At 46.1% G+C, this 121,896-nt stretch overlaps 2 protein-coding genes across 7 annotated transcripts; one reads left to right on the top strand and one right to left on the bottom strand.

Moving 5' to 3' along the window:
- Positions 1 to 7,507: 7,507 nt before the first annotated feature.
- On the bottom strand, positions 7,508 to 24,566 carry NCBP2L (nuclear cap binding protein subunit 2 like). Its single transcript, XM_024353221.2, is given in 3 exon segments — positions 7,508 to 7,637; positions 7,639 to 8,111; positions 24,166 to 24,566. Coding segments are annotated over 2 exon segments (459 nt in total). The 5' UTR covers positions 8,040 to 8,111; positions 24,166 to 24,566; the 3' UTR covers positions 7,508 to 7,579.
- Positions 24,567 to 24,641: 75 nt separating this feature from the next.
- Positions 24,642 to 88,798, top strand: TSC22D3 (TSC22 domain family member 3). 6 transcript variants are annotated; one of them, XM_009439474.3, is made up of 4 exons: positions 24,642 to 25,008; positions 26,525 to 26,936; positions 86,069 to 86,120; positions 87,270 to 88,798. In XM_009439474.3, the coding sequence occupies exons 2-4, from the start codon at positions 26,617 to 26,619 to the stop codon at positions 87,498 to 87,500; spliced, it is 603 nt and encodes a 200-aa protein (XP_009437749.1). In that variant the 5' UTR covers positions 24,642 to 25,008; positions 26,525 to 26,616; the 3' UTR covers positions 87,501 to 88,798. The 6 variants fall into 6 exon arrangements, with proteins under 6 accessions (XP_009437749.1, XP_009437746.1, XP_009437748.1 ...); XM_009439471.2 differs by having other exon boundaries at positions 24,659 to 25,008; positions 26,511 to 26,936; XM_009439473.3 differs by lacking the exon at positions 24,642 to 25,008 and adding an exon at positions 26,045 to 26,257.
- The last annotated feature ends 33,098 nt before the right edge of the window (positions 88,799 to 121,896 follow it).

Below are 121,896 nucleotides of genomic sequence, written 5' to 3'. Positions count from 1 at the left end.
AATGGCTGCATCACTTTACATTCCCATCAGCAGTATATGAGAGTTCCAATTTCTCTACATTCTCATCGACACTTATTATTATCTGACTTTTTAGTTACATTTATCATGTGGGTGTGAACTAGTATCTCATTGTGATTTTGATTTGCATTTCCCTGATGGTTAATGATGTTGAAGATCTTTTTACATGCTTATTGGCTATGTGTATCTCTTTTTTAAAGAAATGTCTATTCAGACCCTTTGCCCATTTTTAAATTGGGTTATTTGTCTTTTTATTGTTGAGTTCTAAGAGTTCTTTACATATTCTAGATACAAGCCCCTTATGACACGTATGATTTGCAAACTGTTTCTCCCATTCTGTGGGCTGTCTTTCTACTTTTTTTTTTTTCTGAGATTGAGTCTTGTTCTGTCACCCAGGCTGGAGTGCAGTGCCATGATCTCAGCTCACTACAACCTCTGCCTCCCAAGTTCAAGCTATCCTCCCACCTCAGCTCCTGAGTAGCTGGGACTACAGGTATGTGCCACCACGCCCTGCTAATTTTTGTATTTTTGTAGAGACAGGGTTTTGCCATGTTGCCCAGGCTGGTCTTGAATTCGTGAGTTCAAGCAGTCCACCCACCTTGGCCTCCCAAAGTGCTGGGATTACAGGCATGAGTCACTGCACCCGGCCCAAGGTCTTGAAAATGTATATCTATGTTTTCTTCCAAGAATTTTATTGTATTAGCTCTTACATTTAGCTCATTGAACCATTTTGGGTTAATTTTAGTATATGATGAGAAGTATAGACCCAAATTTATTCTTTTGCACATGTGTGTCCATTGTCCACCATGTGTCTACCCAGTTGTGCACCATTTGCTTAAAAGGCTCTTCTTTCTCCCATTTAATGGTCGTTAACACTGTTATCAAAAATCAATTGACTGTAAATATGAGAGTTACCTCTGGACTGTCAATTCTATCCCATTGACCTACATGTCTATTCTTATGCCAGTACCATGCTGTCTTATGTATTGTAGCTTTGTAGTAAGTTTTGAAATCAGGAAGTGTGAGTCCTCCAACTTTGTTCTTCTCTTTCAAGATTGTTTTGGCTATGCTGACTATTGCATTTCCATATGAATTTTAGGATCCACTTGTCAAATTTTTTTGTTTTTTTCCTAGTAGTTTGAAAAAACACTTAAGAGCTTATCAATTTCTACAAAAAAAGCCAGCTGAAATTTTTGATAGGAATTGCACTGAATCTATAGATTAATTTGTGGGTTATTGTCCTCTTAACAATATTAAGTCTTCCAGTCCATGAATATGGAATATCTTTCCATTTATTTAGGTCTTCTTTAATTACTTTTGACAATGTTTTGTAGTTTTCAGAGTATATGTTTGGCACTTCTTTTGTTAAACCTGTTTTTAAGTATTTTGTTCTTTTTGATGCTATTGTAAATGAAATTAGTTTCTTAATTTGATTTTGGATTTATTGCTAGTGTATAGAAATACAGTTGATTTTTGTATATTAATCTTGTATGCTACAACATTGCTGAACTATTAGCTCTAATAGACCTCTTTGTGGATGCCTTAGGATTTTCTATGTACAAGATCATGCCACCTGTAAATAAAGATATTTTGCTTATTTTTTCCAATCTAGGTGCCTTTTATTTCATTTTCTTGCCTAATTGTCCTAACTAGAACCTTCAGTACAATGTTGAATAGAAATGTCTTGTTCCTGATCCTAGGAAATCTATCAGTCCTTCGCAATTGATGATATTAGCTGTGGGGTTTTCAGATGTCCTTTATCAGGGTGAGGAAGTTCTGTTCTATTCCTAGTTTTTTGAGTGTTTTTATCATAAAAAGGGTATTGAATTTTTTCAAATAATTTTTCTGGGTCTTTTGAGATGACTGTGTGGTTTTTATCCTTTATTCTATTGATGCTCTCAGCACGATTTTGAAGAACATATTATAAGAACTACTGGAGGAGTCTTCTAGCCACACAGTAGGAAAGTCCCTTTACTTAACCAAAAATATGTTTCACAAGACATTGTTAAAAGCTTTTTCTGAGCCTAGGAAAACAATTGCTCTTCGGGAGCAATCCAAGTGGACAGCCACTAGAAGGAGTGGTTGAAAGATACTCCAATATACCCCTCAAGAAACACCCTGTGATAACAACAAATTTTAATTGTATGACTTTGCAAATCCCTTTTTTTTATTTTGGGAAAGTTGCAGAGGAGAGATACTCAAACATTAGTAAACTCCATTGCTATATGCAGAATAAGCTAAATTGGCCAGAAATACGTGTTGGATGTTCTTCCTTCCCCATTAGATTGTGGAGTCTGAGTGATTCTGGATGTCAAGGCAGAAAGGAGAGCACAGTTAAGAACTTTGCTTGAAGGAGACAAAGCTCAAATGTGATATAGTCAGTGGGATAATTCCCTGAGAAAAAGGAAACTCAAAGAGAGGTTTGCACCTATGGCATGAGTGAAGGAAAGGGAAAGAGACAATATAGTACCCTGATTAAGGGCACCAGCTTTGACACAGACTCCTTTGGTTTGAATCCCAACTCTGCCACTTCCTAGTTAGTGACTTTGAGCGAATTACTTTACTTCTTCAATCGTCAGTTTCCTCACCTATATAATCGGCACAGAGTGGTTAAGAATAAGATATTGTGTTTTAAAGCCTCTGGCAAAATGCCTAGCACATAATAGTCACTCCGTAAAAATGGGCATTCCAGTTCCTCCCTGATTCAGAAAACAAACAAAAACAAAAACAAAAAAAGTTACTGATCAGAGAGAATTAATTCAAGTCATAGGGTAAAGGATTCAGGAGCGAGACATTTATTTTTTCAAACTTTCCAGACAAAAGGTCATGAACCCTGGAGATACATGCTTGGTTTCATGAGGTATCAATTTAATTAATTTCTTTGTACAAGGATTAAACTAAAGGGAAAGTGTGTAAGTCTTGGTATCAGAGTGCTTTTTTTAAATTTAATTTAATTTAATTTTAAGTTCCAGGATACACGTGCAGGACGTGCAGGTTTGTTACATAAATAAATATGTGCCATAGTGGTTTGCTGCACAGATTAAGCCCCACATGCATTAGCTATTTATCCTATGCCCTCTCCCCACCCCCACCAACAAGTCCCAGTGTATGTTGTTCCCCTCCCTGAGTCCATGTTTTCTTGTTTTTCAGCTCCCACTTATAAGTGAGAACATACAGTTTTTGGTTTTTCTCTTCCTGCGTTAGTTTGCTGAGGATAATCGCTTCCAGCTCCATCCATGTTCCTGCAAAGGACATAATCTCGTTCTTTTTTTATAGCTACGTAGTATTCTATGATGTATATGTACCACATTTTCTTTATCCAGTCTATCATTGATGGGCATTTGGGTTGATTCCTCAGAGTGCTTTTGACTGTATGTTAACAGAAAATCCTGCACAAGCTGGCTTAAACAATAAAATATAATGTATTATCTCACATACAGAACATCCAGACATAGTGTATGCTGCAAGGTTAGTTGACTCAGCAACTAGATAATCTCATGAACAACACAGGTTCTTTGGGCCCTCTCTCTGCCATCTAAAATATCCTATTCATCCTAGGGCTAGTTTATTTTGTGGTTTTAAGAAAGCTATCTGCAGTAATCACCATATGCATGCTTATTCATATCCAATAGGAAGGAGAGATACAGCCTCTCCTTTAAGCTAAAACTAAAAATCTTTCATTCGATCTCACTGGGGTCTCTATTGGTCGCTGTCCATCCCTCAGCTTATTAATATAATTTTAGGATTGTCCACTTCTGATTGGCTTAAGCCTAGGTTCCTAAACCAATCACTAGCAAGAAGGAGAGGATTATCATAACTGATTTACACTAATCAGGGCCATGAAAATTAGGGAATAAATCCAAAATGCCCAGTATCCAGCTAATAGGGGTTACAGAAACAGCAGAGGAAACAGAAGGGAAGAAACTACAAATAAGTGATACAAGGCTTTAAGATTTAATGACTGTCTTACTGGGTTTCAGGCTTGCATGGGGCCAGCAGGCCCTTTGTTTTGGCCAATTTCTTCCATTTTGAATGGGAGCATTTATCTGATGCCTGTACCCACATTGTATCTTGGAGGTAATTAACTTTTTTTTTTTTTTTTTTTTTTTTTTTACAAGCTCATAGGTAGAAGGGACTTATCTTGTCTCAGATGAGATTTTGGACTGTGGACTTTTGAGTTAATACTGAAGTGAGTTAAGACTGGGGGACTATTCAGAAAGGATGATTGTATTTTGCAATGTGAGAAGGACATGAGATTTGGGAGGAGCCAGGAGTGGAATGACATGGTTTGGATTTGTGTCCTGTCCAAATCTCATGTCTAATTGGAGGAGAGGACTGGTTGGAGGTGACTGGATCATGGGGGTGGATTTCCCCCATGCTGTTCTTGTGATAGTGAGTTATCATGAGATCTGATGGTTTAAAAGTGTGTGGCACTTCCCCCTTTGCTCTCTCACTCTCTCTCCTGCCCACCATGGTAAGATGTGCTTACTTCCCCTTCACCTTCTGCCATGATTGTAAGTTTCGTGAGGACTCTCAGTCATGCCTCCTGTTAAGCCTATAGAACTGTGAGTCAATTAAACCTTTTTGCTTCATAAATTACCCAGTCTCAGGTAGTTCTTTACAGCAGTGTGAAAATGGACTAATATAGAAGTAAATCACAAAAGGGATAAACACAGGATACATGAAATAGTCAGTCCAATTCAGGACTATAGTGAAGAAAAATCTCTGGATGGAAACTGTTGTCTAGGGAGTGGTTTGCAGCCAGTTGTGATTTTACTTCTCCACTGGCCTGCCAGAAACAACTGGTAATGTCTGGAGACATTTTTGGTTGTCACAAGTTGAAGCGTGTGTGTGCGCACAAATGCGTGCTACTGTATTTAATGGGTATATGAGGCCAAGGATACTGAATTCTACAATGCACTACACAGCCTTCCATAACAAATAATTCTCTGGTCCAAAACATCAGTAGGGCTGAGACTGAGAAATCCTGGTCTAGAGAGTAACAAATCCAAACTGGAATAGGAGGACAGACAGACCATGGAGAGGAAAGTAGAATTGTCGGGTGCAGTGGCTGACGCCTGTAATCCCAGCACTTTGGGAGGCCAAGGCGGGTGGATCAGGAGGTCAGGAGTTTGAGACCAGCCTGGCCAATATGGTGAAACCCCGTCTCTACTAAAAAAAATACAAAAATGAGCTGCGTGTGGTGGCACACACCTGTAGTCCCAGCTACTCGGGAGGCTGAGGCAGGAGAATCGCTTGAACCCAGGAGACAGAGTTTGCAGTGAGCCAAGATTGTGCCACTGAACTCCAGCCTGGGCGACAGAGTGAGACTTCAAAAAAGAAAAAAGTAGGAGAATATCCATGGAAAGCTTAATTTTTTACAGAGTTTGAAGGAAATTAAGGGGTGCAATAAAGGCAAATATAAGAAAGAGAGAATGGTAAATAAAAATTCCAGCAGAAAAGATATAGATGTTGGACTCTCCCTGGCTTTGCAGGGAACTTTATTTATTTATTTATTTACTTATTTTTGAAATAGGGTCTCACTCTGCCACCCAGGCTGGAGTGCAGTGGAACAATCTCAGTTCACTGCGACCTCCGCCTCCTGGGCTCAGGAGGGATCACTATGCTACCACCTCAGCCTCCTGAGTAGCTGGGACCACGGGCACATGCCACCATGCCCAGCAATTTTTGTATTTTTGGCCAAGACAGGGTTTCACCATGTTGCCCTGGCTGGTCTTGAACTCCTGACCTCAAGTGATCTGCCTACCTCAGTCTCCCAAAATTCTGGGATTACAAGCATAAGCCACTGCGCCTGACCAGGGAACAATATTTATATAGTCACAGTAATAAAATACTCTTTACTAATAGTAAACTTTTGGAATTAACTGAAAGACAGAGCACGGACAACTTTATCAAGTTTGACAATGTAAAAACAGAAATATAGATGAAAAAAGCTAGAAAGTAGAAGGGGGAGGAAGAAAGATGAAGAAAAGGCAAAAGGACATTAACATCTTCATCTTACAAAGTGGGAAGTACTATATGGTGGAGCAAAACAAAAATGGGGTTATATTTGTATATATTAAAGTTATAGGAGAACCTGTAGTAAACTGTATAACTCATCACTAATATTCAGGATCTCTTCCTACAGATCCTTCTCCACTCCCTCAGAATCAGTTTTGACAACATGTTTTGAGAATGGAAATGTGAGCAAAAGTGACGGATATCATTTCTGGGTGGAAGCTTGAGGAGCCAGGACATGATTTGTCACTCTGTTTTTCCCTCTGTCATCATCATTCCAGATAGTGGGTATACTATTAGCCTAGGCCCCAGAAGAAGGACAATCATGGCATGGAGCAGACCCCCGCACCATGTAATCAGCAATGGGAATGTAGTGGGAGGAACAGAACTTAGTAATTTTAAGCACTAAAATTTTTCGATTTTTTATTACTGCAGTATAACCTAAGTTATGCTATGTAACAGTAAAGAAAGTAAGTACAGCTGCTCATTGACTTATGATGGGGTTACATCCTGATAAGCTCATTGTATATATTAAGTTGAAAATGCATTTAATACAACTAACCTCTCAAATATAGCATAGCACAACCTATCTTAAACATTTTACATTAGCCTACACTTGGGCAAAATCATCTAACCCAAAGCCTATTTTATAATAAAGTGTTAAGTATCTCATGCAATTTGTTGAATACTATACTGAAAGTCAAAAACGAAATAGTTGTATGGGTACCTGAAGTATGGTTTCTACTGAATGCATATCACTTTTATACCATTGTAAAGTCCAAACATTGTAAGCCAAGCCATTATAACTCAGGAACCCTCTGTAAAGTGTTGTGAACTATATTGAGAGGATGGAGAGTAGAGAAGTGCAAATGGGGGTGTAAGTGAGCTAAATCCTCATCTCTGAAAGTAGGAAGTCAGTACATAGCGTTTAAAAAGAAAGTAAGTAGTCATGTTATTTGGAGATATGGAGGAAACTACCAAGAAACAAACAAACCAAAAACTAATAAAAATAATTAAGCGTTATCGTCCAGGGAATAGGCGTAGGATAGGAAGAGGTGGGGCAGGAGGATTTTTGTTTTTATTACAAATTCTTCCAGACTTTTCTATGGTTTCAAATAATAGTGCTTGTGTTTCTCTTGATAATTTTTTTAAATTTCCACTTATTTGACTGTATTTTATGCAAGCTCTAAAAAAAATTATAATTTTGGGCTGCAGGAACATGGCCATAGAATCCAACAGAAATCTTCTTAAAAGGGAAGTTGTGCTTTGGTTGACTCTGATCTTACATACCTAATTTGTTCCCGAAGAACACTTCACTTTGGACCACCTAACAGTCAAACTGGTAATCTGAAAAGCATCTTCAAAATTCAGACAAAAACAAATGGATTTTTTTTGTTTCTGCTATTTAATAAATTTTCAGAGAAAAAAATACATCAACAAGTAAGGTAATTTAAACTTGGAATTGGCTATTTGCAGACTTGAGGTTGGTCTATAACACACTTTTCAAGGGGTTAGAGTTAAAACTTTTTCTCTATGGATTGTTCTAGATCTGAGTCTGTCTTCCAAAGCCTCCTCTACCAGAATGAAAATCTTCACGAAACATCCCTTACCTGACCCCCAGATTTACCGCGACCATACTGTTGACCCTCTCTAAAACCTACATCCCAATCAGTGCGGATAATCCATTCATCTAGGCAGGTCCCAGTTAGAAACCGCATGGCATTTTCGGCATCAGCTCTGTTACGGCATTCTACAAAGCAAAAACCACATGCTGTTTTCTTTATTTTATCCAGGCCCATAAAGATATTCCTGATATCAGATCTACTAAAGAGTTCATGTATTTTCTCTTCGGTTGTATAAAAGGAAAGATTCCCCATATTCAATGTGGAGCTTTCCTTCAGTAATTTTTCCTGCTGAAATTTACGGCCACTGAACTGATGGTCCCGGTAGCAGCTCAGCTCCAAAGCAGGGTCTTTACATAGAATTTTCAGGTCTTTGGACATGGTGCTGGTTGGGCAGCATGCAGATGGCCGTTTTCGGTCCAGCTTGGCAGCAGTGACACCACCACTGAAAACCTAAGTTGAGTTGAAAAAAAGAGGGAAGTCAAAAGGAGGGAAACAGAAGTATAAACCTGTGAATATTTAACATATTTGTGTTCAGATACAAGAACACTTCAGCTCCTGACCATAAGGATCATGTCAAGGCACACTAAAAATAGACAGCTCCAGTCCCCAAAACATGGTCATAAAATCCAATTTGTCAAGTCTTCCTGAAAGGGAAGTTGTGCTGTCTTTGGTTGAGACTTAGATCTTATATACCTAATCTATTACCAAAGAGCACTTTTAATAACAGCATGTTCTTGGAAAATATGGCATAAAACAGTTAAATGGATCAAATTTGCACAGAGAATGAGCACTAACAATTCTGATTAAGGACGAAGCATCAGATAAATCACATATATAATCAATGTTAAAGCACAAGTACAGTTTGGACATACTCTTTCTTAATTTGCAATTCAAGTCTATAACATGGAATCAATATATTGTATTGTTGGGTTACACAATGGGTCCCTATATACCATCAAATATACAAGTAGCACTTTAAAAATGAAAACTCTCTGGTATCATAAATTTGACCTAAATTAAGATTAGATTTTATTGGCAATAATTCCACTTGTTCAAAAGGTAAATAGTAATTAACCTTTCTAGACAATTTTAATTAATTCCTTTTTCTCTTTTACTAAAATTTACTGCAGCGTTCGGAGGCATTAAACACGATTTAGTCGGTTTTAGCTACACTTTTCAATGTTATTATAGGGAGGCATATATAGGGAGGCATTAGGTCTCCCTGTTTCTATTCTGTTTCGCAGAGGTTCCCAAATTTTAGCATGATAGAAACACCGCAAAACGAGATTAAAATACAGATTCTTGCAGCCCACTCTTAAGATATTCTGATTCAGTAGGTTTGGAGAGGGACCCAAGAATTAACATTTTAACCTACACCCCTCAATGATCCAGATGCAAATGGTCCAAAGATCACACTTTGAGAAACTCTGCTAAGGAAGTGCATTCCCTTAACAAACATTTAATAAGCACTCTACTTGCCAGACACTATGACAGGTGCTATAAGTACAACAATGAAAAGACACAGTGAAAATACAATTTTCAGAAATCACTGTGTCCCCAGTACCTACATGAACAATGCCTTGTACACCTTAGACACACAATAAATATTTGTTAATGACTGGATGAATGAATGAGCTCATAATTGAGTGATGAAGGCAGACAAGTAAACATGAAAATACAATATGGTGTAATCAATACTATTTTAGAGATATTCATGGAGGAAGGGGAGAAGGGAGTTAACATTTATTGGGGATCTACTTTGTGACAGGCACTGTGCTCACTTGCCACTACAACACCCAAGAGGAGAAGCAGTTACCTCAGCCTGGGGACAACAGAGAAGCCTTCTGGAGAAGGGACTGCATGCACTGATTCTCAAAGGACAAGGAAGGTATGTATATGTGTGTGTTGCAGGGCTGGAGGGTGTAGGAGTTTAGGGAATGAACCAGGCAGAGGGAACATGTGCAAGGGCAGAACACAAAGAAAAAATAAAAGCCCAGAAAACTGAAATGGAAGATTAAATAAAACCAGATGTAAACAACAGTGCTGTGCAATTCAAAGCAATGAAAATGGGAGTCCCTATTTAGATGTCATTTGAAGAGAAGTAGGAAGCCCACTGGCCAAAAATCATCTTCCTGACAGCCTGTCAAGGATGTCTGAAAGTATACCACTGGAAACTCATTACTTTAAGTCATTGACAAATTTCCCCATTAAAAAACAAATATCCCTCCTAGACTTCATTTCCTTTTTTTTTTTTTGATCTGGTTACTAGATAAGCTATCAGAGAATGTGATAGCTATAGTGGATTTCATTTCATCCAGGCATTGGACAAAGTTTGCCATAATTTCCTTGTAGATGAGATGGCAAAATATAAGCTGGATGCTTCAGGCATTTGTTGAGATGAGCCTATAACTAGTTGAACAACTATAGCCAAAGAAGCGAACACATGGTTTGGTGTCAGACTGGAAGGAAAGTTCTAGCAGAGAGCCAAAAGGCTCTGTTATTGGCCATGTCTTGTTTGGCTCGTTTATAACTTGGCTCACTACAAACAAGAGCTTTTAAAATGGTCAGAGCAGTCCAAAGACAATGGGCTGCCTTGAGCTAGGCACCCAGTAGTGAAGCAGTGGAGATGCCCCTTTGAATCAATGTAGTGTTATGACTCAAGCATGAATTTTGAAGTCAAAAGACCTTGGTTCAAATCTCAACTTCACCATTTACTAGCAATATGACCCTAGGCAGGGCACTTAACAATACTGATTTCAATCTTCTCATCTGTAAACTGGAGAGCAAAATACCTATCTTGCAACAAATACTGTGACAATGTCATATGTAAAAACACCCAGCACAGTGTTTGACACACTGTAGGTGTTCAATAAGCAATAGGTATTGTATCAATATTCTGATCAAGTGATTCAGAATAGGATATACAAATACATATCAAATCTACACATAACACAAAAATAAGAGGGACTTTGAAATGATCTGGGCAGTCTTACATGATGCTGAGCCCAAATTGACAAGATAATTGATGGATAGTACTTAAGAATAAATGTAAGGCCGGGTGCAGTGGCTCACGCCTGCAATCCCAGCACTTTGGGAGGCCGAGGCAGGTGGATTGCTTAATCCCAGGAGTTCAAGACCAGCCTGGGCAACATGGTGAAACCTCATCTTTACAAAAGATTACAAATATTAGCATGGCATGGTGGCATGTGACTATAGTCCCAGCTACTTGGAAGGCTGAGGTAGGAGGATCTAGAGCCCAGGAGATCGAGGCTGAAGTGAGCCATAATTGTGCCAGTGCACTCCAGCCTGGGTGACAGAGTGAGACCCTGTCTCAGAAAAAAAAAAAGTATAAATGTAAAGTATTACTTTCAAGCTCAACACGTGGCAAAAGGACAGATTGATGGATATTGGGAAAGATAACTGGCTTGGGAGCTTTGTTTTATAATGTGGGGCATCCTCTACTTTATTCTTCTCTTCACTTGTTTCTCCATTCATTCAATCAACATTTATAGAGCACTATGTTAAATTCTGGGGAAACAATAAAAAGTAAGATGCAGCCCTTTCCCTCAGGTAGCTCACAATCTGGGGAGATGGACAACTTAACATACAAATTGCAATGCAATGTAATTATTCTAATCACAGGAGCACACAGTAGGCCCAGAGGTAGCACAAAGAAGGGAGTACAAAACTACAGAGGAGGATGAGGAGGGGAAAACAACTTTCTAAAGGACCTGATTCCTGAGCTTTTTTAACAAAAAATTTACATAGTATTTACTTTTTTGAATAGTGAATTCAGATTTGTGTTACAAAATGCAGAATGTACAAATAGGTGGAAAAAGGAAGTCTTCTTCCAACTCCTGTGCCCCAGCCACCCAATCATTGTCACTAGTTTCTTGTGTATCTACCCAGACGTACTCTGAGTCCAATTTTGAAAGCTGAATAAAGATTTGACTGGAAGACCAAGGGGTCATTCTAGGCAGAGAGAACAGTGTGTATGAAGGCATGAAGGCGTGGTGGGGGGTGTTCAGTCTGACGTTATTTGGGCAAAGAAAATAAGGAAAAGATGATAGGAGATAAGATTGGAAGGGTAGGCAAGGCCAGATTGTGAGGGGCCTTGTAAGCCTTGTGGAGCAGCTTGGACTGTACCAGTAAGCAGTGGGAACCATGATAGGGCTTCAAGCAGAGGAATGATGTGATCTGATTTGCATTAGAGAAAATGCATTCTATCACAATGTGAAGGATAGACTAAGGGGGAGCAGGCCAAGAGGCAGGAAGACCAGTTAAGGAGCTATTTGAATGGTTAAAAAACGAAAAGATGATGGAAAGCCTGGACTAATAATATGCTGTAGTAACATAAAGGAAACACATCTCAGATAGATACTTAGAAGACAGACTGAACAGGTCTTGGTGACTGGTTGAATGAGAAATTCAGGATGACTACCAAGTTTCAGCACTGTGTAGATAGAGGTCAACTGTGTAGATAGAGGTCTGAGTCACCAAAATGGTGTCAGTTGGGCAGACAGAGGAGGAAGGGCAGATTGGAATAAAAAAGATGAATTTGGAACATACTGAGTTTGGTCTTGAGGTACCTGTAGGATGTGCCATATTATACCTGTCAAGTATTAACTAGTATATGGGTTTGGAGCTCTCAAGAGAGGTCTGTGTCTGGGACTACAGACACAGATTTGGGGCTCAATAGGATGGTAGATAAAACCATGGGTATGGATGAGATGATCTAGGGGAAAGGTGAGGAATGAAAAAACCTGGGAAAGACTGGCATTTAAGGGGTGGCAGACGAAAAGTCCACAAAACAGCATAAGAAGGAGTAATCAGAGAGGAATGAGGACAGTCAGAAGATGTGCAACATCACCAAAGCCAAGGAGTAGGTCATGAGAGTCATGAGGACAGAAGTACGGTGAGAGCAATCAATTATGTTAAATACATCAGAGAGAGGTCCAGTAAAATAAAGACTTAACATTGTTCATTAGATTTGGCAATTAGGATGTCATTGGTTTACTTAAAAGAGAAATAACAGTGGTGTTCTGGGAACAGAAAAGCCATAGTGGGAGCTGAGTTTTTAACAGGAGGTGAGGAAATGGAGAGTGTCTACACTTTAGAAAAGATTCCATAACAATAAAAGAAGAGAAATAGGGCAAATGCCAGTTGGGGATAGAGGCGAAGGAAAATTTGTTTGTTTCTTTTTTTAGAGTGAAAGTTGATCATGCCTGAAGGTTGATGGGAAGCAGCCAGTAAGTAGAGAAGGAGTTGTTGAAGACACAGATGAGAGGAGGGATAACTGATGAAGTAAGTCCTCATGGAGGTGAGAAAGAATGGGCTCCAAAGCATACGTAGAGAAATTAGCCTTGAACTGGAGAAGCTATGTGTATTTCTGCAAGCCCCCCCCCCAAAAAAAAAAAAAGAGGTTAGGACACGTAGGGACACAACAATGTGGCAGGGTGGGGTTAGGACAGGAAAATGAGTGTTAGCATCCAACGACCTAGATTTTCATAATGGAATAAGAGGTGAGATCATCTGCTGAGAATAAAGTGGATCATTGAAAATAGTTGGTGAAGCAGAGTGGAGGTAAAATGATTGAAAGGATGAAGCTTATAAATGGGTCATCTATGAGGACATTAAGATCACTCAGGATGGTGGCTAGAGTTGGGGTGGAAAGGAAGACTATCAGTGAGGAGGTGAAGTCCTCAATAGGTGAGAGAACTAAAGTACAGCAGATGACAGTAGGAAGGATTGGAAGAGGGTGGCTGTACCATCTCCAGGCCCCATGGGGTAAGAAAGAACAGAGAACCTCTACCACTGGAAACAGAGGTTTCTAGTTGATGTTAGGTACCTGACCCAAAGTAGGTACTCACTAGATGTGAAGAAGTGAGTTACTCTTTTTTAAGCTAGCATGATCATAAAATTGCATCAGACCATCACAAGGAGTGGCAGTCCCAATGTGCTCCATGCTGGTCAAACTACACAGCGAGCACTACGTTCCATTTCGAGGTACTGTATTTTAAAGTGAACATTTACAAATCATAGTGCATCTGATGTTTATTGAATGAATGAAGGGTCAAGAAGTAACTGAGGACTGATTAGAAATTGGGGATGTTTAGTCTAGCAAAGAGATTAAAGGAGGATATGACAAATGTCTTGAAATATTGAAAGTGCTATTTCTGCTCCATATGATAAAAGTAAGATTAATGGATAGAAGTTAAAAACAGAAGATTACAATTTTTTTAGCAGAGTTTTTAATTCATCCAGTGATAGAATGTGAACTTACCTAATCTATTCATGTGGAGGCTGCAATGAACACCTACCTGCTAAAGGTGTTAGAAGGGTCACCCCCAAGGTTAACATCCCCAAAGGTTAAAGAGAAGATAGAAAAGCAATCCAGTTGCCAGGGACCACAGATCACCAAGTTGATCTGTAAACACTGTGAGAGAATATTTCCTACCTAAAAAGTAGAGCTTGGTTGGAGTGGAAAGCTTTCCTTGACTCTTGCTACTGGAGAAAATTAGTCAGAGAGTCTAAAAATAGAAGAAAAACATGAAGAATGGCTCAAAATGATCAGTCAAAATCCTAAGAGGACGGAGGAGAGGAGGTGGCAAAATAAAGTAAATTATCTTCCAGGAAACAAATTTCACTGGGCATTTGGAGTTGGCAGGACTCTGCAAAGAATCTTTTCAATGGTTGCCTTAAACTAATGCTGGGATTGTTTCAACTATGTGAAAGGAACAAGGATCTGGACTCTTTAAAAAGCCAGGCTACTTTCTGCTCCAGATGAAGGCAGTAGCTCTAAGAAAGGAAATTAGAAAGCGCTGGGACAGTAGTGTTACTACATGCCTTACCTTTATAAGACTGTTCCTAATGGGTGAGAGAGCTGAGAGCCATTGTTGAGGACTGGAACCCTGTGGCCAAATATCTACTTTGTGCCAAGAGAAATTCATGTCTGATTGAGACTGCCCAGTGCTCAGAGTGACAGAAGATGTTCATATGTATTTAACACCTGTATTTAAATGAGTAGTTAAACATAAACATGTCATGGAGGTGAGAGATGAGAAATTACTTAATGGGTACAATCTACACTGTTTGGGTGACGGTTACATTAAAAGCCCAGACTTCACCACTCTGCAATATATCCATGTACCAAAACTGCACTCGAACCCCTTAAATTTGTACAAATAAATAAATAAATAAACAAACATAAGCTGAAACAGACTGGCAGAACTAAAGCGGAGACAATGGCCTGAGACAGGCTACAGGAGAAAAGAGGATAATAAGTGACTGTTTAGTGTAGAAGCTGATCTGGATTAAATTAGGAAGCAGGTGTTAATGGATGCTTGAATTTTTTTGTTTATCATTTGCACTATATGGCCTTACTGTTCAAAGTGTTGTCCGTGGGCCAGCAGGAGCAGCACACCTGGGAGCTTTTTAGAAATGCAGGATCTCAGGCCCCTCCCTAGATCTGCTGAATAATAATATTCATTTTAACGAGTTTCGGGTGATTTGAGTGCACAGTACAGTTTGAGAAGCACTGACGTATGTGGTTTCTTAGTTGAACTTTTGCCTAACAAAATTCTCTGTCCCTTCCTCCTTCCTTCTCTCCCTTGTACCACCTCTCCTAGTTTCCCAATCTTAGTTTCCTTGTGATCTGGCAAATAACTCTAATCATGGCTGATAGCCCCAAAAGTAGTGTTCCCAATATATCCAGATAAAGAAAAGAAAAGAAAAGAGTGGTCAGATATATATTGTAAAGCACAGGTTTGGGCAGTAGGAAACCATTGACTTGGCCTCTAATTGTGCTGTCTGTATAACTTTTGTCAAGTTCCTTGACCCTTCTGAGCCTCAGTCTGTAAAATAAGGGTCATTATAGTATTTACCTCATAGTGTTGTTGTGAGAATGAAATGAAATGAGGGGAAGGTATGTAAACTGTCTAACACAGCGCCTGACACACAGTAAGTGCTCAGTATATGGTAGTCATTATTATTGAAAGCCATCAGTTTTGAAGTAAACTTAGAACTATGTTATGATTCCAGACTTTCAAAGTCCCCATGAGTCTTTCTGGAGAGCCTCCGGAAAGCCCTGTGTACCTCATCCAGTTCAGCTTTCTTGACTCCAGTACCAGCAGTCAAGCAAAAGTATTTCTTATTCCCTTGGATTGTCTTCTTGTTTTTTCTGAATTACCAAGATTTCCTACTTTGTCATTGCAAATGGCCCACATTTTTAGTACATTAAAGCTAAAAACATCTTTTGTGGGCTGGTCTGGAAATGTAGTTCAATTTATAACAATTTTTTTCTCCTATGGAAAAATGCATGTCACCTTCCAAACAATTGACTTGAGAGTGAACTTTGAGAGCTCAGCCTGTCCAGCTTGGAGGCTCCCTGTATGTCAATATATGGAGTGGTCACAAAGGCTAGGTAAACCAAGTCCAGAATTCCAGAGGTGGCTGAAAGACAATTGACAATGCTACAAGGAGTGGAAAGTAGGGCAAATGGATCAATCTGCGTGCACAGTATCAAGATTTAGAAAGCTAATACAGGAAGGGAGATATACCTCTAGAAGGATATTAAAAAATAGCCACAATGACAACACAAACCATTTTTTTTTTACTATATTAGGTCAGGGGCCCCTAATCGGTAGCTTGGGATCTACAAACAATATCAAGGCCTTGCAAGCTAACTCTCCAACATGATCGCCCTTCTCCTGCCCTGCTCTCTGCAGTTTACCTGGATTCTCAGCTCAGAGAGGAAGACAGTAAGCAGCATCTCCCCAATCCTCTTCACTCCCACACCCTGGTAGCCAGCCCCCAGATTCAGTCAACTTCCCTCTACCTTTAATTTCCGTCTTCCCAGGGAGATCAAGGCATCAGGAATATACAACACAGTTTTTCCTTACAAAAAGGATGAGGACTCCTGTATTGGGTAAAATGAGATGACTGGTGAAAACAGGGCCCCCAGGATGGAGAGGGCTGGAAAGACAGTAAGAAAGGACCATGAAAAAGCAAAGGACTTTTGTGCCTTCTCCCTGAAGTTGTTAGCAAGAAAACCAATTGTATCTGGGGGAACTCTGGGTTAACATGGCAGCAAGATAACACAATCTGATACCCACCATCTAGGAATGCCCATTAAAATATCCATGAAGCTTTGCAACAAAAAACTAAAACTTGCACTAGCTACGGAAAATAGGGGAAAAGGGACTGTTAATTGCTAATGGAGAAGGAATTTCTGCTAGCTGTTGTAGGGAGATGGGGTTGGACTGAGGAACATATTTATAATCTACATACACTCTACCCTCCTATCCAGAACAGCAAAAGTGCCCAACAAAGTTGGGGAAAGATTTTGATTCACTTCTACCAACTGTCCTTAGATTGGAAATACAGAGGCTCATCAGAAAACCAATGTCATCCCTTTACTATAAAGAAAATATTTTCAGAGGCAACAACAGCTCTGTTCCACTTCTTCTACCATCAATTCCTCTATTTTATTTTTTTCTCTTTCTTTCTTTCTTTCTTTCTCCTTCCTTCCTTTATTCCTTTCTTTCTTTCTTTCTTTCTTTCTTTCTTTCTTTCTTTCTTTTCTTTCTTCTTTCCTTCCTTCCTTCCTTCCTTCTTTCTTTTGTTTGTTTTTGAGACAAGGTCTCGTTCTGTGGCCCAGGCTGGAGTGCAGTGGCACAATCACAGCTCACTACAGCCTCAACCTCCCAGGCTCAAGCAATCTTCCCACCTCAGCCTCCTGAGTAGCTGAAACCACAGGTGCATGCCACCACACCTGGCTGATTTTTTTTTTTTTTTTTTTTTGTGGAGATGGGGTTTTGCCATGTTGCCCAGGCTGGTCTTGAACTCCTGAGCTTAAGTGATCCACCCGCCTCAGCTTCCCAAAGTGTTGGAATTACAGGCGTGAGCCACCGCATCTGCCCAGCTCCTCTATTTCCTATATGCTTTGTGGAGACCACAACTTGAGAACACCATGTGGCTGGTGATGGTGGTAGCGGTGGTTGGGGCCAGAGATTGTTATGGTTGGGGCCAGAGATTGTTATCGGGAAAAGTTCTGAACATAAGCATGCTTGCAGACATTATATCTGAAAAAATGTAATGTGTAACATGTAATTTCATATTACATATATAAATATGTAATATGTAATTTCATGTAATATGAAATAATGTAACATGTAACAAATTGCAGAGTTGAATGACCCAAAAGATCAGAGATGGAAGATTCCATCTATCTCAGTCCAGCCAAACCTAAAAATAATGATAGCAGCAACAATAACACTATCAACTGCCACCAGTTGCTGGGCAATTATTATATGCCAGACACTATATTAAGTACTTAACATGCCATGCATTATCTTACATATTCCTCATAGTAAACAAAACTTGCCATTCAAGTTTGTTTGAAAAGGTCAGGTAACAATAATGACATCTACCACATATTGAGCTGTGACTATGTGGTAGGTACCAAGTGTTATACATCCACCATCTCATTAGATGAATGCCTACTAGGCACTAAAAATGGGCTTGGATAAGTACTTTGTCCTTCTCAATTCATCCTTCAAGCCATCATCTCCTCTAGGAAGCCTTCCTTTACCCTTCCAATCTGTGTTTGGTATGCCCACTCTTTGTTCCTTCCATCACCATTCTGTGCTTCATTCCATGACAATCCTTATCATATATACTGTGATTGTCTCATTACTTGCCTGTGCTCCCACCCTGGACACACACACACACACACACACACACACATACGCACACCAGACTGTGAGCTCCAGAAGAAAACACTGTAGATATTAGGATGTAATAATATATGGCCTCCATGAAACAGTTCTACAAAGACAGGTTGATGTATATATTAATTAGCTTGATTGTGGTAATCGTTTCACAATGTATGTCAAAACATCACGGTGTACACCTTAAATATATACAATTCTTGGCCGGGTGCAGTGGCTCACGTCTGTAATCCCAGCACTTTGGGAGGCCGAGGCAGATGGATCACTTGAAGTCAGGAGTTCAAGACCAGCCTGGCCAACATGGTGAAACCCTGTCTCTACTAAAAATACAAAAACTAGCTGGGCATGGTGGCAGGTGCCTGTAATTTCAGCTACTCGGGAGGCTGAGGCAAGAGAATCGCCTGAATCCGGGAGGCAGAAGTTGCAGTGAGCGGAGATCGCGCCACTGCATTCCAGCCTGGGCGACAGAGTGAGACTCCCTCTAAAAAAAAAAAAAAAAAAAAAAAGGCAAGTGCCACCATGCCAGGCTAATTTTTATATTTGTAGTAGAGACAGGGTTTCACCCTGTTGGCCAGGCTTGTCTCAAATTCCTGACCTCAAGTGATCCCACTGCCTCGGCCTCCCAAAGTGCTAGAATTACAGGCATGAGCCACTGTGCCTGGCCCTCAAGGACAGCTTTTCAATTTCCCTCAGTTCCCCATCTCCATATTTTATTTCCCCTTGGTTAATCAGATATTTATTAGGTATCTACCATGCCCAAGCACTGTGCTAAGAAAGCTTGTGGAAACAGCCTAAGTGTCCATTGATAGATAAAAATGAGTTTTTATCCATTCATTTCAATTTCTAAATGAATTCCTAATTTTTTCTAAAAAAATTCAATTTCTAAATATAGAAATTGTGGTGTGTGTATATATATATATACACGTATGTGTGTGCATATGTGTATATGTATGTGTATATGAGTGTATATATGTGTATATATGTATATTATGTGTATATATGTGTGTATATTATGTGTATATATGTATATGTATGTATATATAAAATAAAATATTATTTAGCCTTAGTAGGAAATCCTGCCATTTGTGATAACATGAATGATCCTGGAGGATATTTTGCTAAGTGAAATAAGCCAAACACAGAAAAAAAAACACTACATGATCTCACTTATATGTGGAATCTAAAAAAACTGAATTCATCAAAGCAGAGAGTAGATGGTGGTTACCAGGGGTTGGGTGGGGAACACATTGGGAGATGTTGGTCAAAGGGTTCAAAGCTTCAGTTACATGGGATGAATAAGTTCTAGAGATGTAATGTACAGCATGGTGACTATAGTTAACAATACTGTATTGTTCACTTGAAATTTGCTAATAGCGTAGATCTCACTGCACACAGATGCACACACACACAAAGATAACTATGTGAAGAGATGGATATGTTAGCTTGACTGTAGTCTATGTGTGTATATATGTGTGGATATATATATATATATATATATAGCAGTGATGTACACCTTAAATATATACAATTTCAATTAAAATGTAAAATAAAAACAAAAAGTTTGTGGTTGAAAACATTAAAGCTCCCAAACCTGGCTACCTTTAAGAATCATCTGGGGACCTTTTAAAAATATAGATCTCTGCCCAGTGCAGTGGCTCACACCTGTAATCCCAGCACTTTGGGAAGCCGAGGTGGGCAGATCACCTCAGGTCAGGAGATTGAGACTAGCCTGGCCAACATGGTGAAACCCTGTCTCTACTAAAAATACCAAAATTAGACAGAGCGAGACTCCGTCTCAAAGAAAAATATATATATATATAAATATATATCTCTATATATATAGATATATAGATATCTATATATAAATATAGATATCTATATATAAATATAGATATCTATATATAAATATAGGTATCTATATATATATATATAGAGAGAGAGAGAGAGAGAGAGAGAGAGAGAGAGATAGATAGATAGATAGATAGATAGATAGATAGATAGAATGATAGATGGATCCCAGGCTGGGTGTGGTGGCTCACGCCTGTAATCCCAGCACCTTGGGAGGCCAAGGCAGGCGGATTGCTTGAACTCAGGAGTTCAAAACCTGCCTGAGCAACATGATAAAGCCCCATCTCCACAAAAAAAAAAAAAAAAAAAATTAGCCGGGCGTGGTGGTACTCACCTGTAGTCCCAGCTACTCGGGACACTGAGATGAGAGGATCGCTTGAACCCGGGAGGCGGAGGTAGCAGTGAGGAGAGATTGCACGCCTGTAGTCCCAGCTACTCAGAAGGCTGAGTTGGGAGGACCCCTTGAGGCAGGCAGGCAGGCCGAGGCTGCAGTGAGCCGAGATCGTGCCACTGCACCCCAGCCTGGGCGGCAGAGCCAAACACTGTCCAAAAAAAAAAAAAAAAGCCGGCCTTCATGGCTCATGCCTGTAATCCCAGCACTATGGGAAGCCCAAGGCAGGCAGATTGCTTGAGCCAGGAGTTTGAGACCAGCCTGGGCAAAATGGCGAGACCTCGTCTCTACAAAATTTAGCTGGGTGTGGTAGCACACCCTTGCAGTCCCAGCTACTCAGAAGGCTGAGGCAGGAGGACCCCTGGAGCCCAGGAGGTCGAGACTGTAGTGAGCTGAGATTGTACCACTGCACTCCAGCTCTGGGCAACAGAGCAAGACCCTGTCTCAATAATTATAATAATAATAAGGCTGGGCTTGGTGGCTCCTGTAATCCCAGAACTTCGGGAGGCCAAGACGGGTGGATTTTAAGCTCAGGAGTTCAAGACCAGCCTGGGCAACATGGAGCAACCCCGTCTCTACTAAAAATACAAAAATGAGCCCTGCATGGTGGCGTGTGTCTGTAATCCCAGCTACTCGGGAGGCTGAAGCACAAGAATCGCTCGAACCCGGGAGGCAGAGGTTGCAGTGAGCCGAGATTGTGGCACTGCACTCCAGCCTTGGTGACCAAGCAAGACTCTGTCAAAAAAAAAAAAAAAAAAGTGAACTTCCCAGGTGATTCTAATGTAGCCATCCTGGTGCAGATCCAAGGCCTGAAGTTTGGGTGGGGCTTAAGTGACACTGACTCAGGGTCAAGTCCCATTTCTGCCCCTTGCCAGCTGTGTAACCTTAGAAAACAATTCCATGTATCCGAGAGCTATGAAAACAAGGCTGCCTCACAGGCTTGTGATGATGAATCAGTAGAAAATGACTATAAAGGTTTTAGCACAGTGCTTGGCATATAGTAAAGACTCATTCATCTAATATTGTTATTAATATATATAAGGAGGTTGGTCTAGAACTCTTCTCCCAGGCTGGAGTGCAGTGGAGCAATAATGGCTCACTGCAGTCTCAACCTACCCGGGCTCAGGTGATCCTCCCTGCGTAGCTGGGACTACAGATGCACGCTAGCATGCCCAGGGAATTTTTGTACTTTTTGTAGAGATAGTGTTTTGCCGTGTGGCCCAGGCTGGTCTTGAAATCCTGGCCTCAAGGGATCCGCCCATCCCGGCCTCTCAAAGTGCTGGGATTATAGGCATGGGCCACAGCACCTGGCCTTAGAACAGGGACCCCTAAAAATTCAGGGGAGGCTGGGCGCGGTGGCTCACGCCTGTAATCCCAGCACTTTGGGAGGCCAAGACGGGCGGATCACGAGGTCAGGAGATCAAGACCATCCTCGCTAACATGGTGAAACCCCGTCTCTACTAAAAATACAAAAAAATTAGCCGGGCGTGGTAGCAGGCACCTGTAGTCCCAGCTACTTGGGAGGCTGAGGCAGGAAAATGGCGTGAACCCGGGAGGTGGAGCTTGCATGAGCCAAGATCGCACCACTGCACTCCAGCCTGGGCGACAGAGCGAGACTCTGTCTCAAAAAAAAAAAAAAAAAAAAAAAATTCAGGGGATAGGCTGGGCACGGTGGCTCACGCCTGTAATCCCAGCACTTTAGGAGGCCGAAGCGGGTGGATCACCTGAGGTCAGGGGTTCCAAACCAGCCTGGCCAATGTGGCGAAACCCTGTCTCTACTAAAAATACAAAATTAGCCCTGTGTGGTGGCACATGCCCGTAATCCCAGCTACTTGGGAGGCTGAGGAAGGAGAATCGCTTGAACCTGGGAGGTGGAGGTTGCAGTGAGTTAAAATCGCACCATTGTCTGGCCTGGGCAACAAAAGCAAGACTCGTTCTAAAAAAATAAATAAATAAATATTCAGGGGATAAATTAACTTAGATGGGAAAATATTACATCTTTGTTTTCACCAACCTCTAACTAAAATTTAGATTTCCTTCAACTACAAATGCAGAGAACAGATCACGATAGTGTTAGTGGCACCTGTGACTTTGTCCCCAATAGAAATCACAATTTTATGTCACATTACTGTTACTACAGGTATCTTTAAATATGTTTACAATTATCATTACTTTCAACTTGCCATGGTTATGAGAGTTGCTTCTGTATATTGTTATTTATCACATTAATAACAAGCACTTCTATAACTATACCAGCTTCCATGTCTCACATTTTATTCTCCAGTAACACTGAACTGCTTTGTAATCCACACCCGGATATCAGCATACACACTATTCTCAGCCCCAAGCCTCTGTTCACTAGTCTCTCTAGTCTCTCTACCTAGATTGTCCTTCTCTTCTGCCAGAGCTAACCCCTCCTCCACACCCAAGACATGCCACCCCCTATTCCCCCTACACACACCAGGCCTCCATTACCACTTAGTATTTGTACTGTTTTTGTCTATCTGCAGCTCTGTTTCTGCAGCTAGACCATGAAGTCTTTGGGAGCTTGTCCTGTTTTGTTTACCTCTGAATCTCCACTTACACTATACCTGACACAGGACAAGCACACAGTGACTGTTGAATGAGTTCATCCGAGAAAGAGATGCCCCTTATACCCTCTTTCTGCTCCACCCAGAAAGCTACCAGCTCTGTCTGGAAGTGGGGGCCCCCCTCTGCTTTCTTAGTTTATGCAAAACGTTTTGCTGCTTGGAGTCTCTCCATCCAACGCAATATACGTCAGCAAAGCAAGGCTTCACAGAAGGGAGCCAAGGTGGCCCTGCCCAGTCAGCCTTCTCCTGAGGAGGTGTGCAATATGTCAATACAAGCTGGACTTGTATGCAAATACATACCAGCTCCTGAACTCTATCTCTGAACTATGTAGTCTTTTTATATCTCAATTATATTTACTCTTGATCAACCTGGATATAGTATGGAAAGCTGTACTGAATTATTAACAATACTGCTTGAGAGCAAGGACTACAACAAGGGAAATGTCAAGGGGACAGAATCTCGAGTTTAATGGTGCCAAATGCCAAGAAGGAAATACTTCTACCAGGGCCTCATCCCAAGGTTATGCACAAAGATAAAAGGACTCAGGCAAATATAGAAACAAAAGTCCCAGCAGTTCACAAAACACAACTTAAATAAACATTTATGGGTCTAATATATTTTGCTATAACGTTTAACATGAAATAATTATAAACAAGAGGAAAAAACATAAACACTGTAATTACAAAACAATTTAGTAGACTATAGGTCTACACAATGCAGATGAAATTTCATATTCTACTACCTCCTCTGGCTTTTACCCAAGAACATTTAAAAAAAAAAAAAAAGACAGCGAAGAAGAAGAAAAAGGGAAATTAATACATCTAAAGGGTTTGCTTTTGAGAGGAGAAATAGAGACTCCTCAGCAGTCTGTTAGAACAAAAGGACCATACTCTCAGTTTTGCAGGTATGGTCAGTGACCCCCAGCACCTCTTTCACCTCTGACCTTGGGATCCTGTCAAGAGCGAGAGGTACGGCTTGTTTTTGGCTTTCCGGCTGCTACAGCATAGAGACCACAACCCCACCTCCATTTTCCCCAAGTTGCAGGGCACATATAGGACCCACGGGGCCTTGGGAATAAGAGTTACAATAGTTGGCCGCTCTCTGCTCTTAATCACAGGCCTGATGCTTGTGGTACCCAGAGGAAGTTTCAAATCTATGGAAGTCCAATCCGCAGGGACTCAGGCCAAGTGAAGCTCCACTAGAAAAAAGGGCGGCTCTGGCCCTAATTGGTGTTCCTGCCTATTAGCTGGAGCTCTCTTAGTGTAGGAGCGTGTTCCTGCCTATTAGCTTGGCCACAGAACTCTCTTAGTGTAGCAGCTCCGCCTCCTACACTTCTTCCCTGCTACTCTTAGAACCAACGCACTGTGGATTCCACCAGGAGGTACCTCTGGTGCCTCTCCGAGCTTCTGTGACGCAGGCAGAGAACGTTCAACGTCTTGGACACTAGATGGCAGTATATGCTGCTCTATTTCAAGGGCCGGACTGGTGAATGAAGGAGCCGTTGCGGGGGTGGGGAGTACTGACTGAAATGTATGTAAGTCAGTTTTACGTGAAAACTGAACGTCATGAAAAGTTTAGTTTTTTCAGACACTAATCGTTATTTAATCCTACACATTTAAAGTATTCCAAGTCTCTGAGTCCTGAGAAACCCTGGAAACCCACCACTTGACCACCCAGAACATCCCTCCATCTTACAGAGGTGGGGCATGCCCCTCGGGCCTGTGAACATGCAATCGCTACATCTATTGAAAGGGTAACGACAGACGGAGATCAACTAAGGTGGCAGGTAAGGTTCAGAAAAGGAAAAGGAGAACAAATTTGGAGAAATAGGAGAAGGCAAGTGAAGTGAGGAAAAAGAGGGGGTGCTGAAGTAAGAAATGAGGGGAAAATAAAATAAGGGAAATAGCGGGGGTGGGGGAGAGAAAAATGAGAGAAAAGAGGAAAGGGGAGAAAGGGGAAATGAGGAAATAGAGAAAAGGAGAAAAGAAATAAGGAAAGAAAGGTAAAAGAATGGAAATGGGGGAGAAAGTAGAGGAAATGGGTAAAGAAAAGAGAAAAAATAAGGGAAATAGTGGAATGAGTGGAAGCAGAAGAGCAGAGAGAAGGAAGGGGAGGACTGAGGAGAGACGGCGAAGGGGCAGAGGGAAACCGGGACAGAGACTGCCTCTGAGGGGTTCAGGGAAGAGAGGACACAGCGAGCTGGGGAAAGGAGGTGACGATATCGTTAAGTAAGCAGAAAGAGACAGAAACTGAGGAGAGTTTGAGCGTGCTTCTGTGAGTTTTGCTTACGGCATTTATTGGGTACTCCTAATGTGTGCCTGGCACTCTCTGACTCTCTGCAGAGGCAACCGCTCTCCTTGCACGCCCCCCCCCAGAAAAAGGGGGGCTTTGGAGGGCGGCAGTTTAAGGCTACAACACTTGGGGCTCTCGAGGGCGTCGTCTCTTCTGTAGGGGGACCCATTCGAGGTGAGACTAGAGACATTTGCCCTCACGCCGAGCTCGAGCCCCGCGAGACCGGGCCACTGAGGGGGCACGGCAGCCCGGGTGGGCTGCGTGCGTATTTCTGGCGGAGGATGCGCCATGAGCGCTGAAAGAGGCTGAACCGAAGCGTCCGGCTCGCCGAGAGAGTGAGAGCCGGGCCGGCTCCCAGGAGCGCGGGCGAGGGTGCGAGCGGCAGCGTGGATGCCAGGGCACAAGGGTGCGGGCGGGGTGGGGCGAGGGGTGGAGGGACAGGATCCAGCCTGCCCGGGGCCCCCGCCCGCCAGCCGGAGAAGCGGCGGAGGACCGTTCTCCGCCGTCCCCTCTAGAGTAATTTACATGCTGTCATATCCCAGTGCTGACTCCCGGGCGTGCAGACCGCTCACTAGCTCACTCGCTCTCAGCTCCTGCCACCGCTCAGCCGTCACAGCCCAGGGGAGCCCGAGAGCCTGAGAGCCTGCAAACCGGGGGGGGAGGGAGGGAGCAAAGGAGGGAGGGAGCAAGGGCGCGCCCTGGCTCTCCCTCTGCCCTGCTGCCCGCCCTTCCTGCCTCCACAGGTCCGCCCCAATCCCCGCTCACACTTGGGAAACTTGGGACTGCGCTGGGGCCGCGTGTGGCACCTCAGGGGGGCGGCCCCGGCCTCAAGAGGAGGGGGAGGAGAAGGAGGAAGAGGAGGAAGTGAGCCCGAAGGATCCGCTCGGAGCTGTTTGTCCAGCTGTTTCTATTCGCACCCGGAGCAGTACAGCCAGAAGGGGGCCGAGCCGAAGGTGGCTGGCTTTAGGCGCTAATTTCCAACTCTTTTCCTCACAGCTTGTCTTTTCCAGGCACCCTGGAGTCCCCTCAGGCCAGCTCGGTGGGCGCGCACCTGCCAGCCGCCCCTGACCTCGCAGGCCAGGCGACCTCCGAGCCTGAGAAGATGGCCCAGTCCAAGCTCGATTGCCGCTCACCTGTCGGCCTCGACTGCTGCAACTGCTGCCTGGACCTGGCCCATCGGAGTGGGCTCCAGCGAGGCAGCAGCGGGGAGAACAACAACCCGGGCAGCCCTACAGTGAGCAACTTTCGGCAGCTGCAGGAAAAGCTGGTCTTTGAGAACCTCAATACCGACAAGCTCAACAGCATAATGCGGCAGGATTCGCTAGAGCCGGTGCTGCGGGACCCCTGCTATCTGATCAACGAGGGCATCTGCAACCGCAACATCGACCACACCATGCTCTCCATCCTGCTCTTCTTCCACAGGTGGGTGGCTCGGCACACGGCGGCAACTCGGTCCTTGCTCCCACCAGCCTCTGTTGCACCCTCATCTCTGGCAAAAGGGGCAACTAGGAAGTTCAGGAGGGGTACTGGGGAGGTCTGACTCAGGCTACAGTGACTGGACCTTGAGGTTGCCTGGAGTACCGCGGAGCTGAGGGCAGGCCTGGCAGGTGCAAGCCCTATTCTGAAAGCTGCCTGCAAAGGCTTTCTGATGGGGACGCTGGGGCCTAGAAGGTGGGCAGACCCCAGATGGTTTGGAGGTAGTTGAAAGTACCCCCTCCTCAAATGCATACATTTCCATAGCTCCTTTGGAGATTCTGCCATGGGGTCTTCTTGAGTTCCAAGTTCTACCCTTCTCAAAAGCCCATCTCAAATGTGCAAAATCAGATTGAAACTACAAGGGCTTTAAAATTACTGAGTGCCCCTGACTGACAGTGAGGGCAAGCAAAATGTCAAGACAAATTAAACTGCTGGTGGTAGGAGAGGGAGATGGGGAGGGGGAAATTTTTAAAAATCAGAGACTTGTGAGAATTTCTTGAGCCTCTGGTTGGGAGGGATTCGCCTCCTCCATGGATCACAGCCTTAAATTTCAAATGTAAGCTAAGCGCAACCCCAGAGAGCACCCTAGGACATCTTGAGTGCCTCAAGAACTATGTGTGGCAGGAGGGCGGATGAATCCATGTCGTTGCAGGCGTGTATTGGAGTACCGGTCAAGCTTTCTAGAAATCCTGCTGGGGAGGCAAGTAGAGGACAAGGGAGGGAAAAAACACAATGGGAAGACCCAAGGCAGCTGCTGTCCTTCAGTTTGAGACACTCTGGCAAGAACCAGTCTCTGGGAACAACTGAGGCAATTTAGAGGCAGGGCAGACAACATCAGGAAACCCAGCCATGGATTTAGGGTCCTTAGCGCCATCAGGATAGGGCACCAACATGTGTGTGTGAGTGTATAAGCGAGGATTTATTCTTGCTCAACAACACAGGTTATGTAAGAGAAAGACATCGCCACTGTGGGAGACCTGGGTTGTAGTACAAGTTATGGCTTCACCTGTTTGTATGAGCCTGAGCAAGTCGCCTGACCTCTCTAGTCTCTCCAAGGTTCCTTTTAGCTCTGAGATTCTAGGCTGTAGGCAGGCGATGTGCCCAGACAAAGTGATAAGAAATTCTGAGCACCTACAAAATATTTGGAATGCAAGCAGGCTCAAATAGGAAATTTTAAAAGCAATCGAGAAAGGCAGGCGCTATTCTCACTTAATGCTAAGAGCAGGTTTGCCTCCCTTGCCCCAAGACAAATCCACCATCGCCTCCCGCTCAGCCCAGCCCCAGTGATTCTGGGCAAGACAAGCAGGGCCGCTAACCTCGTTAGTGTTATTATAACAAGTCGTATTCCTCGGGCATTTTCGACACCATTGAAGCCCTTTCTCATCTATTATTTCACTTTAGGCATCAAATTATCTCATTGTCTAAAATAAACCAGGCTGAATTTTTAAAAATAATAAAATAAAATAAACCAGGCTGCGGGCAGAAAGGTTTCGAGGGAATCTTCATTTCTAGTGAAAGATTACTACAAGTGTATTCAGCCCACAGACGCTGAAATCCTGCCAAGCGAAAGCCCTAACAGGCTCCTAAGGATCCCGCCTGTCTCTGTTGGAGAGTGGCAGTGGGGGAGGGGTAGTAGAAAAACCTGGAAAGAGCGTTTGTAGCATTTGCATTTGTCCAACTGGGAGAGAAACTGCCACTCCAGGCTTTAGGAAAGTGTGAGAGGGGGCGCCTCTTCTGGTTCTGGGCCTAGGAGGGTCAAACCTGGGTGAGGGAAGTGTGAGGCTAAAAGCCTGAGATCAAAGTGTTTCCTTCTGCCACACCTCGGGAGCATCCTGGTTGTTTGGGTTTGTGGAAAGGGAATACCTCCTTTGTCATCTACTCCACTAATACGAGTTTATTGACTCTTGGTTTTCGGCAAAGCCTGGAAATGCTACAGGGTGGAGATGTAGTGGGGTGGCATTATAGGTATTGGTTGAGGGAGAAGCGCAAATTGTAGGAAAGGTTTATGTGAGCACCCTGCCTCCTTCGATCAGAGCAACTCACTCAGCGTTCAAAACCAGTGAGGAGCTAACCAGCAAGCTCTCAGGCTTCGCTAAGGCTGGGAATAACAGGGTCCTGTGGTAACAGTCTTATAGTTCTAAGAGGACAAAGTATTCTCTTGCTTTTATTTATTTTTATTTTTATTTTTTTTCCTGAGACAGGGTCTCACTCTGTCACCCAGGCTGGAGTGCAGTTGCATGATCACAGCTCACTGCAGCCTCAAACTCCTGGGCTCCATCGATCCTCCCACTTCAGCCTCCCAAGTAGCTGGGACTACAGGCACACACCACCATGCCCAGCTAATTTTTGTATTTTTTTTTTATAGGGACGGGATCTTGCCATGTTGTGCAGGCTGGTCTCAAACTCCTGGGCTTAAGTGACCTGCCCACCTCAGCCTCTCAAAGTGCCAGGATCACAGGCATGAGCCACTGATCCCCTCTTGTTTTCCTTGACAATTGGGACCTTAGAGACTGGGGATTCTGAATTCGGTTTAGGTTTTGCCCAGTATGACATGCTCATTAGCAAACTAGAAAACCATTATTGCTGGTCATGGGGCTTCTCCAATATCTGGGGTAGACAGCCTTCTCCTAAGTGAACATATCCCTTGTTACTTCATTAAATTCCCTGGGTTTCTATCATCATACTTCAGCCATCATTTTTACTTCTATTCAATTTAATGATTTGACATTTCAGGTTCCTGTTGGGTGCTTTTTTCCTTTGTCAACTTTCAAGGCCTCTCCTGCTGCAGAAGCTAGTCTCCCACCCCTCCTCCTGCAGTCCATTCCTCTGCCAAGAGGGCTCCTATATTTTTAGGAAGAAGGGCAGGGCACATTCTTGATTTACATCTGATTTGTCTGCTTTGACCTGTCCCTGGCTCCCAGCTTCGTTCTTGGTTTCCTTGGAACACAAGAGTATAAGCAATTTGAGGGCAGGGCTGTGTTTTACTTGCTTGGTTTTCCCTTGGCTTTTAGTTATACAGCCAATATTCAATAAAGGTTTCTTTAGTTGGATGACTACTTAAATATTGACGTGGTCCCTTGTAAAGATTTTACAACTTTATACTGTGCTAGAAAATCCTTATTAATGTTTAAAAGTTGTTTTCCTTCCGTTTTAACCACATACAGTAACTCTCATAGCCTGATGGAAGTCCTGATAGTGCTGTGTATATACATACGAATCAGTGAGAATGGGCATGCAGCCTGTTGGTATGTAAATGGTACCTGTAAACAATTGGGTTGGGGAAGAAGTGTATTTTAAACACCATCCTTTCAATCTTGTATTATGTAACTAATAACCATAACAGATTAATAACTAACACTTCTTGAACATTCACAATGTACCTGCATAATCTAATTTAATATTTACATCAACTCTTTGGAATGGATTTATTTATTTATTTGTTTATTTATTTATTTATTTTGAGACGGAGTCTTGTTCTGTCGCCCAGGCTGGAGTGCAGTGGCACGATCTCAGCTCACTGCAGTCTCCACCTCCTGGGTTCAAGCAATTCCCCTGTCTCAGCCTCCTCAGTAGCTGGGACTACAGGCGCACGCCACCACACTTGGCTAATTTTTGTATTTTTCGTAGAGATGGGGTTTCACCATATTAGTCAGGCTGGTCTCGAACTCCTGATCTCAAATGATCCACCAGCCTCGGCCTCCCAAAGTGCTGGGATTACAGGCGTGAGCCACTGCGCCCGACCAAATGGGTACTATTATCATCCATTTTCATTTTATAAAGAAGGAAATTGAGGCTTGGAAAAAATTAAGTATCTTGCCCAATGCCTCACAATGAAGAGCAGAGCCTGAATTGTCTATGAAGAAAGAATTGTTAAGAACACTCAGTAACTAAACTAATGCTAAAGAAATTCTTGTAACACTTAAGAATTTTCTATGAAGCAGAGGTAAATGTGAGCTCAGAAACTTTCCAAATGGTCAAAATGTCCTTATTAGGTAGGGAAACCAACCATCCCAGTCCTGTGACATAGGACTGCCTGTGCTCAAACTGGAACAGTTCTAGGGAAACTGGGATGGTTGGTCACCCTGTTGTTAGGGGACTTCCCCCTTGTCATTTGAATATGCTTCTAATACTGGAAAACTTAGGAGAGAGACAGAATATTCTGGGCAAACAGCAGAAGTTTCCAATTTAAACGTAGCATATGAAAAAGCTTCCCAAGTTGACATTTGAAGAGCCTTCCTTAATTTTTCTGACCTGTAAGGTATAACAACCTGTAACGGGAGCTTTGACAGTATTCGTTGTGATTGCTGTTGCTGTAACCTCAAATTTTTTTCTAAGATTTTACCCAAAACCTCTTAATCAGCTCTATTCTACCTTTGACCCCAGAGCGTACCTGGCTAGTGTGGTCTGAAATACTCTGAATCCGATTTCCCTTCCAGCTCTAAAAACCCTAGGATTCTACCTTTAAGCTTCTGACCTGGCCCCAACTGGTTCCCATATATAAATGCTCAGAAAATGATAAAAATAGCAAACATTTCTAACTGCTTTATGTGTGCTAATTCATTTAATATCCCCTATTAATATAGTAACAAAGGGGAAGGATATAGATTCAGAGATCAGGTTTTCAAGAAACATTTGTGCAAAAAATTATTTGTGCTTCTCTAAGTGAGTCTCAGAACAAGTAATTTCATAATGTATATTCCTGGACCTGGCTTCTGAGGTGGTGGCCACTCACACGGCATGATTTGAGTGGCTGCCTGCTGCAGTGCCTAAGTTCATACTATTTAAGATTCAGTTCTCTGTCCATGTACCATCTAAAATTCCTCTCCCAGAGCACCGCTGGTATGTAGACCACACTGTGAGAAACCCTGTATTAGAGATTGCAACGCATTGTCAACTAATTTACCATTTGATTTTGAGGATGGAGTTACTTGCTGTAGAGCGGTTTTGGGTTTCTGTGTGGTTAAGCCTGTCATTCTTTGCCTTTGTGATTTTTGCTTTTGGTATCAAGCTTCAAAAGTCCTTTCATAGCCCAAAGTAATTTAAAATAACTATTTCCTGAGTGCCTAGTGGTCTGACAAAGAATAGGCATTCTTGGATTAAGGGACCTTCTCCATTAAAAGCACAAATGCATTTGCAAACTTAACATTCATGGTTTGGATACTTCATGAGAACTCAGACTGGTAAGAAACTGTCTTTTTGCTGAGGCACAGATGTGAATCACATGTGCAAGGAGACTAGTATGTGGGGACCGGTCCTTTCACCAATGAGTGAGCCTGGTGCCCTACCCCACATCTACTAGTGTGTGTGTGTGTGTGTGTGTGTGTGTGAAAGAGAAAGAGAGAGATGTATTATATGCATATATTGTACATAGTACATATATATATAGTGGTAAAATAGATATAAAATTTGCCATTTTAACCATTTCTAAGTGTACGATTCAGTAGCATTACGTATATTAACAATGTTGTGCAACCATTATCATTCCCAAAATTTTGTCATCATCCCAAACAAAAACTCTGTACCCATTAAAGAATAACTCACCGTTTCCCTATTTTCCCCTCCCACTACCCCCTGGTAACCTCTATTCTACTTTCTGTCTCTATGGATTTGCCTATTTAGATATTTCATATAAATTGAATCATACAATATTTTGTGTCTGATTTCTTTCACTCAACATGTTTTAAAGTTCATCCATGTTGTAGCACATATCAGTACTTCATTCTTTTTATGGCTGAATAAAATTCCATTGTATGGATATACCTCTTTTGCTTATCCATTCATCTGTCAGTGGACACTTAGGTTGTTGCCCTCTTTTGGCTATTATGAAGAATGCTGCTATCAACACTGGTGTACAAGTATCTGTTCAAGTCCCTGCTTTTAATTCTTTGGGGTATATACCTAGGAGTGGCATTGCCCAGCACCTACTTTTCAACACAATTTTGTGGTCTACTGCTCGTAGTCCACACATATGTAGGAACCTGTCATAAAATGAGCAAATGTCTCAGGGCATTCCTTGAGGAGAATGCTCCCTCTCTAAGCCAGCTGCTGGTGCTAGTGATTACAACGAAGAGAAAGCTACAAAGTTTGGCAAAGTGATGGTGCTGCCTGGGAATAGACTTTTTATGGGGGAAATGACATGCTTTGGAGATTGCATCCATGAGTTGGAGACTGGCAAAAGTTTTAGTGTGTATCTCTCATGAATGGCCAAGGTCTAGCGTACCTTTTTAAAGAGTAACATGTGACACCATTACTTGCCATTAACTACTTTGTATGGATTTGTTTATCAGACCTCCGGTCATGGTGACAGCCCACTGGGAATAGGGTCCTATGGGACTGGAATGTGGCAAAGCCAACTTTGGAGGAGAGAGGTAGAGAGATGGGGCTGGAGTCCATGGAAGGCCTAGCTTGGGCTGTTACAGCACGGGGCCTGGACAGCATGAGAGTTCAAAAGATCTGTTTGGAAAGTTCATGCTCTTAAAGAAAGGTGGGAAGCACAGAGCTTGAATTTCATCTACTCCTCAGTTTTTGCCAGGAGTGGACTATTATTTACTGAGTCCACACCTCAGCAAATAATGCTTTCCAGGGTGACCTTAGTTTTCTTCCCTGCCTGAAGAGAAGGTTAACACTCCTGCTTATATCTGCACTTGCAGATAATCCAACAAGCTCTCCATTCCAGGTAGAGGGTTGGCTCCTTTCCAGATCAGGTACTGAAGGCCAGGGAGTCTGGGTAAAATGGAGATGGATGTATCTGGCCAAGACTGCCAAGACCTCTAGGCATCCCGGGTGATGGAACCCTGCAGAGTTCTTGCCCCCACCTGGTGGGTGGGTTGGTTAGGAGGAATGAGTTTGGCCATGTCTGCACCTGGTGGTGGCTGTTGCGCTGTTTGCTCATCGTGATTCTGCTCCTACCTGAACTTTCTCTTCTTCTTATGTAAGCCATCCCTAGAGATAACTGTAAAGCCATAATCTGCCATGGGTGGCTGGGCTTATATAACAAATTGGTTGGTATCGTGCAATAGCCTCTTGAACCCTGTAGAAACCAATGTGCTAAGTTGAGACTAAAACACGGGTTCATTTGATGGGGTATTTTGTGTGCTCAGTGAACTCAAGGGAGAGGAGTCCATGACCACAGGGGTCAGAAAGATGAAATTTCCTTTTAAATAAAGAGAGCAATAATGGCCCAGAACATACTGTGCTGTCCCAAAGTCTGCAATAATGGGACAAGGGTTAGGGCATTGCTGTAGCACCACAGCTTTGGCAGAAAAGACCCTCCACAGAACCCCATGGGCTAGGAGGAGCCCCATGAAGGCCAGAAGGCTAGATCCCAGTTTCAGGGCAACCTAGGTTTGATGAAGAGTCAGGTCAGGGAAAATGTCTTTTGGAGGCCACTGTCTACCATGCTGAAATCCAGCTTAACTAGAGTTGGAGTGGGGCTAAGATGCGATCTGTGAGAGCAGAAAGCAAGCTTTTCTCGATTCTATTCCAGGCAGGAGGGAATTTCATCAGTAGGCAAGGCAAGTTCACTTGTACCTTCTAGCTGAAAATTCCTGCCCCAAAGTAGCTGTGGCCCTTCTGGAAACTGTATAAGAGGCATTAAGATCCCGGCCAGCACAGAAGACTGAATGGGAAGCTTCCCATTGTGCAGACACTAGCCCAAGGGAAAACAAGAGCTGGAAGCAGGCTGGATCACTGATGATCCAGGCTCACCATTGGCCTTCCTCTCCTGGGAGCCACTTTCCTCAAATAGGTCCAGCCAGAAATCGGGCCCCTGCCTATGGACAGAGCACACAGGGACCTTCCCCATCCTTCCTCGAAGGAAGACTTTACTCACAGAATAGGCTTGAGTATTCAAACCACTTCTTCTAATCTTCTCTTCAGGGGAGACGGAGAGCAGCTGTTCACAGCTTAGGGGTCTGGCCAGGATTCCCGCTCCGTGCTATCTAGGCTGGTGATTGGCTAGAGCTATCCCTAAGGAAGAAGGGGGTGAGAAGTGAGAGGAAAGGAAGCGACTCCAGCAGCTCCTTCCTGGCTTACCCCACTCCCAAGACACCCCTCCTTCAGCGCTGCCGTTTAGCCTCACTCCCAGACTAGGCTGGGCCTAGGCCAGCCTGAGGGCCCTGACTCATAACTAGCACATCTTATGTAACAGAGCCAGGTTACTGAGGCATCACACTTCTGCTTGCTCAGTGGTAGGCTTCCCTGGGGACAGGCATTTGGAAGCCTGCTGGGGGTCCAAGTCAAGCTCATCATACTTCCCAAGGAAAAGCCTACTCTCCCCAGTGTCAGGCAAGCAGTCTGCTCAGAGGCAAATGCCAGGCAGCAAAGCCTGACCCGGTCCCACACTCAGCCTCCACACTCAGCAGTAAATGTAAGCAGACAGGCAAGCTGGAGTGGACTTAGTTTGGCTTGAGGCATTTTGGAGGTGGCAGGGAGGAACCTACTATCACCTGATAATGCACTGCTAAAGAAACTGCGTGGTGCATGGAGAGGCCCCAGAACAGGTCGCAGAAGTCCCTTTTCCTTTTGTATCTGCTTGTTGGTTCAGAAACTACTGGGTGGGTTGGGGTGGGGGGAGTTGCTGGGGGGGGGGGCGGAAACTCCAGGCTGACTGACACCAGGTGAAAGGGTTTACCAGAAGCTGGAGGGGGTTTACCGGAAGGTGGAGGAGCTGTTTAAAGGAAGGCCTTTCAAGAGCCAATTCCCAGTCCACGCTCCATGAGGTCTCAAAGTCCCCAGGTTGACCTGAATTCACAGTGATTCTTAGCTCTCTGCCTGGCCTATTCAGAAAATTACATTACCGGCTTAGTGGAACTGAGCCCCCAGTGAAGTCAGTATTGCCAGATTCTATGACAGATTTCTCTAATAACAAATGTGACTATCTACAGCACAGAATACCCCCATCAATCTAATATTCCACTAGCTCAAGGTTTGTAACTAAACCAATAGCTCCTCTTCTTCTCTTCCTTTGTCTTTTCCCCAGCCTGTCTCACATGTGTTGCCATCAAGTAAATGGCTCACAGGCTGTGAGTAGGTGGGGACACTGCTCTCCACTCCAAGAAATAGAGGAGAAACAGGGAAACAAAGTCAAAAAGGTGGTGTGGGAATTACCAGCAGGCATGATTTGTATCCAAAGCTGACTCATAAGTTCTTGGACAAGCTCAAGACTACCATCTCAGGGCTCAGAAGAGCTTGGCACCCCTAGTCCCCCAGATCACAGAATCCAGTGAAAATTAGGGGACCTGAGATGGAGATGCAGAATTTTCCTTTGTGGGACTCCTCCCAGGCTTCCAGCCCCTTTCTTCTCCCTATCCCCTCTGCCTTTTTGGTTCATAGGCTGTAGCAGTAAAAAAGAAAAAGAAACAAAGAAAACAAAACAAAGAAATAATAAATAATAAGAAAAAGAACTGCTCAGTTTTAAGGCAACATAATCTGCCTGCCCAGGTGCACAGAGAAATGAATGATGGCAGCACCTCATTCGGCCTTGTACCAAAGCGACCAAGCACTTCAATTAATCAATCCATCATTTATTGACCAAGGGCCTGCTATGTATTGAGTACCGACTGAGGATTTATTGAATGCCTATCCTGCTAATCACTGTAGAGGACACAGGAGACGTCAGAGTCTAGGACCAGGGCCCTGAGGAGCTGAGGGTATAGCAGGAAGGAGTGGAGCAGCTGCACCCAAGGCCAGTGGGGAACAAAGCACTGGCGTGACCTCAGGCCTTTGCAAACCTGGTCCAGCCTCCTGCTCCTTAAGGGAAAGGCCTTAAGCTTACTGCTCCTGGGGTCTGCAGGTCTGGAGCTTGGATGGTGCCAAAGCAAACTAGGAAGGGAGAGTCTCTTTATGGCGGCAGCTTCCAGCAGGGCCTGAAAGAATGGGTTGGCTTTGGCACGATGGAAAGCAGCAGGGCTTTCAGATTGGGAGAGGGGAGGAGAACCTCGCTAGTCCAGCAGGGCTCTTGAGTAGGAAGGGGATGGCCTGGGGTGGGGACACTTTTGATTCCTTCTGGGCTGGAACCCAGAGTCACCATTGATTCAGGAACAAGAGAGAAAGGCCCACTCTGGCCCTCCCCTCATTGCCCCTCTCTGACACAGGGCAAACTGGACCCTAGCACCCTCTCCTTGGGAACCTAGGCTAGCCCTGGGGAGGCAGAGGCCTTCGGGGCCTGGGAGTAGGGAGGCACCTCCCTCTTATCCTGGAGAAAGCCCAGCAGAACAAGAAGAGTTGAGCAGGGTAGAACCAAGGGGTGCAGTCGAGGGTGGGCACCAGAGGAGCCTGGGGGCTGTGGCTTCCTATCTGTGCATCTCTGGCTTCAGTCTCCACGAGGTCCCTTCTGAGGTGGGTAACAGAAGCAGGGGTGTGTCAAGGTGCTACCACGAGAATATATAGATAATCCACCCAAGTCTCTCTGGAAAAAAAAGTTGCTGATGGCCCTGCAGGGTGGCATTTTAACCTTGTTTGCACCTTGGTCAAACCTGTTTCCCAGATACCCTATAAATGAAAGCCTCAGGGTAGGGTTGAGAAAGGTAAGAAGCCTCAAGCTGACAGGAAGGGAGACAGAACCAGGGTGGAAAAAGAAAGCAGTCTCAGGTAAACTGGGGAAGAAAGGTGTTGTTCATGGTCAACGTTCCATCCTCACTCTCTGGGACCCTCTCCCCAAGTTAGTGTCTTGGACACACCTGTGCCCACATCCTTTCCCACCAGTACTCTGGAGAATTCATGTTTAAGTTCATGAATACCTTCAGTCAATAACAAATATTCATTGCACACTTTCATGTGCCAGACTGGGTGGCAGGTACTGGGGATATAATGGGAAACACACGAAAGCTGTCATAGAACAGTCAACGGAGTGGGGGAGACAGGCATTAACCAGATAGTCATGCTAATGAAGTATAGTTACAAACTAGATGCCAAGAGAGAAAAGGAATAGACTTCTGTCAAAGAGTCTAACAGAAGGTCAGAAAAGCCTTCCTGGAGAAGTTATATTTGAGCTAAAGAAATGAGTCTCTAGCACTGAAATTCTAATAATCAGACCCAGGCCAAAGGTGATATTTTCAGATAGAAGACTTTCTTAGTAACCACTGAAGCCATACCATGTAGGTAATTCTCACACCCCTGGAAGTATCTCTAGGCCATGAGTAGCCAGTAGGTCCCAAAGGGGAGGACTGACAGTTTTCTGACAAGAGGAAGAGATGAGTTTGAAGCTCATGGGGCAACTAGTATTTAATGTCATCCTTTGCTAAAAATAGTCCATGACAGTATGGAAATGTGTAAAGGCTAGCCCTGGGGACCAGTGATAAAGTGGGTATAGCCTGTGGGAAGGAAAATTTGTTTTTGTAAATTATTTACTGTAAAGGAAAAAGAAAAGGGGGTTGTCTGGGTTTTCTTTTCCCTTTGCGGGCTTCCTTCTGAGTTATGAATGCTTCTCATTGTACAGAGGCAGTGGGGCACAGAGCTTCAGGCTGCACTCCTTTCTGGGGCCCAAGGTGTAAATTTTCTGGGCTGCAAATATCAGATATTTGTCCAGGCTGAAAAACAGCCTGAATGCAGAAGGGGAGGGAGACTAGACTTTCTTCTGGGAAGGACAAATAAATTGATCAAGGGGCCCCAAAGAGTGTTCATTTGAGAGAGGTAGCCTGTCTCTCAAATGGTGGGTATCACCTGCCCTCCACAATGGCAAGGCAGGTGATAGCTAACAGCCCAGCGTGATCCAAGGGAATCTGATTGTGAAGTGTCAGGAAAAGGCCAACAGGACTTGTTTAGCCAACAGGAGGCAAACATGAGACTCTAGGGACCTGTGGTGCAAAGCTAAAGGAACTAAGATTATTGATCTACAAGAAGTTTAAGGGTGGGGTGGAAGGTGGTAGAGAGCAAGAAGAGAGGTCAGTCTTCAAATATAAGAAAAGTACAGGTCGGGCGCAGTGGCTCACGCCTGTAATCCCAGCACTTTGGGAGGCCAAGGCTGGTGGATCATGAGGTCAAGAGTTCGAGACCAGCCTGGCCAACATGGAGAAACCCTGTCTCTACTAAAAATACAAAAATTAGCTGGGTGTGGTGGTGGGCACTTGTAATCCCAGATACTCAGGAGGCTGAGGCAGAAGAATTGCTTGAACCGGGGAGGCGGAGGTTGCAGTGATCCGAGATCGTGCCATTGCACTCCAGCCTGGGCAACAAGAGCAAGACTCCATCTCAGAAAAAAAAAAAAAAAAAAAAAAAGTACATGTGCAGGTTTTTTTTTTTTTTAAGCAAATATAAGAAAAGTCACAACTCAGAGATGGTGACTAGCTGTTTCCCAACCACACTGGGAAGAGAACAAGAGGAAACAGGCCTACATTGTAGCATGAAGAATTGAGATTAGATAGCAGAAAGAACTTCCTGACTACAAGCATTCAGAGGAGGTGGACAAAATTACCAAGGGATGTTGTATGTAATTTATACATATGGGGAAGCTGATGACAGTAGAGATAAAGAATTGGATAAAAGTGTGAGAGTCCTGGTTTTATAAGGACCATGGTCAGAAGTGGACAGACAGGTGGGGAAAGCAAAGGGGTCAGGACCAGGTGCTTATAAGAAAAAAGAAAGTGTATGTGTGAAAGGTGAAGGTGTTTTCATGAAAATACTTTTATAATAAAAATGTCAATGAAATTTCCATTGGAGATAAGTCAGTAAAACTAGCATACATTCTCCTGTAACTGGAATAGTGTGGGAGAATGGACTGAGGAGCTGGTAGGGCCCCTTCTATCATCCTTCAGCTCTCTTGTCTCCTGGATAAATTAGTCTCAAGGGGGCCCCCCATCTTCTACATTTTAACAATTTTAGAGCACACTCCTCTGCAGGGGGCATTGGAGTAAGGCTGCCCACCCCAAGTACTTGTTGCAGAGGAGAATGTTTTCCTCTTCATGCACACAAACAAGATTAGACATAGGGGATACAAACTGAATACAAGGGGTACAGTGGCGAACAACAAACCATGCAGGATCCCTGCCACAGGAACCTTACAATTTGGTGGTGGAGACAGGCATCAAATAGTAATTACACAAATAGCAACATCATTACAATTGATGGTAATGAAGGAAAAGTGCAGGAAGTCAGGAGAACACAGGCTAACGGGACTTCACCCAGAATTAGAAAATCCACAAAAGAAAATTCATTATGTAAAGACATGGGGCACTGCAAGTGCCCCGCTGTGAGTGATTCTTGCCCAAAAATCAGTAGCGGAAAGGCAAAATGAACCCAGTCACTGCTAATGCCCTAAGATGTGGATTTTGAAGCTCCTCCGGCTCACTGAAGCCCTGTCAGATTAGGAGCAGGGAAATTTTCTCACTGCCAAGATCAGGCAGCCTTGATTTAGGCGAGTGACTCTCCAAAGGTCATAATGGCTCATCAGCTGAAAATCAGGATCAGGAAGACTGTGAAGAGCTCATCACTTGCCAGGTGTATAGGATGGAGGTCAGTGAAGAGAAGAAAGAACTAATGCGTGAAAATTGCACTTGAAATTGACCCCCAGCAGTGGCCATGTCTCCAAAATTCTATGTCCTCCATCTCCTCTTTAAATGTGGGAGGCTTTCCTGGTATATTCTAGTATTAGCTGCAAGGTGTGCCCCAGGGCCTTTGAGCAGGAGCCCAGTCCTGGGGAGCCAGGATCCTAGAGAGATGGGGTCCCAGTCTGTTTTTCCCTGTCCCTCTTTCAGAGGGGCAGGAAGTTCTAGCCCTTGTGGGGAGCTAGGATGGGCTTCTCTGCCCTCACAAGGCCCTGGAGAGGCCACCAAGGAGCAGAGGACATTAGCCAGTATGTGATCATGAAGCACAGGTGCTTTGCGTCTAATAGACAACCACCTTGGCAAATGACAATCTCTCTAGACCTCAGTTTCCACCACTAGAAATTGGTGGTGGTGTGGTTGGGAAAGTGAAGTGAGAGGACACTCCTAGAAAGCACTGAGTGTCTCTTTATTAGCATTAGCCAAGTCAAATGTGGTACCAGAACAAAACCTTATCTGGCTGGCCTTGCCTCCCTCTCTCACAAAATCCTTCTCTCACCAGTCCTCTTCTTGCTCTGTCACTCACATACCCTTTTCTGCTCAGAGCCAGATGACACCTGAAACCCATCCTGGCAAGCTTTCTCCCTGTCAAGGCTTGCTCTCTCAACTTTCTTCATTCACACACAGGTATAAATGACTGAGAACACTTCTGGTTTCCCTTCTTCAGGGAGGGGAGAGCAGGGAACTGTGAAGAACTTAGAAATTTTTACCAGAGATCAAAACCCACAGAAAGCACGAAGTTGCCCTACTGGCATTGCTAGCAACTGGGGAAGATCTCAGAGGACAATGGGCCTGGGGACGTTCTCTTCAAGCTCCTGAGCCTCTCCCTTTTCAGGGTTGGTGACCACACCTTGTACCTCCACGTGCACCCTAGATGGAGACACAGAGGCTCAGAACTGGTAGGAGTTTTCTCAGCCATCTGGCTGACCCTTTCCCATTACAGATGAGGAAACTGAGGCCCAATGTGGGGTGGGTACCTGCCCCAAACCAAACAGCCAATTAGTGACCAGCTGCAAAGGGAAACCATGTCTCCTGATTTTCTGATCCAATGATCTTCCGACTTCTCGTCTCTAGACGGCTGTGCAGCATCCCATCCCAGTAGGTACACAACATCTCCATGCCAGGAGACCAGCTTTGGGTACACCTGATGCCAAAAATGGTGATTTTTTTAATTTGATTTTGTTTAATAGAATTGACCAATGATTTGGGTGTTATGAAGCCCCAGCCCTGGAATCTTGCTTCTGCTCAGGCTGGGGCTGCATGCCACAGCCACAGTCATGCAAGGGGGACAGAAAGGCTTGCTGTTCGGGTTGGAAAAGAAATCAGTTGCTGAAACATTGGTCTTTTTGAAAGTTCCAACCACAGGGGCTGGCTGGCAGAGCCGCCGTCTGGGCTCTCCCGGAGGATCCGGCCCTCCCCTTCAGTCTGGGAGTTAGTTTAGGAAGCTGGCCCGGTCTCGGCAGAAGATCCCGAGGGCAGCACTTGCCCCAGGAGCTCCAGCCTTCCCTCAGGGCCTGGGAGCTCCTGAAGACACTCAGGACCGTGAATTTCCTCCCGCCCCCACAGCCGAGCCAGCCCAGGCTGGCCCTGAGGCTCCTTGAGCACTTTTTATTCTAAGCCTAGAGTTTCCAGTTGTCCCACCCTAGCCCGGCAGCTACAGAGAAAGGGAGAGAACGCAGGCAAGAGAGGAGAGAGCCAGAGCGTGAGAGTGCACTGTACTAAAAGAAAGGAGAGAAGCATCCCCAGCCAGGTAATCAAGGCTTGGGCAGCTGTGAGATGAAGGTGGAAAGGCTGGAGGAGCCCCAGCTCGTGGAGGAACCCCAACTCGGGGAGGACCCAGAGCTTGGGGAGGAGGCACAGTTCCTGGAGGAGCTACAGCTCGAGGTGGTAGAAAGTGGGTCAGATTTGGATCCAGAAGATTTGGGTTCGAGTCCAGACTTTGCCACCAATCTGATGCTTGAGCTTGAGTAAGTAACTCCTGCCCTTCTGTGGGCTGCTTTGCCTACTTACAAAATGGGGGAGGGGAGAGACAAGATGGTCTCTAGGGTCTCTTTCAACGCAGATATTCTGGAAGACTATGTTTCTAAAGTCTTGATATGTGAGAATGGGATGCATGGAAACTTGAATGAATAAGTCACTGAACCCCAGAATGTCAGAATGGTATTGTGCAGGGAGAGGGAGTTCACATAAGACAAAAAAAAGAGAATGAGAAGGTAGTACCTGGATAAGAGTCATGACCCCAAGAGGGGGTCCCAGCTGAACAGAACATTGAGGTCGATTTTCAAAACTCAAGGATGGGCCGGGCACAGTGGCTCACGTCTGTAATCCCAGCACTTTAGGAGGCCAAGGCGGGTGGACCACCTGAAGTCAGGAGTTTGATGAAACCTGTCTCTACTAAAAAAGAAAATGCAACAACTAGCCAGGCGTGGTGGCCTGTACCTGTAATCCCAGCTACTCGGGAGGCTGAGGCAAGAGAATCACTTGAACCCCGGAGGCGGAGGTTGCAGTGAGCCGAGACTGCGCCACTGCACTCCAGCCTGTGCGACAGAGCGAGACTCCATCTGAAAAAAAGAAAAAAAAAATCAAGGATGATGGGCTTGGAACGGATTAGTAACAAGAATCTGGGTGTTTGGAGGTGTCATTAATGTGCAGTTGTTAATAAGCTCCTTAACCACATGTCTCCCAGTGATCCCATGTGCCCCAAAATGCCAGCACTGAACGCACAATGCATTTCTTGAGTTCTTTACGTGTGTGTTTGCAGAAATTCTCTATTGAATTGTGAGGGATTTTCAGATAGTGATGTCCAGATCTAAAAAGCGAATCTACAAAGAGAGACTGGTCTGGCCCTCTTTCTGAAAACCTCCTTTCTTGGTAAATCCCCACTCTCACTAGGCCCACTGTTGCATGACTCAGTGCAGGTCCCTTTGAGAATCTGACTGCTGCTATATACAGCTACTCTCCCCCAAATAATGCACAGATGAGCTACCAAAAGCCAATCTGCTTGGTGGGTGTTGATATCTGGTACATTTCACTGCATTAAAATTCCATCAAAATCAGTCATCCCTCTCTGGATTACATGGTGAGAGTCTCTTAAGCCATAACAGGTGACGTTCCATTAACCAGAGAGTGCCTTTCCAGGCCAGGCATGATATCTCGGGGCTCCCTATATCACAGATCATCTACAGTGTGCTCCGCCAACCACATAACCACCAGTATCTACACTGCTGGGCAAAGTGTGATGGTGAGAGTGAGTAGACGAAGAACCTCCCTCCACCTGTCCAGACACCTGCCCACAGCCCTAGTGTGCTCACTACTGCACAGTCTCCTCCCTCCCTGCTAGCCCTCCTTCTTCTTGGCTCTGTTCATTCTTTCAACAATAATTTCTTGGGTGACTTCTGGCCACTCAGTTAATCTTTTGTTGTTGTTTTGTTTGTTTGAGACAGGGTCTTGCTTTGTCACCCAGGCTGGAGTGCAGTGGTGCAATCTCAGATCACTGCAGCCTCCACCTCCCGGGCTCAAGCAGCTTCCCCAGTAGCTGGGACTGTGCATCACAACACCTGGCTAATTTTTTTGTGTGTATTTTTTGTAGAGACAGAGTTTCACCATGTTGCCCAGGCTGGAAGTTAATCTTAATCAATTATAGATTCCTAAAGGAGGGGCTCTTAGAATTCCCTCAGGACAATGGTTTTCAAAGAACCCTTAGGGTCCTCCTTGGCGCCTTAGGGGCTGTGGGAACGGGAGGGGAAAGGGAGAAAGGGAAGAGAGTGTGGGGTAAGAGAGCAGAGGCAAGGGTGAATATGAGGGAGGGAAGGGGAGGGGGAGAGTGTGTGGAGGACAAAAAGAAAGAGGAGAGGTAGATTGTGCCACAGCCCTCACCAAATACGGGCTACATCTGGAAACAAGGTTGCAAATAAGAATCTATATGTTTCTTTTAAAGTTTGTAGTGTTTTGTTCATCACCTGGCTTGTATCTCCTCACCAGAGAATTTTCAAGCTAAGTTCCTCCTAACTAGAAGGCATCTCCAAGTGGGTGATGGATGTTCAGGGGAGACCTGTGGGCTGGGTGGGTGGAGCTCCTGGCCTCAGCCCTGCCTCCCTCAGAGCAGTTCCACTCCTTGAAGGACTCTGTATCCAGAGACCCTGTGACCTCCCACATTAGACCGGGGAGTGGGGTAGGGATTAGGGATGATTATCTGTTAAACAACAACAACAAAATATGTTGTAAGCCACAGAAGGATGTTAACTTCCCAGCTGCTACAAGAATCTCTTCTAAAGCACTCCCAGAGGGTGGACACGCTGCCTCAGCTCGAAGGCAATCTACATACAAGCCACTTCCCTTGTTGGTTGGCCCTGATTGTTAGACTGTCCGTCTGTTTAGTCAAAATCAGCACACATCTTGCCCACAGAATGCTTTGGTCCCTCCTCTCTTGTTCCCACTGAAGGCCTCTTTTGTCTCCTGAACACCGGGGAACAGATTCTAGAAGGAGAGGAGTGGCCCCTGGCTTCCCCGGGAAGACCGAGTTCCCAGCTGGGGGCACCACGTGCTCCAAGGGGCCTATGTGAGCTCCGCGTGGACAGGCAGGTTACTGATGTGGGCATGGGGCACTCCAGCTGATGCAGCCCCTGGGGCTAAAGCAGAGGAAGTCCACTCCACAGAGGGCACTGGTCGACTTGAGTGAAGTCTAGTGTGGAATTCTCGGCAAGGGAAATAGCTCGAGGGAAGGAACACTTGACCAGGAATAAGGGCCTTGTGTTCTGTTGCAAACCCCAGCCTTGGCTGGGGCTGTCACCTGAAAGGAGAAAAATAATAACGGCCGGTGCCCTGGCCCTGAGAGGAAAGAGGGAGGGAGGCAGGCTCAGGACCGTATCCTGGCCATTTGCAGCAGTCTAAAGCCCAGCCCGCTTTACACTGGAGAAGGAAATAAAGCCGTGCTTGTTGGCGGTGGGGACCATCTGTGTGCACTATACAGAGAGCACTGTTTCCCCAAATGTGGTAAACATACACTGGTGGTGTGCAAGATGATTTTAGGTGGTACTTGGACTAACTTTGTTTTTCTATTTTTATAGCTATTTATTTATTTAACATGTATTGGGGGAATATACAGCTAACACATCCACTCCATGGTCTCAAAAAATATTATTTCTAAGGATGAGGCATTTCTTAAAAAGGGAATCTGCTTAAAGTTAATTTACAGTAAATATTAAGTAAACAACAATACTCAGATATGGCAAAAAATCTTGATAGTGGTAGACAAGTAACTGGAGTCAAGAACATGCTACTACACTGTGTGTTAGCAGATGTGTGACATGTGACAAGAGGGGCCAGAAGATATGTAACAGGAGCCATACAGTATGGTTTGAGATGGTCTTTTCCATGTATACCTAGCTTGAAGTCCCCCTCTGACAGCCTTCTTCCAAGTGTAAGAGCAACCTGCTATTTTTATATCCCCAGTGTCCTGCTCTGCCCCATGACACTCAACACTGCAGATTAGCAGCAGGCCTTTCCCTTGGTTGAAGGCACTGTCTCTACCACGTTCCTGGCAGACATGGGGAAATAGGCACTGGAGAATTGCTGGGTCTGTCCTCACCAGCCTCCATTGATTTCTTCTTGGCATTGTTCACGGGCTTTATTCAACCCAAATTAAGGGAGGTATTTCCAGGAAGCAAGTCAAGAGGTTACAATATTTCTCTGAATGCACAAAGTCACAGTAGAAGGACAGGAAATATGTCACTGTGGCAATTTCACATGGACTTGCTCTGATTTCCTGACAGATTCGGATAAGATTTGGTGGGAAATGTGTACAAAATCAGACTATACAAGAGAGTTCCCACTTCTACCAGGAGTTTATGATAGGCTGTGTGTAAATATGTTTGGTCCACTTCTTTCCATTCCCTGTGATACAAAACATGATTATTAGTCCTGCTTCCTCCTAGGTCTCACCTTGTGGATTTCACGAAGGCAAGCCCTGGAGAGAAGCAGAAAGACGATAAAGGTTCTGGGTCTGGTCTCCTGCCTTCTGTCTGGGTTACACCTCAGGAGCCTTGTGTGTCTTTCCTACATTGGCCAGTCCCTTGAACAGTTTTTAGCAAAAGCCTCAAGTGGAGACAGTTGATCTTCAAACACCTCCAAGAAAGGAAATACCACAAAGTCCTTTGTTCATACATTCCAGTGTTTAACAACTTCTGCTCTCTGACATTATTCCTCCTAATTCTGTCCTCCAGCTTTCCTATGCTTAATAAATTTAATATGCTTAAATTGTAGTTATCCCATCCCTTGTCGGTCTTACTTTCCAAATTAGCTAAATCCATTTTTTTAAAGAAAAAACTTTGAACTAACTTTCATTTCTCCATCTTTTAGATAATGTCCAAGTTATCCACCAGAGATTTCATTCTGTCCTCTGTAACAGCTGAGATTGTGGCATGAAAACCTTTGCCCTTAGCCAGTCACCCAAATCCATCCTCTGATCAGTGACACACATTTGCAAGATAGCAGGTTAGGAAAGGAGCAAAATTAACCCATTTAGGCCTGGTGTTCCATTATTGGAACGCTAAGCTTGTGGGAGTTATTTATATCCTACTGCTCAAGGTTATCGCCAAGGTCTGATTTTTCACGAAAAAAAATTTGCAATCTCTGTCATAAATGGGTTAACTGAACTGCAGAGGACGCAGTCACCTACCCTAACCCCCGAGCTAGCTGTTTTACAGGAAACTGTAGCTGCGTAAGATTTCATTAGTGGCCAATGACCATGGAATAGAGAAGGAAGATGACTTCATAGTTCCTACAAGCTTCTTTCCTATTTAGAGCATCCAGGATCATGCTTGTTCCTTAATGATACTAAATTGTGTGCTAGCAACTCATTGCAGCCTCTGCTCTTAGCTGCCTACCCACATAGCCCCATTCTTGTATCTGGGTAGAGTTTTGATTATTCCTATATTCATTATCCATTTTGTGGATTATTTATAGCAATCACAAAATTCCAGGCTGCCCCCCACCGACCTTCTAGCTAGTTTCTGGGAACTCTGGGGTGCAGGATCACTTTGATACCAGCCCAAGTAGTGCATAAAGAAAGTTTTTTCAAAAATAAATTACCCACTCACAAATGGATTCCAAATCCAAGTATGGCTGAGTTTCACATGGCTAGGGTAACATAGGACATGTGGCATGGATAATCCAAAATAAGAGATAATGTAGGAGAAACATCATATCTAGCTAGCTTTGAAATTGCACCATGGTGGGCCAGGCGCGGTGGCTCACGCTTGTAATCCCAGCATTTGAGAGGCCGAAGCGGGAAGATCATGAGGTCAAGAGTTCGAGACCAGCATGGCCAACATAGTGAAATCCCCGTCTCTACTAAAAATACAAAAAAAAAAAATTAGCTAGGCGTGGTGGCACGCTTCTGTAATCCCAGCTACTCGGGAGGCTGAGACAGGAGAATCACTTGAACCTGGGAGGCGGAGTTTGCAGTGAGCCAAGATCTCACTACTGCACTCCAGCCTGGGCAACAGAGTAAGACTCCGTCTTAAAAAAAAAAAAAAAAAAAAAAGGAAGAAAGAAATTGCACCATGGGTCTAACTTTTTTCAGTAGATCTGCCTTCTTAATTATTTGGGCTGATATGAAAATAAGCTTGCACCCCTGGAGTATACAGAAACTAGAAGAAACTGGATGTAGGGAGAAGCTAAGCTGAGACCAAACGTTGCCACTGCTATTTCACAAAATGGAAAAGCCACCTAGAAATACTTGGGAGTTGATTTTCAAGCATACTGAAGTCATTTCTGTGTGTCTTTGAAATATGTCATATGGTTGTGGATGCTGTGGATTTGTCCATGAAGACCTAAGGGGTCTGCGTAATGGTAGCTAGTTTGACTTGGGGAGACAGATCCAAGGAGTTACCAGGAAATCGATAGTTCCCTTCTTCTTCCTAACTATAACCTGATGGCTGTATCACAATGCCTGGTCTGATCGTCTGACCCATGTGAGTCTGAAAGAGGTGGCGCAATTCATCTGAGGAAAATCACATCTGAAACAGGAAGGGGCATGGCAGCCTCTTCAGCCAAGGATTTATGTATCTGTCACAGGAGGGAAGTGTGAGCTGAGAAATGACTCCCAGAAGTGCTAGAATTGGAAGAGGCAGCACTGCTACCTATCATAGTCAGCAGTGTATTCATGGGGAATCTATGCTACCTCAGGAGGCCAGCATCCTGGCCCTTCCTCCCTTCCCTGAGTCCATCCTCCCTCCTCTCTCCTCTCTGGCTCAGCAAGCACTTAAGAAAACAGAGCTGAGCTAGCCAGGTGCACCCTGCCAGTGGCCAAGCAGTAGGTAAAGGGAAGGATAGGAGAGGCTTGTACTGCTCCTGGCCTGGCAGTTAGAGGCCCAGGGAACAAGTCCCAGGCCCTTGAGCCAGCCACAGTAGGCTTGCAGCTGATGCCATGTCACCATGGCTGAAGCTAGTGGCAACCTGAGTGGATGGGGCTTCTCTGGTTCCTGCAGCCCACAGAGACCAACAAGTTCACTCAGTTGGGTTCTGTCTAGACTTAATTCTTGCTGTCTTTGTGAATTGATTTTTACACTCTGGCCTGCTGTGCGTATCTTGGCTATGGGATCTCTTGCTGAGCCTGGGACAGAGTCTTTTCTTCATGCCCCTTCTCCTCTGCAAGGCTGCCGGACCAGCTCCCTTGGCAACCTCATTAGGCTCCAGTGGTGTCTGTGGGGAATCTAAACTGGGCAGCAGTGCTCCATCTTTAGGGCTCTCATCCATCCAGGTGGCTCCTAACCTCTCCAACGCAAAGGAACTCCAGCTGAAAAATCAAAACCAGCCTTCTTTGGGAGCCCCACTCATTGTTTGAGACAGGCTATGAGAAAGTCCACACCTCCAGGCATAGCTCTTTGTGCTTCCCTTCCTTGTTCTTTGTCTCTAGGGCAGGAAGCTTGGCCAAGGAGGCAGATCACCCCCAACTCACCACCCATAACAAAGAACTAATGACTGTTTTCACCATTCCCCTCCTCTGGAAGCAAGGGATGGGTCATGCCAGGCCTTGAAGTTGAGTAGGGAAAGTGAATCCCACCCAGGCTCCAGACCTGGTTCCTCCTCACCAGCACAAGGCCCCTGTATTACGTGGGAAGAGGTTAGTATGAATTCTGGATAAATGCCTCAGTCTGGAGAGGAGATTGTGTCTCCCTTGTTGTAAACCTAGCTGCCAAATCAGAACCACTTTCAGCTTGGATAGAGGAATCAAGCTCATCCCTCAGAAAACAGATGGTGAACAGTGTAGGCTTTGTTTTTCATACACCCTTTTCTCACTCCTTCTCCCTTCTAGCACAAGCTCTTCATGCTACCCCCCGCCGCTGCTTAGGACTCTCAACTATAGGATGATAGCTCATGTTCCAAAACTTTCCTGATCTCCTGCCTCTTAACCATGGCCTTGAGGCCTTACTTTCTGCTAATGCGAATGTGATATGATGAATCCAGCTGAGGTGTAAACAGCTTGTAGTAGCTGAATGTGCTCCCCTTCCCGAGTTGCAATTTTATTTAAACCTGGGCCTTCAAAAGGAGTAAGCAAAGTGACGATTTCAGGCTCAGCCCAGGGCAAGTAGAGTTGAGTTTTGGGGCAAGGTGCCTTTGACCTTTATCCCCTCAACTCATACCACGCAGGCAGCCACCCTGTCCATCTATGTGTAAGGCCATCCCTGAAAATCTGGTTGACTTAAGTAGAGGGAACTGAGAAAATCTTGTCTAGGTGAAGTCCCCAGTTTAGCCTGCAGAGCAGTAGCTGAATTCTACCTAGGCCTAGGCCTCTGGTCCCTCCCCTGACCAGCCAGGCAGGCACTTACAGAAGATGTAGGGAAGAAACTGGAAATCCTCCCTCGTGCATACCTGACTCAGTTGACTTTTTAAATATTTGAGAACACAAGCATGAGGCAATTACTTGTAATAGCAAAACCATTCTCGGTTAAAGGGAGGAACTCCAACCACTTACAGAGTAAGGGTTACAGTCCTTCCGAATGGTCTGTTGAAAAGCTATTTTTGGCTCATTTGCTCTTCTTTCTTCCTTGAGTTCTGCTCCCCTCTAGGCCCCTCAGGAGCCTCTCTCCCCACCTCCTTCCCGGTGTCTGTACTCACACAGCTTACGCAGGGGAAGTAACCCCTCGCCAAGTGATTCTCTCATCCAACACATTTTCCGAGATGGTCCCATTGCTCCTTTGCAGAAGAAAGGGGACAAAGACTGTCTGGGTCAACATAACGACCTCTTCCCCTCCACCCAAGCACACCGGAATTCCAAATGCTCTTGTTTCCTTCGAGCACAAATGGCTTTTGCTGCTGATCCTCTGCTCTGGGTTACCCATTTCCTGCTCAGCCTTGGCACAGCAAACATGTCTCTGGAGCAGCTACCTCAGGGTAATTTGAGAAGTAGCTCTAGGCCATCACATGTGGAAAAGGAATCAGGGGAAGACACATGTGGAATAAGAATCTCCTAGAGAAAGATGCTGGGCTTTTGTAAACGGCTTTAATAATATAGAAATACCAGCAGCAGATGTTTCCAGAATGCCAGCATAATTTACTCTAAGGTGACCTTAGAATTATGATTCTATCCTCCCAGTTTCCATGACTTTAACAAAATCCCTGACACTGTGCCGTCTGCCTCAGGGAGTCAGCTACTGCCCATCTCCTGGCTATGTGAAAGTCTTGGGCATACATACCCCTATCCAGCTTGGAGCCTCCAATGAGTACCTACCTGCGGTATCTGATCAGTTTCTGCCTAGTCAGATGTGCCCTGTTGCTGAGCCTGCTTGGGTGGGGAGGATGGGAAAATGGGGCAAGTGCTTCATGAGGGAGCTGTTCTCAGCCGCCCCCTCTCCCAACTCCCCAGCTCTCTCTCCTTGTTCTGTCTCCTGTTTCTGGGCTCTAATCCTGGTCAGGCCCAATGCCCCTTGCCTGTGATGCTGGGTCTGCAGTTTTGCTCGCCGTCCTCGCTTTGCCTTCTTGCCCGCCACTTCCAGCATTCCTCCTCTGCTCAGCTTCTGAGCTGGTGTCAGGTTTCTACCTGCCTGGCCACTGAGCCCACCTGAAGATGTCTGGCCAATTCCTTTTAGCCTCTGCCTTCTCACCATGCCAGGGATGCTTATGCATGGTGGGACCACAGGTGGAAGGTGCTGCTTCAGCAGACTCACCCTAGGGAGCAACTGCTCCCCACTCCGCCACACCACCAAAAAAAAAAAAAAAAAAAAAACTAAGCGAGAAAGCAGGAGTATTGCTCACATCCACTTGGCCCACAGCTTTGTTTAACCCGTTTCTGAATCCACATTTTTATTATTATGTTGCTATGTTGCCCAGGCTGGAGTACAGTGGCTATTCACAGGTGCAGTCATAGCATACAATAACATCGAACTCCTGGGCTCAAGCAATCCTCCTGCCTCAGCCTCCCAAATAGCTGGGACTACAGGCACATGCCACCATGCCCAACCTTGGATCCACATTTTTAATAGGCCTTCCAGTACCGATTGCTAAAGCTGCAACCCCATTCTAGGGTAACCGGAGGATGTAGGCCTGTTGTGGGGAGACTCGATGAAGCTGCTGAGTAGGTAACTCTGTCTGCCTTTCTATAGCATTCTCTCCCTCCTTTTCTGTGCCCTGCACCCCAACTCCTCCAGCGTCGAGGCTGTGGCTGCCCCCTGGAGATGCTTGGGAGCACCAGGTGTTAAGCAAGGGCTCCTGCTCAACACTCCCAATTACAGTGTGTGCCACTGGAGTGATCTCAAGGACAAGTGGAGGATTCAGCCAGTGGACCCCATGCCCATCACCCCAACTTCACCCTGAGTAGCTCTGCTTTTGTCTGTTTTATAAATTGGATTTTCTATGTGATATTCTGTTTTAAATCTGCCAAGCATGGTGGCTCATGCCTGTAATCCCAGTGCTTTGGGAGGCCAAAGTGGGAGGGTCACTTGAAGCCAGAAGTTCAAGATCAGTTTGAGCAACTTGGCAAGGCCCTGTTTCTAAAAAAAAAAAAAAAAAAAAAAAAAAAAAAAAAAAAAAAAAAAAAAAAAAATCACTACTCTAGGCCTTTCTCTCTCCATATCAGAATTAACCACCTCCTGTCCTCCTGTCTTTTTCTTTTCTTTTCTTTTTTTGAGACGGAGTCTCGCTCTGTCACCCAGGCTGGAGTGCAATGTTGTGATCTCAGCTTACTGCAACATCTGCCTCCCAGGTTCAATCAATCTCCTGCCTCAGCTCCTGAGTAGCTGGGATTACAGGTGCCTACCACTATGCCCGGCTAATGTGTGTGTGTGTGTGTGTGTGTGTGTGTGTGTGTGTGTGTGTATTTTTAGTAGAGATAGGGTTTCACCATGTTGGCCAGGCTGGTCTTGAACTCCTGACCTCAGGTGATACACCCGCTTCGGCCTCCCAAAATGCTGGGATCACAGGCATGAGCCACCGCACCTGTCCTGTCCTGTCCTTTTCTCCTCGTCCCTCTGGCTCTGCCCTCTGCTAGCAGACGGGGTCCAGTAGGGGAGGATGCTAAGCAAATAACTGTCCCTACTACAAGCTGGGTATAGGCTGGCAATGCCAATGCCTTTACCCAGTTAAGATGGTAAGCAAAGCAGACAGGTTGGCGCTCTGCTTCTCACATCATGTGGCTGCCTCCCCACCCATCATTAATAATAATCCCTCGCATTTGCATAGCACTTGACAATTTCTAAAGCACTTTCACAGACTCTATCTTATTTGATCCTCTGGAAAGCCTGTGAAGGCCGCCAGGGCAGGGGCTGTTATTTACATTTTACAGACTCGGGAGACTCTTGAGACCATTTAATCGCTGGCCTTTCTGAAGAGTTTGCTAAGAGAACTAGTCGGTGTGAGCTGATGGGCTGGTTAAAGGGAACAAGAGTTGGAACAAGGGTTATAAAAGGAATGAAAGGGGAGGGAGATGAGGCAGAAGGGAGGAAGATCCCACCGTGCCCCAGATCCACCAGCCTTATTTGTGAATCATTTCAGAAGCAGTATGGAACTTTGGGAAGGGCTGACCCAAGGAGGCAGTGATTTTTCCTTCTCCATGATGGTGACTTCTGGGGCTTCTGAGCTGACCACTGGCCCTACCTTATCTCATCCCCACTCCACAAATCTGATCTTGTCACACAGCTCACTTGAGTCTCATTTCATTCTGAGGAGCAGAATTTCAAGTGCTAGAATTGGAAAGGCTCATAGAGATTATCTAGTCCAGCCCCTCATTTTCCAGAAGTGGAAATAGAAGCCCAGAGATAGAAAAAGTCTTGCCCAAGGTCACACGGAGAAGGAGAAGCAGAGTTGGATTGAAACCCCTGTCTCTTGACTTGCAGCCCATTGAGTTTTCCACTATTTACATACAGCTCCCTCCATGTGTGTGCATGTGTGAAGGGGTGTGTCCAGGGGTGTGTGTGCAGGGGTGTGAAGAAGGCCGTGGGCAGTGCCTGGAATGCCTGTCTGGTGAACTGCTGTGGCCTGGACCTTGGACACATATGCAGTGGCTGAGAGTTAAAGCCACTTGTAGGGCCTGGGGTATGATAGGGTATGAGAAAGACAGGGTTCAGGGTTTCTCTCCCAAGGGGATTCACCCACATAAACTGCTCCAGGTAATTAAGATCCCAGAAGAATTGGCAGCTGCTTGCTGAACAAATTAGAATCTGCCTTTATGGGCATGTTCTGTGCTGGAGATCAGAGGGCCCTCCCTGATGTTTGGTTCATTAGTCATTGTTCCCTGTCAGAGCAAGCACTCAGAAAATTGGATGTCTGGCAACAGCCTGTATTTAGAAATTCAATAGCAGAGCAGCAACGGCAACAGCCGAGTGTCTGGGACAGTGCTCCATGCACAGTAGGTGCTTGAAAAATGCTTGTTAGCTAACTAATGAACTAAGTAAAGAAAGCCTTTAGTCCTCTGTGCTATTCAGAATGAAACAGTGTCAATAACAGATCTGATTGCTTTTCAGCCGAGCCACATTTGAACTTTTTAATGGGCAGGCTAGCGGGACTGGGTAAAAACTCACTGGTCGCTAGGTTTTCTGTGCACACTGCACTGCATAGATCACAGTGCCCACCACTTAGATGTCACACTACATTCTGCTTAGATCTGACAGACCCACTTCTCTTTCTAAGCTTCCCCATGACTTCCTTCTAGTCAAATCCAAAAGTCCTTTTCCCAGTTTTAGGAGTCTTTGGCCAGAACAGAGTAAGCCTGGCAGGGGACAAGATGTGGTCCCAGGGCGTGTGTGATAAGGGGGACTAAGCAAGCTGCAAGAGGACACACAGCGGAGTGGGCTTTCACATCAACTTTTCTTTCTTCACCATCTTGCCGCAGGCCAGGCCTGCTAATTTGGACAGATACTTTCATATTGTTCTTAACCATCAGGGAAAGATTTTGTTTTTGTTTTGTTTCTTATACTAAATGTTCTTAGTTTGGAATACCCAAGATTCCTTGCAAAGGTCAGCTAGCATAGCAGGACTAAGAGAATCTTAGAAGCTTTTGGCAGTCACTAAAGGTTACCACTGGTGTCTTGTCTATAGGCCAAGGGAGTGAACTCTGTGAGGGATTTCAAATGTCCTTGATGGACTTTTCCATCATGCTAAGAAACATTCGAAAAAGTATTTATCCAGTTCACCTAGCTGTCCAGTCACTCCTCCAAATGTAATCCACCAAGTAAGAAAGAACAAAGAATGTATTGAGCGCAGACTCCTTTTGCCTTTGTTGGGAAGGAGGACACACATGAATGTGTGTATGTGTAACTCCGTACATATGTCAGGACTTGAGTGGGTGGAAGGGACTTGAGGAGTGATGAGGGTGTACGTAAAAAAACAGCTGTTATGCTGTATGCAAAAAAGGTATGGAAAAATGTATGGTAAATATACTTATGGGGGCCTACCTGTGTTTGTGAAGGGACAGCTGGAAGTATAGCATCTAGGAGGGTTGGTGTTCTTCTGTGTGTGACTCTATCTGAGTCAAATCCTGTATATGGAAGTAGTACTCCTGGAGAGTCAGGATGACCAAGGCATATGTGAAGGAGGTATGTGTGCCTGCCTGTGTGTGCATGCATGAGTGTGTGTGTATGTCTGTGTGTGTGTGTCTGTCTGTCTTGTCTGTCTAGTGAGAGTGTATATGTCTGGACTGTCCTCAATCTTGGGCCTGCCTGGGAGAACCATCTTGGCCCCTCTTCCCTTTTCTGCACTCCCAGACCTCCTTAGTTCTTTGCCTCTGCTTCTTCCTTCTTAGGGAGATATTTTGTACCATGTGTCCCTCCTTTCTCTGTTTCATAAGATACAGAGAGAGGTGCCCCCTCTCCCAGGCCACCTGCAGTCTCTTCCAACAAAGCGGGGGTGACTCCACCAGTGAGAATTGCAGGGCTCAATGATTGGGAAACAATCTCCAAGCCAATGAAATGTCTGCCTAAAGATTGTTCTTGGATCAATGGGAATCCTGTGGGTCACACTTGGACAGTTTAACATCATCAAGAAATGTAATATAGATATTCAATCCTAGAATTTTGGTGAATTAATTAAAGCCTTGTTTTTAGTTCTATTGAGAAGGAAAATCATTTATTTTCTTTACTCTGACCCTGTGCCTTCAAGAGAACTCTTATTCTGTGAAAATAAGGGCTGAGGTAGGCAATTCACACATACTTGTGAAATCTAAGCAGATTATCTCACCAGTGGCTATAACTGTAATAAACTAAAGTGACCTTGGTTTAAACAAACAGATGTTTGGAGCTGACAATTGAAGTGCAAACATGACCCTAATTAATGACTTGGTTAATAGTAAGTGGTTCCCTCTTTCAAGATATTAGCTAAATTCTCAGTCTTCAGCTATAACATAGGTCGCAGGCTACTTTTGTATTCTTCATGTTAGAAATTTAAAATTTCAAGCTAGTCAGTCTGTAAAGCTACTTGCAAAGCAGGAGAGAAGTACAAACTAGAGACAGTTCTGATTTGAAGGGTATTTTAGGTAAAATATTCCTAATTATTCACAGCTCCCATCCATAAATGTGTGTCCACCACCAAAACCAGTCCCCTTGTATCTTCTCATAGGTGAACCCATAAACAAGGTATATGCTAATACACATTAATGAACAAACATGATATCTAGTTTCAAATGATTTCCTATCAGTAACTCTCTTTGGATCTGATGTAGTCAAGTGGCCAGATTCAGGGAGACTGCCACTTCTGGAAAGGAACCTAGAAATCAGCCTAAAATCCTCTTGCCAAAGAGATGGATGAAACAGAGGAGAGGATGCTGGGATGGAATGGAATGCCCAGCTCCTAGGCTTAATGGCTGCTTGATGTGAGGCACCCCACCCTTGTCCCAACTACTTATTTGTTATTTCATCAAGATGGGACAGGGAGGGGGTGGTTAAGTCAACTCACATGCTGGCTTTGGGTGGCCCTCCCTTCAAGAATAGCTCTTTCTTTGCTGCAACGGATACATCCAGCTGCAGATTTCTGTCATCACTGGATGCACTTTGCAGATGAATTCAGAAATTATACTGGCCTCCCCAATTGTTATTACTGAGTTGAAAAAGCACCATTGAGACCATCTTCTTGCCCACACAACTGTACTGGGTGCCACAGGAGAAGGGAGGAGGGGAGCATAAAAAGAACACCAAAAGCCTGCTTCCCACCCTTCAGAAGCTTTGGGTCAAGTTAGAGAGATGGGATATACATGGAAAAAATCACTCAAGAACAATTATAAAGGAATACATCCACAGGAGCAAAATAGCACAAACCAAAATATCCTATAAAATGATGGGCTCTGGCTTTAGGAGGAATTAGGTGGCAGTTGCAACTGTCTGGAATCTTGGTGCAGAATTTCATGTGTGGAAGGCCAAAGAAGACCTTGTTCTAAGTGTTTCATGTGTATCACAGTCATTAACAAGAACAAGAATAAAAGTGGTTAGAATAGGTTTCACAGCATGTGTGTAAGTATGGAAAGTAGTAGGCACAGTTTTCTTTGATGCTGAGCTTTTTTTTTAATTTAAATTTAATTTTTTTTAATTTTTTTGAAACGGAGTCTCACTGTATCACCCAGGCTGGAGTGCGGTGGCATGGTCTCGGCTCACTGCAACCTCTGCCTCCTGGGCTCAAGCAATCCGCCCGCCTCAACCTCCCAAAATGCTGGGATTACAGGTGTGAGCCACCGCACCCAGCCTGAGCTCTTTATTTTAATGGATTTTCTCCCAGATATCCAGGTCACCCTATCTCAGAACATAGTGTGCTATTTCCACACTGGCTATAGTGAAGGGTTAGCGGCTGGCAGTATTGGAAGGTTGGCCATGTCAGAGAGGGCAGGGCAGCAGTACCAGTGGCTTCAGCTTCAGCCCTGGCCCATGGCTTGAGCATGTATTAAATTGATCGACCTGATTGATTTAATTTTGGCCTGGGCATACCTGGGTCAGCTTAGTGAACCTTACCATCTACCTACAGTCTGGCCACGGAGTAGGCTTAAATGTTAAGAAAGTTTCCCATGGCTTATCACCTTCTCAAAGCTGGTGGGCACTCCCACCCACCCACTTCTCTTGCACTCATTTCAGGCTACACACTTGGGCCTCAAGTGGAGTATTACTACATCTGGACTGGGAAGGAGCAAGGTGGGATCTGAATCCCAAAGGAGTGGTAAAGGCTACAGACCTGGGTTTGTTCCCCTGTTGATTCCCCCCTCACCCACAACCAGTGGAAAAACTAGGGCCATGCTTCCCCTCCCTTCCAGAGCTTGAGCCCTGGGTAGGAAGAGCACTCTAGAAAGAATGAGGGCAGGGAAGAGCAAAAGTCTTCAATCCAGCTCAGGCTTGACATCGAGCCCTACATGTGATGCCCACCTGGCCCAGCAGTGTCAACAGGCATGTCTATTGACAAGTAAAGGGGTCTAGAGTGCTCCCTGCACCACACAAGCATCCTGGCCATCCTCAGCTCACAAATCCAACTCTGGAGCCAGGACTACTGCTTCTGGGGCCCGAAATACCTGCTTGGGCCTCAGGTTGGTATATCTTCTTTCAACCATGGCTAGGACCTGGAAGTGTTTGGGGAAGTACCTTGACTTCTACTGCCAGTTCTTCTGCTAGCCAGCAAAAGTCTCTTCCTCACTGTGGGCCTCAGTTTCCCCATATGTAAGATGAAAGGGTCAGACTAGATGATCGCCCTTCTGGCTCTGCTGTCTGTTCTGTGAGTCTAGCGCCCTCCCTTTCTTCATGAGGTAAATACTTTTGTTGGGGGTATGGGGGGTTGTTTGGAACAAAGGACGTTTGAGGCCTTCCAGTGTGGAAGCTGGTGCAAAGTTCCCAGGCTGTGTTTGTCGTTGTGCCGCGTTTGCTTCTTCGGAACTGGCTTCTCCCGTCGCTCAGGGCCAAGGGCCGCTCTGGTTCCAGCCTTGGATGGGCGTGGTGGGGCAGCGGGTCAGACGGGGCAGTGTCCAGGGCTATCCTGGCAGCCTGGGCTGGCAGGGGGAAGTTCTGTCGCTTCTGCTCGTGTTTCCCACCCGGCCACAGGGCCCTCTCCCTGGGCGGCCTCACCACTGACTCTGGGAGGTCGCCTCCCAACCACAGGTGCTGTGGGGCTGGCTGCCTGTGGGAACGGGCGCTGCTCTCGGGGCTCCCGAGGAGCAGGGATCTCTCGCGGATGATGTGAAGAGCCCATACTGATCCCAGGGCGGGATCAGGTTCCCCTCAGGAATCTGGGAAACTCGCAGGGAGGACCTGCGGGGGCTGGTTAAACTGTCTGGGGTCTGGGGGCGTTGGGTCATTGGACTGTAAATGCAGGGAGGGGGCAGGCAGCTTGCCATATTGCAGGCTCTGGTCCCTGCAAGGGACCTTGGATGCCTTCAAGTCCCCTTGCTCCTTTTATGAAGGAGGGTGAAGGGGGAGAGACGGACTTCCACAAAGCCAGAAGACCAGGGGGCAGAGAGGCTTGTTGTTCTGCGTGATCTTGTGACATGGGGACTCCCTCTATTTCCCAGGCCTTCCAGGGAAGCATTAGTGAGCTGAAAGGAGCCTCGGCGGGGAGAACAGTGGTGATGTGCCACACGGAAGGCAGCATCAACCACAACAAACAAGCAGAGCCTCTCAGACACACACAACTCAGTCTCTCTCCCTCTCTTTCTCTCTCTCTCCCTCCCTCCCCCGCTCCCTCCCCCTTCCTAAACACCACACACGCGCATGCGCGCGCGCGCGCGCGCGCGCACACACACACACACACACACACACACACACACACACACACTCTCTCTCTCTCTCTCTCTCTCTCTTAAATACATGTGCCTGAAAGTATATACTGAGACTTAACTGCACACCCGTCCCAAGCCCTTTAACATGGCTCTGTGGCACTGACTTTCTGTGAAGGCACCCGGAAGCCCAGCCCACATCACCTGCTGGTGCAACTTCACTTTGCCGAGGTGTTGGGGGAGGGACAAGGTTGCTTGGGAGGGGAGGGGCCTTTTCTAAAGCTTAAAAAAAGGAAAGAAAGAAAACAAAGCAAGGCTGAAGTCCTCCCACAGGCAGGCTCGTGCTCCGGGTGTGCTTTCGCAGGCCAGAAACTACAGAACTGGGAGTACTGCCAAGTGCTTTATCAAAGGAAACAGCCCGCCCAACAGCTGGAGATGGGCTCTTGCCAGCTGTGTGTGCCTCTCAGTCTCTCCTTCTCCTTTTCTCTCCCCTTTTCCTATCTCCATCCATCCATCTCCTGCAGCCTTGCACTTTGCACTGGGCTAGCCCTACAGACAGAATTCCTTGGACCACAGAGAGTACCCTTGATGCTGAGCAAGTGAGCAGATTGCTGCCCCAGCTGGATTGGAGGAGGCCGTTCTTGCAAAGGGATGTGTTACCCATGAGTTGGTCTCCAGGCACTGAGCAAGGGGCTGCTGCGTTGTGGGCGCTTCTGCTGCAGCTAGAGCCTTAGATACAGTCCAATAGTTTCTCCTTAGCCTCCTTTCGCCCATGGTGGGAGGCGGGTGCCTGGCTGCGCTGTGTGTGTTGGCGGCAACAGGGTGTTTTCCAGCAACCTCAGCAACTTTGCCATCCATATTCATTAATTAGTTAATGACTTGGATTCATTTCTCTAAGCCTTGGGCTTCCCAGAGTGGGAGGAGACAATGTGGGAGTGGGGGAGAGCTCTGAGGAAAGTTGTTCTCCCCTTGTTGGGGTGTGGTTGAGGGGGCTTCACTGCCAGACACTAAGAAAGAAAGGGAAAGGGGGATCTACGGTGGCTTCGCCCCTTCTCCCAGTCCTCACTCATTTCAGGCTCCCAATTTGCCAGCTAAAGTGGCCAGCATAGCCCCAAAAGGCAGCTCTGAGCTGCGTTTGTAGAAGCAACCCCAGGGAGAAAGATGCCAGTGGGGCTGCCTAGTTCTGTGAGTGGCAGTGCTCAGTTCCTGGAGCTGAAGGCAACAGCCCCATCCCTGAGGAGGTCTAGGGGCTTCATTCTCTTCCCTAACCATAGCCCACACCTCAGTAGACCCCTGGAGATGGCTTAGGCAAGCCTAACATCTCCCCTGCCAGCCTGGCCACACCTCAAGGGCAGGATCCTTGTGATGTTCATCTCCCTACTCCCAATGCCTGTCATGTGCTTGGGGCTTAAGTAATGTCTGGTGACCCGGACTCTGGGGAAACTCACTTTAAAGCTTGGGTCTTACCAAGTGGGAGGCAGTAACTTGGTCTGTGTGTATTTCCCAAGGTTGCCATGTTGAGCTTATTCATTCTTTAGCAGAGTTTGGCTGAATGAGTACCAGTGAAATGGCAGACACCAGTTTTGGTTGCTATGTGGGTTACCAAGAGGGACAAGGCCACAAACTTAGATAATCTTAGCTTCTGGCATCTGCTGGGCACTCTGCTGCCCATCCTCCCTCTGTTGTACACCCACTCTTTCACCGTCATGGTTCTTCAACCTCAGCCAAGCTCTTGGATCTTCTCTCTCTCTTTTTTTTTTTTTAGACTGAGTCTTGCTCTGTCGCCAGGCTGGAGAGCAGTGGCACGATCTTGGCTCACTGCAACCTCCGCCTCCCGGGTTCAAGCGATTCTCCTGCCTCAGCCTCCCGAGCAGATGGGACTACAGGCGTGTGCCACCAGGCCCAGCTAATTTTTGTATTGTTAGTAGAGACGGGGTTTCACCATGTTGGCCATGATGGTCTCGATCTCTTGACCTCGTGATCCGCCCGCCTCGGCCTCCCAAAGTGCTGGGATTACAGACGTGAGCCACCATGCCCAGCACGATCTCTCTTACTGTTCTTTCCTTCCCTGAGGCTTCTTCTACAAATGGGCATGCTCATATGCTTAGTCACAAGTGGCCCTGAAGTGTAATGAGCTCAGGCTTTGGAGCCAGCCAGACCTCAATTTGAATCCCTAGTCAGCCACTTTCTCTACCCGGTATGACTTTGGGTAAGTTACTTTGCCTCTCTGAGCCTCAGATTTCCCCTCTGCAAACTGGAAGTGATACATACAATATTGACCTCCTGAGTCTGGAGAAAGTTGATTGAGATAACATGTATATATACTGTATATGAAGTGCTTTGAGCCACGTTTTGCACAAAGCAGGTGCTCAATGACTGTTAGCTGCTGGTATTCATTCCCATTGCCCAGTGTATGTGTGATGATCAATCGTGTCGATCACACACCACTGGGCTGATAGGACTGACTATGTGATCAACCATAGACAGATCAAAGACCCCAAGCAGGACACTAAGAAGACACTTCAGTAATTATGTGTGTCCAGCCCTGGCAGTTACAAACCTGGGTGGAACGAGGTGCAGAAGTCAAGAGCCTGAGGCAGAGCTGAACCCATTATCCCTGATTTTGTCCCTCCCAGGTAGGGCTTCCCCTCAGGCCATGGGACAGACTAGACTGGCCCTTGGGCATGGGGCTAAATAAATGTCTTCTGGGAAGCTCCACCTACCACACAACTTCTCCAGACTCTGGCTTCCTGGCTTCCCTCATGTGGGGTCTTCTTTTTCTCACCTGTGAACCTCACCTATGCTCCAACACGCATGCCCTTGCCACATTTTCCCCAGCATGTGTGTGGTCAACCTTGAGTATATCTGGAAGGACCAGGCCAGGACTGGAAAGGACCATTTTTATCACAGCCCATTTATGACCATCTCCCTGAAAGGGTGCATGTGTGTGTGTGCACGCGCCTGTGTGTGCGTGTGTGTGTGTGTGGAGCCTGCAGCATTGAAGTGCCAGTTAACCTTGTGACATCAAGATTCCTCATTCCTAGTCCATATACCCATTGCTTCACCTTCCCTCAGCAGCAGCTTCTGAGCTCTGGGTAGTCAGGAGGATGCTGACATGGGCATTTCCACGATTTGTGATGTAGGTCTTTACGAATGGAGGTTTGTGGGGCTTGCCCCCTCCAGTTCCCTTGCAAGGGCACTTCCGATGGTTGGCACCAGCAGCATGTCAGCTGCAGGGAGCAAATGGTGTAAGGGAAGAGAGTCCAGGTCTTCTTTGGCTACGACTGATTCCTTATTTCCTCTCCTTTCCCAGTTTGGGAGCATTTGTTGCTGTCTGAAGGGCCGGGCAGTGCCAAGACCACAATAAACAGCTTGTCCGGTACACACAAGCTCTTTGGACCCTGAAATGTCAGCTGGCCAACTGGCTCACAGCTAGCCCCTGCTGCGTGCCGTTTGCATCCGGCTCTGACAATGCCACTCAGCACTTGTAGAACCATGTGTCATGGCAACAAGGGTGGGGGTGGGGGGACCCCACAGTGACCGGGCCCTAGCTCTGGGAAGCCAAGCTCATGGGCCACACTTAGAGCCCCTGGTAAAAATTACTGCCTTAAGGACCCAGCTCTGCTGGTCCCAGACCAGCAGAGTAGCCTGTTCTCCCCCTCCCTTCACCTAGGTCTGGCCCCAGGGGCAGCAGAAGGCCAGACTCCCTATGCCCCATATGGCTGAACTGCCAACTGGTGTTGAATAGAAACATCTCGCCCATGAAAACTAGTGGGGTGTGGGGCATGTGCCTCCAGGGGGTGCAGACTGGGCACAAAGGGCAAGAGAGGAGAGGGAGCGGCAGCGGGGTCTGGTGGCAAGAGTGCCAGGCCAGGATCCAGGAAACCTGGGCTGTGCTCCCAGCCTCTGCCACCAACTCCCTTGGCGTCCTTGAGCAAGATCACCCAGAGGGCAGGGTTAGGGGAGCAGGCACAGGGCCAAGACCTTGCCTAGGAGAAGATGAGCTGCAAAATTTTGTTCATGCATTCAAGAGGTAGGGATGGGGTGTTTAACCAGGAAAACTCTCCGCTGAAGAGCTACCTAATTGCCTTTAAATGCTTTAGATGTGTCTTGACCAGCAAGGGAACCAAACTCAGGTGCCCAGGGGACATATCAGAAAAGAGGGGGCTGCTTCTCCCAAAATGCCTGTCCCTTGACTTGCTTGGGAGGCCAACAGGCAGTGATCCCTGCTGCTAGGACCAAGACCAGAGGACACAGTTGTTTCTTAGCTATGGAAAGCCCTGGAATTGTCCTCACTTCTGCCCCTTGCAGCCAGCCAGGACAACTTATCTGGGATGTAGTGTTTGTTCCTGGTCGTAGGAGTTCATATGGAAAGGGCATCTCTCAGCTCACCACCCCAGGCACCCATGCATCAATATCCCAGTGTCCAGGGACCCACACGATGGCACACACTTATTCCCGGGACCTAAATTCACATCTCTTTGCTGAGCTTTCTCTGCCTGGTAGCAACAAATCTGCCATTGATCTGGCCCTGTTTTCTCAATGGGAACTCATGGGGTGCAATGGTCTTTGATAGCACAAAACACGTTGAGAGAAGCTACCAGTGTCTGACACAAAGTAGGGGCTCAATAAATTTTTGTCAAATGAATCCAGGTTGGAATCAACTCACAATACTTTCATATGAAGGACTTCATTTAATGGGAGAAAGTACAGGCTGTGCAGTAGGACCAGTTTGGGAACAGGAAGAAGCCTGTTTGAAAAAAAAGAAAAAAAGCAGCATGGAGGCAGCCACCCTCTTTGTGCATGGAGGGAAGGTAGAATATACCCATAGTGTGTAGTGGGGAGGATGTCTGGGAAAAGGGCCAACATCCACTCCAGTCTGAGAGCCTCAGACACTTCCCAGTGCAGGAAGACCCCATGGTGGTGTCTAATTGGCTTTCTGGTTGTTCTCTTACTTAGCGAAACCCCTGTGTGGCAAAGCTGGGACAGGGTTGAGCTTCCAGAATCTCTACTGGAGTTTTGAGTAGCTCCTGGTTATTTCCAACCAGGTGCCAGTTGCCAGGGAGGGCCTTGAATCTGAATAACATTGCCTGGGGGAATAAGGAGGGACTTGGCCAGGATCTTCACAAGTCATTTATACCTCAGCATGCCCCTTGTCCCCCATTGGTCCAGGGGCCCTGGGAGCCGTGGTCTGGCCTTTGCAACTTCCCTTGCTGGATTCCTGTGTTGTCTGTGCCTTCACAGCAGGGTGGGTGAGAGAGACCGGCCCAGGAGGAAAAAACAAACAAAGGAAAGGTCTCTGGGTCTGTTGACGTTATAAGTGCTATTGATTTTCCAAGATTTTTCCATTGAGAGGACAGTTAACTGACCTCATTTTGCAGCCCATTTGGGCTTTGACGCCACTCTCTAGGCCATGAACTGAGAATTGGAGAGGCTATGACTTTATCTCAACACATACTTGATAGTCACCGCCCTCAGCAAGGCCAAATTGGGCTTCCCGGGGTGGGATGTGAGAGGATGTGGGTGGTTCCAGGCCTCTCAGCTCCTTCTACTTTTCCCCAGGGACATTGTGTGACCCTGGGCCCAAGCACTCTCAGATCTTGCTGGATCTGGTCATGCCTGGAAGGGGGCTTTTCAAGCAAGAACGGCCATAAAAATCGAGCACAGACCGAAAGACGATGGTTGGAAGAGCTCTGAACTAGGAGCTGGTGACTTGGCCTTGCATCCCAGGTGTGCCACTAATTAGCTGTGTGATTTCAGGCACTCTGTTTTCCCTCTCCTGGTCTCAGTTTTCTCGTCTGTTAAGTGATAGGTAGAGGTCCCTTCCAGTTCTAAAATCCAGCAGGCTTGTTAAGAAAAATGCAGACGTTAGGAATGAGGAGAAGAATATAAAGAAGAGAGAAAGGGACAAGATTGTAAAATTCCGCGACAGCACAGAAGGGGAAAATGGGGAGAGAAAGAGAGGTGTGCTGCATTGTGGTGTAGTGGGAGTGGCCCCAAGTGGAGGCTTGGACACCAAGATCCTGTTCCCAATTCTATCACTAATGAGCTGTGTGACCTTAGGCAGGTCACTTCCCTCCTCTGTACCTCATTCAAGTGAGAGGAATGAGTTAGCCCCTTACCACTCAGGCTGCTTTGTTGTTGGGAAAACTAGATACACACATAGCAAACAATTAGAGAATAGAATCAGTGCTCAGAGGTGTGTCATGGAAAAGAGGTACACTTGGAGAAGGGGATGGTGATGGTGGCTGGCGAGCCAAGGCCTAAAGGGCAAGGGAGCAGAGTAAAAGAGCAGAGGCTCTGGAATTACACAGGCCTGGTTAGAGTATTGGCTCTGTCCCTACCTGTCTGTGTGACCTTGGGCAAGTCATTGGCTCTACCCAAATTTCAGTTTCCTCACCCCAAAAAAGCAGGGAATTGAACTAGTTCATCTTCAGAGTTCCTTTCATCTCTTTGAATATGTAAAAAAACAAAACACAACAAAAAGAAGCCAGAGGATGCCAAGTAAGCTAAAGGAGAGAATTGTGCATTCAGGGAAGAAGCCAACTCGTTGGTATGGGTCAGCTACTTATGTCAGGAGTGAAGAAGAATGGCATTCTGAGAGCAATAGTCAGCTGTGGGGGGTGGGTGCTGAGGGGAAGAAGGAGAAGGGGAAGGAAAAAGCAAGGCAAGTTCATCTCAGAGGGGTGATTGGAAAGGACATTAATGCATGTTCAGTGAGAGAGGGTTTGGTTGGAGGGCATGCCAGTGAGGAGCCGTCGCCTGGCATGGAGGTCTTACTTGGTCCTGGAATCAAATGCTGAGGGTGGTGGTGAATGCTACAGCAGACTCATGATCTCCAAGTGGAAGGTGGGGAGCTGAAATGCTTTCAAATTGCCAGGCCTTCTTCCACTGGGGAGAGTGAGGTCAAGGGCCCATCACTAAGTCTTTGATACTCTTGCATTTTATACATCACTGATCCCTGCCCAGGACCAAGAATAGCGTCTGAACAGGTGTGGAAACCAAGGCCCTGAGAGGGGATTCAACCTGCCTTGGGTCACATGACAATTTTATGGCAGGACCAGGGGCAAAGTTGGTCTTTCTCCTGATTCAGAGCCCAGTACTCTTGTGTGGCTCCTGCCCCATCCGTTGGATGCTATTAAGCAAATCCCTCATTGGAATGTTGGCCTCTTAGGGAGAAAAAATGGAGTGAAAAAAAAAAACCCCAACAATTTCAAGTAACTAAGGCTCCAAGGGCCTTGAGAGGCCAAACTGTGGCGGATGGTGCCTGGTGAGCCCTTCAGCAACAGGACCCATGTTTGTGGCAAGGACAGTGAGGGTCGGGTAAGGGGGAAGAGTGTGGGTCCTAGAGTCAACTGGATCCTCAAATCCCAGCTCTAGCTGTGTGACCTTGGGCTGGTTACAACCTCTATGAGATTCTGCTTCCTCATCTGTCATCTGCAATTTTTTTTTTTTTTTACATAGAGTTGTGAACAATAGATAAAATAATGCGTGAAAAGTGTTTGGCACAGTGCCTGGTATATAATAAACTCTCAATAAGTAGTAGCTATTATTATTGTTATTACTCTTACCATTACTGGTAAAAAAAAAAAGTGACAATTTATGATCTTTCTTGCCAACCTGCCACTTCCCTCTTCCCTCACTTGCTTCAGAGTCTTCACATTCACCTGCCTGAGGCTTGGTCCCCCAAGACCACATTTTTCACCTCCATTACAGGACCAGCTTCCCCAGATGGCCTCTCCAGAGAGTCCCATCTCCTCCCAACTTGCCTGCCAACATGGGACCCCAGCAGCAGACAGAGGGAGGGAGACAGACAGGTGGCAGGGGCCAAAAAATGAGACCATGCGTTGCCACCCTGTCACCAGTTCCCTGGCAAGATCTAGCAAGGTCACCTTTTGCTTATGATTTCCTTCTTTGCGAAGAGGAGGGTTGAAATGCAGCCTGGAGGGAATATTGGGATGAAAGCAAGGGCTTTGCCCCCACAATCTGGGAGACACACTCTCGCCAGTATTTTTCAGAGCAAGAGATGTTCCAGCCAAGGAGAATGTCATCACTGTGTATAGGAGCAGAGCTGTTAAGATACACACTGTACTATGGTGGGCCCGATTTTCCAGCCCCTAGGTCAAAGCCCAAAAACCCTCAATTCTGGGAAGGGAAGCCCAGGTTTCTTCAGGTGAGAGGACTCTTGGGTGTGGCCCTGCAGAGGGAGCTGATTGTGCTGGGAAATTTAGAGGATGCCCCAGACTGCTCCTTAGCTTCTCATCCCTGGGGGAAATGTGGTGAGACCAGAGAAACTCAGTGGCACTAGGCCAGGGAGGACTGAAATCACATTCTAATGTGCAGGTCCTAGAGATGAAACAGCCCAGCCCATTCTCCGGGTTGAGAGGTGAAGGGAAAAATGGGTGGGAAGAGCAGACGGGCAATGCCTGCCGAACCTAGAGGTGGGGCAGGCAGTTGTCTATCTGGCAAGATTTCAGGGGCCCCAAAGCAGACTCCACCCCAAACATCTTCCCCAGCGCAAGTAACCAAACAATGGTGTGTTTTTGGAGCACATGCTGGGTGTTCCGCATTGTGCTCAGTCTCTGTAGAAAATTGTCAAGTTCAGTCATTACTCCCCAGAGTCCCTTCCTCTTTAAAGCTTTGATGGAGAGGGCCCGAGGTCAGGGCTGGGAAAACGGGTTCATTCGGCACAGCAGCAAGAGAAGGAGAGAGCATGGCAAGAAGTCCTCAGCTGGTGGAGGAAGGCTTGAGGGGACAGGATGGATGGTGAGGGGGATGAGGGTGGGGTGGGAGATGTTCTTAAAGCAGGGTGGAGGTGTGCAGGAGGCCAAATGTAGCTAAGGGCCAAGCCTTGTGGGAGGGACAGAAATTGGGAGAGAAGAAAGGGACAGGCCTAAGGTACACTGGCATTTTTTTTTGTGAAGAGAGCTCTACCAAGTAACCTGAATGAGTACTTCAAGCACATTGCAGTGGAGGTGGGAATAGGGATAATAATCCCTAATATTTGTCCAGGGTCTTGCCATGTAGAAAGTGCGCATGCTCCCTCTCTATGTTATGCATGCCTGTGCACTTGTGCATGCACACATGCACACATTGTCTCTAATTTTCATAACAGCCCTGCCAAGGTGGGTAGGGCAGGGGTAATTACCCCCACTTGACAGATGAAATTCAGATGCAGAGAGATGCAGTGATTTGCTCAGGGTTACACAGATAATTTTTTTTTTTTTTTGAGACAGGGTCTCACTCTATCAACCCAGGCTGGAGTGCAGTGGTGCAATCACAGCTCACTGCAGCCTCGACTTCCTGGGCTCGAGGAATCCTCCCACCTCGGCCGGGAGTAGCTGAGACTACAGGTATGCACCACCATGCCTGGCTAATTTTTAAAAATTCTTTTGTACAGACGGCGTTTCGTCATGTTGCCCAGGCTGGTCTCGAACTCCTGGCCTCAAGCGATCCTCCCGCCTTGGCTTCCCAAAGTTCTGAGATTACAGGTGTGAGCCACCCCACTCAGCCTACATGTACTATTTTAATGGCAGAGATGGGACCAGAACTTTAGCCTTCCGACTCCCAGGGCAGCAAAGTCCAGAATTGGCCTAATGAGTATCTAGAGTAGGTAACTATCTCCATAGTGTTATGTCAAGAATACTGGGAAGGAATTCTGCCCCATTAATCTCTCTCTCTCTCCCAACTCACTAATACTTAAAGTTTCACCCCTGAAGATTCACTCGTTCGGATTGGAACTGCAGCCCCTGTTATAATGTGAAAGGGTGCTGCTGAAGGAAAGAGTAGGGAAGGAAAGGGAGAACATCTTGGCACCTGAGAATAATGTCTGGGAGTGTCCCTAGAGGCCTGGGTGATGGAGGAGGCTGGAGTAGGGCGGGGGTGTGTTTGAAGGGGAGGAAGGTAGCGCTGGCAAAGCCTCCTTCCTTTTGCATAAGGAGGGGAGGAGTTCTGTCAGAGTGTGAATGTGGGCAACACTGGGAAGGGGGGCCAGTCTGCCCAGAAGCTGGCCTGGCCTTGGAGAGCTCTAATGGGTGACTGCACTGGGCCCCAGTGCTGAGTCCTTGGAGGGAGTTTGGGGGAGGGCTTCCATGTAGCCTTGGCAGAGGGAGAGGAGGGGAGGGCAGTGGAGGCAGTGGCTGAACAAGGAAGCAGATTGGCCTAAGAAGCTGAAATCCTGGAGGGGAAGGGTGGGGGTTGGGGGAACTATTCAGGGAGCTGGCCTGGAGCCAAGGGCCAGTCCCAAGCGGGTGAGCAGAGGCTTGAGAGCTCTGGGCCCCATTCCAGCTCCTGACCTTGAGTCACCATGCGACTCGGCACTTTTCCCTACCTCAGCCCAGACACCCATCAGGTCTCTGTTATCTAGGTTTCCCGTTTTACAGAAAATGTTGTAAAAGTTACTCCCATGGCTCCTCCTCCTGACCTACCCTGCCCTTCCTACAGCCCTCTCCCTCCCCCCACCCCCATCTAGCATCCTGCAAGCCTTCCGCACCTCTTGGAAGTTCTTGCTTGCTGCCTTTGTCTCAGATCTGCTTATCCCCAGCGCAGGCTGCCCCTGTACCCCATGGGGGCAGACATGATCTGGTCCTGAGGACAAGGGCCTGAAGACCTCACCCAGCTCTTGGCCAACGCCTCTTGACTGAAGAAGCATGGTTGCAAATAGCTGCATCTGAGGAGATCGAGACTGAGACTGTCAGAACTAAGCAACCACCTTAGAAGTCATTCTTGCCATCCATTCATTCATTTCACTCAACATAATCCATTTGTTGAGCACATACTATATGCCAGACACTGTTGTAGGAAACTTTGGATATAGCTCCCAGTCTAAATAGAGGTATCATTCATCAAAAAAGCACCTAAATAAATATAATTTTGCAGCCTCAACCCTCTCATTTTACAATTAGGGGAAATGGGCCCAGAATGGTTCTGGAACTTTTCAAGGTTGTTTGTTCTGGTAGTCAGGGGCAAACTCAGGCCAGAACCCAAGTTTCCTGACTACTATTCCAGTGCTCTTTCCACCGTGCTCTGGAAGAATACGGCACAAGCATAAGAGCGTAGTATTCATCCCTGTACATTCATGCAGCCAGGCTTACCTAGAGTCACAGTCAATTGTGGCCAACTTGGCAAGATTTGAACATCACTGATAAGCAATCTTTCCCTCAATGCTGCATCTCTCCAGCTTGTTCTTTCCCCACCATCCCCCACGTATGACTAAAGTTATAGCATTGACTGAAATCTTTGGATTAAAGCCCCTGTGATCTGACTGAGAAAAACCTGTTAAGCCATTACCTACAATTTACACAAACAAATTTCTTCGATTTGTCCTTTAGGGCTGGCCCGAAGGCCATTTACATTTGATTTTTGTGAAGGAGACTGGGAGTCTCTCTTACAGCGGGCATTGCTAAGGAAGGCAGGTCCCCTGCTGCACCCCTGAAGCTATGGGCCCCATGAAACTCCAGGCAGCAGGAGGGCACAGGTGGCATAAAGGAACAGGCAGGAGGAAGGTACCCGAAAAGGAAGCAGGAAGGTTCTGAAGACAGACTCCTACTTCACAGTTTACCCTGGGGGCCAGCCCTGCACAGACCGTGATTCACCGTGACATTTTGTTTCAAAATATGTGTTTACATTTGGTTTTTGCTTATACTGGATTATACTGGTCTTTTGTCCCCTCCCCAGCCTGGTGTCTGGTAGTTTGTACTTATTTGCAGTTACTGAGTGGCCTGTCCTGAGAATGGTCAAGCAGCTGCCCATAAACAATCTGCTAGTCCCTGAATTGAAATGGAGATGACCCATCCCATCCTGGCATTCCAGGGGGGCTTACTCTTCCAGGGAATTAATTGCCTTGGGAATCCTTTAGTCAATTGAAAGAAACAGGCCCCACCAAAGGCCTTCCCCACCATGACCCTGATAAGGACCCTTTTCAAATTCCTCTGCAGCTGTATGAAGGGAGTTCAGTGGGAAGGAACACTAGTGCAGGTTCCAGTTGCTGCCTGGAGTGCAGCTGGGCCTGGAACCCTCCTCAAAACAAAGCACAACTCCAGCTAGAGGCAGCCCAGTGCTTTAAAATCACACACCAGGGAGTTTCATCTGATCTCTGCCATCTGCTTGCTGTGTAACCTCAGGCAAGTTATTCAACCTCTCTGAGCCTCAGTTTCCTCATCCACAAAATGGGTCTAATGATAAGATAATACCCAACTCCTAACAGCATTGACAAGATTCAAAAAATTAACGTATCTAATGTCTTTAGCGCAGTGCCCACTAAGCAATCAGTACATGGGAGCTGCTGATATTATTTGGACCCAATGAGGCTTTGAGATCTCCCAGAGGTGGGTCAAGTCCTAACAGCTGTCCATCCCTGCCCTCTTGTTAAGTTAAAATTTTCATAATGTCAGGTTTGCTTAAAGCAAGGCCCACCTGCGGGGCATTCCCTGCACTGGTGATTCATGAGTGGGAGGCATTCCGCCCACTTATTTTAAGCTGTTCTACATTTTCTTCCCCCTGACATGGATGTGTTTACACAGGGGAGGACGGTCCCAGTCAAAACAAGATGAAAATACACTGCTGGCTGGGAGCCCCAGGCTAACTGGTTTCAGGTCCTCTCCCAGCTGTCAACACCTCACAACAGGGCCCCGGGGGTGGAGAGGGGGATGCCCAGCCCCACTCCCCTGCCTCCCTCTGTCGGCCCAGCTCTGCCTGGTGTCAGGCAGTTGGCTATCACCTGGTCAAACTAGAGGGAGCTCCAGGGCTGAGGTTTTTCCAGAATTTTACAAGGGCAAGAAGGAGTGGTGATGAGGGGCAAGGGCTTCCCTCGCCAGCTCTAGTGTCAGTATTGTGTCTGCTGCCAGGGCTGCCTGGTTCACAGGCAGAGAAGGCCACTGCCAGCAGAAAGTAGCAGAAAATGGTCAAAGAAAGCTCCTCCAGCGTCCTGCCCTTCTGCCTGGAATTTCTCCCACTAGACTCATTCCTTTGGGTTCGCAGCAGGCTCTTGGTAAAAAGAAATTACCCCAGGGAAGGAGAATCCATCAACCCCCAGCAGCCACAGACTCTTCTGGGGGTTAATTTCTCAGCTATGCCACCGTATAAATGAGGCAGTAGAGCTGGGGGAGGATGCACCCAGGGAGGATGTTTTGATGAGCAAGCAAACGGGGTCTCCCAGGCAGGGAGCACTGAAGATTAACATCCCCAATATGCCCAAGGCAGCCTTGCTGCTCCTCACGACATCTTCATAACAGCTTGCTTTCATTTACCAAGAACAGAAGGAGAAAACAATCTCCTTTGCCCTAAACTCTACTCCTCTTAAAGCTGCCCACTCAGAGGCAGTTTGGTTTCTTGCCAGCGAGTCTTCAATATTTGGCCACATTTGCCTGTCCCCTGAAATCCCAAGGCCACCAGATAACCAGGACCCATTGTGAGGCCCCACCCTAGGCAGCCCCCCACCAGTCTATACTTAGCCAGCCTGGGTTACTTCTCCCAGAAGCCCCTCCCACTATTCTGACCAAGCTGAGGCAGGTCATCACATCCCTTCCCTGAGAAAAACTAAACAATTCCCCTTCTGAGAAAGATTTTCCATTTTAACAGGGCACCTCAAGACTTCAAACCCAAGGGTGACATTAATGGTGAGAATTTCCTTTATCTTAGTGAGTATTTTTAGTCCAGATGGTTTTTGTCCTCCCCCAACTCCCATCATTCCAGCTGTATGGCTGCCACTCACTCAGAGCGTCAGGCCTGCTAGCCCTAAATCCCTCTTTGATATTGGTGCCAGCTGAGACTTGGCCACCCTGCTCCTGGGCTTTATCACCCTCTGCTGCTCACTGTGGGTGACCTATTCCCAACTGACCCAGCGCCTTTAGCTAAAGATGGAAACTGACCAAAGTCCTAGCATTAGTGGAGAACCAGGAGCACACACATGGGTGAATTATCCCTTTTATTTAAGTGGTTGAGCCTTGCTTCCAGGTCATTAGCGGCCACTTACTCAATTAAACTATGTTTGGGTTTCCCAAGTATGTTTGATTTTCACAGGTCTTTTGTGTTTGTAACTGCACAGTTTCTCTCAGACAATGATTGTCCCCAAATTAAAGTGTTAACAGAAGACTAATTCATGAATGTGCCTATAGTTCTCCACGAGGCCATTAGCAAAGTCCTAACACATAGATAACCTTTTTTTTTTTTACTAAGCATGTATTTACTGCATTTGTACTGTGTGCCAGGCACCGGTCCAAGCCTTAGGTGTACAGTAGTAAATAAGATAAGCCCCTGCCCTCACAAGGTTTATATTCTAGTCTAGAAAGCCAATCAGTGCTCACTTGAGACCTTGCACGGCCCATTTTCAGTCGTGGTCCTGTCTGACTGTGCCTTCAGTCGTGCTAGAAAGAATAGAGGTCTTACTGATTACTGATTGTACTATCAAAGCAGTTCTTCGGGTCAAAACGTTGTGCAAATTAGAAGTTCTACATACAGGGAAACATTGCTAGGACCTTCAGGAGAATAATTTAAATATAGACTCCATTTTAACAACAACTTCTTAAACTACCCCCTCCCCATAACAGTATATGTGAAACCATGAGAACAAACATTGAAACTGGACAGAAGGTTAGAAAGACGAATTTGAAACAGTGTGAAAAGGGCTGTTCACTTGGGGAGCCATTTTGCCAGCGGTGTTTGGGGGAACCAGAGTTTCTATTTATCATAGAGTTTATCACATTCACGTAGCCCTTTTTTTCGCTCTCCAAAGAGCTCAGCTATGCTACCTACAGGGTGTCCATAAAGTCCATAGGTAAATATTTATAAAGTCATCAAAGACATCTTTAATCTTTAAAAAAAAAATAAATAAAATGATTTGTTTATGTTTCCAGACATTAGGGTATCCATAAAACATACATACCTTGTGTGGCATTACTCCCATTTCAGGGATGCGGATCTAGCAGCATAGAGAGTTTAGAGGTCTTCCATGAAGTCCCCAGCTGGCTAGTGGCCAAGGTGGAAAAAGAACTCTGGCCTTCTCACATATTTTCTTCCCACTTGAACACGTTCGTTTAAAATGGGAACTAAAGTGATGTTTCTTGGGGCATAACTCCCTTCACAAATGCATCAAGGGAGTCCCTCTCAATTTTTCATATCATTGCTGTCTGTCTGAGAGCTCAGTACCAGCTCTGTAGGCCAAACCCATCATTGCAGCAGCCTATTGTTGGAGATAAATCACCCTGTGACATGACAAATGCCTTCTGGGTTATCTCCCAATCGTGCTGAGTCCCCGGTGCCCCAAGATGTCCAAGGAGTATCTGTGAAACTCTCGTCCCCTCAACTACTGAGCTAGTAACTGTCTATACTTGGCTGTTCCTCGGTTTCCATATTTACTTTAGCTCTTCTGCAACTCTGTCAACAAACTCCATGGTATTATTAGTTTTAGCAAATAACAGGATGTCAGAACTGTTGACCAGGATTCGTTAGTTTGCTGTTAGAGCTCTATCCCTAGGACATAGGGGCTAGTGTTCCTTTTATTTTTCAATGTGTATGAGCTTTGGCAAGAAGCCTTCTTGGTCAGGCCCACCATGCTCTGGTGTCTATAGGTCTTTAAGGTTGCTCGTGCCACAGAGGCCCCACCCACAGAGACCTGGGCACTTCTGTCTTTGCTTGGTGGTACAAAGACATCTGTAGAGTAGATTTAAAAAAAGAAGATGAAAGAAAGAAAAGAAATCAATGCCAATACTTAGAATTTTCCATTTATGTGCTTTATTTTTACAATCTTGCTGTGGGCTTTAAAAGAACCCTGTCCTTGGTAAGGTGGCTTCAGTGCTTAACATTCATAATGCCGGCAAGGGCCGGGGATGTTATTTTAGGCTGGCACTAAGAATTTCCAGGTTTTTGACCCTAAATATCTTTTTCTTTCAACCCCACCCCCAACACTGAATGTCTCAAGGAGCAAGAGAAGAGGTTAAAAGGGTCACTCTGTTGCTGGCAGGCAACCAGGAAGTCTAGGCCTTGGGGAGAAGCATAGCTTTTGTTTATTTAAGCCCCAAACCTAGCAAACAATGTAAATTAAACATAAAAATAAAATAAAATAAAATAAGGCCAAAAGACAGTCCGGATGCATACCACAGACAACAGTAAATTCCCCTCCTGCTCCCCCTTGGAGAGGGGAGTCAGCGAGCAGGGGAGATGGCCTTGTTGCCAGGGAGGGGCTCACAAGCAATGGAATGGGGTGAGGATGGTAGGCAGGGGTGAGTTCCAGGCTTGGATCAGGGTGGGGACGGGCATGTTTGCAGAGATCCTGGCAAGTCTTTATAGTCAGCCCCAGCAGGTTTTTGAGGGGGGAATGAGTCACACCCCTTCAGCTCACCTGGGAATTGACCCAGGTTTGACCGGGCAGTGACAGCCACAGGGCTGGAGAAGAGCTGGTTCCTGTAGAAGGGAGGTTGGGCCGGTTCATTGACCAAACTGTGCTGTTAGAGAAAAACCAGTCCCTTCCCCTTCTCTATGCTGGGTTCTCTCTTTCCCACAACGATGCCCACCCCTCCCCCGCCGCATGTCCCTGACCTGCCAGGCTGAGAGTTTCCACTGACCGCTGTGGAGTATCTTAAAAGGCATCCATTCCTCTTAACAGAGAGGCAAAAATTGCCAAAGATTTGAATATAAATCACAGCATGTTCAGGATCATCTCTCTCATAGTAGATCTCACTCACATTCTGGTCAAACCTTCAGGAGTGAGAGGGAAAGAAAGGGCAGAACAGACAGCAGGCCTAGAATATGCCAAGCCTCGTCCGAATGTGTCACACGAAATGGGTCTCAGTGCCCCTGGCACCATAGGGGCTCTTCAGATAGACCCTTTCTTGGCTCTTACCTTTAGGCCAGCAGTTCCTAAAAGCAATTCCATGGACTGGTGTCAAAAGAGCTGCGTCCAAAACACCTGAGAAATACCCTTCTCCTGCCCCACGCCTATTCCACTAGACATGCTAGGGCTGCAGCCCAGGACACCTGCATTTTCCACAATCTCCCTTAGGCCCACTGCAGCCCACCATCAAGGTTTACCTGCTGTGTGTCCAATTGTCTGCTGACACTGATTGGCCACTGACTACTCTGTTGAAAGTAATACTATAATTTAGTTCATACTGAAGTATTTGAACTGATAGTGTTGAATATGGCACCTTCCCAGGGCTTTTTGCATTGGAAAAGAAGGCGTTCTCATTCCTCAAAGTATAAATGAAGAACTCCAGGAGAGATCATTGGAACCCAAAGGCATGATTCTCATGGTGGCATTTGTAAGGACCACAGTAGTGGTCTGGAAAACAGCTCTGACTGAGAGGGATTTTTTTTTTTCTCACCACCCTTCAGATCACACTTCTCAAGTCACAGAGGGCCTCTATGCCAGGACTGGCTCTAGTTAGAACTGTCCTCAAGAGGAGCCTGTGGGAATCATTTCTTAGGTGTCCATATGATTGATTGTGCACAAATGGTACTTGTTTTTATTTCTCCTTCATTTAAAAGAGCCCATTATAATGCATGATTGATATCTTTGAAAACTGTGCTTCTGGCAGTGCCAGGACTTCCCGTTCCCAGTATGCAGTATGAGGCTTCAAATTGGTTCCCCCGTGTCCATCTGAATACCACCTCAAGCTTCCCCTAAGACCCTGTCACCTGTCACCCTTGCACAGCACACAGCTAGCTCTGGATGTCAGAGAGCGCAGAGGCCATGACTTTTGACATTCTGGCATGGGCTAGAGTGTCCTGCCTTGCTATCTTGCTATGTCTTGTGGCCCTACTGTCCCTTTGGGGTCATGGGGAAGGTGACAACATCGGGGAAGGGGGGCGGATGCCCCTCTCTGCCTGGCTATCTGTGAATTATTAGACTGTGTGAAAGGCTGGAGAGGGTGTTTGCACAAATGCACGTGCTTCCATGCTACTCTTTCTTCCTGAGAAGTTGTGTGTATTCCTTGTCAGTGATTCTCAAACCAGGCCAGGAGACCTTCCTTAAGCCCTTCCAACACTCCTTTGAGATCCCTGGTGCTGTTCCCATGGTTGGGGGGCCCTCCCCAGGGAGAAGCTGGCCCTGTTTCTCCTTTTCTTTCTGTTCTGGCAATAGTGTGCCCCCTGCCTCCTCCTGCCACTGCCCCCACCCCAGCTAGGCTGCCTTCTATCCATCCTGGAAGTTGGGAGGCAGCGGGTGGTGATGACTGGAGAGCCAGAGGCCCTTTGCAATCTGCAGAGCCCCTCTTCACATGTGATAGAGTCCCACAACTGAGAATCAAGGAGCTACCTCAAATGAGCTCATGGTGAATAGCTCTGCTGTGAGGTAAGCGAGGGCCCTAGGAGGCTCACAGTGCTTACCCATCACAGCCAAGGAACTAAAGAGCCCAGCATTATTAACCATCCTTTTGTTCCCTAGAGAACCTCTGCCACTTCAAAGATCACCCATTCTATAGCGAGGCCCACAATGGAGGCAGGTGCTCCTGCCCTCTTCACAAGCCCCTCGTCTGCTGCACCCCCATCCCCAACAAGATCCTCCTGGTTGCTGTCTTCCAAGCATTGCCAATAGCCCCCAAGTCCTTCACATGCTACTCAAAGTAACCCTGGCAACTGCCAGAGAAAATGGCTTGGAATTTCAGCTCTTGGAACTGTTCCACAGAGCAGAGTGGATGGAGAGAGGCCTTGCCAGTGTCCCGCTGACCTGGATAGACTGGTGGAGGGCTGGTGCAGACACATAAATGTGGAGAGTGGCCATAGTCTTGCTGCTTTCTTTCTCAGCCCCTGGGAAGGCTGCAGGACACTGGGATTGCCAAAGGGTGGGCTGTGACAAGGGAGCCTGTTTGCCTACCTGAAGATGCTTGTTGGTCTGTAGGAGAGGGCAAGGAACCTTAGCACCTGCCTCTGAAAGAGGTGGGATAAGTATAAGGCTGAGAGGAGCTGGCTAAAGGACAAAGATCGAGAAGTTGGCACAGAGAGGTGAGCCCACGCTAAACAAAGACCACCTTCTTGGAAGAAAGGGACTAGCAACTCAGAAAGCAAATACCTGTGCCTTGTTCCCTTGCTTTACAAAGCCCTGCAGTTAAGGAAGGGAATCAGGGTGAGAGACCTTTCCTGGCACTATCAGCCACAATGTTAAAGGAGTGGTAGATCCCACAGAAACCCTAAGTTTCGTGCTGCTGCATTATCCTATCTAGGTGGGCACCAGTTGAGGGGCAGGGTGGGGAGAAGAAAAGCATGCCTCATTCTGCCCCATGAAATGATGCCCCAGATGGTAGTGGCATGGTCCTTCCCAACCCCAGGCCACCCCCCAACCCAAGCACCCCCAAGCCCGAGGCTTTTTCCTGAAGCAAACATTTCACTAAGGTCTAACCAGTAGGGAGACTTCTGAATTGGCCACAGACCTAGAATATTCTGGAAGGAAGCACAATTTTGGATTTGTACTGCCAATTTACTTTTTAAAATTTCCTTGAAATGTGCCTTGTGCTTTGAATAAGCATACAACTTTGAATTGAACTGATTTGAATTGAATTAAATGATAATGGCAACTAGCATGGGCAGGGGAAAGGAGGACAGTGACTCCATTTACCAAGGTTAGTTTTACCAACCGCCTTTTTCAGGGATATCTATTTCCTGCTTGTAGATGGACAATAGGGAGAGTGGAAAATAAGAGGAGGGCTTGGAAAAATTGTGGAGGTAAATTTTCCCAGCTGGAAGGCATAAGGGGAAGGGAGACAAGCATAAATATTGACACAAGGTTCATGAAATTTAAGATCCACTGAGCTAAACTGCATTCCTGGATAAGTCGCCAATACTTCCAGTCCTGCTGACATGGCAGAACAAACCACCCCCCAGCATGGTGAGCCACCACAGTTAGGGTGATGAAGGTGATTTGACAAGAGCAGTTTTTTACTTCTCTGAGTGAGGGCAGGAGGGGTAGAATGCCTGTTAAAACAAGGTTTGGTTGCGCCCGTCATCCCTTGTGTCACTCAGAGATTGTTTGTGATGCTCACATGGGACCTTGGACAGGAGGAAGCTGAAAGGCACAATTCATTGCTCCTGCCATCATTCGGTGCCAGAGTTTGCCCCAAATCAATTGCTAGAGCTGCTTTTCCAAGACAGTGTCCATCTCTCCACCAAGATTCTCCTTGGGCTCCCTCCCACTCATCATCGCCTTCTGCATCTGCATCTGCATTCTGCTCCCCATTTTCCTGCCCCTGAAATTCGGAGCTCTGGGCCCTGGCCATGCAGGGCAGTTCACATGATCCACAGAGAACAAGGCACTTTCTCTTTCTCTGTCTTTCCTTCTTGCTTCCCTCCTTCTGGACTTTGGGGATTTTCCATGAAACCAAAGTAACTATGTAAGTGGCAGTGGCCTTCCTGTCTATAGTCTCCCACACTGGAGTGGAACCAGAAGGGAAGAGAGAAGATAAGCGAGAAGCAAGGACAAATTAAACCATGGCATTTCAGCCTCCTTATTCCTCCAGCCTCTTCAGAAAAAGGGACAAGTAAGTAATTAGAACTAGACAGTGCTTCAGATGGAGGGGGCCCGTAGTGGAGGAGTAAGTGGGGAGGGATGTTTTTCAACCATCCCATTAACACTGTGTTAACGCTCTAGTGCTCAATATCCTTTTTGTATTTCCTTTTCCAGCTCCTAACCCAGTGTTTGCTTTGTGGCTTCTCCCGCACCTCTCGCATCATGTCTTTTTCCGCTTCTCCTGACACAGGACCCTGTGTTTTGCTGGCAACATTGCCGAATCTTTGGGTGGAACATTCCCTGTAGAAAATAAGGAAGACTTGCCTATAAATAGTTTCCTTCTGGCTGTGTGGTACACAGTGCTTCAAGTGTAACAAAAAGGGAAGTGAGATGTTCCCCCTCATCACCACCCCCAACCTACCACACCCGCCCTGAATCTGCTGTCCAACGCCGTCAGGGCTCTGAGATCCTGCCCAGGGTTATGCTGCCCAGACTTTGCCCAGTCTCTGTTCTACTGTCCCATGGGAACCTGACGTAGGAAGGGCTCTTGTCCTAGAGAGTCCAATCTGGCTTTTGAAGGGGAAAAGATGAATGGGAAATGCTGAGGCACTTCTTTCAGCTCAAAGGGAATATGCTGGTTTCCAAAGCCTCCTGAAATGAAGGGAATTGGCCCTGTCCTCATTACGCCACCCTCCATCTAGAAGGTCGCCCCTGAGAAAGGTAGGGTCAGCCATGTCTGTTTTGTTACTATGTCCCTTTAAGACTACAGCTGAGAGCCAGCAAAGGGCCTGGCTCCTCAGTGAGGCGCTGTTGCTGTGTTGGCTCTGGGTCCAGCCTACATTGTGAGTTGTGGGATGTCAGAAAGAGAATTTGGCAACATTTATGAATGTTGGGGTAGCTGGGCCATTGAATGCCTAGGCCACTGTTTCCTGTTTGGGGCCCACTTCCACGGGACACAAGGACCCTGAGAGTCTCAATATTGTATCAGATCATGGATAGGTACAGCACAAACTTCCACTCACTGCAAGGTTTGGCATAGCTATTCTGGGTGGAGAAATTTTCTGGTGTGCTGAGGGTTAAGCAGAAAACTCTTTGGGTTCCTCCTCCTTCCCCCACCCCCACCCTTCCTACCCACCCTTATCTCCCCTGCCCTTGTTGTTGGAAAATCTTTTTTCTTTTCTTTTCTTTTTTTTCTTTAGACAGAGTTTCGCTCTTGTTGCCCAAGCTGGAGTGCAATGCCACGATCTCGGCTCACTGCAACCTCCGCCTCGCGGGTTCAAGTGATTCTTCTGCCTCAGCCTCCCGAGTAGCTGGGATTACAGGCGTGCGCCACCATGCCCGGCTAATTTTTTGTATTTTTAATAGAAACAGGGTTTCACCATGTTGGCCAGGCTGGTCTCGAACTCCTGACCTCAGGTGATCTGCCCACCGCAGCCTCCTGAAGTGCTGAGATTACAGGCGTGAGCCGCTGTGCCTGGCCAGAAAATCTTTCTACAGAGACATTTAAGTCCATATTCTTCCCTTAGGGAGCCAGTGGACCCTGGGATCCATTCATTCTTTCCTAATGGAGGATCATAAGGTCTCAGGGTGATCACATCTCACTCAGCAGAACCAGAGATGTAGAGAGGATGAGAGCTTGTCTGAGTCTGGGCTGAACCTGGGACCTCCTTTCCAAGTCTTTTTTTTTTTTTAACTAAATCTTTGATACGAACTTGTTTTCTTATTGACCTCATTTTCCTAAAAGCTGGAATGGGGGGAAAAAGGAGTTAATTAAGAGTTGCTGGTGAGTGGGGCTCCAGGAACTCAAAGTTTGACTGCATTGTGATTGTGCTGCCAAGACTCCATACTTGATTTGGAATATTGTACACTCTCCTACACGTTCCATTCTGGAAGCCACCCTGTTAGATTAATGTCTCCTATTTCCCAAACAGATAGCTTTCTTTGAGGATTGCTTGGCTGCCTTTTGGAATGATGTGGTTGAGCATGGCCGTCTCATAAAGCTCATTTGGACAGTTGGATATTGTTCCAGTCACCCATTGCAGCTCTCCTCTGCCTCACGTGTCAGAAAAGCCAAGGCTCGCAGAACTCAAAGGTAGTCTCTGGACCTCTCTAGTAGTAGGGCTGCTGCTTCTCACCCTTTCTTCTTCCTTACCACTCTCTGGCACCTCCAAACCCCCTACCAACTTCCTCAACTCACTCATTCAAGCCTGTAACCATTCAACAAACCTATTCCCTGCCCCACTGATCAGTGCAGTAGGAACAAATTTGATCTCTGGGTCAGGAAGACCCTGGGCCGCAGTTCTAGCTCTGTAATTTATTACCTTTGCCGCCTTGGGCAAGGTAGCCTCTCAGACCCTTGGTTTCTTTATCTGTAAAATGATAGTGACAGTGCCTAAACCTTGGGGTTGGTGGTGCAGCCAGCACAGTGTCTGCCCATAGCTGATGCTCTATTAATAGTAACTATTATTGTCAGTTAGTCTCAGACTCAATTTGCTTTTATAATTGAAGTATAACTAATGAACAACTCAGACGAGATCAGGTGTGTTCAGGGTGGTATGGCCGTAGACAAATTAATGATCAATTCAAATGCAGCTTTGCTGGGAACCTTAACCCTTTTGCCTTCCCTTCCCATGCCACCTGGATTTCTCTGCCTCTGTCTCCACATAAGGGAGTCCCTCTTGAAGGAGCTGTTTTTACTTCTGTCCTGTGCCCTGTTTTCCTGGTGGTGTTTTTCCCCTGCCAGCCCAGCTTATTTCTCTGTCCCCTTTTCTTCTCATCATCTTCCTTGGAATCTTCGGGGGAGGGGAAAGCAATAGTTGAGGAAAAATTAACAAGCCAATGAAAGGTCAGCTCAGAGACTTTCTGAACCAAGAAAACTCTATGTGGTGCAGAGGGAAAATTAATATTAATATATCAGGGAATTCCGATACCAGTTAAGCTCCTGATTTAAGAGGTTTTTTTTTTAGTGAATATTCTTGATGACCCATAAGTATAGCCTGCACTTTGTTCTGTCTACTACACATGTCTTAGTGCAAACACCGTGTTCAGAGAGGTTGTGTCTTAAAGTTAACAGAATGTCCTGAGATCATTATTGTCTCCCACCTAAAGTGAGATGAAGAAAAACACCATCCCGGGCTAGTGCAGCAGGTTTACTTAGTTCTATTGGTCAGCACTTTGCAATATAATGGCTCTTGTACACATATTATCAACACTGGAATCCACCAATAGAGCACCACACCATAGCCAAAATGTTGGCTGTTCAGTGGCATAACTGCCCTGGAAGCCGGGAGGAAATCAAGGCCTTCAGACTGCATTTGGCTGCGGCCTTGGCCAGGGTGTTAGTGCCAGGCACCTGGTTAAGATAAATGTCCTGAAGCAAACAATAATTACCTTCTTTGCTGATAAGAGGCCCCAGTACTTTTCCAATAGCATGATTGCGTTAGGATCTTTCTTTGGACCACAGCCTGTGGAGCACTGATTCATGGGTACTGGCCTTAACTTCATCCAAACTGTTGTATATGTGGTGGAACCCAATGTTCTCCTTTGGTCCTGAGTTGGTGTAAATAATATTCCCGGTTGCATCACCTGTCCCTGCCCCTCTTGCTCCTTCTGGTGGAAATTCTGCTTTTGTCCACCAGGTGGCCTCACTTAGGAAGGAGCAGAAGAAAAGGACCTCAAGTCTCTGGTGCCTTTATTTTTTTTCCCTCAGCTTGAGGCTGAATATAAAGAAGATATATTTTAATGGAAACGTGTAACTTTTATTATGGAACAATCACCTCATCTTGTTTATGGTTTGGCGTCTGTTTTTCCTGAAGTACCTCTAATGCTGTGCATGGCTGGGCCCATCACAGGGCAGGTGTTTTCCTGGGATCGTTTATATAAATGCATACCTTTGGTTTGGAGTGTTATTGTCATTCGCTGTTTTAAAGAAAAGTAACAAAGTTGTGTTTTTAAAAAATAGAGACACGGGATCCTGGATAATGTTGAATGTATTTTCTTCAAAGAGTAGAATGTGGAGACTAAAGAGAAAAGGGCTGGCATCTTGTGGTCACTCCAGTGCTCACTCCAATACCCTGTCTCCTCCTCACCTCCTCTGTCACCCACCTAGCTGCTCTCCCATACATGTTCACCCACTCACCTCAGCTCCTGGACACCCTCTCCTCCATACATATGCATCTGTAGATTAGCATGGACCTGTGCATGCATTACATGCATGTCACAGATCTGTACATGTGCCGGTCCACAGACAAGTACTCCCACACCTGAACATTCAGAGGAAGGGGCAAGTGGATGAGTGCTGGGGTTCAGGGCAGGTCGGCAGGCCAGCTGGCTGGTGAGGGGAAAGCTGGGTTGATTAGAGAGTGAATGTGCAGGTGACAAAGTATGTGTGCAGGGGAGAGACTGAGAGGGCAGTGACTGGGAAGAGGGTGAGGCCGTGATGGTGAGGGTGCGTGTCCAGGGAGTATGACATAGGAGAGCATGCAAAGCCATGGGGGCATGCTGGCTGCCACCTGAAGAAGAGCTTTTCAAACTAGCGCTGTTCTCTACTGAATGCCCTCTGCCTCTTGTTAGGGCATTTGTATTTCTTATTTCTCTAGAAATCAGCTCCAGTTTGGTTTTTATCGATCTCCAGAGCCTTCTTTGGAGATGCCAGTTGGTACAAGAAAGCGCTGAACTGTTTACAGTCCCAGCCTAAGGTTCAGGGAGGGGATGTGGTTTAACTGGGCCACAAAGCCCGGTACAGGACTCATTTGCATGGCCCCTGACGCCATGTGACGCAGCCGGCTCCTCCTATATAAAGAAGCAGGAGCCAAAATATCTCCGAGTCTGGGTTGGACTGGCGGCCGTGGAGTTTGTGACATACGAGGTGACACCCCTCGAGTCACTTCCCTTCAACTCCAGCTGGAGCGCCTGCTTGGCTTTGGGTTCGTTCTGCAGCCTTCGCCCCGCTCCTAGCCTCAGGGCCGGACTCCAGCGCAGAGCCTAGCCCAGCGCAGCCTGCCAGCAGCCGCCCAGCCGCCCAGCCGCCCAGCCCCGCACGAAACCCGGCCAGAGCTTCCTAGCAGCCCGAGCCATGAACACCGAAATGTATCAGACTCCCATGGAGGTGGCGGTCTACCAGCTGCACAATTTCTCCATCTCCTTCTTCTCTTCTCTGCTTGGAGGGGATGTGGTTTCCGTTAAGCTGGACAACAGGTAACCGCTGGCCCCAGCTCCGGCGCCTCCCGAGCCGGGGCGCCGGCCGGAGCTGGGCTAGGAGCCCGGTCTCTGAGCGAGCTGTGTGCCGCCGGTCCCTGTTCCCCGCGGTGCAGCATCCTGGGAAGGGGCGGGGGGGAGGGGACGCAGGAAGGGGGGGGAGGTCACCGCCGCTCTGGGATCCGTCGTCGAAGCGTCCCTGCGGCCGCTGCGCCGTGAAAACCAGCTGCTGCAGCCGCAGAGGCAGCCGGAGGCAGAGGGGCGGCGGGCAGGGCCAGACAGGGCTGGGCAGGGGGCTGGCCGAGGGCCGTGCGCCGCTTGGGAGAAGGCCGGAAGCTTACCAGCCGAGAAGGAATTCCTAGCTAGCTTCAGAGCCGGGTAGGTTTGCCTGGGACCTTGTAGGCCGGCTGTGGGGGACTCCCCGGGTCGCACAACCCCATTGTTTGCATATTGCCCGAGCAGGCCACGGTGGCCTGCGCGCCCCAGGACTCGCAAGCAGCTCCGATCGGTTGGAACTCGGGGCGGCGGCAGCAGCGCTGAGCCGGCCTGGATGAGGAGATGCAGCTTCCTGCAGGGGCCAAGGAAGGATCTGGGGACGAACTGTCTGGAACTCTGGGCCAGGGAGGCGAGAAGGAGAGAGAGAGGAAGAGCCGAGGCAGATGGAGGACTTTGGCCACAACTGCCATGTACTCAAGAGTAGAACCGAGTGGGTAATGGGTCGCTTTGCTTTTTGTCTTGGCAGTGCCTCCGGAGCCAGCGTGGTGGCCATAGACAACAAGATCGAACAGGCCATGGTGAGTGGCATCACTGCGTCATTCTCATCCCCTGACTTAGCTGCTGCTTATGTAACTCTGGGCAGGATTGAGGGAATGGGTGAAAAAGCCCTTAGCCAAAACCCTGAGGAAGCCGACAGCCTGCCTCCTATCCCCACTGGAGGTGGAGTCTGATTAGAGTGGCTCCTTTTAGGGCATTTCCAGTCTTCCCTTCCTGGGCTCCCTCCTTTCTTCCTCCCTCCTCCATCTCAGGTCTTTGCCGCAGGCTCTGACTCTCTCCTGGGCCTGTTGTTGGTCAGGGAGCTCAGACTCTTGCATTTGTGTGCATCGTGCAGCTGGCAAGGGGCTGAGCTCATTGGATGCAACAGCACTGCAGTGCCTCTGCAGAGCCTGGACTGGGGTCAGGAGTTGGGTGGAAACAGGAAGCGAAGCACCCCACCCCTGTCCCTCTCCTTACCAGGTAGAGGTCATACTCCAAGGAGCAGCCACAATGGCTGCAGAGGGTTAGGGCTTCAGCGGTTGGGAGCCACTTAATTGTGCCCTGGAGCTTAAGGACACCTTCCCTGCCCCCAGTGCAGTCATCAAATTCAGAGAGGATGTGGCAGTTCTGTACCTTTCCCCAAGGCCAATGTCCTGTGTGCTAACTGGCCGGCTGCAGGACAGCTGCAATTCAATGTGCTGGGTCATATGGAGGGGAGGAGACTCCAAAATAGCCAATTTTATTCTCTTGGTTAAGATTTGTACAGCAGACAAACAGTATGGGATGCATTGCAGGTCTACCCTTCCCCCAGATCTGGATCGGCAGCAGTAGGGGCTTATGTAAAAAGGGGGACATAGCAAACCACTGGCAAACAGCAGAAGTGTCACCCCAAAGGCCCCTCAGCAGCCAGCTTTGAAAGTCATTGGAAACTTGCAGGGGAGAACCTATCTAGTTCAAAGCTGGGCTCTCAACTCCAGCATAAGCCAAATCATGTAGCTCTCCTGAATGAGGGTTTAAGTGCTTCAGAGAAAGGTGAACGAGGAATTGGACTTGCCAGACCAGTTCACTGAGGGAAGGCTGGAGGGCCCTGGCATTAAGGACAGCACAGGCACACCAACGACAGAGCAAAGGTGCTGCAGAGGGGCCACGATGGCTAAGGAATGGCTTTGTTATGATTCCCTCATTGGCAGGATCTGGTGAAGAATCATCTGATGTATGCTGTGAGAGAGGAGGTGGAGATCCTGAAGGAGCAGATCCGAGAGCTGGTGGAGAAGAACTCCCAGCTAGAGCGTGAGAACACCCTGTTGAAGACCCTGGCAAGCCCAGAGCAGCTGGAGAAGTTCCAGTCCTGTCTGAGCCCTGAAGAGCCAGCTCCCGAATCCCCACAAGTGCCCGAGGCCCCTGGTGGTTCTGCGGTGTAAGTGGCTCTGTCCTCAGGGTGGGCAGAGCCACTAAACTTGTTTTACCTAGTTCTTTCCAGTTTGTTTTTGGCTCCCCAAGCATCATCTCACGAGGAGAACTTTACACCTAGCACAGCTGGTGCCAAGAGATGTCCTAAGGACATGGCCACCTGGGTCCACTCCAGCGACAGACCCCTGACAAGAGCAGGTCTCTGGAGGCTGAGTTGCATGGGGCCTAGTAACACCAAGCCAGTGAGCCTCTAATGCTACTGCGCCCTGGGGGCTCCCAGGGCCTGGGCAACTTAGCTGCAACTGGCAAAGGAGAAGGGTAGTTTGAGGTGTGACACCAGTTTGCTCCAGAAAGTTTAAGGGGTCTGTTTCTCATCTCCATGGACATCTTCAACAGCTTCACCTGACAACGACTGTTCCTATGAAGAAGCCACTTGTGTTTTAAGCAGAGGCAACCTCTCTCTTCTCCCCTGTTTCGTGAAGGCAGGGGACACAGATGGGAGAGATTGAGCCAAGTCAGCCTTCTGTTGGTTAATATGGTATAATGCATGGCTTTGTGCACAGCCCAGTGTGGGATTACAGCTTTGGGATGACCGCTTACAAAGTTCTGTTTGGTTAGTATTGGCATAGTTTTTCTATATAGCCATAAATGTGTATATATACCCATAGGGCTAGATCTGTATCTTAGTGTAGCGATGTATACATATACACATCCACCTACATGTTGAAGGGCCGAACCAGCCTTGGGAGTATTGACTGGTCCTTTACCTCTTATGGCTAAGTCTTTGACTGTGTTCATTTACCAAGTTGACCCAGTTTGTCCTTTAGGTTAAGTAAGACTCGAGAGTAAAGGCAAGGAGGGGGGCCAGCCTCTGAATGCGGCCACGGATGCCTTGCTGCTGCAACCCTTTCCCCAGCTGTCCACTGAAACGTGAAGTCCTGTTTTGAATGCCAAACCCACCATTCACTGGTGCTGACTACATAGAATGGGGTTGAGAGAAGATCAGTTTGGGCTTCACAGTGTCATTTGAAAACGTTTTTTGTTTTGTTTTGTAATTATTGTGGAAAACTTTCAAGTGAACAGAAGGATGGTGTCCTACTGTGGATGAGGGATGAACAAGGGGATGGCTTTGATCCAATGGAGCCTGGGAGGTGTGCCCAGAAAGCTTGTCTGTAGCGGGTTTTGTGAGAGTGAACACTTTCCACTTTTTGACACCTTATCCTGATGTATGGTTCCAGGATTTGGATTTTGATTTTCCAAATGTAGCTTGAAATTTCAATAAACTTTGCTCTGTTTTTCTAAAAATAAACTTGGTGTCTGACTGAGTATAAATGGACTGGGTGGGAGAGGCCCCTCACCCAGTAGGGGCTGTTTTGCTGACCCCCTGAATATCCTTTGAGCACCCTGTCAGTGCCAGGCCTATGCTGCAGCCGTGATCTTGTGTCATCTGCACAATACTCATATGAAGGACATGCTGTTTGCCCTCACTGTCTGGATAAAGAAACTGAGACTCAGTGAGTTTAAGTGACTTGCCCAAAGTCACATGGCTATTACGGGAATTAGGACTCAAGCCCAGATCCTTCCTCCCTCTCCTGCTCCGCTTTCATATGAGAGCTTCGGAGTGAGTGGCAAGGCGACTCATAACACACAACCGTAGCTTGAGGGGGTGATTTGGGAGGAAAGATACCCCGAGGAAGGCCCAAAAGAAACAGGCAGGGTATACATAGGAGGGAGCGAGAAGAGCGGAACCAAATCAACAGGCGTGGGCCTCTTCTGTCTTCTGAAAACATCACTGGGGTCACTTAATGCATTCTCCTTAATACCAATCCACATGTGACACTTGACTTGGCAAAGGAGCTAAGAAGGCTCTAGTAAGAGAAGGAGGGAGAATGTATGAGGTAGCAAAACCACCCCCCTTTCCTTTGCTCTTCCCCCTACTTCCAGCCAAGGAAAGATATCCTCAGTCCCTGCTGAAAGTTCTTAGGGACACTGCTGAAAGTTCTCTCACCAAACCCACCAACCACGTGGGTAGGGCCAAGTCTAAGGCTCCTGGCTCCAGATTCCTTCCTCCACCTCTCTTTGGGGTTCATTATCACCCATCACCCTTTCCCAGATCCATGTCCCCAGCATCCAGAGACCTAGCATTTCTCTGATTGGTTGTTGATGAGTGCTTAGTGTCTCCTTTACCACGCCCTAACCTGAACTTCCTCTGGACCCTGAGCTGTGTTCTAAGCCCACTGTGTTCCCAAGGGAAACTATCACCTCTCTTCAAGTGACTCCATTCCATCTCAGCTTCTGGTAGCATATATACCTATCCTTTTCCCACTTGAAATTGGGGAAACAGAACTCCTTGATTTTCCTGAGCCACAAACCTCAAGGTGACCAAGATATCTTGCCCCCCGCCCCTTACATCAACCACTGCCTAAATGTAATCAAAATGACATGCTTCTTCCTCTGTAAAGGTCATACATGTTGACATTTTGGGTTTTTTTTTTTTTTTTTTTTTTTGAGACAGGGTCTCACTCTTGTTGCCCAGGCTGGAATGCAGTGGGGCCATCAAAGCTCACTGCAGTCTCAACTCCCTGGGCTCAGATGATCCTCACCTCAGCCTCCTGAGTAGCTGGGGCTACAGGTGTGCACCACCACTCCTGAATATATATATTTTTTTGTATTTTTAGTAGAGATGGAGGTTTCGCCATGTTGCCCAGGCTGGTCTCGAGCTCCTGGACTCAAGCAACCTGCCTGCCTTGGCCCTCCAGAGTGCAGGGATTATAGGCATGAGCCACTGCACCCAGCTGACCTGTTCTTTTCTAATCACCAAAACCCTTCAGAACATTGCAAACTCCTGCTTGCTGGCCTCTCAAATCCCAATTTCCCCACCTGCTCCCAACCTTGCTATTCATAATGCCAGGTTCATTGTCTATACCTGCCAACTGGTTCATGGCATGCAGATTCCACAGCTGCTCGTACAGATACAAACTTCAAACGAGTGCATTCAAAGCCCCCTGGCAGCCATTCCTCACCCTGACCAGCTCTCCCAATCCCCACTTACTCCCAAATCCCCCACCTTTCAAAATTAGCTCAGAGATTTTGTGGCTATTTGGTTCATCTTCTGTAGACTTCCCATGCCAGACTTGCAGCTGAATGAGAAAAAGCAGATGAAAAAAGGAAACCTAGAAAATAGCCCAACAACGCCCCAAACCTCTCTGGTCATCAAGCCTTTCCCTACAAGAAAGGGGAAAAAACTGGCCCCACAGTCACATAGTGGTAAAGAGAGAACAACTTTGTTTCCTAGGCAACGCTGACTAAACAGAGACAAACACTGCAACTTCTGAGGCCACAGCAGTTACTAGGCTAGATAAGAGGAAGTTTGTAGATGTTTCTTAGTCACATACAGGAGCAGCTTTCTGTTGTTGTTTCTCCACAGAAAAGCAACTAAGGGTGGAGAAAGGCAAAAGAACACGTTGCTCCTGGAAAGACTTCCATGGGTTTTAGGCTTCTGGGCTCAGCTGGTCCAGCTGGACCCAGAACGAGGAAAATAATAATGAGGCTTGAAGCAGTAAGCATCCCCTGCCTGCTTTTGCCACCTCTGTATGTGCCCTCCCATCTATTCTCTCATCTCATCCTCATGGAGGCTTCCCAGCATAGCAGCAAGGATCACAAGAGCACTGCTCCCTGGCCCCGCTTCTGAGTACAAAACATTCTGTTTCCTGCCCTTAGAAAAAGAGGCAGTTATGATTTACCTCCATTTGACAGACGAGAAAACTGAGAGCCAGAGAACTTAGTGCTACTCCCATGGCTCCCACATGTCCCATGGGGCAGTGGTTCCCAACCTTAGTGACAATAAGGGCCCTTTTTTTATGTCGAAAATATTCTCAAACCTCCCCCAACTCTATAGTACTTGAACTTTTGGTATTCATTGAGAGAGAAAGAGAGACTCAGGTGGGCGGGGCCGGGGGGGGCGGCGGGACACATAATTACAAACACTAACTGTGAATTCAGTGGGCCTTAAAGGAATTAATTATATTCACTACAAAATCAAAGACATGGATTTGAAAGCTAAAACAACAATGCATATATTAATTAGCTAGATTGAGCCATTCCACAATGTGTATATATTTCAAAACATCACAAATGCATACAATTTTAGTTGTGTCTGTCAATTTAAAGAAAAAGTAGACTAGAACAGAAATGTGGGTGATGGGTTATTTCCAGACAAGGACTGCTTGGGACACAAAGTGTGAGGCTTTCAAGCTGGGGATGGCCACAGAGGAGGGTGTTCCAGGAGGGCTCAGACAAGGAAGCCAGGGGCAGGGCCTCTGGGACCTGGAGTATCAGCAGAAGGACTCCAGAAAGACCATAGGAAAAAAGGTGCATGATCCACTGTCCCTTAAGGTATTGTGAAGTTGGCTGGGTGCGGTGGCTCACGCCTGCAATCCCAGCACTTTGGGAGGCCAAGGCGGGCAGATCACCTGAGGTCAGGAGTTCGAGACCAGCCTGGCCAACATGGTGAAACCCCATCTCTACTAAAAATACAAAATTAGCTGAGTGTGGTGGCGCATGCCTGTAATCCCAGCTACTCAGGAGGCTGAGGCAGGAGAATTGCTTGAACCCAGGAGGCGGAGGTTGCAGTGAGTCAAGATCACGCCATTGCACTCCAACCTGGGCAACAAGAGCGAAACTCCGTCTCAAAAAAAAAAATGATAAAATTATTGCAAAGTTGCCCTCACATCATCCACATCATCAATCCTATTTATGCTGGAAAATCTTGCTTTCAACTCTCAGCACCTCTCCTCCTAGTTGGTTAGAAATTAATGGACATAATTACAGCTTTGTAGACAGCCCAGTTCCTCAGGTTATCTCATGTACAGGAGCTTGTTGAAACCCAAACACTTAATACTTAACCGCCTCCACAAGATCAGGCAAGGTTTAACAGAGAACTCGATCAGTTAGGTATTCCAAGCAGACATGGTTTCCAGAGATGAGCTGGCTGAAAGAGGAGGTGATCATACTAATTACTAATAATAGCTAACACTTACATGGCACTTACTTTATGCTAGAAACCGTCATAAGACTTTTTACATCTGTTGACTCTTAATCCTGTCCACAGACATATGAGGTATGCCCTATTGAGATCACCATTCTACACATGAGAACATGAAAACACTACGGCACAGAGAGGTTAAGCAACTTGCCCAAAGTCATACAGCTGGTGAATGGCAAAGCCCACATTGGGGGGAGGCAAGATTAATGCACTGAGAAGCAGGATAGAGAATCTGAACAGTTTTCATAATTCCTCCAACGTAACCAGAAGTGTTCCAGGGCTCATGGTGGGAAGGGGGAAATAGAAGAAAGACCACCCCAAACTAGCAGAGGGACTAACACAAGGAAAATAAATGACTAATGAGCACGGGAGGGGTGGCAGTGAACAGAGAAGAAGGTAAGCGGGAGGGTGGGAGGCTCACTTGGCTGGCTCCCAGCCAAGTGACTTTAGATAGAATCTAAGAGGTCTCAGGGAGCCATGGTAGGCTTCTGAGCAGGGAAGTGATGTGATGCAAAAGATATTTGTAGAAGATGGGTCCTGGCAGCTGGAGAGGCTGGAATAGGGAAAGGCTAGTGATGGGCCAGCTGTTGCTGTAATCCAGGTGTGAGGTGATGAGGGCCAGCTGGGGCAGGGATAGGGGTAGTAGAAGGAAGAGGAAGGGACAAAGCCAAAAGACACTGAGAGGCAGTATTTATTTCTCCAAGTGCAGTCTGCAGTCCACCCACATCAGGTTTGTTGGGAAGTTTAAAATGTGGATTCCATGCTCCACCCCTACACCAAAGAGCCGAGTAGGACTGGGGAACTGATAACTCTAACAAATCCCTCTTGGTGCTGGAGTATGGGAAAGTTTGAGGAATCTCCACTAGGTGAAAAATCAGAATTACTTGGTGGCGAAGTAAGCTGGGGAGAAGACAGCAAGATAGCCACAAGTCAAGGATGACATGAGTTTTGGGTTTGGGTTTTTGTTTTTGTTTTTTTTAATTGTGGTGAAATAGACATAACATAGAATTTACCATTTTCACCCATTACAAATGTACAGTCCAATGCCATTAATTATGGTCACATTGTTGTGTAACCATCACCACCATCCTTCTCAAGAACTTTGTCATCATCCCAAACTGGCACTGTATACCCATTAAACACTAACTGCCCCCCAACCCCATTTCCTTCTCCCCCAGCCTCTGGTGACATGGAAGTTTTGAGTCGGGAGGATTGGTGGACTATGGAAGCACTGAAAGAAACAGGGGGTAGGAAAAGGCTGTAGCTTTGCATAGGGAAGATGAATTCCAATTTTGATTTCTGGCTGAGCGAGGCATATTTACATATGGAAATATCCTATAGAAAGACAAATGTGAAGGTGAAGTCGAGGGCTAGAGCTCGAGATGCGGGCATGTCTGTGTGTCATGGGAGCTGAAGACGTGTGCGGACAGATGCCCCAGAGAAGTGGCTACAGAGGAGGACGAGCAGGAGCTCCAGAGCCAACCCTGGGAGGCTGTCCCCAGGGCAGCCTTACGTTCCAGGGAGTAGGAAGACAGGCAGGCTATGGAGGTGGCAAAAGGGCTAGGGAAAGTCGGAGAGAATGCTGAGGCTTGATAATCTCCTGTTTCCATCATTTGGTCTATTCTTTTGACATTTTCTCTTCAGAGTCCTTACCACAAGCCCCGCCATCTTATAAAATTAAACTGACAGTCACTTTGAGGAAGGCTGAGGGAGCAGAAGTATTCCAGGAAAAGGCAGTCAGGAGTTCTGGGCTGTAGTCCTAGTCTTTGGCTAGCAAACTACATGACCTTGGACAAGTCATTGGCATCTCTAGACCTCGGTTTTCCAATCTGCAAAACAAGGTGGCTATACACGATCGTTTCTAAGTCAAGTGCTTAGTGGGTACTGGGGCCAGGAGGAGTCCTCTGGCTGTGAGACTCCTACACGTTACCTCTTTGTTCTAGGCCTCAGCTCTGCTTCTAGCCCCCAAATTCTACTCATCCTCATATCTAGCTCTTATCCAGTTACCCTGTTTGAAGAAGGTTGAGGAAATAGCCACTTTTAAAGATGGATACGTGGCCCAGCACCCACAAGACTCCATGCAATTTTGGAGAGGAAGAGAATCACCTACAGCCTTATTTCTTCCCTTTTTATTTCCCCTTCTTTTCCTTCCTTCCTTCCTTCCTTCTTTCCTTCCTTCCTTCCTTTCTTCTTTCTTCTTTCGATGGAGTCTTGCTCTGTAACCTAGGTTGGAGTGCATGGCGCGATCGGCTCACTGCAACCTCTGCCTCCCAGGTTCAAGCGATTCTCCTGCCCCAGCCTCCTGAGTAGCTAGGATTACAGGCGTGCACCACCACGCCTGGCTAATTTTTGTATTTTTAGTAGAGACAGGGTTTCACCATGTTGGTCAGGCTGGTCTCGAACTGACCTCCTGATCCGTCCGCCTTGGCCTCCCAAAGTGCTGGAATTACAGGCATGAACCACCACCCCCGGCTCCTTCCTTTCCTTCCTTCCTTCCTTCCTTCCTTCTTTCCTTCCTTCCTTCCTTCCTTCCTTCCTTCCTTCCTTCCTTCCTTCCTTTCCTTCCTTCCTTCCTTCTTCCTTTCTTTGTAACACAGTCTCATTCTGTCGCCCAGACTGGAGTGCAGTGGCACAATCTCAGCTCACTGCAACCTCTGCCTCCCAGGTTCAAGCCGTTCTCTTCCCTCAGCCTCCCCAACAGCTGGGATTACAGGCCTGCACCACCACGCCCAGCTAATTTTTATATTTTTAGTAGAGACAGGGCTTCACCATGTTGGCCAAGCTGGTCTTGAACTCCTGACCTCAGATGATCCACCTGCCTTGGTCTCCCAAAGTGCTGGGATTATAGGCATGAGCCACTGCACCTGGCTTCCCCACTTTTTCATTTCAGGAGCCACTTCTGATTGCTCACATTGTGACAACACACTTAGAAGCTCTGGGGTGCCAAACTAGAATGGGAGGGAGGTGGGTGGATTCCATGGGTAGGAAGAAATAATAGGTTTGCCTTTGAAAGACTTGTGATTGATGCAGATACATGGAGAGGGCAGGAAAGGAAAGAGAAAGAGATGACTGGGAGGGGGGTGGGTAGAAGAGAGCTAGAAGAGGAGGAGCAGGAGCAAAGAGGGCAGCCCTAGCTCACTGCAGCTTCCTCAGCTGGGCTCCTCTGTTGTTTCTTTGCTGTTCCACTGGTCAACTTGCTGCCACCACCTAAGGAAAAAACAGGACGAATTAACCACCAAAGACTGAGTCTGTAGGTCCTGAACTCTTCCAAACATCTCTACTTTGCTGTCCACTGCAATCCAGAACTCTGTCATCTCGAGCGCAAAAGTAACCTAACCACCGTGCAAAGGCATCTTGAGGCACAATCGATGTCCTAGTGAGTTAAGTTCACATCTGGGATCAGAATAGAGAGTAATACACCATTAGAGCTGGACAGGGCTCTAGAGATCATCTGTCCCCACCCCCTCACTTCCCACCTGAGAGCAATGAGGGCCAGACAGAGAAATAGGCAAGTCCCAGCCCCACACACACAGTCAGCAGCAGGGCCAGGACAAGCCCTCTGACGTTACACCCTCTACAAATAACTTTGCTGTAAAATGAGGGGTTGGACCAGGGCCCTGCGATAATAGTTCGTCACCTTAGCCGCACATTGAAATCACCTGGGGAGAGCTTGGAGAAATCCTGAATGCTGAACCTCATCCTCAGAAATGTTGATAAAAATTGGTCTGGGATTGAGGCCTGGGCATAGGTGATTCCTGAATGATATGTGAGGATTATTCTAGTCTTGACATCCACATCTGTTCATTCATTCATTTAACAAACATTGGCACCTATTGTGTGTCAGGTACCCTGTGAGGCACAGGGGTGAAACAATGACCAGGTCATACGTCGCCTCTGTGCTCCTGGAGCTTATTTCATGTTTTCCAATGGTGAGAGCAGATGAAAGACAGAATGCGGAGTTGGCAAGGCAGAACAGAGCACACTGAGAGTTGCCCCTGCTCTCTCCAGACCTTATAGGTTCTCTTGGCCTGCAGAGCACACGTGTTCTGTGTTCTGGTCTGCTCTTACAGCCCTGCAGTAACTTTAGTGGGGCAGGCTCATCCCCTACTGGGGAGGCGTGTGCTTGTCCACCTATGGCAAGGACAGTATGGCTAAGTCTTTCTAACTGGACAGAAGTGCATATTACCAAGTCTGTTCGGCTGCACCCCTACTCCTTTTTCTCCAAATAGCCTTATGATTGCTAAAGGTAATATTCTTTTTTCCTGTCTGGTTTGCGTGTGTGTGTGTGTGTATGTATCTTGATTGATTCTGATTTCAGGTAGAAGAAAATAGGTGCTATTTATCAGCGACCTCAAACTCCAGAACATTCTATCAGAGATGGGCAATATATAAATAATCCTAAGGCCCCTTCTCAGTCACCTTTGCAGGCTTCTCTTCCCCTATTTGGAGTGTCTCTGAGCTCAGCTCTGTCCTCTCTGTACTCTCTCCCTGGTCAGTTCCATTTACTCCCAAGGTCTTAAGAAACATTTGCCATGCTAATGACTCCCAAATTTCTATCTCCAGTCCTAAGCATTCACCTGAGCTCCAGACTCCAATATTCAACTGTCTCCTTGACAGCTCCATTTGTTTGTGTCACAAGTAGGTCAATATCTGCATGACCAAAACCAAAGTCCTGACTCCCACCTCCCCCATCGTATCCCACCTTGGTGTTTGGCACCACCACCTACATAGCTGCTGAAACCAGAAACCTTGATTCCTCCCCCAACCCTTAGCTCCTACATCCAATCCATTACCCAGTCTGGTCCACTCAACTTCCACAACACACCTCGAATCCCTCCACTTCTCTCTAGCCCCATTCCCACTCCCTGATCTAAGTCACCCTCATCTTTCACACAAAGGCAAAAGCCTTGTTGGTCTCCCTGCCTCCACACTGGACCCTGTCCAATTCCACATAGCAGCTAGAGTGACCTCCTTCTTAATGCAAAATCAGATCATGGCATTCCCTTGCTTTAGGCTTGTCAGTGGCTTATCATTGTACTTAGTAAAGTCCAAACTCCTTCCCATGGCCTACAAGTGCCTGCGTGATCTGGCCTCCACTGACCTCTCCAGCCTCTTCCCGTGTCACTCCCCTGCTCTTACCAAGTTCCAGCCCACTGAGCTGCTTTCATTCCTCAAATACTCCTCAGAGCCTTTGTGTGTCTGGTTCCGTCAGCCCAGAACCTTCCACCAGCACCCTCCCCTGACTTTGCTTGGCTGCTTGTTCCAATCCTTGGGCTCTCCTTTCCTCTGAGACATCTTTGCCTGTCACTCTGTCTAAATAAGTTTTCTCCATTACCTTTGTTTTGTTGCATTTATCCCAGATTGTAATGATTTGTTCACAAATTTTTGCTGTTTCTGCCTTGCCACTCTGGAATATCCCTGTGGGCAGGACCCATATCAATTTTGCTCAACACTATATCCTCAGAGCTGAACACAGTGCCTGATACTTGCTGATCAAAAAATAAATTTCTGGGGCCAGGCGTGGTGGCTCATGCTTATAACACTAGCATATTGGGAGGCCGAGGTGGGTGGATCACCTGAGGTCAGGAGTTCGAGACCAGCCTGGCCAACATTGTGAAACTGCATCTCTACTAAAAATACAAAAATTAGCCGGGCGTGGTGGCACACACCTGCATTCTCACCTACTCAGGAGGCTGAGACAGGAGAATCGCTTGAACCCGGGAGAGGTGGTTGCAGTGAGTTGAGATCCCACCACTGCACTCCAGCCTGGGTGACAGAGTGAGACTCTGTCTCCAAATAAAGAAATAAATAAGGCCGGGCGCAGTGGCTCACACTTGTAATCCCAGCACTTTTGGAGGCCGAGGCAGGTGGATCACAAGATCAGGAGTTCAAGACCAGCCTGGCCAAGATGGTGAAACCCAATCTCTACTAAAAATACAAAAATTAGCCGGGCGTGGTGGCAGGCGCCTGTAATCTCAGCTACTCAGGAGGCTGGAGCAGAAGAATCGCTTGAACCCAGGAGGTGGAGCTTGCAGTGAGCTGAGATCGTGCCACTGTACTCCAGCTTGGGCGACAGAGTGAGACTTCATCTCAAAAAAAAAAAAAAAGAAAGAAAGAAAGAAAGAAATAGGCCGGGTGCGGTGGCTCATGCATGTGATCCCAGCACTTTAGGAGGCCAAGGCAGGTGAATCACGAGGTCAGGAGATCGAGACCGTCCTGACTAACATGGCGAAACCCTGTCTCTATTAAAAATACAAAAAATTAGCCTGGCGTGGTGGCACGCGCCTGTAATCCCAGCTAATTGGGAGGCTGAGGCAGGAGAATTGCTTGATCCTGGAAGGTGGAGGTTGCAGTGAGCCAAGATCGTGCCACTGCACTCCAGCCTGGGTGATAGAGCAAGACTCCGTCTCAAAAAAAAAAAAAAAAAAAAAACACGAAAGAAGGAAGGAAGAAGGAAGGAAGGAAGGAAGGAGGGAAAGAAGGAAGAAAAAGAAAAATTTCTGGGAGGTTCACATGCTATAGTAGTCATGGATTGGGGAAGACATTTTTGGGTAGGGACAGTGGGGTGGGAAAGCTTTCCCAAATTCTTTCATATCACCTAAGTAAACTGGTGGCCTGTTGATTATTTCCATTATGAAAACATTGAACTGTTTATTCTGTCAATTAGACAGAGTCTCATTCTGTCACCCAGGCTGGAGTGCAGTGGTGCGGTCTTGGCTCACTGCAACCTCGGCCTCCTGGGTTCAAGTGATTCTCGTGTCTCAGCCTCCCGAGTAGCTGGGATTACAGGTGTGCACCACCATGCTGGGCTAATTTTTCTATTTTTAGTAGAGACAGGGTTTCACCATGTTGGCCAGACTGGTCTCAAACTCCTGACCTCAAGTGATCTGCCCGCCTCGGCCTCCCAAAGTGCTGGGATTACAGGTGTGAGCCACCACACTCAGCCTCTGTTAATAATTTTTAATTTAACCTATCCTATGTGCCAGGCACCAGGCTAAGCACTGGGGATACTGTGGTAAATCTGAGAGACATGTACTGGTCTTCATGGGGCTTACTATGAAGGGAAATTGTACTATGAAGGGAAATTGCCTACAGTCTACTAGTATTCCTGTGCCTCTTGACTAGGGATCCCCCCCTCCATACGTAAGACATTCCAAATGCTTACTTTTCCCCATATCCATATTTTAACCCATAAAACCCTAGACCATTACCTGGATCTGTTTGTCAAGCCATAGTCTCATTCTCGGGGTGGGGGTGGTATAGTATGAGTTAGGATTAGCCCTGGCTGTAATAACAGAAAAAATAATAACAGTTGCTTTAAAAAGATAGTTTATTCATCTCTCCCATCAGAGAAGTCTGAAGGTACACAGTCCAGGGTTGATAGGGCAGCTCTATAAAGTCACCACAGACCCAAACTTCTTCCTAGTTGCTGCCTACTGTATTTAGCATATTGCCTCATTGTCTGAGATGGCTGCTCAAGCTCCAGTCATTGTATCCACAATCTAGGCCACAGAAAGGAGGAAGGGGAAGAAAGATGGCTCCTCCCTTTTAAGAAAGCTTCCCAGACATACTGCACAACACTTCTGCTTATAGCTCATTAGCCAGAATCTAGTCTGCCCACTCCTAACTAAAAGAAGGGCTTTCTTGAACTGAGTACATTGCTAGCCCCAAACAGATTCAAGTTTCTGTTATTAAGGAAGTGAAGAACAGACATTGGAGTAGGCAACCAGCAGTTTCTTCTTCAGGTGTTTGGATATATTGAGAGATGAAAAGGAGGGAGAAGAAGAAATGAGGAAGAGAGCACAGGAAAGAGCTTCTCAGGCTCTGTGACCACTGACTTCTACACAGAGGGTTATGCCTACTCAAGCAGGTCAGAGCTGGCTGACAGGTGTGGCCATACGCTTTGGGAACACGGTGAAAAGAGCACATCCCTGAGGGTTGGGGGAGTGTCCCTGCTGCTGCAGAGCTGTTTTGCCAGAATGGCCCAGGCAAGGGGGATCTCAGGAAATGACCCGAGAGGCCTCTTACTAAAGAAATTGCAGAAACTGGGAGCCCAGACTATCCTCTTAAATGTCTTTATGGAGGCAAAGGGGATAGTGATCCTTAAAATAGGCAGCCTCAGGTCAAAATCTGCGGCCCTGATATCCAAAGTCAAAATTCTAGAAAAGATCCTCTTAGTTTTTAATGGCTATAAAAGGAACATCAGCACAGAATCTTCAAATCTTGGAACTGGGAGAGGGCGGGTGGAACTGGAACTGGGTGGGAAGTAAACCACTTCCCACCAATCACACTTTCTTCCACCCTGCAGTCTCACATTCAGGGCAGACAGGCTGTGTTGAGAAGATGTTAATTTGAGGGAATTATTTTTTATGGGAATGTAGCTTTTTGCAGAGCTAAAAGATTTTTTTTGTGGGTAAAAATTATTCAGTAACACCCATTTCCTCAAATGTAGGATTACAGGATCCATTTCAACAGTCTTCAACCTTGCTGAAGAGCAGTTGCTAACCTTATAGAGAATGACATAGACAGCTGAGTATCACTGAGGGCCAAATCATTCCCCATAAGTTCCTTCTCCTTCTCCCTCCAAAGGCATCAATATCATCTTGGCAGTGTCTGCTCTGCAGAAGGTCAAAGCATATGTTTTGTTGTTGTTGTTGTTGTTGTTGTTGCTGTTGTTGTTGTTTGCCTTTAGCAAAAGGCAAGGGGCCCTTTAGAACTCCTTTGGTCTTGGGGGCTCCCAATTGAACTCTTCTACTTCGAGTTGTTTTTGAAGGTCCTATAGCTTGATTACCTTCAATCTCCCCCATTGAGCCTGTGAAATGGGACACCAGGGCATTGTTACAAACCGCTGGGGAAACTAGGACTTAAAACGTTTTTTTCCTGCCTCTGGGCAGGGCTCATGCTGGTGCCAGGCAGAGATATGGACGTTTGTCACCTGATCCTGCCCATCCAGTGAGCAAGAATTACTCAGGCAGAACACAACTCTTGCCCCTCCCACAAATGCTGAACATTCTGTTTTTTGCTCTTAGGAAGAAACTGGTAAATAACTGCATTCTCTTCTCCCAGTTGTACACCCCCCTTCTTTGCAAAACCAAGGAATTGGGTCACATTACATAAGTCTATGTGGTTTCAAAGGGCTGAACACTGAGATTCAAATTGTTGTCACACACACATGTTGGAGCACAGCCTGTGCTCTCCTGGATAACACGAAGAAAAGCTGCTGAGTTCCAAAGTTTGACAAGTTGATTTTCCATATACTTCCAATCATTCTAATCCATGTAATCTATTTGAGTTCCTCTCCCAGAAAGGCATTAATCTCTCTTAGGAGTACTTAAAACTAGCCCAGACAGGTAACCCATTTGAGTAGGGAAGGGGAAAGTTACCAGAAATCCCTGCCATCAAATTATCAAAGTCAATCCCTTCCTTTTGTAGATTAAGTCATTCAGTCATTCATTTGTTCATTCAACAAATATTTATAGAGAACCTATTATATGGCAGGGTCTTTGACAGATGAGGTTCCCAATCTCATGGAGGTTACATTCTAGTGGAGGGAGGCAGACAGACAATAGAGAAACAAACAAGAATAACATCAGATAGTAAGGAAGCTGAGGCTGGGAGAGAGGAAGGAACTCGCGTGAGATCACAGTCCAGGTCTTCTGACTCTCAGTATCTTCCTTTTTTCTCTGAACATATATTAAGCACCTACCATGTGCCAGGCACAGCACTAGACACTGAGTTTATAGGATGAATAAGACAAACAAGGTTCCTCTTCCTGCAGAGTTTATAGTATAGTTAGGGAGACAAAGTGAATAAACAAAACAAAACAAAACCAAAAACAGAGAGACTTCTGGTTTCAGGCCCAGCATGTAAGGAGGTTAGCAGTTGCCACTCCATCCCAACAACAAGTAAAAAGCTGAACAAACTGAAAGATTAACAACTCTTCTTAGATCTGTCAGAGAAGTGGAATCACAGGGCGAACTGCTACCTCAAAAATTAGAGAGAAAAGCTGATACAGAGAATCACAACTTTCAAGAACAGAAATCTCTGTGGGAACCAGTGCCAGGGAGAAAATTTGAATTTTAATTGACAAATTCCTGGAGGCTCAGTGTGAACAAGCCTGAGAGTTAAAAACTCCAGGGGGAACCAGTTATGGTGGGGAGAAGGGAGGTGCCACACTTTTGTGAGTTTTACTTCCATAAGCTCTACATGTCCTTACAGTGAGTATCAGGTAGAAATATCATGCTACCTGCAGAGGGAGGGGAAAGGGTACTATTTTGAAATATGCCAGAGCATTCTGTTCTTTAAAAGGCCTGCCCAGGCTGGGCACAGTGGCTCACGCCTGTAGCCCCAGCACTTTGGGGGGCCAAGGCAGGTAGATAGTTTGAGCTCAGGAGTTCGAGACCAGCCCGGGCAACATGGCGAAACCTCATCTCTGCAAAAAATACAAATAAATAAATACATAAATAAAAATTAGCCAGATGTGGTGATGTGCACCTGTAGTCCCAGCTACCCAGGAGGCTGAGAAATGGGAGGATCACTTGAGCACAGGAGGTCAAGGCTGCAGTGAGCCATGATGGTGCCACTGCACTCCATGCTGGGCAACAGAGTAAGACTCTGTCTGAAAAAAAAAAAAAAAAGCCTGCTCTTAGGAAAAACTAAGCCTAAGTTGGGGTTTTCTCAGAGCCTAACCAACCCAGGGGAAGGAAATCTCTAACTGCAGCTTCCTCTAGCCTTCCATGTTAGGAAAGGGAATACACAAATTCATCCCTCTCTAGCCATCTTGTCCCACCTAAGGAGGATAGAGATTGACAAGCATTGGTGAAGTTCACTGCCTAGGAGCACAGGCTAACTAAAAGACTAAGAACTAATCATAGGACTAGAGAGCACTTCCCCTCCCCACACACCTTACCACCACATCACTAGAGAACTATTAAACTGGTGCAAAAGTAATTGTGTTTTTTTTCCCATTAAAAGTAATGGTCAAAACCGCAATTACTTTTGCACCAACCTAAATATCTACAGCAGTTCCTTTTACCCAGTACATCATTTCTACTCATCAACAAAAAATTATGGCCGGGTGCAGTGGCTCACGCCTGTAATCCCAACGCTTTGGGAGGCCGAGGTGGGCAGATCACTTGAGGTCAGGAGCTTGAGACCAGCCTGGCCAACATGGCAAAACCCTGTCTCTACTAAAAATACAAAAATTTGCTGAGCATGCTGGTGCGTACCTGTAATCCCAGCTGCTCGGGAGGCTGAGGCAGGAGAATCGTTTGAACCTGGGAGGCAGAGGTTGCAATGAGCTGAGATTGTGGCCACTGCACTCCAACCTGGGCAACAGAGCGAGACTCTGTCTCAAAAAAAAAAAAAAAATTACAAGCTATACTTAAAGACAAAAAAATATATAGTTTGAAGAGATTGAACAAGCATAACAACTAGAGTCTGGGAGTCTGGGCTGGGTGCGGTGGCTCACGCCTGTAATCCCAGCACTTTCATAGGTCAAAGTGGGTGGATCATTTGAGGTCAGGAGTTCGAGACCAGCCTGGTCAACATGGTGAATCTCGTCTCTACTAAAAAATACAAAAATTAGCCAGGTGTGGTGGCACGGGCCTATAATCCCAGCTACTCAGGAGGCTGAGGCAGAAGAATCACTTGAACCCGGGAGGCGAAGGTTGCAGTGAGCCGAGATCGCACCACTGCACTCCAGCCTGGGTGACAGAGTGAGACTTTGTATCAAAAACAAAAACAAACAAATAAACAAACAACAACAACAACAAAAAAGAGTCTGATATGGCAGGGATGTTGGAATTACCAGACTAGGGATGTTTAAAAACTATGACCAATATGCTAAAGGATTTAATGGAAAAAGGAGACAACATGCAAAGATAGATGGATATTGGTTTAGCTGCTGGTAGGGAAAAAAAGAAAAAAGAAAAATTTTTAAAAAAGATGGATAACATAAGCAGAGAGATGAAAATTCTAAGAAAGAATTTAAAAATGCTAAAAATCAAAAACACAGTAACAGAAATAAAGAATGCCTTTGATTGGCTCATTAGTAGACTAGACATGGCTGAGGAAAAATCTCTTTTTTTTTAGACAGGGTCTCACTCTGTCACCCAGGATGGAGTGCAGTGGTTTGATTATGGTTCACTGCAGCCTGGACCTCCTGGGAGTACCTGGGACCACAGGCACACACCAGCATGCCCAGCTATTTTTTATATATATTTTTTTTGTAGAGATGGGGTCTTGCTATGTTGCCCAGGCTGGTCTCAAACTCCTGGCCTCAAGTGATCCACCCATCTCAGCCTCCCAAAGTGCTGAGATTATAGGCATGAACCACTGCACTAGATCAACTGAGGAAGAATCCCTGAAGTTGAAGATTGTCATTAGAAATGTCCAAATCTGGGCCAGGCACCAGGTGGCTCATCGCTGTAATCCTAGCACTTTGGGAGGCCGAGGCAGGTGGATCACCTGAGGTCGGGAGTTAGAGACCAGCCTGACCAACATGGTGAAACCCTGTCTCTACTAAAAATACAAAGTCGGCCAGGCGTGGTGGTGCATGCCTGTAATCCCAGCTAACTCGGGAGGCTGAGGCAGGAGAATCGCTTGAACTTGGGAGGAGGAGGTTGTGGTGAGCTGAGATCGCGCCATTGCACTCCAACCTGGGCAACAAGAGCGAAACTCCATCTCATAAAAAAAAGAGAAGAAAGAAAGAAAGAAGGAAAGAAAAGAAAGAAAGAAAAGAAGGAAGGAAGGAAGGAAGGAAGAAAGAAAGAAACTAACTTCCAAATCTGAAAAGCAGAGAAAAAGACTGAAAACAAAAAAAGAGAACAGAATATGCAAGAACTGTGGAATAACTACAAAAAATATAACATACATATAATGCGACTACCTGAATGAGAAGAAAGAAAGGAATGACTGAGAATTTCCCCAAATTAACGTCAGACACCAAACCACAGATCCAGGAACCTCAGAGAATAACAAGCAGGATAAATACCCCCAACCCCCACAAAAAACTACACCTGAGCATATCTTATTCAAACTTCAGAAAATCAAAGTTAGAGAAAAAAATCTGAAAGAAGCCAGATGCGGAAAAAACACCTTACCTATAAAGAAGCAAAGATAAAAATTACATCTGGGCCGGGCGCGGTGACTCACGCCTGTAATCCCAGCACTTTGGGAGGCCGAGGCAGGCGGATCATGAGGTCAGGAGATTGAGACCTTCCTGGCTAACACAGTGAAATCCCATCTCTACTAAAAATACAAAAAATTGGCAGGGTGTGGTGGCGGGCGCCTGTAGTCCCAGCTACTCGGGAGGCTGAGGCAGGAGAATGACGTGAACCTGGGAGGCGGAGCTTGCAGTGAGGCGAGATCGTGTGCCACTGCAGTCCAGCCTGGGCGACGGAATGAGACTCTGTCTCAAAAAATAAATAAATAAATAAATAAAAATAAAATAAAGAATTACACCTGACTTCCCAAAAACCAAGCTAGCAAAAAGAGAGTAGAATGAAATATTTAAAGTGTTGAGAGGACCAAAAAAAACAAAACAAAACAAAAAAAAAACACTAACCTAGAATTGTCTACCCTGTGAAATATTTTTTTCAAAAGTAAAGGAAAAATAAAGATTTAAACATTGAGGGAATTTGTAGCCAGTAGACCTGCCTTGCAAGAAATGTTAAAATAAGTTCCTCAGAGACAAGAAAATAATATAGATCAGAAATGTAATAAGTGAAGGTAAAATTTTAAAAAATTATTTTTCTTATTATTTTTAATAAATTGTATTTTAGATTCAGGGAGTACAGCTTCTGTTGAACCTATCACCCCAGTAATGAAGAAAGTACCCAATAGTTTGTTTTTCAATCCTTGTCCCTCTTCTTCCCAACCTGCTTTTGGAGTTTCTAGTGTCTATTATTTCCATCTTTATGTCTGTGTGTACCCAATGTTTAGCTCCCACTAATAAGTGAGAACATGTGGTATTTGATTTTTTGCTTCTGCATTAATTAACTTAGGATAATGGCCTCCAGCTGCATCCATGTTGCTGCAAAGGACATCATTTCATACTCTTTTATGACTGTGTAGTATTCCATAGTGCCTGGCTAGCTCAGTCCGTAGAGCAAGATACTCTTATTTTTCTTATTCTTAAGTGATCTAATAGTTTGTTAAAAATAATAATACTAACAATGTATTTTATTTTATATATAATAGAAGTTCTATTGTATATATAAAGAAGTTCGTGAAGTTCTATTATATATATGAAGACATTAATAGAATATACATATTCTATTATTAACTTCTGTTATACATATAAGAAGTTAAATGGATAACAGCAATAATACAAGGAATAGGAGGGAAGATTTGGGACTATGCAGTTATTATAAGATATTTGCAGTACTTTGAAGTGGTATAGTGCTATTTGAAAATGGACTTGATTAGTCGTTAACCCAATATTGCATACTCTAAGGCAACCACTAAAAACTGTTTTATAAAAGTATAACTGATGTGCCAAGAAAGGAGAGAAAATGGAATCATAAAAATGCTTAATTAAAACCATAAAAGTCAGAAAAAGCATGGGAGACAAAAATAGGAAAAAAGATAAAGGGCAACAAATAGAAAATAGTAACAAATGTGGTAAATATTAATCCAACTATATCAATAATCACTTTAAACATCATTGGTCTAAATACACCAATTAAAAGAGAGAGATTGTTAGAGTATATCACAAACCAAGACCCAAATATGTATTATCTACAAGAAACCCGCTTTACCTTATAAAGACACATACATATTAAAAGTAAAGGGATGGAGAAAGATGTACCGTGCTAACATTAGTCAAAAGAAAGTGGGAGTACCTATATTATTTTCAGACAGAACAAACTTCATAGCAAGGAAAGTTATTAGGGATAAAGAAAGGAATTACATAATGATAAAGGGGTCAATTTTCCAAGAAGACATAACAATCCTTAATGTGTACATGTCTAACAAAAGAGGGTCAAAATATGTGAGGTAAAAATTGAGAGAACTGCAAGGAGAAATAGATAAATTCACTATTATAGTTGGAGATTTCAATACCCCTCTATCAGAAATGGACAGATCCAGCAGGCAAATAATCAGTAAAGACATAGTTGAACTCAACAACACCATCAACTGATATAATAGAAACCTTTATACTACCTCATCCAACAACAGCAGAATGCATACTCCTGTCAAGATCACGTGGAGCATTCACCAAGATAGACCACATTCTGGAATATAAAACATACCTTTAACAAATGTGAAAGAACATATATAATTCAATGTCTGTTCTCAGACCACAATGGAATTAAACAAGAAATCAATAACAGGAAGATAGTTGAAAATCCTGAAAATACTTGGAGATTAAACAACACACTTCCAAGTAACACATGGATCAAAGAAGTCTCAACAGAAATTTTAAAATATTTTGAACTAAATGAAAATGAAAATACAGGCCAGGTGTGTTGGCTCAAGTCTGTAATCCCAGCACTTTAGGAGGCTGAGGTGGGAAGATTACTTGAGGCCAGGAGTTTAAGACCACCCTGGGCAACATAGCAAGACCCCATCTCTACAAGAAAATAAAAATAAAAAATTAACTGGGTATGATACCTATAGTCCTAGCCAACAGGACTAGCTATGTGCCTATTGTGCCTATAGTCCTAGCTTCTTGGGAGGCTGAGGAGGGAGGATCACTTGAGCCCAGACATTCAAGGTTGCAGTGAGCTATGATTGCACCCCTGCACTCCAGCCTGGGCAACAGAGAGAGAGATCCTATCCCCCCAAAAAAGAGAAATAAAAGAAAATGAAAATACAACTTATTAAAATTTATGTAATGCAGCAAAAGCAGTGCACTTAGAAGGAAGTTTTATAGTATTGAGTGTGTATTTAGAAAAGAAGAAAGGTCGAAAAATCAATAATCTAAGCTTCCACCTGAGGAAACTGGAAGAAGAGCCAGTTAAACCCAAAGTAAGCAGATGAAAATAAATAATAAAAAATAGAGCAGAAATCAATGAAATTGAAATCAGAAAATGAATAGAGAAAAGTCAACAAAACTAAAACCTGGTTCTTTGAAAAGATCAATAAAATTGATAAACTTCTAGCCAGGCAAACTAAGAAGAAAAGAGAAAAGACACAAATTACTAACATCAGAAATGAAAGAGGGATATTACTAAAATTCCCAAGGACATTAAAAGGATAATAAAAGAATCTTATGAACAACTGTATGCTCACAAATTTGATAAACTAGTTGAAATTGACCGATTCTTTAAAAGATAAATCCGCCAAAGTCACACAAAAAGAAATGGCATAGGCCTATTCATTCAACTAATGAATTCAAATTATTCAGGAGAGTTTTTATCATAAGACTCTCATAAAAATGAATCAAGGCACAGAGTTTACACCCTTCCCAAAAATTAACTCAAAATGGATTACAAACCTAAATGTAGAACTCAAAACTATAAAACTCCCAGAAGATAACATAGGAGAAATCCTAGATGACATTGAGTATGGTGATGACTTTTTAGATTCAACACCAAATGCACAATCCATGAAATAAATAACTTATAAACTAGACTTCATTAAAACTAAAAACTTCTGCTTTATGAAAGACACTGTCGAGAGAGAGACAAGCCATAGACTGGGAGAAAAGATGTGCAAAATACACATCTGAGCTGGGCGTGGTTGCTCACACCTGTAATCCCAGCACTTTGGGAGGCCGAGGCAGGTGGATCACTTTAGCTCTGGAGTTCCAAACCAGCCTGGGCAACAGGGTGAAACCCCATGTCTACAAAAAACACAAGAAAAACTAGCCAGGCATGGTGGTGAACACTTGTACTCCCAGCTGCTTGGGAGGCTGTGGTGGGAGGATCGCTTGGGCTTGGGAGGTTGAGGCTGCAGTGAGCTGTGATCATGCCACTGCACTCCAGCCTGGGTGACAGAATGAGACTCTATCTCAAAAAAAAAAAAAAAAAAGATACATCTGATAAAGAATTGTTAACCAAAATTATATAAAGAATTCTTTTTTTTTTTGAGACAGGGTCTCTGTCACCCAGACTGGAGTGTAGTGGCACGATTACGGCTCACTGCAGCTTTGACCGCCTGGGCTCAAGCAATCCTCCCGCCTCAGCCTCCCAAGCAGCTGGGACTACAGGCGTGTGCCACCATGCCCAGCTAATTTTGTTTTTTGTAGAGGCTCAGTCTTCCTATGTTGCCCAGTTTGGTCTCGAGCTCCTGGGCTCAAGTGATCCCCCTCTCTTGGCCTCCCAAAGTGCTGGGATTATAGGCGTAAGCCACAAGAACTCTTAAAACTCAATAATAAGAAAACAAACAACTTGATTTTATAATAGGCAAAATATCTGAATAGAAAGCTCAACAAAGAAAATATACAGATGGAAAATAAGCATAAGAAAAAATGCTCAACATCATGTCATTAGAGAATTGCAAATTTAAGTCACAATGAGATGCCTATTAGAATGGCCAACATTTGGAACACTGACACCACCAAATATGAAGCAATAGGAACTCTCATTCACTTCTGTTGAGAATGCAAAATGGTACAGTCACTTTGGAAGACAGTTTGACAATTTTCTTCCAAGAGTAAACATCCTCTTACCATATGATCCATTGATCACACTCCTGGGTGTTTACCCAAATGATTTGAAAACCTATGTCCACACAAAAATCTGCATATGGGTGTTTATAGTAACTTTTTTCATAATTGCCCAAACCTGGAAGCAACCAAGTTGTCCTTCAGTAGATGAATGGATAAATAAACTGTGGTACATCTAGGCAATGAAATATTGTTTAGTGCTAAAAAGAAATGAGTGTTCAAGCTATGAAAATATGTGGAAGAACTTTAAATGCACATTACTAAGTGAAAGGAGCCAATGTGAAAACACTACATACGATATGATTCTAACTAGATGAAATTTGGAAAAAGCAAAATCTTAGAGAGAGTAAAAAGATCAGGGCTTGCCAGGGGTTAATGGAGAGAGAAGGATGAATAGGTGGAAAATGGGATTTTTAGAGCAGTGAAACTATTCTGTGTGATACTGTACTGGTAGATGCATGTCACCATACACTTGTCAAAACCCATAGAAGGTATGACTGCAAGAATGAATCCTAATGTAAACTATGGTCTTTGAGTGATAACGATGTGTCAGTGTAGGGACATCAGTTATAACCAATGTACCACTGCAGTAGGGAATATTGATAGTGGAGCAGCATGTGTGTGGGTGGGGAAAGCAGTTACATGGGAACTCTCTGTACTTTCTGTTAAGCCTTGCTGTGAACCTGAAACTTCCCTAAAACATAAAGCTTAAGCCGGGCATGGTGACTCATGCCAGTAATCCCAGCACTTTGAGAGGCTGAAGCAGGTGGATCACTTTGAGCTCAGGAGTTCGAGACCAGCCTGAGCAAGATGGTGAAATCTGTCTCTACGAAAAAAATATTAAAAAACAGCCAGGTGATGGTGGCTCGTACCTGTAGTCCCAGCTACTCAGGAGGCTGAGGCTGGAGAATCACTTGAGCCCGGGAAGCGGAGGCTCCAGTGAGCCAAAATCACGCCACTGCACTCCAGCCTGGGTGAACGAGTGAAACCCTGTCTCAAAACTAAATAAATAAATAGTGTACTTAAAAAAAAATAGAGGCCAGGCGTGGTGGCTCATGCCTATAATCCCAGCACTTTGGGAGGCCGAGGCTGGTGGATCAAAAGGTCAGGAGATTGAGACGATCCTGGCTAACATGGTGAAACCCCGTCTCTACTAAAAATACAAAAAAATTAGCCAGGCTTGGTGGCGAGCGCCTGTAGTCCCAGCTACTTGGGAGGCTAAGGCAGGAGAATGGCACGAACCTGGGAGGCAGAGCTTGCAGTGAGCCGAGATCCCGCCACTGCACTCCAGCCTGGGCAACAGAGAGAGATTCCATCTCAAAAAAATAAAAAAATAGGAAGTTGGGGTCTCAGGTCCCTGAGGGATCAATCTGTCCACTCCATTTATTTGGTTGATGGAGCAGCTGAGGCCCGGCAAGTGGAAGGTACCTACGCAAAGTCACAGAGCAGGCTGGTAGCACAGACTGGGTCAAACCAGATGTCTTGCTTCTCTGTCCAATATATGTCACCCTGCCATGTAGCAAGAGTCAGAACATTGTTTTTCAGTTAGACAATGACTAGCATGAGCTCTTCTGAAGTAGCTTACAGGTTCTATTGTCTGCAAAGGGACAGAACATCTTAGCCCTAAGCTCGTCTCCCTAGAAGGCAAACACTGCGATTGGTGGGCTTCTGCTTCATAAGAGATCAGTGCTGTTGCCAAGCCCAGGCCTCACTTCTGCCATGAGTTCTGCTGAATCTTCAGGGCTAGGGGAGGCCTCAGAGGGGAGAAACTTGAAAAGAGCCCAAGGCCTTTCTCCCTGTTCTGTTTTTAGTGCTCCTTCTCCTGGCCCAAGTCCAGAGCAGGATAGAACCATTAGCACACCTATTCATTAGGTCCTATTTATTCACTCTAAAGGCTCATAATTTGTTTTAAGGGAGACTTTTAAACCCTGATTAATACTGTAGGCTCCCATGCATACATTAAAATGTGTTTGAATCTGTATAAGCACATTTGAAGCAGCATTGTTTGCACTTTCCAGCAGGGAAGCAGTGTCTCTGTCAGCACTGTCCTCTCCAGATGCCTATGACCAAGGCTCAGGGTTCTATCTGAACCAACACATGATTAGGCCACACTATCCAAGTTTGAAAAAAAGAAAAGCCCCAATTCATGCATTGATAATTTAATCTTTGCTGCTTCCTTCACGTGGAAAATGATTTCATGAGAAATAACCCTTCAAAGAGAGGTACCCCTTCTCCTACTCAACTCTAGCCCCTCTTCTTGGGCTCTAAGCTCCCACCTTCCACTCCCTATCTGGCTCCACTAGTTAATTCCTTTGTCTTCTAGGTTTTCAGCCTAGCCTGTCTACTGACTCTTTCTCTGTGGCTAAAACAGGCTTACTTGTCTCTTATCCTTATAATAAGGACTCTCCTCCAACCTGTCGCCCTCCACTCCTCCCCTGGCTACCATCCCACCTCACTCCTTCCCTTCATTCCTCAGTCTTGCAGTTTGGCTTCTGCCCCTGACACTCCCCTGGACCTGCTCAAAGATCCAATGTAAACACCAGACCCAGTGGACATTTTTCTGCTCCTATATTAGAGGGCCTCTTAGCCCTGGGCCCTGAGCATACTGAACATGCTTCCCTGGAAACGCTCTTCTCCTCAGCCTTCTCTGACTCTCTTCTCTCCTAGACCTCCTACTGTGCTATTACCACTCTTTTGTAGCCCCCTTTACTAAGTCATCCTCCTCTGCCCCTTTTACATGTCAGTGGTTCCCAGGACTCTGTCCTCAGACCTCTTCTCACTCCAGTACATACACTCTCCCATTCTGGCCCCATCCAATCTCATCTTTCCCCCCTCCATCTATATGCTACCACATCTGTGGCCTGATCCAGGCCTTCTCCCCTGAGCCCCAGATCCATATGTCCAACTGCTGGGTGTCCCACTGACATCTCACACGCAACAGATCCAAGACTGAACTCATCGAATTTTACTCCTTACACCAACGAATTTTGCTCCTTGTTCCCTGTTACCCGTCTTGCCAAATGGCTCCATCAGACACCCATCACTTAAGCCAGAAATCTGGTAATTATCCAAGACTTCTTTTTCTCCTTTACCCTCCCCCATATCCAAACCATCAATTTGTCCTGCTGACTCTACCTTCAAAATATACCCAGGACATGGCCACCTCTTTCCACTTCTACTACAGGTTGAGTATCCCTTATCTGAAATGCTTGGGACAAGAAATGCTTCAGACTTTGGATTTGGGAATATTTGCATTATACTTTCCGGTTGAGCATCCCAAATCCAAAAATCTTAAATCTGAAATGCTCTAATGAGAACTTCCTTTGAGCGCCATGTCAACAAGTTTTAGATTTGGGAGCATTTCAGATTTCAGATTTTTGGATTTAGGATGCTCAACCTGTACTACCTTCCTGGTCCAAGCCACCATCCTCTCTTACCTGGATGGCTACAATAGCTTCCTAACTGGCCTCCCTGCTTCCACTCTCATCCCCTTCAGTCCACACCCCGCTCTACAGCAGAGGGATTGATGGAGCATAAACTGGCCCATATCACTCTCCTGCTGAAAATATTCCAATGGGTTCTCATCTTACTGAGATGAAAATGCAAACTCCTTACCATTGCATAGAAGGAAGTCCACCTTCTGGTTCCTGCCTGCTCTGTCCAGCCTTCTCTCACAATAGTCCCCATCCCACCCAATGCTCCAGCCACTTTACATACCAGGCTACTTCTCCCCGTGTGGATCTTTGCTCATAACTGTTCCCTCTGCCTGAAACAATCTCCCCATTATGGTCAGCAAACCTGATGACCACACACTCATCTTTCAAGATAGCAATAGAAAGCTTTCCTGATGCTCCCAGGCTAAGTCAATCATTCCCTTTGTTGTGTCCTGTAATTCACCATCAGGAAATGCTTATTAAGCACCTATTATGAGCCATTCCTATCCACTCCTGTAGGTAACCAATTCCATCAGTTTCTGGTTTATTCTTCTTGTGTCTCTTTTTGTACAAATGAACAGATGCCGCTCTGTATTTTTTTTACTTCCCCTTCCTTCTTACACAAAAGGAAGCATACTACAGACATGTTTGTTTTGTTGTTGTTGTTTATTTGTTTCTTTGTTTTTGCACGTGGCTTTTCTTTTACTTAACAATATATCCTGGAAATCACTCCATATCAGTGCATAGACAGCATCTGCATTATTTTTCACAGCTGTGTAATACTTCACTCTGTGGCTATGCCATAATCTATTCAACCACTTTTCTATGTATGGACATTTAGGTAGTTTCTAATATTTTGTAATCATAAACGACACTGCAATGAAAATTCTTGTACATATGCATTTCCATATTGTTGGAGGTGTATCTTCAGAGTAAATTCCTAAAAATGGGATTGGTGAGTCAAAAGGTAAATGCATATATAATTTTGTGAGATATTGTATCAATTTTATTTCCCTCCAGCCATATATGAGAGTCACTTCAGGCGTTTCTGAAAGAGGGTGTTTTCAGAACATTAACTAGCTCTCTTTCCTAGCTGACCTGTCTTTGTCTGTGACTGATTCATCCCAGTGCACACGAAGGGCCCTCAGGCACTCAGAACACAACCCTGCCCCTTGAGCACTCACATCCCAGGGTTGGGGTATGGGGAGCAATGGACAAAACCAAGCCTTATGTTGCTGGAAATGCTCCTGCATCGTCTGCCTTTCACATTCTTTGTTGAGGAGAAACAATAAGCAAATTACACTGACTCCAAGTACACAAGGCTACAGGACCATCAGAAGCTACTTAAACAGGTGTCAAGTAGCTTGAAGAACACAGGAGGAAATACAAGGAAAATTTAGTAATTCCAGGCTCAACAAGTACCAGTTTGATTTGTTTGAAGGCCTCCAATGAGCACAGGTATCTATCTTGTAGATAAGCAAGCCATCCTATTGAGAAAAATAATAATAAAAGTAATTTACTGTGCTTCAGAGATCACACAGTGCTTTCACGCTCATACATTATCTCATTTGATCCTTACAATAGAAATTTCCATGCTGGAACAATTGCTTCATTGGTCAATCTTTGATGCACATTAAGTGGTTCGTGGACTTGAGCTGTGATTTATCCACCCAGACTTCAAAGGGTTAACTAGAGCTGATCTCTAGACAACCTGAACTTATTAAAGACACAGGGTTGGAGGAAGCCTGGGAGCAGGAAGTGGTCAGGAAGCTGAGTGGGCCCCAGGCTCAAATTTCCCTGACCGAGAGCCTCAGATGAATTATGGTGGAAAACCTCCAACTGCACTGTGTCCTCTCCCTTCAATTTAGGCATTTAATAAAGAGATTGCATCGTCCTCCAGAAATGAGGAAGGTTAATAATTTCCTGGGATGGAGAGTTCCAAGCAGCTCTGTGGCTTTGTGTGGACCTTCAAAAGAACTTCTGCAGACAGAGTCTGTGAAACTTTTTATACTGGTCTATTAAATTTTCACTAGGCTCCCCTGCCTTCATTAATATCATTAGAGTATAGCACTGAGAACCTGTACAGGATTTGTCAGACATTTCAGAACATAAGTTAGGGGATTGTGAGGCATTCTTCCTGCCAACGTTCCCAGCTGGCAGTGCCCTCCTGCTTTTCCCCGGATGCCCAGGGCACCCCAGCATGGCAGTAGATTATCACCAGGCGATCGCTCTTGGCAATTCAGCTCATAGGATCCAAGTGCCCACCTGCTTCTACCAACATGTCAGTCCCACCTTCAAACTGTGAAACAGGGAGGAAGGATCATTTTCGCTCCTTGGCAGTCCCAGCTTATCAGGGCTTTAAGGGCAATTTGGATGGCATAGAACCTGTAAAGTTGCTGCTTAGGGAAGCAGTTAATGAGTGTGGAGTGTGGAATCAGGATCAGACAGACCTGAATCCGCATCCTGGCTGTGCCCTTTGCTAGCTGTGTGTTTTGGGGTAAGTCACTTAACCTCCCTGAGCCGTGATTTCCTCATCTGCGACGTCTATGTGAGAGGTGAGGGGCATAATAGTATCTGACTCACAGGAGCTGTTGTGGGAATGAAATCAAATAAGAAATGTAAAATGCTTAGCCTGGTATCTAATGCATAGCAGCTATTTGACCCTTTGCATGTCACAACTGGAAGTGACCTTGGAGAGCATTTACTCCAACTCCCTCAGTTTCTAGATGGAGAAATGGGTCTAGAGGGGAGGTTATCCAACTCACCAACAAAAGAACCAGGATTAGAAACGGTTTCCTGACCCTTTTCACTCCACTGTGGTATTTCTCTTGTCCAAAGCAGATGGGTAGGTAGTGAACTGAGGCCCAGCCTGCTATAGGTCAGGTTTGGGAGATGGCAAATGCCCCTTTGACTGGTGCAGTGTAACGGCACCAGTGCCGCCTAGAAGGTAAGGCCTTGGCCGGGCGCAGTGGCTCATGCCTGTAATCCCAGCACTTTGGGAGGCCAAGGCAGGTGGATCACCTGAGGTCAGGAGTTCGAGACCAGCCTAGCCAACATAGTGAAACCCTGTCTCTACTAAAAATACAAAAACTATCCAGGCGTGGTGGCACATGCCTGTAATCCCATCTACCTGGAGGCTGAGGCAGAAGAATCACTTGAACCCAGGAGAAGGAGGTTGCAGTGAACTGAGATTGCGCCACTGCACTCCAGCCCGGGCAACAGAGAAAAAAAAAACAAAGAAGAAGAAGAAGATAAGGCCTTGGGAGAAGAGGAATTTTCCTGACTAGGATTATTTTCACAATTATCTACAGTCTAGGCTATTTTGGCAAAGCCTTGGTTGAAAATCCATTTGGTGTCATTTCTCCCTAATTGGTGCTCAACCTGGTCCCCCACAAAGAGCAAATGCTTCTCTCCAAGCTTTGGGAAGCAGGGCATTCATCCTTTGGCTGTAAGCAAGGTGCCTCTCCCCAAGGCCTTTCGGACCGGTTATGGAGTGGAGGAGGGAAGGAACTTCTCTCCCCTGCTCACTTTGTGGCGGGAAGTTCTGTGGCTTTTGCAAGGACAAGTGAAGGAGGGGAAGAAGTGAGCAAGGATACTGTGGCTCTTGTGATTGGCCGTCCACAGAAGTGGTGTGTCAAAGAGCAGCCAATCTCAACCAAGCTCAGGTATTCGGACCCCTCCCTCCTGACCTCACATGGCCCTGCATGAGGTTTCTGCTTGCTTGCTCTGAGACCAAGAGAGCACTGGGAGTCCTGCCCAGCTCACACTTCCTTATACTATGGAGGCAGGAAGGAACTGGCCTGCAAGCACTTAGCTCCTGTCTGAGCAATGGCCAGACTAAACAGGGTGGGGATATGTAACTTGGGGCTGATGCCAGCCTCACCGCAGCCCCAGGCACTGGAACAACAGAGAACCCCAAATACCAGAATTCTTAATTTACTTCCCACTCTAAGCATCTGCATCAGCTTCCAGAACCCCAAATTTGCCACAGTGCACCAACGAATTCATCCTACCAGAATTCACTTAGAATTATCTGCTTGGTTCTCTGTTAAATTCCCTCTTATGGGAGAATAGGACCAGGAAGCAGGGTGACCTTGGGAAAGTCACTCCCCTTCTCTGGGCCTCAGTTTCTTCATTTGTAAAATGTGTGGGCTCAACTTTCACAGGAGGCCTCCACAGCCACCACCCACTGCCAGGTCACCATCATAACCTCCAAACTTGTCCTTCTGCTTCCACTCTTGTCCCCACCTCAATCCATGACCAACAACACAGCAGCCAAGGGACTCTCTTTAAAACACAAATAAGGTCAGGTGTGGTGGGTCACGCTGCCTGTAATCCCAACACTTTGGGAGGCCAAGGTGGGAGGATCGGTTGAGCCCAGGGGTTCAAGACCAACCTGGGCAAGATGTTGACACTCCCCTCTCTATTCACACACACCTACACACACACACACACAGCGTTAAATTGTACCACTCCCCAGCTTAAAACTTTCCCATTCCACTTTTAGTAAAATGCAAGCTCCTTACCATGGCCCACAAAAGCCCTAGTGACCTGGCCCCCAGCTAGTTGTGTAGTCTCACCTCCTGCCTCTCACTCCGTCAGTCCCTCTGTCCTAGCCGCATCAGCCTCTTGCATGTTCCTGACACATGCCAAATTTGCAGCTGACTTGGGTCTTTCCATGGCTGCACCCTCTGCCTGGATGCTCTCCTCCAAGGTTTTTGTGTTTAACTCCTAGGCATGCTTATGATCTCAGTTTATGGCCACTTCCTTGGGTAAACCCTCCTTGAACAGCTCCACTGCCCTCGTGTCAGGCTAAATCGAGTCCTCCTATTATATGCACATTCAGTGCACATTGTTCTTTTCCTTTACAGCACTTATCATAACTATAATTCTTTCTGAAGTTAATAACATCCATCTCCCCTTCTAAACTGTAAACACTGTAAGGGCAGGAACCTTGTCTGTTTTATTCACGGTTTTATCTTTGGTACCTTGTGCAGTGCCTAGCACATAGGAGGAACTCACTAAAAGTTGGTTGAAAGAATGAATGCATGAAGCTCCCTGCCAGCTTGGCCTGTCCACAGTGCCAGCCCCACAGCTCTTGACCTTGCTATGGCCTTGGCAGGTCACTCTGTTCCCACCTCTCTGGGGCTTATAAAGCAGTGGTGATGACCTATTAACCTCACTGTCAGGCAAATCTGTTCTTGGAAAAGACCCGGAATGCAGTCACTCCTAAAGCCAAATGCACAAGACTTTGATTTATGTTATTCAGGCCTCTTGCTCCTCTCATGAGTGATTCAATTCCCTAAGTATCTATCAGGCACCTACTGTATGCCTGGCCCTGTCCTAGATGCTGCTAGTCTAAAAGCATTAGTCTTCCCAGACTTGGCCCAGGCTCTTCACGAGCTCACATGTAAACAACCAATTCTCACACGAGTCAGACTGTGATAAGTGCCTAGAAGGACAGAGGAAAAAGCAATTGAGTACTGATTGTCCTGTGGAAATTTAGTGGGGGAAGGAGGAGGGGCAGAAGATTGTGCAAGATCTGATTAGTGGCAGAGCAGGAGTGTGTTTCCTGGTGGAAAGATGAGCATTGAGGGAGCATGCCCATGTTGGGAGAGCATTCTAAGGAAGGGTCCATTGAGTGGCCCCCAGGGGCTGTGTGCAGTGTGGCAGGAGCACATGCACCCTTAATCCACACTTACACTCTCCACCACAGCAGCTGCCATATTACTGGGTATCAGGACGGACCACCCAGGGAACCTCTGAAACATGCGGGACTGATGCATTCCTTCTACCCAGCCCCGTAGAATCTGATTTAGTGAAGCAGACATGGAGTGTGGCCATCTGCGTGTTTAATAAATCTCTCTATCCATGTGGTTCTGAGGCAGGTGGTCCAAAGAGAATGCTGAGAGGCCCACTGCTGGCCTGGTGGATTGGCAGGTGGCTGATTCCAGTGGGAACTGCAAAGGAAATGTAGGCCCACAGTGGGAAACCTAGGAATGAGGATTCCAGTCGCATCACTAATTGATGGGAGGCATAGCTGGGTAGGATGAGGCGGGTTTGTGGATGAGTGGCAGTCTGGGTGAGGATGCAGGCTAATGATATAAGAGAGGGTCCTGAGCTCATGACAAGGGTCCTCAGAACCTTGGTGGCTATCCACTCCCAAGTTCCCTCCCATCCCTCCGCCCAGGCCAAGAATCTCTTGAGTGACCAGGCGGTTTCTGGACCAGAAGGAAAGAAATAAGATAATGGTATCCTGGGGCTGAACCCAGGAACAGCAGAATCTCCAGGCTGCTCCATGCCTCTAAATGGGCAGTGGTGGAATCAAGTATGCTGAGGTTCAAAGGTCTACCCTATGGGTGATAAGGAGCCACAGAGAGGGAGGAGAGGACATGAATACACTTCATTCAATCATTCAATCGTGTGTTCATTCCACAGACTTGTGCTGAGGGCTAGACACTGTACTGAGCCCTGTGGGGTTTGGTAGTACCACCATCTGCCCACCTGTCAAAGCCAGAAACCAGAGTGGCATCCTAGACTCTTTCATCTGTCTAACTTATTCCCTCCCCTCAATCCGTTTATCTACTCTCATTGATTCAACCTCCTAAATGTCCTCTGACTCTCAACCCTCCTCTCCAGCCCCTCTGCCACTACCTTAGTGCCAGAGCTCACTAACTCTTGCCTGGGCCATTGCAGAAGTCATTTCACTGCTCTCCCCACACTGAGGTTAGCCTCACTCCAATCCATTCCCCATACTGCAGCCAGACTGATTTGATGGTCTCTTATTTTTTTTTTAAGATGGGGTCTTGCTATGTTGTTCAGGCTGGTCTCCAAATCCTGGCCTCAAGCAATCCTCCCACCTCGGCCTCCCAAAGTGCTAGGATTACAGGCGTGAGCCACAACACCTGGCAGACTCTTAATTTTAAATAGATTTACTGAGGTATAGTTTACATACCATCCAATTCAAATTCATACCTCTTGGCCTGGCATGGTGTAGGGCTTGTAATCCCTACACTTTGGGAGGCTGAGGCAGGTGGATCACCTGAGGTCAGTAGCTCGAGACCAGCCTGGCCAACATGGTGAAACCCCATCTCTACTAAAAATACAAAAATTAGCTGGGCATGGTGGTGCACGCCTGTAGTCCCAGCTACTCGGGAGGCTGAGGCAGAAGAATCGCTTGAACCCGGGAGGCAGAGGTTGCAGTTAGCTGAGATCGCGCCACTGAACTCCAGCCTGAGTGACAGAGCGAGACTCTGTCTCAAAACAAAACAAAACAAAACAAAATTCATACCTCTTAAGTGTACAATTCAATTACTTTGAGTGTATTCACAGAGCTGTGTAACCATCACCACACTCCAACGCTAAAACATTTCCATCACCCCAGAAAGGTCCCTCGTGCCCATTGGAAGTCACTCCCTTGTTCCCAACCCTAGCCTCAGAAAACTACTAATTTACTTTCTGTATCCATGGAGTTGCATTTTCTGGGTATTTCATATAAATGGAATCATATGATATGGGGTCTTTTGTGTTTGTCTTCGAGTGCCTCTCAATATAGAAGTCTGCTCAGTTACCCTTGAACAGTTTCCCATCATTCTCCATCTGAACACTTCCCGCTGCTGTTCAAGGTCCTTCATACCTGACCCTGCTCTTGAACTTCCATTGTTCCCTAACACACACCATGTACTCTTTCCTGCTTCCAAGCCTTTATGCCTACAGCTCCCCTGACTGGAATGTCCTTACCTTCCCCCTAAGCAGGCACTGCCTCTGCTATGTCTTCAACATCCCATTCCCCAAATTCTGCTTACCACTTTCACCTCTTTAGGCATTTTTCACCTTGTCTATGCTTTATTCATTGTACATCTCACACTGCATTGTAAATATTCACACACATTGGTTTCCCAGCTACATGGTAATTTCCTTGAGGGCAGGCACTATTCCTTTCATCTCCATAATCCCACATCTGGAACAGATCCTGGTCAAAAAATTGTTCGTTAAAACAAACAGAACAGCATAAGACTCTGTCCAGAAACTGCCCTTGAGGAGTTCACAGTCTTGTGAGGGAGAAAATAGCCCATTCATCAGCCAATCTACATTTACTGAGGTCGCCACTGTGTGACAGTGGGAGGAGAGAGTAAAAAGGATGAGTAAGGCATGGTGCCTTCCCTCTTGGAGCTTGCAATTGAGTCAAGAAGATACACTCCATAGATAGACGGATTGCAATGCAAAACATTACGCAGTCAAATGCTAGGTGCAACAGTGGGGTGTGTCAAGAGTCCAGGGAAAAGAGGGTAGCGACTGTTGTCGGAACACGT

Source organism: Pan troglodytes, chromosome X, assembly GCF_028858775.2.
Source record: "Pan troglodytes isolate AG18354 chromosome X, NHGRI_mPanTro3-v2.0_pri, whole genome shotgun sequence".
Classification (NCBI taxonomy): domain Eukaryota; kingdom Metazoa; phylum Chordata; class Mammalia; order Primates; family Hominidae; genus Pan; species Pan troglodytes.
The sequence above is the reverse complement of the archived record's forward strand: the minus strand, read 5'-3'. Positions and strand labels throughout refer to the sequence as shown.

Coding starts and splice junctions, on each gene's coding strand:
- TSC22D3 (XM_009439474.3), top strand. CDS start 26,617: ATGGCCCAGTCCAAGCTCGATTGCCGCTCACCTGTCGGCCTCGACTGC. Junction 26,937..86,068: donor ATCCTGCTCTTCTTCCACAG/GTGGGTGGCTCG, acceptor TTGTCTTGGCAG/TGCCTCCGGAGCCAGCGTGG. Junction 86,121..87,269: donor ACAAGATCGAACAGGCCATG/GTGAGTGGCATC, acceptor CCTCATTGGCAG/GATCTGGTGAAGAATCATCT.